Genomic DNA, 144,179 nt, shown 5'->3' on the forward strand with positions numbered 1-144,179 from the left:
TCTGGGACCAAATTTTCAACAGCCAAACAATGAATGTGTCTGTGATATTTGAAGGAAAACTACTCAGTTATCTCATTTTCCTTTTTTATTTTTCAGAAGTAAAAATGGGCAAATCTGTACGTTTGTTTCTTGGGGACTTTATGTAATTTTTTAACAACCATGAACAAAAAGAGAAGCCCACGTTAGTTCCCCTAACCCCCTAAGCAATTTCAGAACAGAACAAAATTGGTCTTGAAGCCACAACCAGCACCAAGACATCTCAGGGCGTCCAGGAAGTACCTGCCTGAGCCAGATTGGAAGTCACTGTGTCCTGCTGAGCCAGCCCAGTGCCTCCCTCTTCTCAGCTCTGCTCATGCATCCCATGGCCCCTTTACTGGGCCTTATTGTCTTAAAATGCCCCACCTCTGAAAGACTCACTTTAAACCTAGCACTCTCAGGCCATCTCTGACCTTCAGCTCAGTTCTCCAACTACATCTGCTCTTGAATATCAATACCTCCTTTTCTTTCTCTTCTAAATTTTCTGCTTCCTGTCCATCCATCCTTTCTCAGTGTCCACTGAAGGAGGCTTTCCCTCTGTTAGCTTGTTAGTTCTTCAATGCTAACCTGGGCCCTCTTCTCTTCTCACTCTACACACTCTCCCATGGCAATCCCATTGACACCCATGTCTTCATGATTATCTAAATGACAAAGGCTCCCAAAAGTATAACTACAACTCAGATCTGTCTCTTAAGCTTCATACCTATCTACCCAAGGCCCCAGCTCCTCAAACTCCACATTTCAAAATTGATGTCACCTCCCTCCTCACACTAAATCTGTTCCATTTACTCTTTTTCTTGTCTCAGATGATGACAACATGAGCCCATGTTACCCAGGTAAGAGCATCATCTTCCTTTTTCTATCCCCAATGTCACCATTCCCATGGACTCTACCTTCCAAAGATCTCTCAGATCCTCTCCATGCCCACCGCCATTAACCCTAAGGCTGTCATCATCTCTCATCTGAATCACTGCAACAGCCATCTGAAGGGATTCCCCATGGATGCTCTTACCTCCCTCTAATCCAAGCATGTCAAACTCACGACCAGCGGGCTGCACACCTCATTTAAATAATCCCTTCCCCACTTCACCACCAGAGGAGTTTGAAGCAGTTGTGATCATGTCACCCTCCTGCTTTAAGGGCTTCCTACTCTTCTTGAGATTAAGTCTTAGCCCTTTAGGATGGCCTACCGCACTCAACACAGTCTGCCCCTTCTTACTCCAGCCTGATAATTCACCACTTCCTGCCTTTCAAGCTCCACCGATCAAACCTGAACTTCTTTCAATTTGCTGGACATTGTTTGTTCTTTCCTAATGCCAGAGTTTGTGTATATTATTCCCTCTGTCTGAGATATGTCTCCTCTAATCTTTTCTCCTAAAAACTCCTACTCATTGTCAACTCCAAGCTTACACATCATTTTCTCTTGGAAGACTTCTTGATATCACTGAATCTGAGTTAGATGCCCCTAAATATTGGCTCTGCCATTTATTACTTGGGGGACTTCAGACAAATTACCTAATCTTCCTGTGCCCTTGTTTCCTCATCTATAAAATGAGATAACTAAGTGTCAGTGTCACAGAGTTTCTGAGAGGATTAAGTGATAATAGTGCCTGGGGCATAGTAGTGCTAAATATGAGTTGGGTATATCATCGTAATTAATACTATTGCTACCTCTCCTACCAGCCTATACTTTCCATATCATATACCACACTGTTTTGCACTTGCCTGCTTACTTCTCTGGATATTCCTCCAGACTTGGATGTCTAGAGGAGAGGGATTGTATATGTCTTCATCACTGTATTTCCAGTACTTGGCACAGTGCCTAGCACATGGTAAACAACCACTAGATATCTGTTGGATAAATAAATAAAGCTGAATACCCAAAATGTAAAATTTTGCACATAGAAATGTAGAACCTATAAATTAGGCCTCTAATTATTTGACATTAGGTATTTTAATTATCAAGAAAATTAAAAGTGATTTTATCACATGGCTGGCCATTTCTCCAATCTTTTTAAGAGGAGGAAATGTCAACTTTCTTTTTTAAAAGAAAATTCTAAACTCCTTAGACCATATGGCAAAAGTGAGTACAACATTATTAAAACAAAAATGCAGATGTGTGCAGTTGGAATGAGGCATTTTTAGAAGAAACAATGCTGAGTGGTGGAGATATATCCCTTGAGGGAGAACAAAGCGCCTCCTGCCAAAATAAATAAATTGAAACGCACTTGTAAAAATTCTGATCATTTAGACCCCATCTTTCTAAGAAATGCTTGTAAAATGTTACAAATTGAGAGCTAGCTTTTTTCAGGTGTCAGGGAACAGTAGCAACTATCTCGATGAACAGGAAGATCACTTGTCACTCAACTGATTCTAAACACTTCAGAAACAAGAAAATATACATCACTGAAAAATGATTAAGCTTTTAAGGGGCAGACTGACATCATCCAGGGAAAATAATATTGTCTTTTACTGAACGTGGTTCCAAGAGATAGCAAAAAGGATTTCTCCAAACGGAGGAGGGAGAAATAGCAAGGAAATGAGTTATAGAGATAGTAAGCAGCCCCCACACAGTGCCAGGCTTGCTTACTTAAGAGCTGAAATCAGTTTCTTTCAATTAACTGATTATTTTAACTGATTAACCCAAACCACTGATATTACCCTGCTATCCTATAGCAGCCTTCAGAGGAATGCCCACCCGTGTTCTTCCAAGGCAGCATAAGCCGAACTATTGAGAGTGAGAGCGTGGGAATGGGAGAGAAATAGAGAGAGAGAGAGAGAGAGAGAGAGAGAGAGAGAGAGAGAGAGAGAGACTAGGTGTGGGGTAGATTAGGGACAGGGATGGAGAATGGAAAGAAAATGAGCAAGACAAAGAGAGAGGAACAGAGTCCGAGTGAGTGCAGTTGAGAGACTTAGAAATGAGAAAGCAGACTTCAAGAAATGCTATAGAAGAAGAAAATGAATTACTTCATGAAAGACTATGTTCCTTTATTTTAATGGCTAAAAAGGACATAAGGATGAACTTAGCTCCATGTCTGTTGATAAAATGAAAAGAAATGCATGCTTGTTTACAGCAATCTAGCTTCTGGAATATACATACTTTCTGAAGAGACAAACTTGTTTCCTGAGAACAAGCAGTCGATCAGCAAATGGTTCAGAAGCAGCTGTCTGTCCACAGAGTCTGAACTTGCTTATCTGTCCCATGAGGGGGATTTTACAAGATCAGTGACTCTCAACACCACTACATGCTACATATTAGAAGAATCATCCGAGGAGCTTTTTAAGAAATGCGCAGGCCTGGGTGCCCCTGGCGATTCTCATCTTACTGTCCTGGGTTTTTGTTTGTTTTTTTTTTTAAATATATTTTATTGATTTTTTACAGAGAGGGAAGGGAGAGGGATAGAGAGTTAGAAACATCGATGAGAGAGAAACATCAATCAGCTGCCTCCTGCACACTCCCCACTGGGGATGTGCCCGCAACCAAGGTACATGCCCTTGACCGGAATCGAACCTGGGACCCTTCAGTCCGCAGGCCAACGCTCTATCCACTGAGCCAAACCCGTTAGGGCATGTCCTGGGAATTTTTTAAAACTCCCCAGTGGTTTTTAAACACAACCTAGGCTGAGAACCCCACATTCAATCATCTCTCAGGCCCACCTTGAGTGTAAAATCACACCATCCCATGTGTGTCTACCAGGTCGCAGAGGCAAAACAGAGATACCTGAAGCAGAATCTTGTTGCCATCGTAGTCCTGCGTTTGCCACCTGGTGCGGCTGATGGGGACGCACGGATGGGGGAGGAGAGGCACTAACTGGCCAATCTCTTGGACCTTGAACTGCAGTACCGACGACTCTTTGGGGTCCACCGACATTCCGAGGGGCAGCTGCTTCAGGGACAGCTGCAGGGCGAAGCTCTCGGTGGCGTAGAGCACGAAGAAACAGTAGTTGCTCTTCTGCGGGGTGGCTTCCCTCTGCAGGATCATCTCGTAGAGGCTGATGGCATCTTCGTAGTTATCAAAGGTGCAGTAGAGCGTCACCCGCAGGACCTCGGTGCCGCAGTGCACCTGCCTCACGCCCCAGACGGGCATGTGGTTGTCCAGAGTGTAGAACTCCTGGCCCGCGAGACTGTAGGGACACGGGCCGCTCTGCAGGCTCAGGGTGGGGTAGCACTGCCAGGGCCACTGCCGCAGCAAGTGGAGAACTCGAAGCAGCCGCTCCTCTCCGCGGCTGTGGTGCAGGAAGAGCAGAACAGACATCCCTGGGAACCGGGACCGCTTGGGGTGGCACTTGTCATAGTTTTTCACGGCACTGACCCGCTCTGACACCATAAAGAGACGGACCTCTGGGCAAAGGCAGCCCAGGAGCTGGTCCAGAGCTTGTTGCAGGAGCGCACCCTGCCCAGAGCTGGCCAGCAGGTGGACAGTCATGGCCGGGGGCTCTTGGGTCTTGTCCATCCTGGATTGCGGGAGTTTGACAACGCGTGGAGGATGTCCCAGCTTCTGAAATGAACGAAGGGGCGGGCGGTTCTCAGCCGGGAAGCCTTCAGCTATGTCAGCACAAAGCTCTTCCCTGTGGTCCTGGCTGCTGGTGCTCCCACGCGAGAGAAGCTGCACAAATCCGGGCACCGCAGCCTCCACGCCACCGGCAGCAGGGAGGGTGATGTCATCCAGCTCGTGCGTCACTACCCGCCTGTGCCGGGCTTTTTCAGGCACTCCCAGGCTTTCTATTTGACCTAAAAGCCTGCTGTCCTGAGAAACACCCGCCTGGGTGGTTCTTACAGACACTCAGTAAAGGAAATGGCCCCGCAGAAAGGAACCTGAGTCCCTCTGTTAGACTGATAGCAATCTGTTTAGTTGAAAAGACATCCATTTTATGGGCCCACAATGGGCTCTGGTTTCCTCCTCACAGCTATCTCTCCTGTTTACAGTAGCCTGCCAGGCCACCTGAACACAATGACCGCTTTCAGACAATTCTCCAAACTTGTCCCCTTGCCAGGATTTTCCCCCCATTCCCCCCATTGTTGTGTGTGTGTGTGTGTGTGTGTGTGTGTGTGTGTGTGTGTGTGTGTGTTTTAACAATTGATGCTAGGGCATTGAAGACAAAATGTTTTATCTAAATACTTTTGACTGTTCACTGAGTAATTTGCTCTACAGCACAGTCTGAGTGTATGTACCTAGTCTCTCTTAGTCACGCCAATTCCTTAGAAAGCATGGGAGCTTTCCAATGTCAATAATAATACAGGAATTGTTCCTATTTATTGAGGATCTGCTAGGCACCAGTCATAAACTGTCCTAAGACTACATACAATGATTTAACCCTCCAGCAAACTTACGAAGAAGGGACTGTTATCTCTAAATTACTGATGAAGAAAGTGAGACACAAAGAAAGTTAAATAACTTGCCCAAGGTCTCACAGCTAAGAATTGACTGAGGGAAGATTTGACCTGAGGAACTGAGAGGTCCCCTGTGAACCAGAGAGGAGGGTCCTTTCTGGACCCTGGAAGTCCTGGCCTGGATTTTCTTCCTGAGGCTAAGGAAAGGACAACAGAGCCAGTTCTGGTTGAGGTCAGGCAGATCCCAGATACTCCGTGGCTGTTGAATCTTCAAATGACTAATCTTCAATAAGAATATCAAGATTTAAACACAACAGCCACCCTAATGTTCTCTCAATTTCCACTTGGAAATCATTTCCTATTCTGAAAGCTGTGCTCTGAAAAGGTATGGGCAAGCACATTTTTCTAAACATAATTCCTAATGTAAGCAATGCATTAATGCCTATAAGGGAACATAGAGTGACTTAATGTTTTCTAAATTAAAAAGCACTTTTGTGATGAAAAGTATAACTTTCATTTTATGTATGTAAATTCATTTAATAATATAATAACCAAACTTAACATCAAATATTGTTGTCCATGGAAAGGAATTATTTTATTCAGATTTCCTTTCTAAATCTAACCTATACTTCCAATCATTTGTTTTGTAAGTCCTACCCTTTTGCATAGGAAAAATCATTACAGGTTTTTGTTAAGGCATTACTGTTTTCAAGCATTTGTGTGTGTGTGTTTTTAACATCTTAATTTATGTTGCACATTGGCATCTGAAGGCAATACTTTTCTCATCCCTCATAGAGATGACTGTACTTGGGCCCCGTCAGCTTCAGACGTGGCTATGGAAACAGCTTTTACAATTCTGGAAACTACTCTAAAGATTTGAGGAGAAAAATTGCACTCCTGAGACAAAGATATTAACTCACAACCTCTTGTACAAAGCAAGTGTTTAAGCCCGTATACAGGAAAATCTTTCATTTCTTGAGGTTGTTTTAATCTTCCATCCAGTTTTTCCTCATGAGGTTGTCATTCCTATCGGGATTAAAAAAGATTTTATTAATCTGATGGCAGGCAAAGTGCCAAGAAAAAGGGAGGAGAGGACAGGGAGAAAGGGGGTACCACCAGCCTCCTTTCTGGCTGGCTGACTCTGCAGTGATTTCTCCAGGAACAATCTGAAATATGGACCCTTAGAATAACTGCCTCCACCCCTCCTCCCCCCTTCCGCCCACCCCACACCCAGATTCTCAGCTGCGCCTCAGATTCCATGGCGGGAGCTCGTTGGTTCTACAAGCCACTTCTGTGGGCAAGTTATCATCTTTGACTCCCGGCACCTGGACAGCTGACACTCAATTTTCTACCTTCTTTTTCTTAAACTCGGCAATGATGCTCAGGTACCTGTGGGTCGCCAGCTCCTGGACCGCAGGTGATTGGTCAACTCCTCGGGCAAAGTGAAGGAGCTGGTGACAGATGGTACATGGAAATCTAAGCAATCAGCTAGTTTTGAGGGTCTATTGGAACCCGTGGACGTCCATGGGGATTTGTCTCTGCTGCAAACTTCACAAATACAATGGGAGGCATTAGAACCCTGGGTCCCACTGCCACCCAGAGACAACTTTGAGTTTCTTTCTTTATAAAATGGGTTTATTTGCCTCGGATGTTGAGAGCAAGGCACTGTGTTGGGAGCTGAGAATAGATCATCACCATGTCCCCCTTCAGAGGACAACCTGAACTGATGTCATCAGTGCTGTGATAAAGGTCGCTGCAGGATGCCATGAAGGTTCCTAGGAAGAGTCACTGACCTGGGTGAGAGGGCCAAGGAAGCCTCCAGAGGAGGAGATGCTAGGTGACGTCCTGAAAAGTGAGGAGGAAGGAGGCAGCCAGGTGAGGGGCTTGGGATGGGGAAGAAGGAGGGACTCCAGGGAAAGAAACCTGATGGGGACAAGCCCCATCTGAAGAAGAGCGTAGGGCCGGTGACCGCCCTTGCACCACAGGATGGCTGGAGGGTGGAGACAATGAAGAAGGAAGGTGGTAAGATGTAGGAAAGGCAGCCAGGCCTTCCAGGTCACCCTAAAGGGAACAGAACCACAGAAGAGTTGGCTTAAAAAAGGAAGTAATCCTTTGAGGAAACACAAACACAGTGATATAGGGAATGTCAGAGTCAATGCTAGCTGGTTGGATGTGAGCAGAAACTGCAGTGATGGATCCGGAAGGCCTCACCAGGTGGTAATTACAGGAACCTAGTGAGGCTGCTATCAGTCACCAAATAGAGAAAGAGAACAGCCGGGAGTGAGGATGAGGGGTGCAGTTGGGCTGTAGAGTACAGATGCCTGTGGGACATCTGACTGGAGATGTCTAGTAGCCACTTAACTGGAACTTAGAGGGGAGCGTCAGACTGGAGAACTTGGGCTGGGGTGTCACGATTCTCCAGGTAACCAAGGGAATGCATGTGATGAGCCAGGTGGAGATTACATGAGGGGGACAGAAAGGTAAGAGGATGGGACTCTGCGGTGCCCAGTTTAAAGGACAAGCGACTTGTAAGTGGCATCCAGGGAGAATCAGAGTGTGCCTGTGCCATCCTGACCCTGTGTCGGCGTTGTGTGGTAGATTACAAGGATTTCAGGAAGTGGCCTTGGCTGCACAGGCATCTTCACTCAGTTTTAGAACAACGTGTGTGACTCACTCTACCTCCTCAGTGAAGCAAACAGCAGAAGCACCGAAGGAACCTCAGGGCCAATCAAACCTCTGTTTTCCTTTTCCTTGTTTCCAAAGCAACCTTCACTCTGCTTCCTTGATACTCAGTTGCTCGCCAGGGGCTAGGTATTACAGAACTTAAGGCCATAACTAGAGAAAAAGCGTTGAGATGGGATCGTTTCATACTTAATTTTCAACTCCTGACAGCAGCCTACAACCCTGTATCTGCAGAGTAGGCACTAGACAGGCCTGTAGTGAAGAAGGAATCTTGGCATCTCTTATGGGATAAGGATCCCAGGAGGCTAAGGGACTTTCCCACTGTCACAGAGCTGGTTAGTGGCAGAGCCTGGATTTCTGGTTTTAAACCACGTTTCCCCACCACTCTTAAGAGAAGCAGCTCTCTTAAGGTGAGAACCGTCCAAGCTCAGGACACACAGCCAACACATAAAAAGGATAAAGGGAGACCCAGGAGTGGGCATTACATATGCCTTAGACACCTCTCGTTAATGTGTTTCCCCATCCTAGGCATTCCTACCCCAAAGTCATTCCTCTCCTCAACTTTCACCATGGCAGCCCTTCTCCCACTCCCACCCCTACCCCCCCCGCCCCCCCACACACACACCTATACCCTTGAGTCAAAGCTCCTGGCTTCTCAGGGGAGTTCTGGCAGACACAGCATCAGGCAAACAATGGAAGCTATGCGCCCCCATCCTCTCTGGGCTCCTCCCAGGGCAGAGGAGTGAGGAAGTGGCCACTGCAAGCTCCTCCTCCATGCTGCTGTGGCTCTTAGCTGAAAGCTTCTCTCCTGGTCCCCCAGAGGATACCTCCTGCCCAACCCCAAACAATGCTATCAGGTTCCTATTAATGGGCCATCTGTTTCCCTCCTTTCCAGGACAATGCCATCCAGGAGCAGCTTGTGAGCTGATACCCTGCACTGTCACAGGTGCCACAAAAGGGCCTGTTTCCTCCTGCTCTTTGTTGTGGTCTTCTGCTGTGACCATCGTTTCCCGGGCACTGACCAGTCACAGATCTCCCCTGAGCCACCTCAGAAACTTTGAAAGGAGTTTAGTTCCATCATCTTCACTGAAGATAAAAAAGGAGCAAGGGTAATAACTGACCTGACTCTCGCCATGGATCCAATGAGCTAAAATACTCCAGAAGCCTTCCAAGCTCTCAAGCGCTCTACTAGCATAATCATCTCAACATGGAAGATTTTACACCTAATATTGTTTTAACAACACTAGATTAAAAAAACTAGTGTACATGATTTTAATAGGATACTGTGTAGCTATAACAGCAATGAAAGAACATTAGAGAAGTAGATCAACACTCTCTAATAAGGTTGAAGATGTGCGTACCCTCCCAGGTATATTCTCTGGAAAAATTTTCTCACATACACACAAAATAAGGCAGATTCAAGAATCTTTTATAGTTGTGTTATGGAAAGAACAAAAGAAAAATGTGGGGGGGGGGAGTAGAGAGGGAACCACCTAAATGCACATTGTTAGAAGAATGGATAATTCATTATATCTTCTTGCAGACTATGCTACATCAACAAAAATAAATGAACCTGAGCTACCCATTTCAGTTTGAGTGAATCTCATTTAAGCATAAAGTTGAATGGGAAAAAAACAAGTTGCAGAAAATGCACAAAATCATGCCATTTTTATAAAATTTGGAAGTATACGAAGTCTTTCCTTTGGTTATGGATATAGACCTAAAGAGTCAAAGAATCAATAAATGCAAGGGAATGCGAAATGCCCAACTCAAGAGTTACCTCTGCTCTGGGGAGGGGCTCTGGTCAATGTATTCATTATCTTTATTTAATAAGCTGGGCAGTGGGTACATGAGTGCTCACTGTATTGTTTTTAGACCTTTATGAAGTATTTCATAATCATTTTAATGAGGGAGATCTATTATATATCAACCAAGAAATAAATATAGCTCCGGTATGGTGTTAAACAAAACAAAGGCATATGATTCTATTTTTCTATAAGAACTATATCTATGCATGTGTGCATGACTGGCAAGATAGGAAAAATCCTGGGAGGACATAACCCAAGTTTTTATCAATAGTGTGTCAATAGTAGACACCTCTGGGAGATGGGCTTATAAGTATAGGAGCAATTTCATTTCTCATTCCATATATTTCTGCACTATTATTACAAATATCATATATTATTTTTATAATTAAATAATAGATAATACATGAGCCAATTCAAATAATACATGAACTACAGCCTTCCAATCCATTCTTTCAACTGATTTTATTAAACACCTACTATGTATTTCAGGCACTGGGCTGGATGTTGCAGATACCATGACTAAGAAAATTTAATATTGCCCTGTTCTCATGGAGCTCGTGTCAGGATGGGTGACATGGACAGTAATTAAATGATCACCCAATGAAATGTAAAATGGCACCTATGTTAAAAGTTTCAGACAGGTGGTACATAGGGTTTGACCTGCTCAGGGAGGTGAGACAGGCCTACTCAGCAGAAGGAAGCTGTGATCTTTGAAAATGAGCAGAAGTTATGTGGAAAGTGATAAATCTTCTAAGAAGAACCAGTGATGCAAAGACCCTGTGGCAGGCAAGAGCATGGTGGCAGGAAAGACTGGCTTATGAAACTAGTGGTACTGGGCTAAGATAAGAAATTCTACAAAAACAGCAGGTTTGGCTGACAGGTGTTTGATATATGGGTTCTGGAAAAATGTCATATAATGCAGAATGCTCCTAGCAACCCAGAGAAGAAACCAATCCAGTCACTGGTCATGTGATAATAATTGCTGATACTTATTGAGCACATACTTTTGTGGCAGGCACTGTTCTAAACATTGATGTATATTAACTAACTAATCTTCATGGTAACCTTATGAGGTAGGTACTATGATTATGCCCATTTTACAGATGAGAAACAGATCGAGAAAACTGGAAGCATAGAAACTAGTCATATGACATCTATGACATGTAAAGCCACAATAACCTTTCACTATTTGGAAAATGTGTTTTTTGTTAGTTAGAATACAAAAACTATATATACTCATATTTATATATAACTAGAGGCCTAATGCATGAAATTCGTGCAAGGGCTTTGGCCCTGGCCCCCACCCGCCACTGCAGCCGGAGGTCTTTGCTGCCTCTGCCACAGTCCCCATCCGCTGCAGCTTTGTCCAGAAGGAAGGACGTCTGGAAGGACATCTGGTCTAATTAGAATATTATGCTTTTATTATATATAATTATATATAAATATATTATTATTATAATGTATGAATATATAAACTTAGATTGTATATATTTATTAAATATTAAATATTAAAATAAATTAAATTATATCAAGTCTATACTTATGAAATATTCTATATAATGAAATATTAAAATATACTTATATACAATTATATTTAAAATAATTTACATTTATATTTTACAGAAAATCTGGGATTCACTGAACTGAGGAAAACAGCTGTGCGCTCCTGGAAGGCTGAGGTCACATGTATACACACTCCCATGATGCCACTGGCACAATGCCTGCTACCTGGTGGCTAAATATATATGACCAATTTTCTACTGGATACATGCACATGCTTTCTATTCCCCTGGTATAAAAATGTTACCTGTTTTGTCCACAATCTGGTTTGTAGGTCAACACAATTAATAAGCAATCACAATCTTTTCTCACTAAAAGTTTAAAAAATGACCCAAAAGTAAATTAATGAAATAACAAACAACCAAAACAAAAACCCTGCCCAGGTTTGCAAAAGGGCCCATAGATGTAAACTCTCACCATGGTTTCAGCAAGCACCTTTCCAACATCAGGACTTACATTCATGAAGTGACACATCTTTAAGCCTGTAAGGACCTGGAACCATAAACAAGTTTTAAATACTTTACTAACATACAATGTGCACATTTAAAAACAATCTAGAAATGGGCATATAATATAATGCCACGCCTCAAATTCTGCAAAGATGAAGCCCCCTCAAAAAGTCTGGCCTTAATTACCACGTAGGTTACAAATAGAGATGGATATTCTCATGCCAAGAAGCACCGCTTCCCATGCCAACATTTAAATCATTAAAGCTCGCTCAGCATAAAGCTGACAAACAATCAGACCGAAACCAACATGCCTGGGCTGGTGGGCTCTGCAGAGCTGGGCCTCGCTGTGCGCCGTCAGCTGTTGTCTATTCCTAATGGGCCTCAAGTCCCACTGGGCATTTACATCCCAGCTGCTGTAAAAGGCAGACCAAGTTGATCAGACTAAAAATAGAAGATAGAAATATGCACATTAATAACCACCCTGTTTTTAAAACATGAGACCGGAATTTTGGTTTATTGGACTTCATAAAATAACTTTTTTTATGAGACACCAGTTGAGGTTGCAGTTTCTATGGCTACCTAGTACAAATATTTGGTGGCTGAATTTTTCTCCAAATATGAATTCTTCTGAAAAGTCTTTTAAATTTGACTATGGTATCTATTCTGTAGGATAACATGAGAAAAAGGAGGACTGCTCCTGAATCACATCTAAGTATAAACAATAATATTGCTCAAATTTGCATGTAAACAGTTGAATTCCAACATCAGAAGAACATTGGTCTGAGGAAGGAGAAGACAAGGTTAGAATTATGCACAAAGTTAAGTATTTTTGCTCATTTCCAAAACGGCTGGCTCTATCCTTGATCGCTGTGGGGATTAGTGAGAAAATGAGTCTGCATGTACCTTGTACAAGGTACATCCTCAATAATGCATTTTTTTAGTGCACTGTGCATTCATTTTCTGCTCTTCTATTCAGTATTAGTATATATGCTTGCTCCATATTTTTTTTTATCCAACCAGTTCCACACTACCCTATAATAGGCACACATTTTAACAGAAATGGATTTGGACACACTGGTCTTAATTAAAAAGGGAGTAGTTTCTATTTGTGGGAAACCTATAGCATATAAACCTAGACACGAAATTACCTGTTTAGCAAAGTCATACTTAAAAGGTTAAGAACAAGGACCTCTTGACTCATGGTTCCCAAACCATTACAGAGGCTCCCAACACACACAAAGGCAAATGCCTGTTGGACGAGGTTACTTATGGGATGAGACAAGAGTCAAAATGAGAAAATTGGAGTTGCTATGAACGTGATTAAGTCATTGAGCTCAATAGCTAGATGGGACCTTATACATCTAGTCCAATCTCATGGCTCTTTAGACAGAGAATATGAGACTAAGGAAGATGGGTGGGTTGCCTCATGTCTGACAGATGCACTTTGGCCCACAGGTTCAAGGAAAGATAACCTCTGAGCCAGCGGTTCTCAACCTGTGGGTCGCGACCCCTTTGAGGGTCGAACGACCCTTTCACAGGGGTCGCCTAAGACCATCGGGAAACACCTATATAATTACATATTGTTTTTGTGATTAATCACTATGCTTTAATTATGTTCAATTTGTAACAATGAAAATACATCCTGCATATCAGATATTTACATTACGATTCACAACAGTAGCAAAATTACAGTTATGAAGTAGCAACGAAAATAATTTTATGGTTGGGAGTCACCACAACATGAGGAACTTTATTAAAGGGTAGCGGCATTAGGAAGGTTGAGAACCACTGCTAAGCTATATTCGTTAACCAGTGGTAAACATTTTCTAAATGCTTCCTGTAGGAGTCACATTTTAAGTGACAATGTTTTTTTCATTATGATTAAAGGACCCTTTCCCCTCAACTCTAATACATCTGCACTATAAGATTTAGGCTACTGGTTACTGGAGGGAATACTAGTATAAAATGTCATTCTGTCACGGGCTTTCCTTTTGTATGAGAAAAGGGTGGAGACAAAGGCCAGATGTAACAGTGAAAGGGAAATTCAGTAAACATCTTCCCACTTAACATAGTCTCCTTACCAGGGAGATACTTTATAGAGCTGGTAGGGGATTACATACTTTCCAAAAGGCACCCCACAAGGAAAGATTGCTGTCTGGCTGAAAATTGTCTTGAGAATCAAGGGCAGGTAGAAGGAAATCACAGTGGACATTCACAGTAACTGGGCACCAAATCAGTGAAACGCAGCCACGGAACTGAGTCGCAGGGATGCTGCCGTAGAGCTACTACATGGACAATCACAGGCAAGTCAAAGTCAAGGTTTGGTTTGTTTTTTTGCTTTCTTTGCTCTTGAGGTTAAATATCAGTAAACTCCAGATTAAAAGTATCAATCATGGGATGAAGATACCTGATTTTATTAACTTGGCAAGACAATTTGGCCCGTTGTGGTTGCCTTCCTGGTTAACAATTAACAAAATGAGATTAATTGTTATAAAATAATGGATATTTCTTCATCAAGTCAATGAGGTTGGGGGAGAGGACAGAGACTGTTCTAGATTAAAATAAATTTAAGAGACATAACCAAATGTACTGTGCTGACCTTGACTGATCCAATTAAACCAATTATAAATGACTTTTAGGGACAATTGAGGAAATTTGGAAAATACGATGAGTATTAGATATAACTAAGGAATAATTATTAATATTGTTAAGTGTGATAACGGTACTGTGGTTAGGTAGGAAAATGTCCTTAATTAAAGATGTGTTGTCCTTGTTTATGGGAGAAATGTCATGATATTATAGTAACTTTAAAATATTTAAATTAAAGTAATAGATGATATACATTAGCTAATTAGTTTCTACTATACTTTTCAGCCACTCAAAGCAAAGAGACCTAAAGATTTCTTTAGGGGATAGACTAGCCATTCTGTATGACATCCCTTGATTAATCATGCTCATCTATTTCTAGCTATAACCGTAGGAACTATATTTTATATTCCTTAAAGGAAGTGGAACACTTTGCATTTAGGTATTAGTTAGGATCCTTTGAAAGTGAATATTACTAACATTCTAAAGACATAATTTTATAGCAATATTTTTAATCTTACAAATGCCTTTAACAGCACTTGGCTTTGACCGCATGACAGTCTAGGACCACAGAGTTCTAAGCTGTTACCATACACACGATGGAAAAAAGGGTGGAGGAAAACAGATGAAGTGAAGTTCTTCTGTTAAATTAGAAGATATACTTTTAAAGTGCTAAAGAAATGATCAGAGAACGTCTTTTCTAACCCCTTCACCCCACTTAGAGGTTTGGCCAGCTCTGGGTGGGATGGGAGGTGAGGGACAGTCTGATGTGTTTTGAAAGGGCAAGCTTCATTGTTCTTCACTTCACCCGTGAATATTTCCTGAGCGGTTGTGATGTAGTGAGAACCAGGCCCAGGAGGCGTGTTGAAACTGGCCCAGCCAGGGCTTCCTGCAGGATCCCAGGTTGCCTTGCACTTCCTCCCTCCTGTGAGCACAGCCAATGCCTCTCAAGTGTTAGCTTTGGCAGTTGATGCCTACTTTTGCAAAGTAAAGCCAGGAATAGATAATGAAGCATATTTCCTGTTGCGTATTAACTAAGAAGAAAGTCATATATTTAAGGGTGACAGTGATGACCACTCATCGCCAGGAGGGGAACCATGGGTGGCAATAAGTTTGCGCTGAACATCTTCTCCCATTGACACAGTTTCTCTCAGGATAGATGGCCTCAAGTTTGAAATAGCTGGTGAAAGTGAGAATTCTCTGTTGGTATCAATGGAATTGTTTTTCTGATCTTCAGGGGATCGTGCCCTCATTAGCACCACATTCTTACCAAAAGAGCTAACATCACTGCACCCTGCTGTACCATCTCTATTAATTTTAGGTTTGCTTTTACAGAGAAAGACTCAGAAACTGCTTTAAAAGATAAATAGCCTAGCCATGGTATCAACACACATGCTTAAAAAAACTCTTAGAAATAATTGTCCATTTGCCTAGTAATTAGTTAACACCCTAGCATAACTTCAAAGGAGAGCGTGACACATGCACAGTGATTCATATCTGCTCAAGCAAGCCAGGCTCCGGAACAACAGGAAATACGGAGCTAAAGGAATTCAACTTCACTGGAACTGCTGCTTTGAAGATAGGCATAGTCATGCCAAGCTTTGTTGTTCTGGAGATCCTGGAACATATTGGATTCTGTGATCTACAGAATATAATTCTACATTAGCAGCACGCACACACACACACACACACACACACACACACATGTGCATGCACACAAACACCTTGTTGACTTGTTATTTAAATTTTTTAACGTTTTTTTTTATTTCAGAGAAGAAGGGAGAGGGAGAGAGAGATAGACACATCAATGATGAGAGAATGTCATTGATTGGCTGCTTCCTGCACGCCCCCTACTAGGGATCAAGCCCACAACCTGATGCCCTTGATCAGAATCAAACCTGGGACCCTTCAGTCTGCAGGCCGATGCTCTATCCAATGAGCCAAATGAGCTAGGGCTTGTTGACTTGTTATTAATCAACACAACTGAAAAAATCCTCACTGTGTTCAGTCAACACAGTTTTGAATCTAAATATTTGAGAAGCATATGGAAGTACCCAAAATATTTATTTCATTCAGAGCAGTCGTGTCCTACCTCATAAAGAATAAAAATAACTATTTTCCAGAAAACTTGTCAGTCTATTGTCATTGCAATCATTCATGCTCCTTCAGCTTCGAAAAAAATTTGATCGTCAATGTCAAATGCTCTCTTCCAACGATGCTTACCCAGTAGCCCAAATCTGGCAGGATGTGTGGCTATGAATGAGTTGGCGGAATTCAAAAGCCTGCAATCCTGCTCTCAGTCTGGACACACTAGATTTTCTGGGTCTTTTGACACTGCTTCCTTTTAGCTCTTTTAATCATGCCTTAAATTCCTCAGGTACCTTGGGACTAGCTGAAATAGAGGTATCTATTCAAAAATTATAACTTTTCACTGATGCACAGGTATGCTCTGGGAATTTAAATTAACCCACTTCCTCTACTTTTCTCTCCAACTTAAAGCTCAGGAAACCAGACTTGAATACTAATATTTCTCCCTAGAATAATGAGGAAGCAAATGAGCAGGATACTTGGGCTAATACTGCCTTTGGGCCTCAGCGCATTGAGATCATTTTTTATACAAGACCACCCCAGAGGGAGGCCCTTCTGGTACGTTAGTAACACATCTCTTGGAAGAGATCCAAATAGGCCTGTGTTATACCAATTTCCATAAAGTAAAATGCCAAAGGGTCTTGGAAATAGAGGAACAGCATGGCAATGCAGCTTTTCTGGAAAACAATTGAGCCATAGATTATCAAGACCTTGAAAAACGTGAATACCTTTCCACTCAATAATTCTGCTTCTGAATAGCTATTCTAAATAAATGTTATTAGAAACTCTGGCAAATGTTTGTGGACAGAGAGATTCATTACTTTGAAAATTTGTGAGAGTGGATAAAATAGCCTACATTTTGAGTAAAATACAAATAAATGGAAGTGCATCTATATAATAGAGCATTGTGAAATAAATCATGGTCCTAGTATTTGAAAAGCTTCTTTCAAATAATACCTACTGATGTAAAACTGTTCATGTTAATGTTAAGTTTTTAAAGCCAGGGTCTAATATTTTATATATAGTATGTTTCTAACCTTGGTAAAGGTCATAAAAAGAACAGTGAGAAAATATAAGTGTGAACAGTGTGATCTCTGGATCATGGGATAACTGTGGTATTTCTTTTCATTTTTATCTTTCTGTATTTTCCAAATTATCTAATTAGAACTTTAATTAGAAGAAAACAATAAATATTATATATTTTTAAACAAGTAATTTTAATGCAGTACCTACTTTTTTATCTTGCACAAAAATATTAGGTAAAATGAGTCAAAATAAATTTAAACTTTATGGGGGGGGTGGGATTTAAAATGTTAGACCTCCCAGTAGTTCCTGCAATTGGTTTTAAAATAACTTGTCAAATCTCAAAGTTGATAAAACTTAAAATGGAATTGTGCATATCCATTATATACATTCATATTTTGAAAACACACACACAACAACAACAACAACAACAACATTTACCAAACCAGATACTCTTTGTTAATTCATATTTTAACAAGTCCTTGTATGAAACTTTTTCTTCAAGCTCCTTTTGACACTGACATCCCCATTTTCTGGGATCCGAAAGCATGTTTCTTTGCTCTTTTTATCGGTGAATATTTAGTGAACACCAGTTACAGGCCAAGCACTGTGCTAGGGTACACGGATACAGTAGTGTATAAAATAGACATGACCTGTTCATGTTCTCTCACTAGGCTGTATGTTCCAATGAATATTAGGCAAACACTCATCGCAAACAATACATTTACTAGATCACAAACAGTTCTATTAAAGGAAAAGAGCCAAGTAGGGGTCCAATATAGGTGTTAGGTTCAGAAAAGGCTTCCCTGAATGATGAGGAAGAACCACCATGGGGATAACATTCTAGGCAGATGGGACAGCATGTGCAAATGTCCTGTTTTTAAGATCTGTCAGGAATCCAGTGTAGCCAAGGAAGAGTGACCGACAGGAAAATGACATGGGTGCAGTTGGAAAGAGGGTTGACAAAAATCACAGCAGGCAATGATTTCTGCAGCCAGACTGTGATTAGAGTTGGATTTGCTGCACTGGAAAACAATGATTCTCTTTACTCTTAAGCAAGTTTTTTAAACTTTATTCTTAACTAATTATAAACTCACAGGAAGTTGCAGAAATACTACATAAATTCTCCTGTCCCTTTAACCCAACTTCCAACAATGGTAGCATCTTATAGAAAGGTACTACAATATCAATATCAGGAGACTGACATTGGCGCAACGCAGGTAACTAGACCACAGACCTTATTCAGCTTTACTGACTTTTATACACATTCATTCATTGGTATGCATGTGTCGTTCTATTCAATTTTACCCCATGTATAGATGCCAGTAAAGGCTTTTAAATGAATGATATAATCTGATTTATGGTTTTGACACCAACTGCTATAAAAAGAATGGGTTGGGGTCAGAGATGGTGAAAATTAAGTGAAATTATTTTTTGGGGAAAAAAAGAAATTATTTGGGAGGTAGAAGACCAACAAAGCTTGGAGTAAACTGGATGTAGCGGATGAGGGCAGGGGATGAATGAAGATACTCCAGGTTTCTGGCTTGAACAACCAAGTGGACAGTGAGGCATCACTGGTCAAGGAGCAAGTTGGGTCAGGGCAGCTTTGAACCTGTGAGTTTGGGATGCAAGCATGGGTGGAAGACACACATTTCAGAGTACCATGAATCATTCATTCAGTGACTATATATTGGGCACCTATTATGTGTTCTAGGTGGTGAGGATATAGATGTGAATAAAACAGAGAGAAATTCTTGTCCACCTCCCCCCCGCCCCAGCCTCATTCTAGTGAGGTACTCAGAAAATAAACAAAAAAATACATCTTATGAAGGAATTCAGAAATTAAATCTGAATGCCAGAAAGAAATATACAGTCATGATGGTGCTAAAGGCCAGTCAAAGCATATCCCATGCTGTGTGGGAACCAGTATAATTAGCCAGGATCATGACTTGCTACAATATTCCTTGATAAATACTCTCTAATGATTTAGTTTTCTGACTTTACTTGACAGGTAACATTAGAGCCACCAAGTGTGTTATTTACATCTCAGATTAAATACTCTGTCCTATCCTATTTACATTTATTTATCCATCAACACCAGTTTTGCGTGTTCTTACTATAAAAGACATAAACTGAAATAGTGACAACATTGGAGTGAAAGGAGAAGCCAAAATCCTTTAAAGGAAGAACATATTCCAGGAGAAAGCACTGACCTAGGAATTGGTGTTGAGCCTCCTATGGCCAGAGCAAAACTCAAGGAGACCAGAAACATAGTTTGGGGTACAGGTTCCATGTATCATCTGATTGGAGCAGGCCAGCAAGGAAATAACTGATGGTCAGCAAATGAAAAAGATTCTCCACAAATCCCACCAAAAAAACAAAGTCACATCTCATGTTAATTTTAATTTTCACAAATGAATGGATGGAATTGCTGCCGGTGGAAATGGGTTTTTCCACGGAGTGGCAAGAAAAGCACTGGGGACCCACACATGGGAGGATGAGGTGCATGGTAAGATTTTTTGAAGCTGGAGGAAACACAAAAGCCTGTCCCCAGGCGTCTGGTGTCTCATTCACAACCAGGTGGCTCAGCTCCGTCCTGCTGGGGAAGAAGTCCAGCCTTTGTCTTCACCAAGCCCAGCAGGACCAGGGTCCAGAAATTCTGTGCCATTGGCCCAGCATCAGCAGGGCATCCAAAGCTTTCGTGGTTCCGTTCAGTCCCTGCCAAAGCTTAGTCCAGCTCAGTGTCTGTTCCTGGCTGTGCTCATGCCCGTGGCTGCTACAGAGAGAGGACACCTGCGCATGGGCCAATGAATGGGTGAATGCTTGCTACCGAGAGGGGCCTTTGTTAAACTGATTATATTGCCTCAGACTTGGGACAAGGCCAGCTTTCTTTCCAACTAACCAATCTCTCTCCTAATCCTTTGTGGGCTTGTGCTGGGCCCTCCCCCTATCCAGTCTCTTTCTTAGACTCTCTGGGGTTTCATGCCCTCATCCAATCTGATCCTTCACCCAGGCTAGACTCCTTACCTCTATGGTTGTCATCTTGGCTCCTACTGCGCATGCGCCTGGCAAAGGCATCCCCCTGCTGTTTTTATTTCTCCCTGGGTATCCTGCCTCAGGACGGGTGGTTGATTCTTCCTGCCCACACTGGGGATTAGGTCCCCTCAGTGGAAGATGTGGCTGCCCCTTGGGAGCCTATGAATGCTGTGGCTTCCAAGTAAATGAGGCTTAATGTCCAACTCAGCTCCCTAGTTAATTAGGTTTGATGTCCGATTCCATTTGCTACCTTCCTTTATTTATAACAAGTGGCTACCTACACTAACAGAATTTCAGAGCCACTCAGAATTCAAAAATACCTCTTTTTCAGGCGCTCCTGGGCAGCAGGTAGCAGGCAGGCGCAATAAAACTGCATAGGGGGCATAAAAAAAAAGAGGCTGTTACCCAAAGATGGCCAATGTCATTGTCTTGAGGGTCCATGAGAAATCTGAAAACACAGCCAGTATCTGCACACTCTTATTCTTCAGCACGTTCACCAAACTGTCCTGTTCTCTCTCGGCCAGCAGTCTAGCGTCAAGTCATATTGTCAGGGTCTGAGGAGGAATGAGGTTCTGACAAGAAACATGATGTGTGGGTACTTTGTTTAGGACCTCGGCCAAGCTCTGACTATCCCATCTCATGTGCAGCCTGTCCGTTCATATTCTCTCTCTCTCTCTCTCTCTCTCTCTCTCTCCCTCCCTCCCTCCCTTCAGGGAGAAGACAGGCCTTTCTAAATGGCCTCCAGGTCATAACTCAGTCACCTTGTCAACATGCACATGACAGCTGGAAAAATCTGACAAATACATTTTTACAAAGTAACAGAAAGCACCATGAGGTGCAGGCTGCGGTTCTGTGACAGGGAGCCCTGTTGATCTGCCAAGTGCGGGTTTGTTTCACTGTCCATCCTCTGAGTCCTAAAACTGAGGGAAGAAGACTTAAGTGGTGTATGGTGCCCAAAGGGGCCACAAATATGCCCTGGGCTGGATTTCCTGGGATGGTCCTAGTGTCTCATATTCTAGTTCTATGGCTTACTTGTCTCCAGGCCCAGCCTGGCCTTGCTGCTCAGCTACTCTCAATCCAGCTCCCTTGACCTGACCATGCCAGAAGCTTCCATTTGTTCCTCTGACCTTCCACCCTTCTCCATCCCAAGACTGACCGCCCACCTTATGTCATCTTGTTGTTTGGCCAATGAGGGGGTCTGAACACTGCAGGACGGTGACGGCAGGATATTATTCCTCCTGCTCCCTCTCTCCCAGGGCCATCTCAGGCTGGCCACCTCCGAAGGTCATAGAGATGGGTCCACTGCTATTCATCATCCGTGTCCAACACTGATGATCAGTTATGGTCTTGCCATGATCCCCTCCTGCCCAGGGCTCCTCTGCTAACTCCTCAAACTGATGCTCAGCCGTAAGCTCCCTTAGCAGCGATGCAGTGGGATGCACGGGAATTTTTACTCTGTAAACCATACTTGGTTGGACAAATAACATCACTGCTTTGGTAGGGGTTTCTTTTGAAAATACAGACCAAATAACTCTTCTTCAAACTTAAATCGTATCCAGTCAAAGACAAATATCACCCAGTCCTACAACTACTTTTATAGTTAAATATGCAAATCTTACATTTCAAAGGGCATCAGGAGCTTGATGCGGAAATGTGTGAGCGATAGTATGTGTAACAGAAATGGAAGTTCAGAAAAGAATGTGTCTGGACAGACATGCCTATTTACTATAATAATAGTCTAATAAAAGTTCATAGCCCCTATTGTTCAGGCCTTCCTTTTAGGAAGAAGTGGGGTTCCGTGCTGATGCTGACCAATCCCAAACTAATTACTGATTTCCTCTTGCAGAGTCAGATAAAACAAGAGCAAATGCCCCACTCTTAAATGGCAAAACAGTTTCCCTTCATTTGGTTAGAAGTACTTAAGTTTATAGTAAAATCTCCAAGTACGTAGTATTTTTTTGAAGAGAGGAGCTGCCTTTAACTTTATCATAAAATAAAAGAAAGTTATAGTAAAACCCTCAAACTTCCTCAACAAAGTCACTCTCTGGGGCCTCTGTGTTTAGCTCAGGCACTCAGCCCTGCTAAAACAATGTCCAGAAAGCTGACACTGAGCCGGGAGCTTTTCACGAGCCAAAATTCAGATGCGTTTCACATACTGCAATTATAAAAGCAGGAAATTCAATAAATGCATTTTCTAAGATTTCCCAAAAGGAGCAGAAATGACTAGAACTAAATATTCAGCTGACCAGAAAAACACAAGCTCCGGGGCCTGCTGGTGAGCGTTCTGATGGTCAGGCTTTCGTGTTGCTCAGATGATCTGTATTTAACAAAAATGAGGAAGGCGTAACCCTGTACAATGTCCTGCTTGGATGATAGTTCGTCAACTGAATCCAGGTAGAAAAAAGGTAAATAGTTGGACCGAGGCATATTTTAAAGGATGAGAGGTAAGAGGAAAAATAATACTTGCTGCTTTAAGAATCACCAGTTCATGTGAGACAGGTGGGGGGAGAGGATAATCTAAAGGTTTCCAAGGTGAATTTTGTGACATTCTCCACTGCCCGTGACCACCATGAGCTGGACTGCTTTACAGCAGGAAGGTGTATATGTCCTTTACCATGTGAACCCTGAGGGGAAAAGAAAAGAGAGATACCTACTATGACGGCCTTCTGGTGGCTAATGGGGCTAAGGAAAAAAAAAAGAGCAGAGCCTCTCACCCAAACTGCTCTTCGGAGAGAAGCCTGCACTGAACTGCCTGCCTGCACTGTGTTTCTGCCATCTGAGCCAGCCCTTATAAAGGTTTCCTGGAATCCTATTTCAGCCAATAGGACTGAGGTTTCCCCCTATTTAATCGGAGCTGCACAGCTCTGACCAGTTAGAGGGGCTCTATTCTGACCTATCAGAACAGTGCCTTTGGGCCAATCAAACTTGGTGTCCTCATTTGCATGAGGATAGACCAATCAGGAACCAGGGGCGGGTACTTCTGTCCATGTAAGCCAGCTCCCCTCTGGTTCAGAGAGTGCACTTTCCATGGAAGACTGAAGACTGCCTTCCCCTGGCTAGAACTAAAACCCAAGATGTCTGCAGACCCTTGCAAAGCAGAGCGGAGCAGAGCAGAGCTACCAAGCTGAAGAGAGGGCTGGCCGGAGGCAGCCTCACAGCCGGGTGTGCTGCTTCACTATTGAGCTGTTTGCACCGAATAAAGTTTCCACCTTCACTGTACCCCCAATTGGGGATGCCTGTTGGCGTTGAATTGGAGCCAATGACCATCAGTTGACAACCACTGAAGTCTTTGTCTGAACCATTATCAGTAATCTTTGAAAAGGAAAAACAGTGAATTTCATAACAGTAAGACGGTTTAAAGAGCTTAAGCTCAGGTCACCACCCTCCGGGAATAGCTTTCAGCTAAATAGAAAACAGTTCTAATAAATACAAAAGTCCAATGCTGACTGGGCTGTTACCAGAAACTTAAGGTAGTTTCAAGCACGGACTTGAGTGTCAGTCTCAATTAAAAAGGTGGCTCTGCCATTCTCACTGAGCTCACAGCCCCTGGTAGATGGTCTGCAAAAATGACCGCCAACACGCCTCCATCCTGCGTGCACATGGGGCTCCATCCCCGCCCTCCCCGAATCTGGGCTGACCCTGTGACTTGCTTTGCCCTAGAGAAAGTGACCAAGTGATGCCATGTGACTTCAGACCTTTCCCTTATGAGACTTTGCAGCTTTCCTGTTTGTTCTTTTGGAAGCCAGCAACCATATAAAGAAGGGAAGGTCATCCTACCTAAGGATGAGAGACCATGGAGAGACAGAGAGGGTGGCCACCCAGAGGGGAACCCAAGCCCACAGCCAACAACTAGATGAAGGCCCCAGACATGTGAGTGAGACCATCTTGGATTTTCCAGCCCCCTATTAAGTAACCCCAATAAAAAGAGAGAGACACAGCCAGTCTCAGCGTGTCCCAGCCATCTTAGCCGTGACCCCTAACCTCTAGAACTAGAGGTGCTGACCTGCTGAGCCCTACCTGAATCTGACCCACCAGATCTGAGCAAATAAAATGATGGTGAAGTCGACTAAGTTTTGGGATGGTTTGTTACATAAAAATAGATGATCCGTCTGCAAAATGTGGCTAGTTACACGCAGAGTGTTTACCTCACCACGCTGAGGAGTAGTGAATACGTACATATGTAGTTCTTCAGTCGGAGAAGTGCTTAGCACTGTACCTGTTCTTAGCGCTGTACCTGTTCCTGCCAGGGAATGAACACGCCCATCAAAGTGAGCTGTTGTTGCTATTGTTGCTTTCAAAGACAGCTGACTGACTTGCCAGTACTGTTGTAAAGGGAGATTGTTTTTGAAAAAGAGGTTGTTTCTCAAACCCTCTGAGGCTCTTTTCCTATCCGCACATTCAACGGGTAACCTGAGCACCTTCCCCAGACCTCGGGCTCCTGATCTGAGCTCCCTCGCTCTCCCAGGAGAAAACAGTCTATGTCCTGGGGAAGTCCCAGTCCCTCCCATGGAGGTGCCTCCTGCAGCCCCCGCTTTGAGAAGCAGCCCCAGACAGTTCTTGCAGCGCAGTCTCCTGGGGTGAATTCCTCCCTGCAGCTTTTGAGGAGCAAAACTCTGCTCCTGGTCTCAGGGAGACTAAGTTGGACCAGTTGGGTATTCTTTCCAGGGAGATGTGAATGGGGAAATCGGAGACCCACAGTTGATGTCAAAGATACCCCAGAAGGAAGTCAGAGCCTTGGTAAGCAGCCGAAACTGGGAACCGAGCAGAAAGACAAGTCACCACAAGGGGAAATGATAAAGGATCCCTGCAGGAACCCGCTTCCAGGATTCTGTTAAGGTCTCTGCAAGGGCTGCTGATTTCTGTGGAAGGAAACTAAGGCCCTAGTTTCCCTAACATCTTTATAATAAAAACTCATTTTTTGCAATCAAAACAATCTAAATAAAACAAGAGGTGGTTGGGAGAGGTCATGCTTTAGCAGCTGTTATTTCTTTAATCTAGAGTGAGCTACTCCAAATACGTAAGCACTCTAAAATTAGTATGTTTGGCCCACACAGGAGCGCCCAGACAAATACTCAGGTGTCCGGAAGGAGGTGGCCGCCACCTACACTGCAAATTCTGGAGCTGCCACTGAAGAAGACACGCTGACTTCCTTTTGAACTTGTCGTTCTTTTTCCCTTTTGCTCCTCGCATCGTGAGAAAATTCCTGCCTAGGGTTTTAAGGTTCTTTCAAAGCAGCCCATTCCTCCCCACCCCTGCCCTCTTTTGATTCGTGAGCTGACTCTGTTGCCAGTGGAAATGGGGCTCTTCCACGGAGTTGCAAGAAAAGCATCTCGGAGACCCCAGTATAGGAGGGTGGGGTGTAGTGGTAGGATTTATTGGAGTAGAAATAAAGGTCTGTCCCCAGGTGTCCAGGGTCTCATTCACGACCAGGTGACTCAGCTCCCTCCCGCTGTGGAAGGAGTCCAGCCTTGTCCTCCACAAGCCCAGAAGGGCCTGGGTCCAAAAATTCTGTGCCTTTGGCCCGGCATGGGCAGGGAATCAGAGGCTTTCGTGGTTCAGTTCAGTCCGTGCCAAAGCTTGGTCCAGCTCAGTCTCTGTCCTTTTGGCAGAGATTCAGCTATGGCTATCCCCTGAGGTGTCTGAAGCTGTAACTTCAGACTTAAATCTGATTAAGAGTAACTTCTAGACTCAATTAGGCTTAGCCAGTCTAGCTCCCTTCTCTTCCGCTAACTCCTAGCTGCCTACGCTAACAATTCCTATCCCCAGCACAAATTCCTCACCCTCCCACCTCCACACCAGCACTGCGACCCACCAGTCCCCTCGCTATAGAACTAACTCTACTGTTGACCACAGCATACCTACCTCTCTCCACTTTCACATCTCGTGTAAACTTTTGTCCCTACACCCCACCTTGCTGCACCCCCCACCAGCACCACGCCCTCCCATCTACCAAGTCCTTTCAGATTTACTTCAAACATCATTGTCAAGTTCACTGGGTTTTATGTGGAATCAGGATGCTGTATAAAGTTAGTCAAGGCAAGCCTTTACAAGCCTTTGCCTAAGAGGATTTAGTTATAAAATCCTTAAAGGACTTTATAATGTAAATTCAGCCTTTGTAATGTAAATCCAATTGTAAGGCCCTTGTGTACAGAATGAGATCAATATTAATGTACTTACTACTTCATTATTTTCCCTTCTCCCCAACACCCCCTGGAATGTAAAGATCCCCAGGGGCAGGGAGAATAGCTTCTATTTTTCTCTCACATTTCAAAGCACCTTTGCACCCTGGGAAGGCTAGATACTGACCTTGAGAATGACAAGAAAAATTGGGAAACACCCAATATCGAAATGGGTGCTGTGGCTCTGTGAAGTCCTGACTATGCGTTCCTTTCTGATCATTTTGTTTAATCGATCATAAATTTGGTTACAGAGTTTTACCAGCTTTTTTATGCTATAATCTGTAAACTTTTCAAGTATTCTTTTTTTTTAAAAAAATGTTTTTATTGATTTCAAAGAAAGGAAGAGACAGAAACATCGATGATGAGAGAGAATCATTGATTGGCTGCCTCCTGCACATCCCCACTGGGGATAGAGCTCGCAGCCGGGGCATGTGCCCTGACCGGGAATCAAACCGTAACCTCCTGGTTCATAGGTTGATGCTCAACGACTGGGCCACACTGGCCGAGCTACATGACTCATTATTTAAGCCATCAACATTTCCCATCTTTGGATTGAAAACACTACCCAATCCATTAAAGTAGTAATTCTTGAACTGGGTTTGCCCATAATTGCCTTTTTTCACTCCTCCGTTCAACCCGATGCTTTGCTTTCTGCCCATATTTTTCTTTTTCTTGTGCCCAATATTCCCCAGCTTAAAGCTGTGACAATGACTCTGCATTGTTGCTTGTTGGAGGCCTGCTCTATTTGGCATTTGAACTCTGCTGATGAATGGAGCTATTTCTCACTCCTACTGTTTACTTCCTACTCCTCAAAGTTAGTGAGGTTGTCTGGTGGCAGGACCCTCTAACTTGAGCCATTATTCTCTAAGGTATAAATCTGTCAAGCAAATGGCAAAGTCGCCATTTGAAATTTTCTTTTCATAGGGTCAACATTACAGAAGTAACTGTAATAAGTGTGGCCTTTACACCTGACAACCCAAGTCCTAGTCCTAAAAGGGGGAGGAGGAATGTCCCCCTGGATCCTGCCGTTACTGCCCAGTCTGTTCCAGTCAGGCAGTTCTCCACCCCACAGGCTCTCATTCAGGATCTGGTGGTCCTCACCCAGCCACCCACCCACCCACCCAGCCTCTAACTTATCCTCCAACGATTGTGCTGGTGTCACCACTCACCTTGTAGAACAGAGGAAAGAAGGGGAAAACGTTTCAGTTCCGGGAGAAAACACTCATAATCGTAGGGTGAAAATAAGGATGGCCAAAGAGTGGATTTCCACAAACTCCCACCAAAGGAGATGGTGGAGCCTGGGTGATCATGGGGCCCAGTTTGAGAACCACTTAGGGAACCTGGTCGCTAAGCCTGCTACTGGATCTTTGCATGATGGGCGTGGGGAAGGGGTCAGGGCGGGGTTAGGGCAGGACTTCGTGTGTGTGTGTGTGTGTGTGTGTGTGTGTGTGTGTGTGTGTGTAAAGTGCCAAGTGACCCCTGTGTGCTGTGTACGATGGGGGAGGGCCAGGATAGCGAGATTTGAGCTCAGGGGAGATGGATCTCAGAGGAATTCAAAATGGGAAGCCAAAGAGAGTCAGGGCGCCAGGATTCAGGACCCAGAATAACTTGGACAACGAGACAAAGCCAGAGCCAGTGAGGGAGGGAAGAAAAAGAAACGGACTCCCCTCTACCCCCTCCAATCCCGCTCGCCGGGATCCGAGACGCAGCCGGGCCAAACCCCCACCACTATCCCGGGCATCCGCATCCCCTCGCCCAGACCAGGCCCCGGAACGCAGCGGGTCAGGTGCCCCCCCGCCAGTTTGGCTACTGGCAGGACCCAGCACTCGGCTTCCCGCCCCGCCCAGGCTCGGATCTCCGCAGCGCCCTCCACGACCGCCCCGTGACCACGTGGAGCGCCGCGGATGAACAAAAGGACTGGCGGGATGCGCTCCCGGGCGGTCCCACAGTCGCTCTGCACTTCCCTCGGTCTCGCTGGAGCAGGTCTGGCCGGTCCGCTCCGGACTGGAACCCACGCCACTCCGCCCAGATCCCTGCGCCCAGCGCCGTCACCTCCTGAGGCTGCCGGGCCCCCGGGCCGGCGCCCTCGCCCCGAGCCACACCTACAATCGGGGCCACTCCCGGGGAGCTGCCTGGGGACCCGGAGCAGGAAGGATGAAACCCGCTTTGCCTCTGGGTTGAGTTGAGTGTTCTCATTCGGCCGGCGTTTCTCCTTTTCAAAATGATTCTTTTCTGAATGAACACGTGTAGCACCTCTCCCCATCTCACGCCACTTAGGCGGTGACGCTCCTCTCCTGTAGATGCGCGGGGTCTCTCTCTCTCTCTCTCTCTCTCTCTCTCTCTCTCTCTCTCTCTCTCTCCACCTCCACCGGCTTTGAGTGTGAGAAGTGCGTATAGAAGCATCCATTTCCCCTCTCGTGGCAAACCTTGAACTATCCTGCAGTTCACAGCATCCACCTCCCCTCTGAAAAGCAAAACCCACTGCAACGTGCAGGGGCTCCAGATTTCGCTGTTCTTTTTTCCATTCGGCCCTTGGTCCCAGCCACCCACAGCCGCAGGGCCTTGGGCTCGCCTGCGTCAGGGCGCACAGCCCCATCTCTTCGCGGCGCGGCAGGACCCAGCCCCGGCTGTAAACCTGACCTGCCAGGCTGGTCTCTTCTGTCTCCTGACGCCTCCCCCTCTCCCCTCAGGGTCTGTCTCAGCGGATGACGCCACACCCCGGCTCCTGCCGCCCTTCCCTCCCACCCCTCCCCACTCCCACCAGGTACAGCGTGGCCACCAGCATTCTCGTTGTTTCCCCCTAGCACTTGGGGCAGACCAGGGTTCTCCTAAACAAAAATCGCTTCAGAATGTGTTTAAACCATGAAAGTTTATTTCAAAAGTCTATTTTTGAAGTTCAGGTTTTCAGCCCTTCCTCCCATTTGCTTTCGCAGGTTTGACCAGAGATATCCCCTTATCCTTAGACTATGCCCCCACCCCCCGGGAAGTCTTTCCGGAGGGGAGGGGGGTGTCAATGAGAGCCTGAAAGCTGTCATCCTGAGATGACCTCAAGTCAAACGTGCACCACATCGGAGAGCGCTAATTTGTGGGTTACTTGTTTCCTGAGGATAAATCTTGGTTATCTCACCATATAAAAGGAAGCGCCGGCGCAACGGGGTTGTTAATTTTCTCAGTGACATCAAGCGGTGAAGGAAGGACCACCCAGTTTGTCTTTCAAAGCGCTGAGACCTTCAGAGGTTCTCAACCTGTGGGTCGCGACCCCTTTGGCGGTCGAACGACCCTTTCACAGGGGTCGCCTAAGACCATCCTGCATATCAGATATTTACATTTCGATTCATAACAGTAGCAACATTACAGTTATGAAGTAGCAACGAAAATAATTTTATGGTTGGGTCACAACATGAGGAGCTGTATTTAAAGGGCCAGAAGGTTGAGAACCACTGTAAGACTGTCGGAGCGACAGAGATGGCAAAGGAGAACCGGAAGGCATTGGGCGAAGTCGGTTCCAGAAGCCCCTGTTAGGCATCCCCAGCAATCCCTCCAGACAGGTGGCTGGACCTGGGCGCTAGAGAGAAGTATCCCCCTTGACTTTCAAAGCCACGAGCCCTGCACCTGAACAGAAAGGGACTCTGGACCACTTTCACCGCTGAGTCCCAAGAACCAAATCAGATGTTCCCTTACACTTCCCACACTCAACACGTTCAAAAGGAAGACAGTTCTAACAAGGGGCGTCTGATTTCTAAGGTGCTGTGAACACCGGGTTCGTCCATGCTCCCTTACTAGACAGCTGCAAACAGCATTTCCAAAGTGCATCACGTAGGAATCAGTATAAGTTAGGTACATAAAAGGGTTCCATGGCCAAACAGATAGGGATTCGATAAATATGGACTTGAAAAAAAGTGAACACTTCACAGTAACACGTCTATGTGCGTATGTGCTATGTATGTAGTTCTTTACCTTCCAAAAGGGGGAACTTGGATGTGGTAGCCAGCCCCGGAAGGCCCCCATTGGCCCTTGCCTCCTGCTCTTAGGTGCCCTGGAGCACAGAACTGCTGTGAAAACAGCGGGGTGTGGCTTAGGAGGCCAAGTCAAAAAGGCATGCAAGTTTCCACTTGGGTCTCTTCAATATATATGTATATATATAATTCTGAATTCAATTTGCTTGTATTTTAATTAAATTTTTTTGCATCTAAATCATACGTGACATTTGTCTATGACTTTCTGTTCTTGTACTGTGCTCGTCTTGCTTGGTACCAAGGTTATATCAGCCTCATAAAAGTAGCTGGGTAATGAACTTCTCTCCTTTTTTTTTTTTCTTCTCTGAAACAGTTGAAGATAGAATGAATGCTCCTTGAAAGTTTGCTGAAGCCCTGAACTCCACACACTGTAAAATCATCTTGTTTGGTGTTTTTCAGAAAAGGTGGAGAGAATGCCAGAACCTTTTGAGTATTAATGTAATTTCTGCCATAGCTATTGGTTTGTTCAAGTTTTTAATGTTCATATGTGGTTTTTAAAATCTCCACTAAAGCTATAGATATATCTTTCATTATTCCTAATCTTGTTTGTGTGTGTGGACATGTGTCTTTTCTTTATTTTTTTTCTCAGTTCAGTCAAAAAACTAGTTTATTTCATTGACACTCACTGTTTCTTTTATACTTTATTACTTTCTCCTCCTATTCTTTTTTTAAAATTTTTTTAAAAATTAATTTCAGAGAGGAAGGGAGAGGGAGAGAGAAATAGAAACATCAATGATAAGAGAGAATCATCAATCGGCTGCCTCCTGCATGCCTCCTACTGGGGATCGGGCCCACAACCCAGGTATGTGCCCTTGACCGGAATCGAACCTGGGACCCTTCAGTCCGCATGCCGTCGCTCTATCCACTGAACCAAACTAGCCAGGGCTCTTCCTATTCTTTAAAATCCCTTCCTTCTACTCTTTTTATATTCACTGTGTTCTCTTGCTAACTTGAGTAGAGTGCTTTATTCATCTGTTTTCAAAATTTCTTTTTCAAAACAACATTTATGCCTACAAGATGTGTTTCTAATAATTGCTTTTGCTGCATCCCACAAATTTTGATATGTAATAAGTTTATTATTCTGGTCTTAAATGATGCAATTTCATTGTGATCTCTTTTTAAGTTAATTCACAAATTATTAAGGGGAGCATTATGGTTTCCAAATGTGTGTGCATGTTATTTATTAATTAGTACTTTCATATTTATTTTGCTATTTTTTATAGCCAGAGAATGAATGTGGTTTGTGTTATGTATTTTTTAAATTCTATAGACCCTATTACCTATTATGTTGTTCATTCTTCAAGATCTTTTTGAAAATAATCCATTACATCAAATTTGTTGATTTTATTTTTTATTTCTATATTCTTATATATTTTTTAAAATTATGTAACCAATCAGTATCCCTGTAGAGATGTGCTAAAATCCCCTTATATTATTGTTCGTTTGTGCATTTTTCTTATGTAATATTTGCTTTGTAAATTTCATGGCTACTTTTAGGTACATCTATTCATGAATACTATATTTTTCTTTTATTACTAAGTTCTTTTCTTCTTTATCTTTAAAATGTTTTTACCATAAATTACATTTTGTATGAAATTGTTATTGCTATTCTTAGAATAATTATTTGTATAATTTGTGTGGGACAAGCTTGACCATCCCTTTTGATTTAGTCTAGCAGGGTGGTTTTATTTTATGTATATCTTCTGTAAGAAGACTCTGCCTAGATTTTAAAAGTTCAATTTAATCATATAACCTCTTATTTTTATAGTGAATATTTAATTTTTGATTATTTATCAATTAAAAAAATGTTTACTCTTTTTGTTTTGATTTTCTGTTAACTTCCATTTGTCTTTGTTTCTCTGCTTCCTCCTTTCCTGCATTCTCTTGAACTAGGACAGCTTTCTGTACTTTCTCCCTTTATGACTAAAAAACTATTGATAGTGTCATTTTTTGACTGCTTATCTTTAGTTTTTAACATACATATTAGACTATACATTTTTCTAAACATTCGAAAATGCTTAGTAATTTTTTGTTCTGAAAAACACTAGCAAAAAAAAAAAAAAGCCTTTAACACACTAACTGCCCATTGAATTTTCTCTTCAAGTTATTATTTATGGTTTTAGTTTTGCACTTCTTGAGACCAAACAAACATTGAGAATTGTTTTTACAGTTAATGGGTACAAATCATTTGCTCACACTTGATCAATTTCCCTGCTCCTTGCAGCGCCCCCTCTCCCCCCAACACACACACATACATTTTTTGTAGTCCATTCCTTTTCTCTAGGCTCCTTTTCATTCCTAGTGAAGGACATTCTTTAATGATCATTTTAGTGAGAGTCTTTGTGTGGTTTTAGCTCTGTTCATAGCATTGCATTTCTGCTCATTTCTAGTCCATAAAATAATTTATTTCATTTTTGATCCAGATCCCTTTTTAATGGTTTTCCCTTTTTATGGCTTATCATTTTTTGCTATGGGTTTGCAGCCAGGGGGCTGAGTTAAAAGATTAGCTAATTGTGCCCTACCCGGTTTGGCTCAGTGGATAGAGCATCGGCCTGTGGACTGAAGGGTCCCAGATTTGATTCTGGTCAAGGGCACATGCCCAGGTTGCGGACTCAATCCCCAGTAGGGGGGCATGCAGGAGGCAGCCAATCAATGATTCTCTCTCATCATTGATGTTTCTCTCTCTCTCTCTCCCTCTTCCTTCCTCTCTGCAATCAATAAAAATATATTAAAAAAGAAAAAAAGATTAGCTAATGGAGTCATCTTGACTAGAAAGCAGAGTTAATAGTTACTGAGTTCCTGGTCCTTGGAGGAAAGGATCAAAGCTGTATAAAGCGAGCAAGTATGGCAACTTGCCTGAAAGGGGGAAAAATTAATCATGGGCATATACAAGTTGCAAAAGGCATTTTTCTTTTCTAAGCTTTCTCACTTTTTTTCTTGGCTCCACTTATATTGCTATCAGAGTGGTAATGCTTGGTGTGCTGACCCCTGGTGGATTCAGCAAGTGCCTATTTATTACAATTTTTTGGAGTTGAAATAGATCGATCTTATTCCATGAGTCACAGACTCAAATGCCTTCAGAGGCCAGACAGGTTACATAAATGTGTCTGAATGCTGTATATGACAATAGATCATGGTGCCAACCAGGATAAAACTGGAGAATGCAGGCTCCAGCCAAGGCATATAAACCCAATGTTTTGTTTTGTTTTTAAAGTTGGTAAAACACACACAGGTACAACCTAGAGTGGGTGCTTGATTGGGCCAATCAACTTGGCCTGACCTTTCAGACTACGTCACACACAAAAAGGTTAAGCAAGCCTGTCTGTCCTGAGGTCACACCCAAAGCTTGTTTTGTAAATGAATAATAAATCTTCTTTCCATGATTCACTCTTACTTTCTAAAAATGTGGTAATCATTCTATAATGGGCTACATTTGTAAATTAAAGTGACACATTTGTTGACAAAGCCCAATGCAGGGAAAATATTCTCAAGTGCATTCATATATTATTTCTGTGTTTTAAGGTAAAACAAAACAAAACAACATTGTTCTAGATATTATTTGAAACATTATTGAGTTAAAATATTAAATGTGATACAAATTTTTATTTTTTCTGTGCTTTTTAATGCAGTCATCTTAAAGTTTTAAAAATGTAAACTCAGAAACTAATCTCAAAATGCTATACTTTTGACTAAAGAGCACAATTGAAGAGAGTAAGAGTGAATTGTGTAAGAGTAGAAGGGCAGTAGCATTCTAGACCAAATTCTTTGGAAAACCCCAAGTTACATTTCTACTAAGAACATTTTAATTAATTTTAATTGTCAAAGGGCATTTAATCTTTTTTTCTGATTTAAAATTATTATCTAATTCATTTTCCAGCATCTGTCTGATGTCTCCCTTTGAAATATCAGTGGCTTCTATTATCTACCAAGTTCAATCACAAATTTCCAGTCCCCACCATCATTCCCTCTATTTTCGCACCATGTTTCTGTGATTGTGCCATTGGAGAAAATCTGCAGCTTCTCTTCTGTGAAGGATGCCTCTTCCCCATGGCCTGGCTAGGGCTCAGCCTTCTAGGACCTGCTGTCAGCAGTCAGTACCCATTTGGTCTGCAGATCCTAAGGTTCTCCTGCCCTCTAGGGCCTTGAGGATTTATGCAAAACCAAACTATAAAAAAAACACGCTTACTTTCATTTTCGTAGGATTTCAGGAGTAAGTGGAGGTTAAATAAGAGTGTCCAATCTGATATCTTTAATGGTCTCTATTTATTCTTTCAGATGAACTTGAAAACCAGTTTGTTTTGCTAAAAATGTATCTGTGATTAATCACTCTTCCTACCCAAGGTCAAACTCTTGGTTTGATCCATGATTTCTATGTTCTTTTGCTTATCAATTAATTTTTTAAAAATGATCTTTTGATTTGTGGTAATTTTTACTATGTGTTTGAATTCAATGCTTAGTCTTTTATTAATAAAATATTGAATCCTGAATTTCCCTTAGCATATGACTGTGGCCAAATTCCATAGTTATTGATATCTAATACTCCCATTGTCATTCAATTCTAAGGAGCTTGTAATTTCAGTTTTGATTTCCTTTGGGACAGGAGTTATTTACAAGAGCAGTCTTAAGTTTCCAAAAGGGATTTAAAAAATCTTTTTACTTATTAATATTTTATCTTGTTTTATTGACCAATAGTGAGAGTAAACTAAAAATTTTACTAATTTTTTCATATTATGCCACTCCTATATTAAAAATTATTTTCTACCACCTGTAAACTTCATAACTACCTTGTGAAAACGACATAACCATAAAGTTTCTGTTTTCTCTTTTGCCTTTCAAAATATGAGTCCAAGGTGTTCATCTGCTATCAAGAGATGTTGGAAAATGAGAATTATTAAAATTCATTTATAGAAAAAGAAATGATTAACAAAGAGTTTTCAGCTTCTGACATTTAAATGGCATTTTTCAGGAAGACAATAGGCAAATACGTTTGAAAGTCAGTTGAAAACAAATGTCTAAATTCCTTCGCTTCTACTTAATATATCAAATGCTAGGCAAATAAAAAATAAAAAAAAAAGCAGTAATGCTCCCAAAGTTCATAAAAAATAATGTCTGTCATAGGGTTTAGCCAAGGTGGAATCAAGAATGGGGAAGATATTAACCCGAGGGAGTAGGAGGAGTTTGTCCATTCTGGTCCTGGGGGATGGTTGGAAGGACAAGATGAAGAGGCCAGGGGAAACTAACAGGGTAGGACAGTGATGGCGAACCTATGACACACGTGTCAGAGGTGACACGCGAACTCATTTTTTTGGTTGATTTTTGTTAAATGGCATTTAAATATATAAAATAAATATCAAAAATATAAATATTTGTTTTACTATGGTTGCAAATATCAAAAAATTTCTATATGTGACACGGCACCAAAGTTAGGGTTTTTTAAAATGCTGACATGCCGAGCTCAAAAGGTTCACCATCACTGGGGTAGGAGGAAGTCACCGTGTGTCCATTTCTCTGGGAGCCTTGGCTTGGTGAGGGAAACTTGTGCTGCTGCTGAGGCCTCTATTCCCATTGGGACTGTGGAAGGAGCCTGAGGTGCAGGTGTAACGAGGGAGGGCAGTGTAGGTGTGCAGCGGGTGGATGTCAGTCTGAGGCCCAATCTATCTTGTTCAAATGCAGAGGGTGGAGGATGCTGAGCTGACAGGCAGGGATGGGCAAAGGCTCTGGGTGGATTGTGAAGCTAAAGCTGGGATGGAGCTTTAGCTCCACAATTCACCAATATGTTGGTGAAGGTCTCAGCTTTAGTGAAAATCAAAGGGAGGAGGATGAGGCAAGAGGGAGGGGCAGCTAGGCTCAGACAAAGCCTGGAAAGAATCAACTATGAAGTCATCACCTCCAGAGGCCAGAGGCAGACACTGGCAAGATGCCCAGAATAGGTTGAGACCCACCACCTCTCAGCAGATTCAAGTGACATCCAAGGATCAACTTGAAATCAGGCGCTACCTATGCCCTGTTGGCCCCACCCTGAGTTCCAGATATCATGTTAGAAAGGAACAAGGGGATTAGGAACCACAAGACTGCAGTTAGCCCCCCATAAACTGAGCCCAATTACTTATAGCCTTGTATAAGTAATTGTTTTAAACCAAATTGAAGTCTTAAATTGAACCAAAATTTAAGTTTTCCCACCACCCAGGAAGTGGGTTGTAAAAGAGTTGAGAATTGTTTTAAAAGCAGAGCCTCTCACCTGGGAATCTTATTTAAAGACTAGAGGCCCGGTGCACAAAATTCATGCAGGGCAGGGGGTCTCTCAGCCCAGCCTGCACCCTCTCCAAACCGGGACCCCTAGGGGGATATCTGACTGCCTGTTTAGGCCTGATCCCTGCATGATTGGGCCTAAACTGCAGTCAGACATCTCTCTCACAATCCGGGACTGCTGGCTCCTAACTGCTTGCCTGCCTGCCTGCCTGATCGCCCCTAACGACCTCTGCCTGCTGGCCTGATTGCGCCTAACCACCTCTGCCTGCTGACCTGATCACTCCTAACGCCTGTCTGCCAGCCTGATTGCCCCCTAACTGCTCTCCCCTCCTGGCCTGATCGCCCCTAACCGCCTCTGCGTTGGGCCCCTGCCACTGTGGCTTTGTCCCGAAGGATGTCCGAAAGATGTCCAGAAGATGCCTGGTCTAATTAGCATATTACTCTTTTATTAGTATAGATTCCTACAATGTTGATGGGAATGGGAATTGGTGCAGCCATGGTGGAAAGCAAAAAATTAAAAAAGGAACTGCCTTATGAACCAATGATTCCACTTCTGGGAATATATCTGAAGAAATCCAAAACACTAATTGGAAAGAATATATGCACCCCTATGTTCATTGCAGCATTATTTACAATAGCCAAGATTTGGAAGCTGCCCAAGTGCCCAACAGTAGATGAATGGATAAAAAAAGCTGTGGCACATTTACATAATGGAATACTATTCAGCAGTAAAAGAAAAAAAAAGGAAAGCTTACCTTTTGTGACTGAGTATTATGCTAAGTGAAATAAGCCAGTAAAGAAAAACAAATACCATATGATCTCACTTATATGTGGAATTTAATGAACAAAATAAACTAACAAAATAGAAACAGGCACATACAGAAAACAGACTGACAGCTGTCAGAGGGGGAAGGGGGTTGGGAGGCTGGGTAAAAAGGGATTAAGAAACAAAAACAAAAAACTCTGACATATACAACAGTATGGTGATTACCAGATGGAAATGGGGGTACGGGGGGTAGAAGAGGGTAAAGAGGGGATAAATTGTGATGGAAGGAGACATCTTGGGTGGTGAACACACAATACAGTGTACAAATGATGTATTATAGAATTGTACAACAAACTTTCACAAAGCTAGGCTCTTCATTCCTCCCTTCCTTCTAGTGGTTGTGCCCTGCAGTTACTTTGTTTCCATCTCTAGCAGAGAAGAAAGGAGGCTGTTAGCAGCAAGCTCACTGAGGGAAGGCATCGCTCTGCTGGACTGGGAGGCACAGAAGGAACTTGAACAACTGCCTTGCATCCAGCCGGTCTCAGAGACATATTGGGTGACATATCCACTAACCTCTTTTCTAAAAGGTACCAACATGTGTAAACACAACTGCAGAAAAATGACATCATAAATTATGAAAAATGTCATAAAAATATTTGGCTGTTTAAAATAAATGTAACATTTTTGTATACCATATGTAGACATCGTTATGTTTATGCATTTCTAGTATTTTTTACCAAAGGAGTTACTTACATATCTGATAACACACATAACCATGGGAAATTAATTTATAAATACAACTTTGTCTCAGTCAACACATTTCCTAGAGCTCCATCTATGTAGGCTTGCATGTATGTGTACATTTTTGCCCATCAGAATTTTACTGATATCTAATAAAACACTATCTCTTAGTGAATGTAGTGAAATAAAACAGGTTTAAACTTATTTTATTACTGTGATGTGCCACTTAAACTATATATGTAATATATTGCAGAAATTACCAATCTATCCACTTTTAAGAACTGTCACTCATCATGCTTATGCAAATTTGCACACACACACACATGTATACACATAATTATATGTGCAAAATGTACACACAAGTGATTTCAACATTGTGATTTATGGAACCTTTAATAACTCACTTTTTGGTCATAGTGGTTGCAAAAAATTAAGCAGGAAAAAATGGAACATTTAAGCAAGGACTGCAGGAAGTTCATAACAAATTAAGCATCATATTTCAAGAAGTTACATTACACTAGTTCAAAGGAGAGGGAAGAACAGTATGAACTGGTTTAGTGTATAAATCAGTTTTTAGACAGTAAGTTCAGTTGATGAGCATGATGTGATAAGGCTAATCAACAGCTTAGGGCTATTAGCTATACAGAAGGGTGGGCCCTACATTGTCTCATAAATGAATGCTGCAATTAATAAGATGGAATGAAGTTCGATTGGAGAACTTGCTGACAGATATCATGCTAAGCGCTGGTACAATGAGAGCATGCTGTCTGCTGCTCCTTTGGTAAATCCAAGCTCCAAATCTTCTGGAAGCTATAGAGGGAAACGTCTCCCTCAGAAGCAGTCATGGCCTTTGTCACTCAGACTTACCACTGGATTCATAGCTGGGCCTGTAGAGAAGCAAAAGTTATAAAGAAAAGTAAACATTAATGGGCTGTGCATCCACACTTGGGTTGAAGCAGCAGTCACTGTGGCCAGGATTGCGAGAAGAGCAATAATTACCGAGAAATCTCCAAAGTGCACCTCTTTGAGCTAACCTTCACCCTGCTTCACCAACCTGAGAATTAGTTCTCTTGTTGAGGAGCTAAGGGTTTCCTTGTACACTTAGATCTTAATCTATGCAACAATTTGGAGGAACTATTTTTATGACTCTCAATTTCATTTTCAAGAGAATAAAATTAAAAACATGTATTTTGCTTAATTACTGGTAGAGAATACGGGTGTTTCTATGAAAGCCTATTACTGAATAATAAAAGTCAGGTTTGAGTATTAGGGAGTTGTATCATGGTCTTAAGCGAATCATTTGTCAGATTAAGTGATCATGACACTGAAGACTGAACTCCACTGGAAACACTTCACTCCTGTTGGGTTACACTCATAGTCCACACTACAATTACCGTTGTTTATTACCTGGCAGAGTTGGCAGCATAGACTAACTTTTGTCACCCAGATCTCACTAAATTTAGCTTCACAACCAAAGGTTCTAAAGGGGGGGAAAAATAGTCCCACGCTGTTCAGACACTCGTCTTCCTTAGAATCACTTTTAGTTGTTAGCTAAATTCATACAAACCAGTCAGAGGTCCCTGAGCTGTGAACAGTTAGTTTCTAAATTCTATTTTTCCCAGTGGAAGTGCCTAATGAAAACAGTAAGACCACAGGCTGCCCTTTGACTCTGAGGACACTATTACAGATTCTCCCCCAATTAGGATCACCGACAATTGGTTGGTTGTGATTATCACTGTGATCTGTGGCCATGAGTAGCATGAAGTTAATGCCCCACTTTTAATTAAATCTCGACTAAATGTTGCCTTAACCAGCTGAGGCATAGTAAGTGCATGTAAGATGTTAAAGATCTCACAATTTCCATCACGTAAGATGAATGTTCTCATCTAATTAGTAAAATTGGGAGTTTATATGCTTTATTGTAACTTATAATCTAAAGCAACGGTTCCCAAATGCAACTGCACAAAGATCGCCTCAGCCCTACAAAATCAAATCTACAAGAGGCATCAGGTTTGTTTTGAAGCCTCCCTAGGAAATTCTGGTTTTAAAACACCAAAGCACTTGCCATTCCTCTTTTGGAATAGTTTAGTCTGTAGCACATTCTTGTACGACCTTCATGAGTACAACCCTTTGCTTCTTTGAGAATGGATTGCATTATTTTTAATCAGTTCAAGTCAGTTTGGTGAATATGAATGCCTTATTGGAAATTTGGGTAATACTAATTTTGGTCAAAAAAAAGTTAAGAATGCTTTCCTTAGTATTGCAAAATTGCTTTGCAGGCAAACTTTAGATTGAAAGGGCACTCCCTTCTTTCCTCCTCTTCCATTCAGATGTAGACATTGCATAGGTTTTGGGCAGAATCTCTCTACATTATACTTATACATACTGGTTGCCTATTGCTAAGGCTGCACTGGAACAGAACACAGATTTTGTCCTCACCCACCTGATGCCATGTCCCTTGTGGTACGTTTTCTGTCTCTTCCGACTTACAATTCTATTCCATTAAAAAAATCATTCTAGTGGATACCTTTTAATACAGAGAACAGCATCATATAGGAAATGTGTTAAAATTCATTCTACAGATATTGATATCTAACATCAGTTCTATAAACAAAATTCCTACATACTGTATACACCAATATGCACAGACAATATCACAAAAATTTTCTTTTGGTTAGGATCTATAAAAGTTCCACAATATCAAATCCTCCAGGGAATATTTTCTAATTGATCAAAACAAGCTTTCACCAAAATACTCACCAAGAAAATTTACTTTCAGATCCAAATTCAATTGATAGTTCTGATCAGAGTCTGCCAAAACTGGGGACACATTAACACTCATTAAAAGCACAATTTTCAAAATCAGACAGAATTGGGCCCAAATTCCTGGACCCCAGTAACTATGAGAGGCATCTTGAATGAGTTTTTCTATCACTAAGTCTGAGTATTTTCTTTCATAAGATGTTAAAACTCAAACAGCTTTAAAATCAGCATTTAATACCATCTGGAAGAAGCCAGCGGTTGCTTTACATTTTCAACTTTTTAGTTAGTTGAAAACCAAACATGAAATAATTTCCATTTATAAAAATATAATCCTTATACAATCAAATATTAGTCATACTCCCAAAAATGCAGTACACATTTTATCGTTTGATTCTTTTAGGACTTTCTTTCAAGACATTTAGTGATCATTAGGCACATTCATCTGAGATTTACTGAGCGCCTACACCCACCACATGCCAGACATTGTGCTGAGGAATTTAAGTATTGCAACTGCAGAAAGAATTTTGAGAGTTAGCAATTATAATTATCCCCACATTGCAAGAATTCTTACATACAATTTTAGGTATTACTTGGACTGTACTTTCTCATCTGAGTATTGAAATTTGATAGTTTCATTAAGTTACTGGGGGAACAGATCAACAGTGCTTTACCATAAGAAGAGTTCGTACTGAGAAGGCATATCAGCATCTTAGGGGTTTGGGAATGGAACATGTCTGTTTACAATGCGGCACAGGTGATTCTAACGCATCCTTCCCCATCCCCTTTTAAAATTCATTGACATAAAGAATCCTTGCAATGACAACCACATTTTATTTGTGAGGCTGTTCCCTAACTGCAATGAATTTTCAATCTTTAAATAATATAACTATGTAACAATTCAAAGTAAACACTGTCCTGGATTTGAGGATATCAGAGAATTACAATTAAACAAGTGAACAAAGATTACATCATTTTGCAGTTGGAAAACTACATATCCACCCTCCTTAAAATTCTTCAAGTATAAGTCACCAAAATTTATTCACATCAACAGGATTAAATAAATGGTTAGTATGCATTAGTCTCTGAAATTAAGACATTAAAAAAAAACTGAGAAAAAGAACATGAATGACTTCTTGCTGAAAAGAAAGCAACATCAAAATGCATTATTATGAGCTTACATAATACTCAGGACCTAAAACACACAAGCATGTTAGGCGATTCAATTTTGTTTTTCAATGCAGCATCATTCTCCGATCATTCAACTAAACTGCAACTGACTGAAATGCAACTGAGTACAAATGGTTGCATTCTCCACCATTCAACTCAACTGCAATTCAGAAATGTGTTGCAATATAAAACATTTAGAAGCGTAAATATCAAACCTGTGCCTCCCAATGGACATGTCTCTAAATTCTAGATTTCACTGGTATGTCCACACTTGAGATAATGACATAAATTTAACTTTACAACTTTTAATACTTTAAACTAGTGCTTAAATTTTTCTTTTAATGTCTCATTTCAATTTCAAATGAAGTTTTTACAAGCTTCATATTTATTAACTTGGCAATGAGTTATTCTAATAATCCCCAAGGTGTTACATATCACTTTATTGGGAATTGAGAGCAATATTCTGAAACCTTAAATACTAGTATCTTCCTATAGATTTCTGTTACAGAAATTCCAATTATGTAAAGAATCAGAAGCGAAATCCTTCAGCTTTCTATGTTACACCTGACCTACTATCGCTCAAGTATGGTGAAAGTATCCTGAGAATAATGTTCATGATAGTTTTCATTTGTATCTTAATTGCATCATGGTAAAGTGGGAAATGTAGAGACTAAGAGCATAAGGTTTATAATTCTAGAATACAAATGAAGGCAAAATTAAATGCAGTAAGAGCTTATCTGCAAGTCTACAAGGAAAATTATAACCCAAGACGCATGGGGAAAAAGATTTATGTGGAGTTTTTAATCCATATTAGAATTCAGTTGTAACTTGACCATAAATTTAAACAGAAACCATCTTCTGAGACATACATTCTAATAAATGTACCAACAGTACTGGTAGTCAATGAAGGGTCGGTTATTTTAAATTATTAATAACATTTCATTTTTCTATCCAATAGAATCTATAGTGGTTTGCCCCAATTACATATCTGAAACAATGTCTTATTAAAACAAAATGAGACAAAATTAAATGGAAGATAAAAATACTCTGAAGTTATTAAAAATAAAGCAAACTATAATTCTTGGCAGATCCATCAGGTAAAAAACATTGGTGGAAGTTGGAAGCACAGGATAACCGACACGAATCTTCAGCACAAAGCACATCTTTAAAAACATGAATCGATGACTCTTTGGAGGACAATAGCTAAATATCCAAGAATCATCAGGTTTGAAAAATATTGCTTAATCACTTTCCAAAACACAGTTAGCTGCAAGAACTGAAGATCTTGTTAAAAATATCAAGGTAATCATATTTATTGCATCTTTAGAATGCATTTCGAAACAGAAAATTAACATGCACCTCAGCTTCACCAAAATATATATATTTAAGAGGGGGGAACCTACGATATTTTATAAACAAAGTGTAGACTATATGTGCTTTTCAGAGGGGCTGAATTAAATACAACCAGCTGCCAATGTTGTGCTCTAACATACTTGAATTAGTGGGTATGTGTATGCTAAATTCATTTATTTTTGTCAACAATAAATGAAATAAAAACACTGCCCTATACAATCCACTATCAGCAGTGAGTACAACAGCAAAAAATTGTACAATAATTTATACATACTAAAATATTCTTTTTCTCTAGAGATAATGCAGAACAAAACCTAATCATTATAAGACTTAATTTGGGAAATCTCAAATTACAATAGGGAAAAACCAAATCAAGGTGTGTATTGAGCCCAAAACAAAGGTTCCTGGTCATAAGGCTATAAGATTATAAGTGCAAGTGGTAGTAGAATAAAGCATGCTCAAATTGTATGCTTGGGTCGTTGTATATTTATCAAACCTTTAAATTAAACAAGACTAGCTAAAGAAATGCCTTAAGCATAGCAAGATAATTGGGAATCGTGTCATTTCCTTTACCATTTTTGTTACCCAACTTATACAATGCCAAAGTGCTAAGCAACACTACAAAAACACATTTACATCAACACTGAAAGACCTGGGGAAATGAAATCCAACAATTTTATTTTAATGAGCTTGTATTTTCTAAATTTTGTTTTATTTTTTCCTGTTTTCATACAGTATTGAAAACAAAACGCAGCACATTCACATTTTCCCGAGGAACTGTAAAGATGATCTCTACAGGGATAAACGTTGTAAAGCCTGAAGCTCAATCAATTGATGTTGAAAACTCTCAAAGGAGTAAAGGCTTGATCTGAATGGTCTAGAACATGTACTGTAATTTAATAGAAGAGATGGTCGTCTTAATATTTAATGATTTAAAAGAACTTCCCAGTCCATGCGAAGAGTACAGTCCAAGAATAAATCAAATTTTTGAACGCATTTTATGCTACATATGTGTATACTTTGCGATCCTCAGGTGTTCGTGCCAAGTATTCTCTCTCAATAAGTCCTTCAATACGCTTCTTAATAACAACTGGACTTGGTAAGAATCGAGCCTTCAACTGCTGAGTTACCTAAAACGAAAGGTAAAACAACGATTTCTCACCAGAAAATTTAAAAAGCATAACATTTCCATATTAACACAAAAATTCTTAATTTTGAATAAAAATGATGTGTCACTTTAAGACTCAGATCAAACTTTAGTAATCTGATTACCTCCTCACATCAGAATGTGAATACTACAGTAGGTTAGAATTAATGGAATATATTATAGTATGATGTATACTAATACTTAACCATTTTTACTTCTGGGATATCCTCCCAATTCACAGAATTTGGGTAGCATGTGTGTAAGAGCACAAACTCTAGACCCAAACCGCCTGGACGCAAATCCCAGCTCTCTGATTTACTAGCTCTGGGACATAACCTCATGACGTTGCTGTGTATATTAAATGTTAACAGAGGTGATGCTTTAGAATAATGCCAAGAGCTACTGTTGCCATTATTTTCTCCAACTGATGTCAGGATTCTAAGTATTGTGACACCAGTTATAATAAAACAGTAACTATAGCAGCAGCCAAAGTCTTGACTGTGCACTATCAGGCATTTTGTATATATTCTAATGTAATGTTCTTAGCCCTATAAAGTAGGTTGTCTAATTTTTTCAAGTGAAGAAAATAAGCCACAGAGGAAAGCTGACATCAACAAGTAGTAAACTGAGCCAGTAGATAGAGAAGAGAACCCACACCGCTCTGCTCCAAGTCCATGCTTTCCCCAGGAATCCACTGGCCTCTCTTGCAGAGCATTCATCCATAAGCCAGCTTTTTTTTTTTTTTTTACTCCTGCTGGATCAGCTCATTTCCCAAGGCCACAGCGAATTGATAATCCTTTGAAGTCTGAAACTTCAGCATCTCACTCTCCACCTAAAATCTATCATCTTTCTAGTATTTTTATTCCAGTATCAACAAACTTGTTCTCAACCCACCTGAGATCTCTAATCCTCTGACCCTTTCTTCTAACAATCAGACAATCTACTTTAATAACTTCTTTTGAACTTACCTCATTCCTGATGGGGGTTTAGATTGCACATAAGATCATTTCAACACTCAACAGTATCCTCAACTCTGATTCCTTTGGTTCTAGTCTATAAACACCATTTCAACATTTACTACATCATGCAAAAACAACTTCTTAGCTCCCTGCTGAGTACAATTGTAATTTATAATACCTTGTGTAGAGACCAGGAGGCAGCAAACTGCAGCCTGCAGGCCTAATACAGCCAACTGCCTATTTTGTTAATTCTTACTAGAACACACTCACTTGTTATCTGTGGCCATTTTCATGCTACAACTGATTATTAAACACACATACACACACAGTCTGCCAATCTCTGAAACAGACTGATAACACTAATTTATAGTATTCAAGTTCAGCAAGTTTCTAAGGACAATAACCTCACATCCTGTTTTATGTAGGGAAAAAAGACCATTTTAGTTTGAAATTCCTCAAACTCCCACCTTACACATATATGTTTAGCCATACTTGAGTCCTTTCTTTACTAACACACCCCTGCACCCTGTATGCTGAGGAAGAGGAATATTCAACATTCCTCTTAACACAACTACCACCCACCTGTGCTCTGCACAATCCTCTCCCCTTTCCTTTGACTTTGGTACCCCAATTATCCCCTCGTTTCATTTTTTTCCTTTTGTTTTTAAGCATTCCTTTTGAAAATTTTTATCCTTATATAAACATGCTCAGTATCTTCCCATCTAGAAAAATGAAACCCAGAAACCCTCAACACTCAACCTTTAACATTGCTCTTTGCCCTTTCCCATGAGCGAACATCTCAAAGGCCAAGCCACTCTCTTATGGTTGCACCTTCATTTTACTTCTCAAGGCACTGCCATCAAATACCCACTCTTAGCAGTCCAATGAAAATGCCTGGGAAAACTAACCAGTCACCTAAGTGCCAATATGCTGTAAGTGTTTGATTTGATTTTTCCACTTTTGAAATTTGTAACATGTGAACATTCAATAAATGGTAACTGATTAATTTTAGAAATAAAGGTAGTTTGTTTTATACAGAAGTATTGAATAGTAGTGAAATTTTTTTGTTTTCATGTGACAACATTCTATGATTTTCATAACAAATATTAGTTCTTGAAGTGTGCACATATTTCAATGTATGGCTGTGATTAAATATCAAATGTGCCATGCTTTTAATAGTATTACCTGATTATAGTTTCCTAACTTGAAAATTCTATTTTAAATCAGTTGAATATAGTACTTTCCTAAATTTCAACTGTTCATGTTGTTTTGCTGTTCTACACTAATCCAGCGTCAGTGTCCTCACCTCTGCTACTAACACATTGTGCTGCATCTTCTTTCTAGACTTCATTATCCGCACTATAGCAGCTTCTATCTCATGTTTCCTGTCGTCATCTACTTTCTGCCTTGTTTCTTTCCTTTCTGGGTCAGATTCACCTTGTTTGGCAGCAACTAAAAGAGAAATAAAGACATTTATGTGATTATCGTGTAATTTTAAATGTAATGAAAAAATGTGGTTTATAAACAAATAATATAAATTAGTAACATTCCCTGAGAAAAACTACAGCGAAACCTTGTTTCTAGAACTTAATTCGTTTCAAGAAGGCTGTGCAAGAAGTGATTTGTTAGAAAACCGAATCATTTTTTCCCATTAGAAATGTAAATTGAATTCATTCCAGACCCCCAGATGATTCCATTTAAACCTTTCATACAGTACATGTCTAATGTACTGTTTAATTTATAAACACTTTTCTTAAATTTATTGAACCACTCCCCACTAGCCTGAAACCAATTTTTCATTTATCACTGCCTCGAAATTTCTATCACCAGCTGCTTTTTGTCCAATCAACAGCAGTTTTTCTACCTATTCAATTGCCTGTGACTGTTGTTTTGTGAGCACTTTCATACCCTTAGTACATTAACACTCTTGATGGCCTATTTACATTTTAAAATTGTGGTAATCATCGATGTGGATTTTGCCAGCAACAGAAGCATTTTTTCTTGTTTGTTGTCCGAGAGCTGCTTTTAGTCATGCTGAGGTATCAGCATAAAAGGGATGTCAGGGTGAAAAGTGAAGTGTTGGTTGACAACCAAGACATTTTTTCTGAGAACTTCATCCAGAACCGAATTGTTCGAGATGGGAGAAATTGGATAATCAAGGTTTGACTGAAATTTCAACCTGACTATACACATATACTCATCATTTCTAGTAAACATCCCCAAAGTGCCCAATTCAGTGATTAATAAATACTTAAATAACAAGTAGTGATATAAAAATCCTACAATCCTAAATTATTTGTTTTAAATATTAGGAATTTATTTTTATAGAGATAAGAAAACCAATTTTATTTTTATAGAATATGATTCCTTTCCTGAAAGAAAAATGATAGGTGGTTATCTTTAGCAGTTAACTTATCAGTCATTTTCATTGTTTCTAACTTCCACAGGTCAACTACTACCACTTCAACTCCAAGCTAACCCTCACTAAAAGTATCTCAGGTAAGAGAATACCTGATGGCTTACCAACTCAAACTATGGCTGTAATCTCTAACGCTTAAAGAGGAGGAAAGAATGCCAACTAAAGAAACTCTTTAACAATTATTTACACTTCTCACCAATTATCTAACAATTTGTCATGTATCTTATTAAATTTTTTCTTTTACAATCTCACTGTCAATAGGCATACTATATTCCAATCTTCAGGAGAAATCTTACTCTGTTATTCTCTATAGCAGGGGTCCTCAAACTTTTTAAACAGGGGGCCAGTTCACTGTCCCTCAGACCGTTGGAGGGCAGGACTATAGTTTAAAAAAAAAACTATGAACAAATTCCTATGCACACAGCGGCGGCAAAAACACCCGGCGGGCCAGATAAATGTTTTCGGTGGGCCACATGTGGCCCGTGGGCCGTAGTTTGAGGACCCCCGCTCTACAGACTTCAAGGCAATTGCTAAGGGATTAAATATAGAAGTTCCTTTCTCCTACAACTTCGCTCTCTTTGAAGTAACAGAGAAAGAAAAATGATTAACTAAATTTTGGGTTATTGGTGTTCAATAGGAGATAGATGTGAAGTCTGTGGTGGCAGAAATTGGAAAATTACAAAGAACCGTAAGGGATACTGCTGACTTAGGCAGGGGCACTCCCATGAGACAGCAGACACACAATTCAGATCATTCTGGTATGGCCATCACATATATTTCTAAGTTTCTAGCTGTTTCTAACCAGAATCCCTTGGCTGAGAATTCTGCTGTCAGTGTCTTTCCAAGTTAAAGATCATCAGTCTTAATGAAAAAGAATTAAATTAGATGAATGCTTTTCCTCAAAAAAGTCCATGTCACTTAAAAAAGATAGGGATTGCTTTCAATAGAATTAAATTCAATTGAGACATATAATTTTCTTGGGTGTGATATAGGATTACAATTATGGGGGAACGATCTTATTTTAAGGACGTATATGTATGCTGAAGTATTCGGAGGGAAGTGATATGTTTGCAAATTCATTTAAAAACTAGCAAATACATACCTATATGGAGGGAGAAGGGAAGGGCACCTGAGCAAATGTGGCAAATTTTTAATGACTTGGAAATATATGTGATGGCCATACCCATGTCCATGATTGTGCTTTTCACCTTTTCTGTAGATTTGGGAGTATTTAAAATAACAAGTTGGAGGGAAAAAGAAATATTATTTTAAACAATCCATTTGGTTCATCTGGATTTGGTCACCTTAATAGGTGTACCCCAAAATACATGTGAAAGTTGTGATGAAACACACTGAATTATGATTTTTAGAAAACATGAGGGCAGGCACTCACTCCTAGAGCCTAGCACAGTACTCTGTACTTAAGAGCACAACAGAGGTGTTTGCTTATGTAAGTGGGTACCTATGTATGCAGATGTATGGAAGGGGAACAGAGGAAGAAGGTTGAGCAGTGGTGATGGAAAGACTCTTAACTACAGAAACTGCTGTAAATTACAAAGAACCTAGTTCTTTTCAAAGGTTGCATTAGGTAATACTTTTAACTCCTTTGCTTGAACTTCTATTACCTACTACAGTAAAGAGCAGCATAAATAGGTATGGTTACAGTGTCCAAGTATTTGATTTTTATCCTCAGTACTTTCTCCAAAGGGCAAATGGGTATTTGACAACTTAAGAAAACCTATGGTCACAGTATTTATAACCAGAGAGAAAATTTTAACATACACAAAATACCAGCAAGAACTTTAAGAAATCACCTAGTCAAATTTTTCATCATGTATGTGTATATATATGCATGTGTGTGTGTGTGTGTGTGTGTGTGTGTGTGTGTGTGTGTCTGTGTGTATAAAAGCCTAAGCAACCAATTACTATGACGATGCACTGACCACCAGGGGACAGATGCTCAATGTAGGAGCTGCCCCCTGGTGGTCAGTGCGCTCCCACAGCCAACCTCCCGCGGTCCCTCCCGCGGCTGGCTGGCCCTGATTGGCCCAATTGCCAGCCAGGCAGAGGGACCCCACCAATGCACGAATTTGTGCACCAGGCCTCTAGTATATAAATAACTGCATTCCCATTTTAATCAGATCTAAAACACTACACACACAAACACCACCAAAAATTAAATATCCATGAAGAGAAGACTTTTTAAAATAACAATGCTATCTGACAACATAATTGCTGGGCATGATAAAACCTGTGATTGCAAAGATAGTTATTATTTAGGGTAAAGCAGTGTGAGGCTAAGTAATTCAGATCTATTATATATCACCATACATTTTCTTCCAAATCTAGGATACAAATAAGTCCTGAAATCTGAAATCCATATCTGTCCAAAATTATAAATTCACATGTTTTGCACTTTGAAGAAAAAAGACATTTTATTACAGGACTCACTGGCAGAGTTGTTTTATTTTTAATCTACAATTGTGTCCCAAAGATATGGGATCAATTTTGGTGAAGAAGATACAATGATATGGTTTTCAACTATGGGACAAAGTAGTCAAGACTCTGACAAAGACCCACCACCCTGCTTCACCAAGCATATGGATCCTATCAGGGTCAAAAAGGAAAACAAAAGTATGTATATAAAGTTCTTGAATCAACATATTCTGGAAATCAATGTATATTTAGCATTAAAATAATTTTAAAAAGACTATATTTTATTAACATATAATGTAAACACAATTTTTTAAAGTAAAAGAACTATTTAAAAATTTTCTTATTTTAAAAATAGTTTTACCACAAGATATATTAGTTGTAATAAATAAATTAATACTGGAACACTTCCTGATACTAGTTTTAAGACCAAGTAGAAAACTACATTAGAGTTTAAATATCAACAAAGGTGGAGTGCCTTTTTTTCCCTTTAAATGCATTGAAAACACACATTTTACATTATGTTAAATATACAAGAAATAGAATGTTCTTAAAAATAAAGCTGTACTAAAAAGTGCTCACAACAGCCATTTCTATGTTTTTAAGTTAGAATGAGAATATGAATTTTAAGGGTTTCAAACTTAAAAATATTCATCAAAATATAAACAGCTTCATCTAAAGATCAAATTTTAGATAGGTAACTCAATTGAGAAATCTGTAAGTCAGTTTTAAAAACAGACATCCACTGAATATTATTTACCCACTTAAAAAGAATAACTTTATAAGTAGTAATATGTTCATAAAAATTGTAATTCCTCAGGGATATTGGCCTGTAATTCTCTTTCTTTGTAGTGTCTTTATCTGGTTTGGGGATTAGGGTAAAGCTGGCTTCATAGAAAGAACTAGGAAGTGTGCCTTCCTCTTGAATTTTTTGGAATAGCCTGAGAAGGACAGGTTTTAGTTCTCTGAATGTTTGGCTCAACTCCCCTGTGAAGCCATCTGGCCCCAGGCTTTTGTTTGCTGGAAGTTTTTTGATGACTGCTTCAATTTCCTCCTTAGTTATCGGCCTGTTGAGATTTTTTGATTCTTCTTGATTGAGTTTTGGAAGGTCGTATTTTTCTAGGAACATGTCCATTTCCTCTAGGTTGTCAAGTTTGTTGGAATAGAGTTGTTTATAGTATTTTTTTGCAATCCTTTGTATTTCTGTAGGGTCTGTTGTTATTTCGCCTCTCTCATTTCTGATTTTGTTTATTTGGGTCCTCTCTCTTTGCTTCTTGGTGAGCCTGGCTAGAGGTTCATCAATCTTGTTTATCATTTCAAAGAACCAGCTCTTGGTTTCAGTGATCTTTGGTATTGTTTTTTTGGTCTCTGTCATTTATTTCTGCTCTGATCTTTATTATCTCTTTCCTTCTGTTCATTCTGGGCTTTTCTTGTTGCTCTCTTTCTAATTCTTTAAGCTGCAGAGTTAGATCACTTATTACCATTTTTTTTTCTTGTTTTCTAAGGTAGGCCTGTAACTCTTAGGACTGCTTTCACTGTGTCCCATAGGTTTGGATTGTTGTGTTGTCATTTGTTTCCAGGATGTTTTTTAATTTCTTCTTTGATCTCTTTGGTAACCCAACCATTGTTAATCCTAGCAAATCGGATCCAGCATTACATTAGAAAGATCATACACCATGACCAAGTGGGATATATCCCAGGTATGCAAGGCTGGTACAATATCCGCAAATCAATAAATGTGATACATCACATAAACAAATTGAAAGACAAAAGTCACATAATCATATCAATTGATGCAGAAAAGGCATTTGACAAAATCCAACACCCTTTCCTGATAAAAACGCTCAGCAAAGTGGGAATAGAGGGATCATACCTCCACATAATAAAAGCCTTATATGACAAACCTACAGCAAACATCATCCTCAATGGGCAAAAGCTAAAACCATTTTCCCTAAGAACAAGAATGAGACAGGGATGCCCACTTTCACCACTCTTGTTTGACATAGTACTGGAAGTGCTAGCCATAGTGATCAGACAAGAAGAAGAAATAAAAGGCATCCAAATTGGAAAAGAAGTAGTAAAATTGTCATTATTCGGGATGACATGATATTGTACTTAGAAAACCCTAAAGACTCCATCATAAAACACAGACTTAATAAATGAATTCCAGCAATGTAGCAGAATACAAAATTAACACCCAGAAATCTATGGCTTTTTTATACACCAATAATGAACTCACAGAAAGAGAAACTAAAAAAACAATCCCATTTACCACTGCAAAACAAAAATTAAGGCATGTAGGAATAAATTTAACCAAGGAGGTAAAGAACCTGTACTCAGAAAATTACAGAATGCTGAAAAAAGAGATAGAGAAAGATAAACAAATGGAAGAATATTCCATGTTCATGGATTGGTAGAATCAACATCATTAAAAAGTCCATCCTACCCAAAGCAATCTATAGATTCAATGCAATCCCTGTTAAAATACCAACGGCATACTTCAAAGATCTAGAACAAACTCTCCAAAAATTTATCTGGAACAAAAAAAGACCCCAAATAGCTGCAGCAATCTTGAAAAAGAAGAACAAAGTTGGAGGGATCACTATACCAAACACCAAGCTATATTACAAAGCCACTATTCTCAAAACTGCCTGGTACTGGCACAAGAACAGACATATAGACCAATGGAACATAACAGAGAACCCAGAGATAGACCCAAGCCATTATGCTCAATTCATATTTGACAAAGGAGGCAAGAGCATACAATGGAGATAAGAGTCTCTTCAATAAATGGTTTTGGGAAAATTGGACGGATACATGCAAAAAAAAAAAAAAAAAAATGAAACTACGCCACCAACTTAGACCATACACAAAAATAAACTCAAAATGGATAAAGGACTTAAACGTAAGATGGGAAACCATAAAAATTTTAGAAGAAACCATCGGCAGCAAAATAGCAGACATCTGTCGTAGCAATATCTTTACTGATACAGCTCCTGGGGCAATGGAAACTAAGGAGAAATAAACAAATGGGACCACATCCAAATAAAAAGCTTCTGCACAGCCAAAGAAACCATCAACAAAACAACAAGAAAGACCACTGCATGGGAGAACATATTTGCCAATGTTATCTCCGATAAGGGTTTAATCTCCATAATTTATAGGGAACTCCTACAACTTAACAAAAGGAAGATAAACAATCCAATCAAAAAATGGGCAAAGGACCTAGACACCTTTCGAAAGAGGACATGTAGAAGACCAAGAGACATATGAAAACATGCTCAAAGTCACTAATCATCTGAGAGATGCAAATCAAAACAACGAGGTACCATCTCACACCTGTCAGAATGACTATCATCAACAAATTAACAAATGACAAGTGCTGGAGAAGATGAGGAGAAAAAGGAACCCTCTTGCACTGCTGGTGGGAATGCAGACTGGTACAGCCACTATGGAAAACAGTATGGCGTTTCCCCAAAAGATTAAAAATGGAACTTCCATTTGACCCAGTAATCCCACTTCTAGGAATATACCCCAAGAAAATTGAAACACCAATCAGAAAGGATATATGCACCCTATGTTCATAGCAGCACAATTTACAACAGCTAAGATTTGGAAACAGCCTAAGTGCTCATTAGCAGATGAGTGGATTAGAAAACTGTGGTATATCTACACAATGGAATACTATGCTGCTGTAAAAAAGGAATTCTTACCATTTGCAAAAGCATGGATAGAACTGGAGAGCATTATGCTAAGCCAGCAGTTCTCAACCTGTGGGTCGCGACCCCTTTGGCGGTCGAACAACCCTTTCACAGGGGTCGCCTAAGACCATCCTGCATATCAGATATTTACATTACGATTCATAACAGCAGCAACATTACAGTTATGAAGTAGCAACAAAAATAATTTTATGGTTGGGTCACAACATGAGGAACTGTATTTAAAGGGCCAGAAGGTTGAGAACCACTGTGCTAAGCGAAATAAGCCAGTCAGAAACAGATAAATATCACATGATCTCACTTATTTGTGGAATATAATGAACAACACAAACGGATGAACAGGGAGAGAACCAGTGTCATAAGAGGCATTGAATAGACTGTCCAACCTATGAGGAAAGGCAGGGGGTTAGGGGTAAGAGATCAACCAAAGGACTTGTATGCATGCATATGAGCAAAACCAATGAACGCAGACGGGGGATGTGAGGGCATGTGCTGGGGGTTGGGGTTGGCTGGGGAGAGGTCAATCGGGGGAAAAGGAGACTTATGTAATACATTAAAGAACTTAAATTTAAAAATAAATAAATAAAAAAACAACTGTAATTCCTGCATCAAAAACCTATGCAAGTATCAAATTCACCACTATGAATTACTTTTAAAAAAGTTTACTGTACTTGGATTCAACTGCATTGTGACAGGAACACAGAGTGATAAAAGTGGCTTTAATTAAGCCTATGTGTCATGCAGCACCAGAGAAGACTTGCTTTTTTAAAAGCTAAAAATCATACAGATAAGAATTTTTAGAGAAAAAAAAAATACAATGTTTTAAGAGGAACAATATAATACCTGTTTGAATCTTGACTCTGTGTAGTTTGGATGTGAACTGATCATTAACTGTGAATATGTGACCATTTTCTATTTCCTTTGACTTGGGTTCTTTTGTGAGAACTCGTTGTGTTGGTTTACCACAGGCGAGGGACTGCAGGGCTCTAACAAGTTCCCTTTCAGGGATATCCGTTTCTTGTTGAATTTCCTGAAATTTTATCAGATTGATATAATTATAAACAGACTTTTTGACAGGTTAAAGCAGATTAACTAGTAAGTAAAATTGATCAAGCAGTGGTTATAGAGGTAATATCACTAAAGTAATATTTTACAACCAAGAATTCCCCATTATGATACTTGGCCAAATCTCACTAATTTGGAAAAAACAACAAAAAACAGAGAAAACCTTGATTCAAATTACAAAATAAAAAAAAATACATGTACTTTTTTATTTTAGGAGATATAAGGCCCAATCTAAAAATATCCAGCAGAGAATATTAGGAACCTGCTTTAATAGTTAGTTAAAAATAAAGTGTTAACCAACATATAACTGCTACTTTTAGAAATACTCTACAATCTTCCTTCCAAGTTTATTAACATGATTCCTTTGCTTAGTAACTTCTTTTGTAGAGAGAAGCGAAGTAAGCTTGAACTAAGGCCTTCTATCAGACAATCAAAATTCATATTCCAAGTTGATCATATCTACTGTCTGTATGACCAAATTAAAAAAATTAAGTACCTGGTAATTAATACTAAATATGAAAAGCAATAAACCGTTATGAAGTGCAGGTGATAAATGTTGCTACATGTTATGAGATAAATAAAATATAATAAAAGCAGTTCAGGAAAAAAATGTATAGTTGCCATGAATGCATGGGTTTTAACTGCCATGGGTACACTGTGGATGTTTGTCAATAAATACAGCTGACTCTTCCCATCCGCTGTTTTCACATCAATGTATTCAAACAACCTGGGATGGAAAACAGTAGTTTTGCATTTTCAACAACAGTTTTACAATTGTTGAATCTGGGAATGTGAAGGGCCAACTACTATAGAGTCAAATTAGGGGTGGATTTTCAACTGGAGGTGGACAGGTGTCGGACTCCTAAGCTCTACCTCAGTGATGGAGAACCTATGACATGCGTGTCAGAGGTGACACGCGAACTCATTTCTTTGGTTGATTTTTCTTTGTTAAATGGCATTTAAATATATAAAATAAATATCAAAAATATAAATCTTTGTTTTACTATGGCTGCAAATATCAAAAAATTTCTATATGTGACACGGCACCAGAGTTAAGTTAGGGTGTTTCAAAATGCTGACACACCGAGCTCAAAAGGTTCGCCATCACTGCTCTAGCTTGTTTAAGGGTCAACTGTATAATTTTTAAAAATATGTTTTATTTTTTTAGAGCGAAAGAGAGAGGACGAGAGAGGAAGAAATATCGATGAGAGAAACAAGTATCAGCTGCCTCCTGCATACCCCCTACTAGGGATTGAGCCTGCATCCCGAGCAAGTGCTCTGAACTGGAATTGAACCTGTGTCCTCTCGGTGCCTGGCCAGGGCTCAACTGTATAATTTTTAAATTCATTATAATCTTTTGTCAGTGGTAAAGTAAGAGAATTGTACATGGATACGATTTAGTCCCTACCCTACACAACTAGAGGAATGTATGATGCAACAAGTCTGCACACTAGGCTATACCACTTAGATTCACTGCATATTGCATAGTCCACGGACATAGAAGATAATATAGTGAAGGCCTGGGGGGTGGGGGGGAGAGGCTCTGGATAGAGTGGGGCAAAGGGGGGGAGGGAAGAGGGGGACATCTGTAATAGTGCAACAATATTAAAAAACAACAACAACAACAGAAAAACCCCATACCACTAGGAAACTGAAAAGGCAAGTGAAAGACTGAGAAAATATTCATGGGACATAGATCTGACAAAGGATTGGTATACAGAATTTATAAAGAGCTTTAAAAATCTCAATAAATATATGAACACCTCACCAACAAGACACAGTGACATATGAACACACAAAAGATGCTCAACATCAAGGAAAGACAAGTTAAACCCACAATAAAATATACATCAGTTAAAATGGCGAATATTAAAAAGACTGATAATACTACATTTGGGAGAGTATGTAGGGCAACTGGAACTCTCCACTGATGGCAGGAATGTAAAACGGTACAATCAATTTGGGACATAGTTTGGCAGTTTCTTAAAAAGGAATAAACTACTAAAACCACACATGCAACAATATGGATTATTCTAAAAAAACATTGTGCTATGTAAAAGAAGCGCCACAAAAGCAATTCATATTGTATGATTCCATTTATGGGAAATGCTAGAGAGGCAAAACTAGTCTATGGTGATAGAAAGCAGATCACTGGCCACCTGGATATGGGGACAGTGGGAGGGAATTGACTGCAAAGGAATATAAACATTTTGGGGATAGTATTCTATAGATTGTGATGGCAGTTACATAGGTATGTACACCTGTTAAAACTCATCAAATTGTGCACATATATGAGGTATGTTTATTACATAAAACTTATACTTCAATAAAGTTTATTTCAAAAAGCCAAATGAAATGTGACCCAACAAGTGTATGATGTTCACAAAGATTACTAAAATAGTAATATTCATCATCAAATAATAACTCTAAAGGTTATTCATATAAGAAAGATTCAAGTAACATGTGAAAATTAGAACTAAAACAATTGGTTCAAATTTATATAACCAACCCATACCTCAAATGTATATTTTTCTCTATTATTAAAGAGCATTAGTATGGTCATCTGGAAAGTGGAGACTTGCAGTATGTGCTTCCGTGTATTAGAGCCAGTGACTTGTGCCCCTCCAACACCAACTTCAGATCCATCTTCCTGTTTCATTTTTTAAAAAACATAACGAAGACATTATCACATCCTGGTAACTTTAACAGTATATTTGAGAAATAACCCCTGTAATGACAAGCCCCTCTTTTACAAAACTACATTAAAAAGAAAATGTTATTTAAAAACGTGTATGTGTGTATGTACACATATACCAAATCTTCATTTAGGGTTTTTGTTTTGTGTGTGTGTGAACAATTTAATTTTACAACTAAAATTATTTTAACAGTACACAATAGAATAATAATGGACTTATATGACATTACTCCTTTATACCACTACCAAAAGTAGTAGGGTTAGGTTTCTTTTTGTGCGGTCTGGTGATAGCAAGATATCAAATGATAGCTAGGATATGGGGGAATCCTTTGCCATCCTTACAGCTGATTTAAGTACAAAGTAGAAATTTAAGTCTTCAATAATTGACATATAAATTTTGTTTTAAAAACCTACTGGTTTGTTTTATAAAACTTCAAAAGATAAAATAACTGTTTAGGAAAAAATCCTCTCCTTTAAAATCAAAACAAACAATAATTAAAAGCTGAGTTCTTTAGTATCCTTGACCTTCCCACTTACACTTAAATATGGGGTGGATCAAAAGTAGGTATACAATTGTGAGTAGGAGAAACAGAGTTTATTCTTGCATTATTTATTAATTATTGTATTATTTTTCCATATGAACAGCTATAAACCTACTGTCCCCTCACCCTGTATACAAAAGTTTCCAACATTATTCAACTAAATGAATTACAAGGATTATTTCCCATTTCAATTAAATATACAAATTAGAATACACATAGCCATTTTAATAACATATAAAACTACTAAAATTCTAATTACAATATAGAATAAAACAGTCATTTGCTGCCTGGATGACAACTTAGGTATTATCTTTTATGTTTTGCTGGAAGCTTGTTACTACTTTTCTATTTTTAAGGAAAATGACCCTGACTAAAGTTATAGCAAGCAATAAAAGTACTCTAAACCTCACAATCTTAGATATAAAGAAGTGATTACTTTTTAAAAATGAAGGCAATTCACTAGCATGGTGCTCACTTTAAAATAATCACTTTAGTAACATTTTGTACATCTCACAAATCTCAAGTGTTAATGTTTCCAGTTTTGAATGCTGAAAATTAATAAGGATTATAGGAGACCAAGAATTTGGAAAGGGGAGTCATAGCTTTGTATGCCCTCAAATCAACTTACATCTTATTATTTTATGCAATATGGTCTCAAGTCTAATCTTATAAAAAATGTGTAATTATTATTATTCACTCCATAAGGAAGACTACTGGTATAATCTTCATATTGTCAAATGAAGTTATTTAGCAACTGAGGAAACAGAGGTAAATAAAGCAAAGTTCCCACCTTTTTAATATTTGAAACAAGGAAATAGGAGAAATAATTGACCCAAGTCAACAAAAATCACAAATCAGTTCTATAGACTAATTTTAAGTTACTTAATATTTACCTTTTTGACTGGTCCATAAAAGGTGGCATTGAGATCTGCAGAACCCATGTGATGCTGGAGTGTGAGCTGCCGACCACTGTGTTTCGCTAAGTAAAACCTTCAGCAAATCAAACCAGGTTTTAGAGAATCATACAATTTACATATTTGAAATTATAAACTACTAGTGGCCCAGTGCACAAATTCGTGCACATTTAAAGAAATTTAATTAGAAGAAATATTTTAGTATCGCTATTCAGCCTTTTTCTATAATAGAAGTGTCAACCAAATTCACGATCGATAATGTCAGATCAAAACACATGCATGCGATTAGCACCAGCAAGAGATTTATATGTATCACGCATGCTCGAGTCCACTTAGCCTTTACAGATACAGAATAAACTTGCTTAATTAGACCTGCTTTCTGATGTAGCTAAACTTTTTCCAGCCCAGTAAAGGACCCCAACTTCTCTTTCAGGTAATTGTCAGCAACACAGAAGTAAATATCAACACAAAGCAGATTATTGTAGATCATGCTGGGAGAACAAAGGGTAAAATATTTAACTGCAGCAGTGTTTGACTATATTCTGCTCAGTGAGAAAACCTGAAGTCATTTTCAAGGTCCACCATTTCTTACTTCTTTTCAGTCGGGTCAAGTTTCTAAACTTTCTAAATCTCCGTTTTCCGGCTAATGAAAATAAAACAGGATTCCACTGAGTCTCCTACCTACCTACTCCAGGACTTCTGTGAGGATCAAATGAAATGAGGCATGGGAAAACACTTCACAGACATTTGGTTACAGTGTAAAATGTTTCCACCTGGCTATAAAGGAATTAGTGTTCCTGGGCTGAAGAAACTGCAAGGAGGCTAATTGCTAGGAGAGGAAGCCGGGCATTGCTATGTGACGTCATTACCCGGACGGCACTTACCATATTAGCCTTTTATATATAGATAGGATAACCCTTATGTAAGGCAGAGTTAAAAAGATAGCATGCACTAATGCTGAAGGACATCAATAAAAGATTCCTTTAAAAAGAGTTTATGCAATGCATATTAAAAGCATAAAGGATAATTCTCCTTTTGAACATCAGGTAAAAAATGGAGTACAGTTCTCGGGTTATGTCAGACTCGACGTACGTCATTTCGTGGTTACAGCGCCATCTCCCATTTATAGTATTTATATAAAAAAAAAGTTCCATCATTTCGACATATGTACATATGTGCTTTATGATTTTTATTATTTATTTTCCACAAGTAAAGGTCAGGAATTGTTATCTTTCTTTTAATTTTTTTTTACTGTTTCACTTCATTACTGCTGTGTATGTGCTCCATGTGAGTGACGTAGGTGCTTATGTAGGTGAGTTCCGACTTACGGCAAAAACCATGTTACGTCACGCCATAGGAACGGATCTCCGACGTAACCCGAGGACCTACTGTATGTATATTTATCCTCAATCAGGGACACTACAAATGCTCAAATTTATTTCAACTTTGGATAGTTATTTGTTCTTAGAAATACAAAGTTTGATCTACATTTACCTCCTGAATATCTCAAAAGCATGTCTTGGTGCTGGTGGGATGTTGCACTTTGGTGTGGCTGACTGAGTGGGCCAATATCCTGTTGTGAGCACCCGGACTGTGAGATCAACACCACCTAATGATACCTGTGTAAAGGAGAAAGAGATGTTCCCCAACAATTAACTAGGATTTGTTACCTGTTCCATATAGACACTGTGTCAGTTATCAAAGTAGTTAGTTCCATATCCAATATTGAGCAAATAAAACATTATCTTCTTAAAGGTTAGGCCCACCCGTGTTTTTCAAATTTTAACTCTCCTGGCGAAGATTTATATATATTGCTTAAGATGTTGACTTTAAAACATTGGCCAAAGGACAGTTGTTAGCAGGTGAACAAAGGGTTAGTGGTGTCATTGAGACATGCAAACTTTGGCCCTGCAGCTTTTTTACATAAAATGTTAAGTGTCATATCTGTGTCATTTTAAAGAAAAATTTAGGATACTAGCTCTCATCTCAGATTTTAGTATTTTTACCATATTAACTCACAAATAAAATACTCCTATTGCATTTACATTTGAAGTATATTGATCAACATGTTTTTTCATGTAGTTCACATTCTAACAAACTTTGCATACGATACTAAATCCTGTTCTACATAGTAGATGCTCTATGAATATTTGAATACGAATGACTACTATCTCTGTCACATTAGATATTTTCTTCTTGTTAAACAAATTTAAGAAAACAAAAATAAAGCATATAAAGATTCTTAAATGTAAAATAGTATCTTTATTATTGACTAGAGGCCCGGTGCACGAAATTCGTGCGGGGGGGGTGGGGGGGGGTGGGGTGGGTGGGTGGGTTCCCTCAGCCCAGGCTGCACCCTCTCCAATCCGGGACCCCTTGGGGAAGTTGGGCCTACACCGGCAGTCGGACATCCCTCTCACAATCCTGGACCGCTGGCTCCTAACCACTCACCTGCCTGCCTGCCTGATAGCCTCTAATTGCCCCCCCCCCCCGCCAGCTTGATCACCCCTAACCGCCTCTGTCTGTTGGCTTGTTCGCCCCCAATGGCCCCCCCCCCCCCCCCCCGCTGGCATGGTCACCCCATGCGGCCTGCTGATCAGTCGTTTGGTCATTCCCTCACTAACCCCCCTGCCAGCCTGGTCGCCCCACGCAGCCTGCTTGGTCGTCCGTTTGGTTGTTTTGGTTGTGACGATCGCTTAGGCTTTTATATAGATAGATATTCACAGCTTATTCTAAATCAATGTATTTTTATCTAACCTGAGTGATTTAGTGACAGATTTCTAAAAGGAAGAGATAAGCTTATAAAAAATATCTTGAAATATTACACTCAGATTTCTTCACAAATACCTACTAAATGATCACTCCATTTTAAAGAAACTAAAACTAGATAGAAATCCTAGATCAGTGATGGTGAACCTATGACACGCGTGTCAGAGGTGACACGCGAACTCATTTTTTTGGTTGCTTTTTCTTTGTTAAATGGCATTTAAATATATAAAATAAAAATCAAAAATACAAATCTTTGTTTTACTATGGTTGCAAATATCAAAAAATTTCTATATGTGACATGGCACCAGAGTTAAGCTAGGGTGTTTCAAAATGCTGACACGCCGAGCTCAAAAGGTTCGCCATCACTGTCCTAGATGATGCATAGGAGAGGATCACAGCAGAGACTCTTAGATGATGAATGGAGGAGGGCTGAGAACTGCTGGTACTTTGCAAGTTGGGTGGATTAGGGTGTTGAGCTCACAACTTGGTTCAATACACCCAAAACAGTAAGTCTTTTTTTTTTTGTAAACCTTTTCTCCAACATACCCAACGAAGACTTTACCTTCAAGTCTTTTCTTAAAATCTAATTTTTTAAAAGAGGCCTTGTCTGACCACCCTTCCCTATTACAGATTTCCTTTGTATATTCTATTGCCAGCTCAGGTGCTATGTGTTTACTCATCTTGTTTATCATCTGTCTCCCAGATTAGAATATAAGCTCCACACTGGCAGGGAATTTTGTCTATTCCATTCTCTGCTGTACACCCAGTGCCTAGAAAAATGCTTGGCACGGACAGTTAAGTGGGTCAGAATGCCTTGATATGTACTTGCCCTTTTCTACAGAATTAGCTATTATCACATATTTTGTTTGTTATGAGACTGTGGGACCATAGAAGTGGTAACCTAATATTTAAATATTAAAGGAAAGACCTACTATTTTAAAAAATGGTTGTGATATGTCTTAATTACAAAGTAATATGTACAGTCACTTGAGAGAGAAAACTTTTAAAGAAAAACTGCGGAGTTCTCTAAACTTAAGGTAAAGTTGTAAAACAGATAAAAAAAAGAAATAAATAAAATTCCGAACCCAATTAAATCCTTACAAAACCCCACTGGACTCCAAAGCCATAGAAGTTGCAGCTCACTGCCTTCTGGAGTCACAATACAAAACTACACTTAGAACATACTAGTGCCTGTGTTTTTATACTCAGCCCAGCCCCACCAATCCTGAGGATGTCAGATCCATTTAATATCAATTAAATAGGAGGTAACAAAGACAGCACAATCCTGGGGTAAAGTGAAAGGAAGAGAATTATATACTTTAGAAAGCTTGCATAAGCCCAATATTCTTTTCACAGTCTATAAGAATTTAACAGCAGAATCATTCTATTTATTAAATTTTCTGCACATTCCTTCAAGTGAGGAGGATAAACTGTTTTAGAAGAATAAAAAACAAATAATTTAACATCAATAGTTAGAAAAAGAGGTTATATGGGGGAAAATAATTTTTTAAAGCACTCACAGACACTAATGGACATTTTAAAAAATGACAACAGCAGTCCAGTTATTTGATATATAGATGAAAATGTCCATTACGTAAGATTTTACATAAAACATACAGAAATAGAAATAGAACAATTTACCCCAGTTGCCTGTAGATGTTGCCTGAATTCATCCATAGTTGTATTTGAGATGCTCATATCCCTAAACATTCCTTCCAGTTTTGATGTGAATTGACATCCACACTCAGTCTGTGTAAGAAAACAACAAATAAATGATGTTTTTTTTCTATGAGAAAACATACATATAAATAAACAATTCCATGTTACAGTCATCATTTCTAAATTTTTCCTATAGTTGCTCTAAGAGTACAGGTACCAAATTTTAGTGTTTAAAATGCAGATTCCAAATCTCTTTAGGATATTCCAATAACCTCACTGAAGGCAGGGGCCCAGAACTCGTGTTCACAAGCACCTCATGTGATATGTGTACAGGTGGTCTATGGACCATACCTTTGTACCTTTGTGACAGAACTATATAGTAATATTGCCTTTATTGTTTCCCTTGTACTAATCCTTCCCAGATTGCCATGAATGTACTGCCATGCTAAGAGCAATTCCAGCAAACTTCGAATATCTGAGAACTTGAATAAATGTAAGTACAGCTTTATAAGTTTATAAAAATAGTATTTTAAATCAGTTAAATATTTACAATCAAATGTTGCTGTTCAATCATGTGACAAACATTAGTTAGGTACACTCCATTCCATCTTATATACATCTTACCTTTAACTTAGATATCATATTTTTTTCAGAGTCATCAGAAACACTTTTATTTGTGAGAAGTCTTCTTGCCAAGTGTTGTTTATAATAACGTTCAAATACATCTTTTTCTTGCATAAACCTAAATAGGACCATTGCCTTATCCAATATTGTTTCTACTTCTTGTTCTGTTAGCTGCAAAATCAATTAAAAGAGTACTTAATAATTTCAAAATTTTAGTTGTACAAAAATAGCACCACAGTTCAACAGTTTAAAAACAATACTGTGACAACAAACATAAATATTTGGTTGCACTATGTCAGAAGGAGGGATCTCCTTAAGACGGTGGTTCTCAACCTTCTGGTCCTTTAAATACAGTTCCTCATGTTGTGACCCAACCATGAAATTATTTTTGTTGCTACTTCATAACTGTAATGTTGCTACTGTTATGAATCGTAATGTAAATATCTGATATGCAGGATGGTCTTAGGCGACCCCTGTGAAAGGGTCGTTCGACCGCCAAAGGGGTCGCGACCCACAGGTTGAGAACCACTGCCTTAAGAGAAGGTGCCTCCTACTTCATAAGGGAGCACACCACAACTCTGACATCCTATTCTAGTACAGCATCAATCAGGCATTGACATGGAGTTCCATTCCCTAGAGAAGTGGTCGCCAACCACTGGTCTGCGAGGTCCGAAAGGTTAGCCCTAGAGGGCTACTACTGAAATGATACATGGCTGGATTAAAGGATGATGAAGAACAGATGAAATAAAATTGTAAATGCAAAAATGAGTATCTTACAATGCCTTTGCATAATATGTAGGCAGAAACTTACATAGCCAAAAGACAGATATTTTCATATAAGATCAGTCAAAATCTAAATTGTGCAAACAGAAGGATAATAATTTGCTATAATTTAAAGCAGTGGTCGCTAACCTTTTGGATCTCTTGAACCCCCAGTGGTCCACAGACCACCAGTTGGTGACCGCTGATTTAAAGAGTAATAAGGCCCCATCACCCTTATCTTTTAAATAGGGAAAGGTGATACTGTGGCAGGTTGTATTAAGCTTATATTAAAAATTATGAAAGAATAAACAAATGTGTCTTTTATTCTGTGTCTTAATCGTTTGTTTGTTTCTGTTAGAGGAGCCTGTAAAACCTGTGAGGTCATTCGTTGCTTTTCCCTTTTGTCTCACAAATTCCAAGGTAGAGTAAAAAAGAGCAATTTATGTGTAATCACAATACTCTTAATTTAATTTTCTATGCTAATAGTGAGCTTCCAAGATCCCAGGTATACAATAAAAACTTGAAACTGAGCTTCAATATATGCTTTCAAACTATTTTCCGTTATTCTAGTCTATGCCTTCAAATTCCTGGCACCCAAGTATTATCTGATACATAACCCCAAGAACCAGATGAGAGCAACAATATCCTATGCTATGGCTGTGTAGTTGTTTGTTTTTATAGGTTAAGTGAAATGTCAAAGTACCTCTGGCCATTTCGATACCATAAACAATCCTTTTACATTTAAGCACAGCACATGCTTATTTTTATATTTAAAAATTCCCTAATTTTGTATTTGATTTCCCAAGCTTATATACAATTTTATATCTATAAGTAAAATTTAAATGTATTTTCAAATACACTATACTTACCCCTTTAACTCCCTTTTTCAACTTATCATCAATAAATAATGAGAGGTATTCAGGGGACCTGGAGTTGAGGTTGAGAAAATACTCAAAGTCACCCGCAATAGTTTGTTTAAAGAGTCGGTCATTATTAAATGATTCCTGCAGGAAGCGATCAAACCTACTCTTCAGATCCAATAAGCCCTTCCAAATAAAAAAGGAAGTTAAGATACATTATAATAATGTCTCTAGAAACAATATGCATGCAAACAAGTACGTTTCTTTTAACTTTGCTGGTAATATAAATGTGTGCATTCAGTGTTAAACTTAGAGATTCTATATTATTTTCAAGCCTGTATCTAAGCCTGTATTAAAATGTCAGTGATAAAGAAGTATTCTATCATTCATTTATGTCTTACTGCACTTAAGATGAACCAAAGAACCTCCTTACTTGTTTCTCCCCATCCTGTCTTTATTAAGTGGGCAAGCCCGAGAAAAATAGCTTAAAAAATGTACCATGAAAGCCTTTTATTTATATTAAAACAGGAAAATTTGGAACAAAATTTTTTGCTCTTACTATTGCTTGAAAGCAAAACATTTTGAAACAAAAGTATTTAACACATTTTTTTAATACACTAAAATATGAGCACTTAAGCATATAAAAAAGTAGAAAGGAATAACTTTCATTCTTACGACTATTTAAATAAGGTCTTTACCAGACAGAATAAATGAAAAGTAGCTGAGTCTGGCTTCCTAATATATACATACTTTGCAAAACTCTAAAATATTTAGGATAATTATATATACTAATTTACCACAGGGACAATTAAATAAAAAATACATACTACATTCATAATAAGTGACCTTTTTAGTACCTGTCAACAGTAGTTTATCATAAACTTAGAATCTTCTGTATTTACCTACCTGGATATAGTCAACGGGATTCTTTCCTTCGCCTTCCTCAGAAACAAGGGCTTTACCCTGCTCTCTCAAATAGGAACTCATACACTCACACATTGTTTTCAAACCATTTGGCACACGACTAAATAACTTGTACATGCAAGCAAGGTCTGTAATCAGAAAGCAAACACAAATCGGCTACATTTAAGATTAAGAAAAAGTGTGAATCTCTGTTCATGCTGATTTGTAATACTTAAACTTATTTCTCGATTGCAATCATTTGTTGACATGAAAAACTACTACCACTCCCCCAAGCAAAACAGAAAAAAGGAATAAACAGGCCAGTTAATGGTTATTATTGCAATTTATGATACTGATTCAGATGAGACACTCTGAAAGCATCAATAAAATGTCTCAGCAATTTTAGTTTACATGGAAGAGAAGATGCCCAAACTGTATAACAAAGCCACAAAAATGAAAACTACAATTTTTAGTTTCTGTATAACTTATCCTAAGTAATTCTAATCTAGAACCTAGTATTACTATAAACTGTATAAGGATAACTTTCATTATGGTGTAATTTGTAGTCAATAAAAAATTTTTTAAACCCATTAAAGTCTTATGGATATTTTTAAGCATGTCTATTTTAAAAGTTCAAACAATAACCATGAAAACAAATATACTAGAATTTATTTCATTTCATATCATGGTAAAGTTTACATGAAATTTACAGCATAAATTCCAATTCTTTAATATTTTCCTCAGAGCAATCTCTAATATTTCCCAGGTGATGTCTTAAAGCCAGTATCTATATTTTAAAAATTGGTTTATCTCAGAATGAAAACTTTAGACTCTGTCCATTTTTTATATCATTTTCACGGATTGAAATGTAGAGTTGAAATACTGCTTTTCCAAATGTCTAATGTTTCTTTGAAATAAGAACTTATAGGGAGACTATCATATTAGAACTTTAAAAACAATACAAAAAAAGTTTTATAATCAAGAACTTTTGAAAATGGAGTTAAAACAAGCAGTTTCTAGATTAGACACTGAGAATATTTTTTCTGTCAAGTGCCAAATAGTAAATATTTTAGATTGTGAGCCACATATGGTTTCTGTTGCTATTCAATTTTGCCATTGTGCAAGAAAGAAGCCATAGGCAATAAATGGGCATAACTATGTTTCAATAAAACCTTAGTTTTTAAATCTAAAATGTATATAATGTTCTGTGTAATGAAACGTATTCTTTTAAAAAAATTTTCCCCCACCAAACTGGTGGTGGGCTATATTTGGCAAACAGACCATAATAATTTACCTAGGCTGGTCTATATTTACAAGAGAAATTTAGATCCTAAAACTAAAGTTGTATGTATTTTTAAAATACTTACAAGCAAATTTTATAAAAAGGGCTTCTAAAATTTGTTTCAGTGACTTGCAAAAACAAATTTTATTTAAAAATAAGTTTTTATCAATAATATAAATCTAAAGTAACCTACGCTGAACAAAGCTTACAGTTTTTCTCATTTAGCATACAACCAAATTTCTCATGTTGAAAATAGGCATTACAAATTCAACAGTATGGATATATACTACAGTAAATTTGGCATATCAGATATTTCTAACACAACGGTTCCCAACTTATCTGTTTTGTTCCTATGCTGTCACAGTTTTACTTAATTATATGCTATATAGTTAACTGTATGTAAATTAATACATTTCATTGTCTTTCACTGTATATAAATATATGGTATAGTAGAGGATGTAAATGAGAAAATGAAAAATACTTGGCATTCAAAATTAAATATCAAAATGAGATGCCATTTGAACTTAACTTCACAGCACTATCTGCATCTGATAATCAGTCAATCCTTTTCATCCTCCACTTATGGTGGGAAAACTATTTTTCACTTTCTGATTTATGAGACATTTGGCTTCATAATGGTAAAGCTGTGACCCTGACCTATTCTCGACAAAATGATCACGAGCAGAGCCTAGCAAAAATTAAGATATTGCACAATTAGGTTTCTAGTGGGAAGTCAGGAAAATTGAAACCAGATTTTTACAATTCAATTTAGAATCACAGATAGTTGCTTATATATGGTAAGTAGCTATTGTGGTATTTCTTCATTCGTGTACTTAAGCACTTGCCATGTGTCAGGCATAATTAATGCTTTTAACTCAAGTCTCCAGGTTATAGAGATACTATAATTCAGGCATGACTAACAATCTCTCCATCAAACATTTCATAGCCCCTAATCTTCAACCCATTTAATCTCCCCCCTCCCAGCCTCTCAAGGTAGATAAGAAAGAATTAATTCAATGCCTAAACAGCACAGTAGAAAATTTTTGGATTTTAATTTTATTTAAATAGGGAAAATGCTTTTCATAAAGTCCAACTCTGCCAGGGACCATCAGGAGTCATCAAACTGTAGTCCATAGACCAAATACAAATACAGCCCATTGTCTTTTTGTACAGCATATAAAAATAAATCAAATGAAGTTTTACAGAAACAGTCAAGCTTATTCTTTTGTAATACTGTCTATGCCTACTTTCTCAATATGCAGTAGAGATGAGTAGTTTACTGTATGGCCCACACACCTAAAATATTTACTGCCTGCTCCTATACAAGAAAGTTTGCTAACCCTACTTAGACCTGAGACATGCAGGAGTAGCTTATTTTAGAAAACATGACAAACATACAGAAAATGATTTTTGTTCTGTTGCTTTTAGAAAAATGTTTACCAGAGGATTTTTTAAAATGCAACTTTTTTGGCTTTAATAAAATCTACAAAGTTATATAAAACTTTTCAGAAACTTATTACACGTTTACAAATATAACCATTTCAAAACACAAAGCAAGGATTCCATTGAAGGAGGCATGGAACAACCTCTCATCATGTTTCTTTTCCATTTTCTTATATCCTCCTTTCTTTAAAATTTTTCACATAAAAATTCTTCTTTTCATTCCCTACCTAGGTCACTACCCCAAATAGCAATATGTATTTCATCTATAGCTCATTACCCCAAACAGGCAATATGTATTTCATCTATAGGTCATTACCCCAAATAGGCAATATGTATTTCATCTATAAGGAGTATGTGGCTAAAACATTGCCAAAACTTCATCTAAGAAGCAGAAGAAAAGAAGAGTAAGTACCAGATTTATTTTTCAATATCATGTCAGTGATTTATTTATAAAGTCAGAGTTTTAAAGCAAAACTTCAAAAATTAAGAGTGAGGACAACATAACTGATTCCTTATTTCTTGGGTACTTGTCACAAAATACTGTTTTCAGGAAAATAAAGGTAAATAGCCCACACAAGGAAATGCTACAGTTGTCACAAAATACTGTTTTCAAAAAAATAAAGGTAAATAGCCAAAATGAGTAAATGCTACAGTTCTCAAAATTTCTATTTTTACTTTTATGCAATTCTCCCTTTTCCTTTTTTAGTCTATAACTTCAGAGTCCCCCAAAACCAATGAACTAATTTATTTAAATACACCAACAGGAAAGAGACCTATTTTTGCATTTTTGGAAACTTTATCACAACTAACTCACATAGGAAAGCCTACAAAAATTTTAAGATTGGAACTTCAGATTTTAAAAGAATCACAAAAACTACAGGACAGTATTTGGGAATAGAGTCCAAGCCCTCTAGTATATAACACCAAAGTACAGGAATAGATGAGGAGCTTGTTGTCCTCACCAGTATTACATTTATCTTTTGGGTAAAGAAAAACACAAAGTGAGGAGACTTAAGATGAAAGATAGAAAAAAGTCACTTCACTAGAAACATCTAAAATCCTCAGTAATAAATGCAAAGCTTTACCATTAAATCTTACCAAAGTAACAACTAAATTAGTGATATAAACCACTTCTTAAAAACTGACATTCATTATCTTAATTAGAGAAAAATTTAAAAATACTGAGAACTTGGTAGAACTATAAGGATTTTTCCAACTGCTAAGACTTACCTTCTGTCTTTCCATTTTTCAACATATGTACTAGCCCAGAATTCTCCATTTCTACTATAGTTTTCATGTGCTTGGAAATAAGTTCCCTCTCCACCACCTTTACAATTGGCTCTTCAGTTGATTTATCAAGGCAGTGCATCACCCGTTCTATTTCTTCATTAATTCTAGCTTCTACTTTCTTTATATATACTGAAGCACTGTTTTCTGCTAAAAATTTCTGGCTTTCCATCTGCAAATAGGAAGCATGATTCTTTAAAAATACAGAAGCAAAATGTGTTTCTGCTTTTAACTATATTTCTATAGTGTGTATCAAAAATCAAACTAAATATAATAAGCACTATTAACACTTTATATAGTGTATTACACATGATCATACAGTCTGCGTTATATACTTTAAAGCATTATTTACATAAAACTAAATTAATACATTATCCTTGAGCAGTGTTTTTCAAATACTGCCAATGTACTCCAAATAGCAGCAAAAGTAAACACATGCCAGAATAAAGCATCTGACTCAAAGTGAGAGTGGCAAATTCTTCTTTGATCTGTTTTAATTTAAAGTTATGCCTACAAGGAATCATCATGTTTATCATATAGTTTTGCTGGCATACTGTTAATTACTAAAGTCCTCCTGCCACCCTGACTCTCAGGCTCAAAGGAGTATATATACTGAAGTTGGAGAAATGGAGCTTTTAAATAACTATCAATCTTGACTGCTAACACCAACCTTATAGAGGTTCCACTAAATTATAAATGTTAACCCAAATGATTTAAACTTATTTGAAAGTAGGATTAATGAATATATCTAAGAATTACATAATAAAAGACATGTTGATATGAACTATAGATAAATTTAGTAACACTTCCTAACATCTTAACAAAAAGTATTCTTAGTCCTTGAAAATAATCAAATTTCTAAGAACATACATTAACACACCAAACAAAAATCTTGGTGAGATCATCTTAATAATCCCTGGCTATCATCATTACCTTATAAATACTGTCTTCTATCTGTCATGGTACTCAGTTATTATTATCATCATCCTATATAATAAAAGGGTAATATGCAAATTGACCCTAATGGCAGAACAACCAGAAGGACCACTGGACCAGTCACTATGAGGCACACTGACCACCTCTTGGTCCGTTTCCCTGGCCAACAGGCTCCAATCACCCAATGGCAAACAGGGAGCTGGGGTGAGTGGTGGCAGGGGGCGGGGCCGGGGAGTAGGCAGAATGGCCGACCTCTCGGTCCCTCTCCCCCTGGCCATCAGGCGAGCCTGATGGCGAATGGGGAACCGGGGGTGGGTGGTGGCGGGGAGCAGGGCCAACTTTGGGCAGCTGGGGAAGATGGCCCTGATTGCAGGCCAGGACTAGGGACCATACCTGCGCACGAATTTCGTGCGCTAGGCCTCTAGTTTCATTATAAATTAGTAATAGTTTAGCTTTGCTTTCAGCAATTTAGTTGGTTTTGGGTTGTATATAATGCTGCAAATGTGTATCAATTGTATTTACTGACCTATAGTTTTCCAATCAACAGTCTTGAAGACATATATGCACTATGGAATCATGCACTTTCCTACATTTATTTTACTAGTTACTTATATTATCAAAAGCCTGCATAGTGAAACTTCACTGGTGATACACTGCATAGTAACTTGTGGGTAAATAATTTACAACATAAGAGCCTCAGTAAAAAAAGGTCAAAAATATTCAAATTAGTAACCACATTTAATAACTTTAAGAACATCTTAAAAGAGCACTTATTTATATATCTTCACTGATACATAATTTTTTACCTGAAAAAATTCTGCAGACATTTCCAAAAAAGGAGCCTCAAAATCTTCTTCATAGACTGATCGTCCTTCAAGACCTAAAATCATTAACATCTGGCACGCATTTCTTATTGCGCCTCTGTCAAAAGAAGTTACAACCACTTGAAAATCAAATTACATCAAAGACTCATACAAAAAATACAACAGAAATAGCTAAAAAGTTTCAGAATATATTTTTAAAACAGTGACCAATCTCCCAGAAGCAGCTTCTTTGCAACATGAGGTTTTAAAGTAATTTTCATTGGAAAGCAGTACCTTGACTGAACAGGTATTTATCTCAAGTTGTTCTCATGCAATAACTTAAACATTTGAAAGAAATATGCTTAAGATGTCATGTCTAAATAGTCCTATGTATTTAAAAACACAAAATAAAAAAGCTATTATATCAGGAAGCAGGGAAGATGAAAGGAGGCTGCATTGCTTGACTTGTAAATTTTTGTACCAAATGACTTTTGGGCAATCCTGACCAGGCACCGATGTGGAAATAAAAAACTTTACAGCCCTAGTCGATTTGACTCAGTGGATAGAGTGTTGGCCTGCGGACCAAAGGGTCCCGGGTTCGATTCTGGTCAAGGGCATTTACCTGGGTTGCAGGCTCCTCCCTGGCCCTAGTTAGGGCTCGAGCAGGAGGCAACCAATTGATTTGTTTCTCTCACATCGATGTTTCTCTCTGTCTTTCCCTCTCTCTTCCACTCTCCCTAAATATCAATGGAAAAATATCCTCGCGTAAGGATTCTATTAGCTGCTTTGAATAGAGAAGCAGAGAAAGCAGTCTTGCATGTTTCAAGCCACTTGAGCTAGTGTCACTGTAATCATTAGAAGGAATATGAGAATAGTACAGTAATATTTCTTAGCTGGTTTAGACTATGTTCAACATTTTTCTTTAAATATGTTAACAAGAAAGGCTAGCCAAAAGCCCTTAAAGAAAAAGACAAAGGAAAAAAAATGTTATCACCCAGCCAGAAAAAGAACAAAATGCAAGAATAAAAAATACATGAAAAATCAAAGGAAAAAATTGCCATCCACTGTATACCCTGTGGGGACAAGGCAGAAGAACTCTTGTAGAAAGGTCTAAAGGTGAGAGAGTACGAATTACAAAATAACTCCTCAGATATTGGAAACTTTGGTTTGGGGATCCAGGAACACATCGATCTGGGGATCATAAATGACCCAAGCACTGATATCTACAGCCTGGAATTCTATGTGCTGGGTAGGCGAGGTTTCAGCATTGCAGACAAGAAATGTAGTTCAGGTTGCACTGGGGCTCAACAGAGTCAGCAAGGAGGCCATGTACTGGTTACAGCAAAAGTATGACCGGGATCACACTTCCTCACAAATAAATTCCCGTTTCTATCCAAAACGCCAATAAAATATTTTCAGTGAAATGTAAACAAAACAACAACGAAAATCAAATGGGAAGACTTATGGCTGAACTGCTTTAAAAAAAGTATACCAAATTAAAGGTTAAAATGGTCTCTTCTAAAAATAGAAGTGTGTTTTTAAGTTAACATCTATGTAACTTTGTTAACTGTGATATAAGCTTTTGAGAATTTTCATAATGTGCTAGAAAATCAAACTTTCATTTTAATAAAATTTTGACAATAAATTGGTTCTCAGGGTATAACTGCTAAAAACCAAAACCTAATGAGTTAAAAGATGATTAATACCGGTCTACAACTTCTCCTTTCCGCTCTCTTGCAATCATATCCAATAATGTTTGTCGTAGATGATCCCTAATACAGCCATATCGTACAACTTGATCTCGAAAAATAATTAATCCCAAATTGTAGACATTCTCCACATTATTTTGTTGTACATATACACGGTCCTGCAGTGAAAATAAAATCATAAAACATGAGTAGATCTCTTGCAGACATAATAATCACTGTAAGCTACAATAGTAAAGGAAATAAAATTCCAAAAGTAGTCAATTTTGCAGGTGAAAAACACTTCAAGCTATCTTAAGCAACACGGAATATTCTACTACCTCCTAAGTTATATAAAAGATTTTTCAATTTACAATTGTTACTGAAACAAACGATGCCCATTTACCCTAAAAAAAAGGGAGAAAAAAGCTAGCACACACAGGGAGGGGCAAGTAAGCAGAAAGCAGAGGAGAAAGGTAATCAGATCTTTCTTTCTCCCCAAAGCCATACCATGCTCAAACATGGTTCTTACTTTATTAAATACTCTACTTGAAGATCATATTCTATGAATGAAAATTGTGAGCTGAATGAAATACAGATCCAAATGGTTTAAGTTGATTGCTTATTGGTAAATATTAAAAGGCTCTAGGCTTATAACAGAGCAGCATTAAATATTACATAATTAAAACACCTCCAGTTACTATCATTTTAAACAGATTACTTACTAGTAATCATCTTATGTTCAAGTTCTTACCAACATTGATTACAGGTATCTCACTATAGAGCAGTGGTCCCCAACCTTTTGGACCTCACGGACCATCAGTGGTCCACGGACCACCAGTTGGCGACTGCCTGCTATAGAGCACAAGTAACCCAGAACTATTGGCTATGAAAGTCTAATTTTGGGCATTCTTTGAAATTTAGTATTACATCAAAATACATAGAAACAACTACTGTTTTTAATTCACAAAGGAATTAGTAATAGAATTCTCTTCTGTTCTTAAACTTTAAAAATATGTGTATATTTTTAGGTAATAAGTATTTTTTGGGTTTTTCGTATTTAGTTTATATATATCGAATTATTTATGTACTGAATAGATAAAAAAATGTCTGTGATTGAATAAACTTTCATTTTTTACACAAGAAACCGAAAATTTCATTTCAATCGAACCCATACTTCAAAAGATATAGGCATTTTAAACTAACTCTGATTTTGCGCGGGAAACCTAAATAATTGCCCGCGCCATCTTATATTTTGGCGGGAAATTCACCCGACACCGTAGTGTTAAACACGATTTCTCTGGGCTTTAGTGGGTCTGAACTTCCTAAAATTATAAAATTATTATTATTGTGTTTGTTCATATATAAGTACTTTGGAAACAAAGCTCAGAGCTTTCACCAGATTCTTAAAAGCATCTGTAATCCAAAAACAGTTAAGAACCACTTCATATGGATTTTTTAACATGTGTGGTGTGTTTTGTTCTGTTTTTTTTTGTGTTTTTTTTTTTTTTTACATTTTAGACAGTTTTTATTTATCAAAGTACTACATTACTTAGATTTAATAAATTTTAGAAGCTGTACAACAAACAGATAAGAATAATTTGTATCCTTTCTTTTAAAAGAAACATTGTCATTACAAGCAACATCAAAGCTACAAGCTGAACATGAACAAAAGTTCTAACATATTAGCAATGCACCTACAATGATATTGATTAACCTTCCAACCAATTTTTACTAAATTCTCCATGAGTACCACTCTCTTCATATATCATTCCTCCAATCTTCTTTTATGTATCTTACATAATGATACATACCTAATGGATAAAAGGAAAACTGCTCTTTTATTAGCATCTGTGGTGCTCACATTTTTTTAAGTCCTGAAATCAACTTCAGTGAGTTTGAAATTTTCATTGATAACTTCTCCGACAAGTTCTCAGGTTTCACACTATCCTCAAGATCTTAAATTCCAAAATTCCCTCTGAACACATCCTTCCTGCTATTTTATAGCTCTCACTGTTTCTTATGCACTGAAGCTACTCTTTACACTCATGTCCTTCAAGTCCAACTTCCCTACTGTCATCCAGGTTTGCCTCACGTTTCAGTATAAAACAAGTTGTCCTTAAAAACTGGCACAAATCTAACCTAATGAAGCAAAAAGTCACACAAGTTCAGGAGACCCAGAGATTCCCAAACAAGAAGCCAATCAGGCAAACACCCAGCCACATCATAATTAAAATGCCAAAAATTAAAGATAAAGAGATCATCTTCAAGGCAGCAAGAGAAAAGCAATTTGTTACAAAGGAGCTCCCATAAGACTGTCAGCTGATTTCTCATCAGTAACTGCCAGAAAGGGAATGGCATGAAGTATTCAAGGTAATAAAAAGCAAGAATCTGAAACCAAGATTTCTATATCCAGCAAGGCTATCATTCAAAATAGATGGTGAAATAAAGAGCTTCCCAGACATAAAAAGGCAAAATGAGTTTATCACCACCAAACCAGTACTGTAAGAAATGCTAAAGAAACTGCTGAAATGAGAATAGAGAAACAGACATAAATAATAAAAATGATGATAAATAAGTACCTGTCAATAATAACCTTAAATGTAAATGCTCCAATCAAAAGACACAGGGTGGTTGAATGGATACAAAAACATGAACAAATTACATGCTGTCTACAAGAGACCCACCTCAGAACAAAAGACTCACAAAGGAAGAGAGTGAAGGGATGGAAAAAATTTTCCATGCAAATGGAAATGAAAAACAAGCTGGGTTAGCAATATTCATATCTGACAGACTTCAAAATGAAGGCCATCACAAGAGACAATAAAGATCACTACATAATACTAAAAGGGTCAATCCAACAAAAGGATATGATATAACCCTGGGAAGCATATATGCACCCAACAATGGAGCACTTAAATATATATAACTTCTAGAGAACTTTAAGGAGAGATTGACAGCAATTTAGTCATAGTACAGTCACTAACTTCACTGGATAGATCTTCCAGACAAAAATTAAGAAGGAAACAATGACTCTAAAGGACACACTGAATCAGATGGATTTAATTGACATTTATAGAACATTTCACCCCAAAGCTGCAGAATATACATTCTTTTCAAGTGCACATGGGTCATTCTCAAAGATAGACCACATGTTAGGACATGCAAGAAGATTGAAATCATATCAAGCATCTTCTCGGATCACAATGGAATAAAATTAGAAATCAACTATAGTAAAAACATTAAAAACATTCAAACGCATGGAAACATGTTATTAAAAACAATGAATGGTTTTCCAATGAGATCAAGAAAGAAATCAAAACCTTTCTGGAAACAAATGAAAATGAATACACAACAACCCAAAATACATGGGACACAGCAAAAGCAGTCCTAAGAGGGAAGTTCATAGCACTATAGGCCTACCTCAAAAAACAAGAAAAATTAATAATAAACTATTTAACCTTATAACCCAGAGTAAGTAGAAGAAAGGAAATAATAAATAAGAAATAAATGATGTAGAGGCTAAAAAAACAATAACAAAAAAATCAATGAAACCAAGAGCTGGTTCTTTGAAAAGATAAACAAGTTTGATGATCCATTAGCCAGACTCATTAAGAAACAAAGAGAGAGGACCGAAAGAAATAAAATCAGAAACGAAACCGGCAAAGTAACAACCAACACCACAGATATACAAAGGATTATAAGAAGATACTATGAACAACTACATGCCAACAAGCTGGACAATGTGGATGAAATGGACAAATTCCTAGGAAAATACAATCTTCCAAAACTCAAGCAGGAAGAATCAGAAAACCTGAATAGGCTGGTAAGTACTGATAAAACTGAATCAGTAATAATAATAATAATAATAATAATAATAAAAGTCTCCCAGCAAACAAAAGCCCTGTTCCCAACAGCTTCACAGGGGAGTTTTACCAAACATTCAAAGAAGAACTAACACCTATCCTCCTCAAACTATTCCAAAAAATCCAAAAGGAAGGAACACTTCCAGCTCTTTCTACGCTCTTTCTACGAAGCCAGCATTATCCTATTTTCAAAACCAGATAAAGACACTACAAAGAAAAGAAAACTACAGGCCAATATCCCTGATGAACACAGATGCTAAAATCCTCAACAAAATATTAGCAAATTTGATCCAGAAATATATTAAAAAGATCATACGCATTGACCAAGTGGGATTTATTCTAGGGATGAAAGGTTGGTACAATATTCACAAATCAATAAACGTGGATTTTCTTAAGAATAGTAACTGTGCATGGAGGGACCTGGAGAGTATTATGCTAAGCGAAATAAGCCAGTCAGAGAAAGACAAGTATCACATGATCTCACTCATATGTGGAATCTAATGAACAAAATAAACTAATGAACAAAATAAATCCAGACATAGAAGCATGGAACAGACTGTGAAATATCAGAGGGAAGGTGGAGGTGGGGATGGGTGGGAAGAGATCACCCAAAGAATTTGTATGCATATACACTGAGTGGCCAGATTATTATGACCACCTGACGTTTGTAGGCAAATTAGCCGTAGACTGCATTGTATGGGATATGGAAGCCGAAGGCTGTTCGAACACCTTTGCCGTCTGCAGTTACCAAGATAAAACGTCTCCAATTCGCACAGGAACACAAGGATTGGACAGTCGAGCATTGGAAAAAAGTCATGTGGTCCGATGAATCACGTTTCCAGTTGCATCATGCAGATGACAGAGTGAGAATTTGGCACAAATAGCATGAAAGCATGCACCCCACATGAATGAGTACAACCCTTCAAGCTGGTGGGGACAGTGTTATGGTTTGGGGCATGTTTTCCTGGCATGATTTGGGCCTTTTAATTCGTGTGGGACAATTCTGAACAGCACAACATACCTAAATATCGTTGCTGATCAAGTTCATCCTATCATGCTGATGACGTATCCCAATGGAGATGGCTTCTTCCAACAAGACAATGCGCCATGCCATGGTGCTCGTATTGTGCAGGAGTGGTTTCAAGAACATGAGGGAGACTTTACCTTGCTTAGGTGGCCCCCACAATCACCAGATCTCAATCCAATTGAGCATTTGTGGGACGAAGTTAAAAGAGCCATCAGGCAGCTGGTTCCACAACCATCAAATCTCACAGAACTGGACAGTGCTATTCATCAGGCATGGGGTCAGATTCCTCACATCACCTTTCAACATCTCGTGGAGTCAATGCCAAGAAGAATCACCACAGTATTAAAGGCAAAAGGTGGCCCAACGAAGTACTGATGGGGTGGTCATAATAATCTGGCCACTCAGAGTGTGTGTGTGTGTGTGTGTGTGTGTGTCCATCCCACGTTCAAAGGCTGTTAAATCATGTTGTTTACCCATATCTTCAGAAAAAAATCACTTCTACTGCTTCCCTATTTATAATGGTCTGGCCCTCTAGCAACTTCACCGCGAAATTATAGCTAATTTGCCTACAAACGTCAGGTGGTCATAATAATCTGGCCACTCAGTATATGTATATATATGATATTAGTAAGTTTAACATATTACTAAGTATTAATCTTAATTTAGGCTAAGAGAAATGTAAAAAAAATTAGATGAGATTAAAAGGCACATATACTGCAATCTTCAGAGTAAATTAAGATAGCTAGAGTGATTTTTAAAAAAAATATCCCTTTTGGGTTTTATTGCAGTATATTTCATATGCTATAAAATTCACTCATTTTAAGACTACAGCTCAATAATTCAGTTAATTTTTATAGCTATGTAACCATTGCCACAATCTAGTCCTACACTATTTCTATCACCCCCTCCTCCCAAAAACCTTTCAAGCCATTTGCAGTCAATCCCCACTTCCAGTACCCCTGCTCTCTCTTTCTATAAATTTCCTTTCCTAGACATTTTATGTAATTAAAATCATATAATATGTGATCTTTGGTGTCTGATTTTTCACTAAGCATAAAGTTGCTAAGGTTGTAACATGTTTCAGTATTTCATTCCTTGTTAGTGCTGAATAGTATTCCATTGTATGAATATACCACATTTAGTTTATTCATTCACATCAGCTAAAGGATATTTTGAGCTGTTTCCAGTTTTTGTCTACTATGAGTAATGTTGCTATGAACATTTAGGTACAACCTTTTTGTGGACATATGTTTTCATTTTTCTTGGATAGATTTCTAGGAGTGGAAGTATTGAGTCATATGAAAAGTGCCTATTTTTCCTAAAGTGAAAATATCAATTATTATAAATTTCTGAATATGAAAATACTAGATGTGGAGTTAGGAATTCTTCATATGATCTCACGCTCTACCATTAACGACTATATGATGGTTAAAGTGTTTGAGCAAAGCTTAGAACATTTAACTCCATGGAAGTTGATTGTGGATAAGGGAGATACAGATGATGTAGGATAAAAGCTACACCTTTTAACTGGAGACTGTCAAGGTGTATATAATGATTATACATAAGTGACATATAATACTAACCCTGAAATTTAATGGGTACCAGAGAGATAATAAAATGTAGAAGGGAAACCCCACAAAATTGAGTGTGGCTATTTAAATTAGTAATACTAAATACACATTTATATTAAACTAGAGGCCCGGTGCACAAAAATTTGTGCACTCGGGGGAGGGGGGTCCCCCAGCCCGGCCTGTGCCCTCTCGCAGTCTGGGACCCCTCCGGAGATAACAACCTGCTGGCTTAGGCCTGCTCCCGGGTGGCAGAGGGCAGGCCCAATCCCTAGGTGCAGCCCCTGGTCAGGCTCAGAGCAGGGCTGATTGGGGAGTTGGGGCGCCGCCCCGTCATGCACAGAGCAGGGCGGATCGGGAGGTTGCGATGCCACCCTCAGTCACGCTCAGGGTAGGGCCGATTGGGGGGTTGGGCCACTGCTCCCTGTCACACTCAAGGCAGGGTCGATGGGGAGGTTGCGGCGCCACCCCCTGTCATGCACAGAGCAGGGCCCATCAGGGGTGTTGGGGTTCCGTACCCTGTCACGCACAGAGCAGGGCCGATCAGGGGATTGAGGAGCTCCCCGCTGTCACTCACAGAGTAGGGCCGATAGGGGAGTTGGGGCACTGCCCCCTGTCACACACAGAGCAGGGTGGATAAGGGGGTTGGGGCACTGCACCCTGTCACACTCAGGGCAGGGCCAATGGGGAGGTTATGGCTCTACCCTGTCACACACAGAGCAAGGCCCGTGGAGGGGGGTTGGGGGGCCACCCTCTATCACCCACAGAGCAGGGCCGATCAGGGGGTTGGGGCACCGCCACTGTCACACTCGGGGCAGGGCCGATGGAGAGGTTACACCCGGGGCAGGGCCGATGGAGAGGTTATAGCTCTACCCTGTCACACACAGAGCAGGGCCCGTGGGGGGCGGGGTTGGGGCGCCGCACCCTGTCACACACAGAGCAGGGCTGATCAGGGGGTTGGTGCGCCGCACCCTGTCAAACAGAGCCGCAGGGCAATCAGGGGATTGGGGAGCGCCCCCCTATCAGGCACAGAGCAGGGCTGATCAGGGGGTTGGGGCGCCTTCCCCTGTCATGAACAGAGCAGGGCAGATAGGGAGGTTGTGGCCCCGCCCCCTGTCACACACAGAGCCGCAGGGCGATCAGGGGGTTGGGGAGCTCCCCCCTGTCACGCTGATCCCGGTGCCGGTGCCGGGAGCCTCGCTGCTCCGCTGATCCCGGTGCCAGGAGGCATATTACCCTTTTACTATATAGAATAGAGGCCTGGTGCACGGGTGGGGGCCAGCTGGTTTGTCCTGAAGGGTGTCCTGGATCAGGGTGGGGGTCCCCACTGGGGTGCCTGGCCAGTCTGGCTGAGGGGCTGAGGGCCGTTTTCAGGTTGGCGGGTGACTAAAGCTCCCAACTGCTCCTTTTTTTCTTTTTTTCTTTTTTTTATTCTGGGCCAGCTAGAGCTCTGAGGCCTCGCTGCTGAAAACATCGATACAATGTTGCGGTCCGGCTGGCGGAAGCCCGGCTGACTGAAAGCCGGTTTCTGGGGTTTTGTTTAGCTTCTTATTTGCAACATAGTACATAGTTGCTTAGAGTTGCAGCTGAGAGGCCGGCAAGTCAGCCGGGGAATGTTGGAGTCTGCCGTCACTGGAGCAAGCAAGCCTCCCTGTTCACTTCAGTGCATGGCTGCCTGCCGCCATCTTGGCTGACAGTTAATTTGCATAAGGATATGCTGATTAGCCAATGGGAAGGGTAGCGGTTGTACGCTAATTACCATGTTTCCCTTTTATTAGTGTAGATGTCTGGTATGTATGATTAATTACCATCAAGCAAAAGAAAAGCTATACATGATACACCCACCATTTATGTGTGCATGTTAAACATATATGCATGCACATATTCACAATAAACTTGATATATGTGAAAATATTTGCTAAATGAACATGTTAAATCTGTTGATTGATTATTAGCACTATCAGAAGGAATTCAGCCTGTGGATACACAACAGCATTTTCATAACAGATTCTAATAGGAACCTCTCTTTGTTACAATACAATCTCAAAGTACAGATAAAATAAAATCATCCCAAGAGAAAAAATATTAAACAATAACCTAAAAATATTTTAATCTCAGGCTTTTTAGCCAAAATGTAGTCTGTATGAATCCAACATTTGTCATTTATCTATTGAAGAGAGCTCAGCAAAAAAAGTTGGTGGCTGCTTCTATTTGTCTTTTTAAGTCAAAATGCAGGCATTTTAAATATAAAGTATTCTGAAAAACATGTTTGAAAGCCCAATGTCTGGGTCAAACACCAGACTGAATAAAGATATGCGAGTTTCATCACCACAGAGATAAGCTACATTTTAAATTTCTAAATTTATGGTTATCTCTCAGGAGTTGCTAACCTGAAATGGGCAAGAACCTTCAGAAGCTAGGTGGACCAGAGCAGGTGGGGCAGTGCTGGGGGTGGTGTTGATGAGAAAGAGTAATCAATGACAGGACCACTCCATTGTTCCTGTTTTCACAGAGCTGGGAAAAAGTCAGACTGCTTTTGCATCTGATTTCATCTGTGCAGTTTGCTTGATAAACCAACTTAGAAGTACTTATCTGTAATGCAACATCAACCTCACAAAGTTATTTCACTTATTTACACTATTATTCTTTTTTTTTATATATATTTTATTGATTTTTCACAGAGAGAAAGGGAGAGAGATAGAGAGTTAGAAACATCGATGAGAGAGAAACGTCAATCAGCCGCCTCCTGCACATCTCCCACTGGGGATGTGCCCGCAACCAAGGCACATGCCCTTGACCGGAATCGAACCCGGGACCCTTCAGTCCGCAGGCTGGCGCTCTATCCACTGAGCCAAACCGGCTTTCGGCTACACTTTTATTCTTAATAGAATAGCTTTTTTTTATAGAATAGCTTTTATAAGATAAACTTCCCTGCCAAGAAGAACTATAAAAGCTAGATTTTTAAAAAAGTACCACTTTAAAAGCATAAACTAGGATAAGTAGGTCTCTAGGAGCTGAGGTGGAGAGCTGCAGTCTTTCTTCCTCTGCTACAAGAAAAGGGACCGCAACCAGCTGATGTCCAGGTAAAACTCCTTTGGCAAATAGCTACTCCTGAACTAGGGCTCTTTTCTCAGTCGACAGAGGACATCAGCCTACAAGATGCTGGGCCGTACAAGGCCACAGATATTACTACTACTACCATCTTGGAAAATATTTGCCTTTTCCCCTTAACTAATGCTTCACCAAGATACCTAATCCATCAAGACACCTGACAGATCAAAGTCAGCATGCAACAGTATTCTTAGAAGCGTCAAGATGTGCTATGTAAAAATATAAATTTTACGAAAGATAAATCTGTGCAAAGTCAAGAAATGACTTTGTAAGTGGGCTAAACAGCTTCATTACTTAGGGGATGGTATTAAATACAAATAAAAATAAAACAAGAAAATTTGTTATGAAGTTCAAAAAGTAACTTAACTCTTACCAATTAATTTATTTTACCTGCAAGAATGGTTTAGCAAATATTTTTAATCAACAGTCATTATGTCACAGAAAAGCAGTCGGATAAATGGATAGTAGGCGCAGTGCGCAATGGTATACACACGAAAAGAAACAAATTATAAGCTCTTTCACAGTATTGCTCATATCTCGTGTTTCATTGAACAATGTTTTCTTGCTAAATTAAATAGGTATTTGGGAAGCAAATTCTAAAACTAACTTGTGGGTCACATTCAATTCTGAAAGTTTGTACTACAAATATAAGTACAATAGTCCATTGTCTTAATTATAAAGTTTACGGGAGCTCTTCATAAAATTTTTGCTTCAAATACAAGTAGTTCAGTACTTTCAATAACACCACTAATGAACCAAGGGAGTTACAAATTAGTATGCATTCATCTACATTTCCCTGCCTGGTCCCACTGTGGTCACTGGTAGCTATTTATTTAGACCAGTGGTTCTCAACCTTGGATGCACATAAGAATCACCTGGGAATCTTTTAAAAATAATGATTTCTGGGCCTTATCCTCCAGAAATTCTGTTTCTTTGTTATGGGATGGGGCCACAACATTAGTAACAAAGAAACAGAATTTCCGGAGGATGAGGCCCAGAAATCAGGATTTTAAAAAGATTCCCAGGTGATTCTAATGTGCAGCCAAGGTTGGGAACCACTGATTTAGACAAAGAGCACTGTTAAAATTGTAGCAAATAGCTCTGAAAGGTGGTTCATCAAGCAAACTGTAGAGTAGGTTAATCAAACTCTTAAGTTTTCATTTATTTTTTAAAAAGAGGATAGGAAAAGAGAAATGTAAGCAGCGTGAAAAATCTTTATAAATATTAAACATTTATCCTGTTCATACACTAGAGATAAACCCTGAAAAATTAGATTTATTTAAAAGAATAAGCAAATAATTTTCTGTAGCAAGTGGCTACTGTCTGTCTGTTAGGACATTTTTGAACCTGCTTTCCCAAGCATAATCACTACGCAATCTTCTATCAACAAGTAATACATTTAAGAGTTTTCAAACAGAGTTCCCTTTCTAAACATGACTTAAGAAAGCTTAACACAATGAATATGAAAAAGAATTTTAAAAAACAACCACACAAAAACCTATAATATAATTTTGCAGTAGAAATAAGTCTAATTAGCTCAAAATTTAAAGAACTGTCCAAATATTTTCCCAATGCTAGTGGTTCACTACATTGTTGAAAGGGCATCAGTAAGATATGAAACAGTAAATTATACAGAAATAGCAACATTTCTAGGTTGAATTTTACTAAAGTGAATGAAAAAGCAGAGAATATGGTGTCAAAAACCTGGCTGGAAAACAGCTCTACAACTAAAGCTGCAAGTTTCCATCACTGTAAAAGGGCCCCAAATCTCTCAGGCCTGTGAAAGTTTAAAAAAAATCTTATATAATAAAGAGCTAATATGCAAATGGTCATCACTCCCTCACGCAGGGGCCGGGTACCTGAGGCTGCGCCCCCCTCCCCCCACCCCAGCGCCGGGGGACCCAAGGCTGTGGCCCCCCACCCTGCGGGGCTTGATGGGGGTGGGGCCGGCCGGGTCTGGGTCTCGCGCGATTTCGAGGCGTGCACAGGTGGGCAGGGACTTAACTCTGGGTCCTGCGGCATGCCCCAGACTCTGACAGGAGGGAGATTTTCATATACATTTTACTGATTTTCTTTTATCTCTGACACTTCTATTATAGAGAAAGGGCAAATAGCAATATTAAAATATTTCCTCTAATTCCCTTTTAATGTGCATGAATTTCGTGCACCGGGCCACTACTGTAGTTATAAGAAGTCCTATTTAAAAACAATTTTTATTCATTTTAAGAACTGTCCTAGAATGTTTGACAAATCAAAATTTGTCATATCTCTCTAAAGCTGTATAAATCGCACCAAATCATAAAAGCACTGTTCCATACTCCACAATTTAATAATCTGATGGTAGGAAAAAACCACAAAAACAACAGGAAACAGAACCATAAGAGTAATCACTCTCAAGGTCTTGGAGATATATATATATATATATATATATATCTCCCTAATATGCAAATAGACCAAATGGTGGAACTGAAAAACTGAACAAAACAACTGGTCGCTATGATGTGTGCTGACCACCAGGGGGCACACACAGAACATGGCGGGCGTTGGCTACAGCGGGATGGTGGAGCAGGTGAGCGGGGGCGCCAGACCAAGGTGGGGCGCTGGTTGCTGTCATTGGGGTGAGCCTCTGGTGGTTACTGAAAATTCTTTGCTCACATGCGCCATGGTCCTGACTGGCCCTCGTACATGCTGCTGGCACTGGAGCCACCACTCGCACCTGCTGCCGGCACTCGGCACCAGCCTCGATTGCCCCTCAGGGTTTCTCCACCTCCTCCTGCTAAGGGGCGACTGGGGCCAGCAGCTACCTCTCGCACCTGCGAAAGCACCATGCGCCGTGAGTGCATGGGAGCTGCAGCGGCAGGAGTGTGGCTGCCGGCAGGCGGGGATGGGGGGCCACGGAGGGAGGGGTCAGGTGGGGGCACGGAGCATGGGCCGAGACCCACCCCAGTGCCCACCGCAGCCTCATGCCCCACAGTTCCTTTGAAGGTGTACGAATTCGTGGACTGGGCCCCTAGTGAGATTATAACAAGTATAGGAAAGAAGACCTGTATTACAGAAGTGTTCTAATTCAGTGGTTAAGAGCATAGATTTAAGCCCTAACCGGTATGGCTCAGTGGATAGAGCATCAGCCGGCAGACTCAAGGGTCCCAGGTTCGATTCCGGACAAGGGCATGTACCTTGGTTGCGGGCACATACCCAGTAGGGAGTGTGGAGGAAGCAGCTGATCGATGTTTCTCTCTCATCGATGTTTCTAACTCTCTATCTCTCTCCCTTCCTCTCTGTAAAAAAAAAAAAATCAATAAAATACATTAAAAAAAAAAAGAGCCAGTCAATCCTATCTCTGCCGTTTACTAGATTTGACCTTAAGCATCTGTGTCAGCTTCCCATCTGTGAAGTAACATCTACTCTAGATGCCAGTCCACACATTCCACTTCTAAACTTAAAAGAACATCTTTAATAAGACCAAGTCCTCTGCCAAGAACAACTATAAAAGCTGGATGAAAATAAAAAGCTACCACCTCACACACATCAAGATGACTATTATCAAAAAACAAAATAAAACAAAACCAAAACTACAAAAAATAACAAGTACTGGGGAAGGATATGAATAAATTGAAGCTCCTGAGCAGTCTTAAATAAATATTTGCATACCTGTATTCACAGTAGCATTACTCAAAATAAACAAAGGGTAAAAACTACCTAAGTGTCCAGTTATAAATGAATGGATAAACGAAGTGTATTATATACATTCAACAGAATTATTATTCATCCTTAAAAAGGAAGGGAATTCCGACACATGCTATAACAGAAATGAACTTTGTTACAAAAGGTCAAGTACTCTAATTCCATTTATATGACATCTAGAGTGGTCAGATTTATAGAGACAGGAAGTACAATGGTGGTGACCAGGCACTGAAATGAAGGGTGAATGGGGAGTTGTTATTTAATGGGTACAGAGTATTAGTTTTGCATGATCAAAGTTCTGGAGGTGGGTAGAGGTGACAGTTGCATGACAGTATGAATACATTTAATATCTATGAACTGTACACTTAAAAATAGTTAAGATAACAATTTTGTTGTTTATTATACAATAATTTTTAAAAAGCTAACAATTTAAAAGCACCGAAGAACAACAAAGACAACCTGGAATTGTGGGGTCTAGATTCTGGAGAGAAGGCAAGTATACTGAGAGGAGCCCCACATTCACCTTTACTCATTCCCTTGGGCCATTTGTTTTATCTGGAGGACTGGAAATAGGACAACAAGCAGAAAGTCACAGGTGGGCTGGCTATCAAGCAGCTAGAACTCATGAGGGTTCAAAGGCTGCAGAAGAGAGAAATCCAAGTAAGAACCAGAAATTCGGCAAATAATTTTCATTAAGGTGTTCACTGACATATTACCTACGCATGGATGAGACACCAAAACACCAAAGAGCAGCACTGGAAGGCAAAAGAGCTGAACAGAGACTGTTGGCCTACTTGCAGTGGTGAAAAGACAAAAGTTGGAATTCAAGGCACAGTTATGTAGAGAGCAAACTGATAAACACCTCTGGCTTTCACCTGAGACCCCAGAAAGGCTATTCCCAGTGAGCAGACATATGCCCTGGAAATAGAGGCAAACTAAAAATAGACCAATCTTAACATAGCCTAAAATCCAGCTTCAACAAACTCATAGTGATCTGCCCATACTGTACCTGCTAGCCCAAAGAAAATTATATTTCCCTTTAAGAAAGATAGTCTCCACATTTTTCATATAGTGTTGGTAAAAGTACCAGGTTTGTTCTCCCACCAAAATAAAATACCCCAAGGTCAAATGTCTGAAAACACCCCAAAAAGTCAGAAGTATTCTAAGACTCATACAATGAGGAAGTAGTTGAAAACAAAACATAACTAATATAAAGAAAACTATAAGTCAAGGATCTATGCTGTAATCACTAAGATAACCACTAAAATAATTTTAAAAGACTACATAATTAACAGCTAATGGGGAAGGAGAATGGGGCAATAAAACATATTTGATGCACCTATAGTGGGATGGCAAATTTAAATCCAAAGATATCAATAATTACATTAATGTAAATGAACTATATGCTTCAATTTAAAAACAAAGATTATCAGATGGGTTTAAAAGGCATAATTTTACTATGTGGTGCTTGCAAGTGAAATATAAGGACACAGAAAGGTGGAAAGAAAAAGATGTTAAGAAATTCTCCATGCAAGCATTTATCAAAGAAAGCTCATAAAATAATACAATACAAAGTAGACTTTAAGGCAAGAATCATTACTAGAGATATAGAATATTTCATAAAAATTCAACAGAAAGATAAAATGATCCTAAATTTATATTCATTTTGTAACAAAACCTCCAAATATATAAACTAAAAGAACTAGACAAATCAAAATTTATAATAAATGATATTACAAATCTAAAGATATTAACATTTCTTAATAGCTGATAAGACAAGCAGACAATAAAAATTAGTGTGAAAGATTTGAACATAGTTAATAAATTTGACCAAACTGATATGTATGCAACACTATCTAACAATTGCAGACAAAAACTGGAATTAACTGAAATTTAAAACTTTTCTTCAAAAATACCATTAAGAGAAATGCAAGCCCAGAATGAAAGACAATAGTTCACATACATGTATCTGACAAAGAATATCTATCTAGAACAGCGGTTCTCAACCTGTGGGTCGCGACCCCTTTGGGGTTCGAACCACCCTTTCACAGGGGTCACCTAAGACCATCGGAAAACACATATATAATTACATATTGTTTTTGTGATTAATCACTATGCTTTAATTATGTTCAATTTGTAACAATGAAATTGGGGGTCACCACAACATGAGGAACTGTATTAAAGGGTCGCAGCATTAGGAAGGTTGAGAATCACTGATCTAAAATATATAATGAACTTCCAAAACCCTCCAGGAAACTCACATTAAAAATAAATGGGCAAAAATGATTTATGTACTTTTTATCTTCTATAGCAACAAAAATGTTTTCAAAAATTAGAAGAACAGTTTCAAATTAGTGTAGGGCTAGTGTACCACCAAGTGGATAGATGAACTGCTAGGGTATCTGATTTTTTGGTGAGTTTCTACGTATTATGATAATAATGTTTTTAAATAACTTCTAATGACAATTAGGAATCTAAATCTTAAAAAGTCAATTTTTCAATGAGGATTTTAATATTAGATTCAAAATTTAAAAATAAGAAACATAGAATACAAAGGACTTCCAATGTTCTTTGATAGCTTACATAAGTGATTTTCAACCAGTGTCCCAAGCATTTTTAAAATATGCAATGCCTGACTATTTTAGTCAGGGGCAATGACTTCTTTTCCCTCAGACTGTCAAATAAGAAAATGACAACATTGCTTCTTGGCCTTTTAGCTAAGATCAAGTGTAAAAATATGACAACAGTCAACACAACAATAGCCATCTGGTGTGAATGAATCAAAATTGTATCTATTTTTTTTTGTCAGATTGGCAATATATATATTTTTTGATGAGCTCTAGAATTTTAGTAATTAGTTAATGAGTGCCATGAGACTGAAAATTGTTGGCTTAAATCAGAGAGGGAGTCACTGTTCTTAAATGAGGCTTGGGAAACTAGGGTTATCTGCCCAGTTTTCCATATCATAAAAATTTCCCAATGACGAAGAACCTGGAAAAAGGAAACACAGGTTTTTAGAACAGGGCTTGATACATAATACACACTTGATGTATACTTGCTGAATGAATGAATTTATCCTCATAAATACAAAGGTGAATGAATGTTAGCTCAATTCAGTAAATTATCATAAATTCTTTTAAGCAGAATCTATAATAATAAAAGTGTAATATGCTAATTAGACCAGACGTCCTACCAGATGAAGCTGGGGCTGCGAGGGAAGCCTGGGTCCCGGGTGCCAGAGGGAAGCTGGTGCCGGCAGCCGGGGAAAGGAAGGCCTACTCTTGCACGAATTTCGTGCATGGGGCCTCTAGCTTATACAAAATTATACATATACAGTAGAGGCCCAGTGCACAAAATTCGTGCACAGGAGGGGGGTGGGGGAGATCCCTCAGCCAGGCCTGTACCCTCTCACAATCCAGGACTTCCCCCTCCCAATCCGGGACCGTTGGCTTCTAACTGCTCACCTTCCTGCCAGCCTGATCACCCCTAACAACTCTGCCTACCTGCCTGATCGCCCCTAATCACTCTGCCTGCCTGCCTGCCTGATTGCCCCTAACCCCTCTGCCTGCCTGCCTGATCGCCCCTAACCCCTCTGCCTGCCTGCCTGATCACCCCTAACCACTCGCCTGCCTGCCTGGTTGCCCCTAAACACTCTGCCTGCCTGATTGCCCCTAACCGCCCCTGCCTCAGCCCCTGCCGCAGCGGCTTCATCCGGAAGGACGTCTGGAAGGTCATTCGGCTGTCTGGTCTAATTAGCATATTACGCTTTTATTATTATAGATAATTCTTCTGCAATGAGGTGAAGACCATGAGCTTTGGAATAAAAAAAGACTTCACTACTTCAGTAATGTTAGTAACGGTGTGCTCTTGGCAGGTTAATCTAACTTCAGTTTATTCATTTGCAAAATGGAGAATATGATACTCACCTGGAAGTTCAGGTATTTAAAACATTTTGACAGAGATATAGTCATGTAGTAAATGATATTTGTTGATTTGTATTTTTACTTTTTCAAATAAATAGAAATTTTATTGCTTTCCCAAACTACAATAAAAATATTGTAGAAACATAAATTGATATAAGTTAATATACTCAAGGTGCTTAAAATAGTGCCTGGCACAACTAAGAGCTGTGAAAATGCTATCTGCTATTACATGGAAGAGTACTGGGTAAACTCATAGGCAACCAAGGCTCTATCAACACACCTTAAGAGTTGTTGAAGACACTACCATTAATACTAATCTACCCACAACTTCGGTTTTTCCTTCATTACCATGCGCTAGACATCATGTGTAGCTATTCACTTTGTTTTAAAATGGTATAAAAACTTCAGAGCAGAAAGAGCTCTAAAACTTAAAATGATCTAATCAACACATCTTCCAATCATATCCCATAGATAGGCTTCAGGGAAACAACCCATTAATCCCTTGAAAATGCATATATAAAAGGATATGCTGTGTGGTGTGTGCATGCACACACACGTCTTCTAGGAAAGGGCCCATGAATTTTGAACATTCTTCAAGGGGTGTCTAACCCCCCCAAAAGATAAGAACCAGAGCTCTTACCCAGTAAATGTAATTTATTTTCCTTATAGATAAGGAAACAGAGTCTTACCTCAAGAGGTTAAATGACTTAAGCAAATTAGTGACAAAGTAGGAATTAAAGCTGAATATCTCATTAAGTATTTTTCTCACTACTCCAAATTTCCTATATATATAGTATTGGGGGCATCTGCTTTATGTATAAAAATTTCACTTCCTTTATTACATTAACAAATATGTGCTCTATTTCTGACTGTACCATAGGACCTAACTTCATGTTGAATATATATATGCCTCCCTAAACTCAATGTCATGGACTGCTTGCTATACCATCATTGCACAAACAGAAAAACAGCTTACAGGTCATATTTAAGGTGTTCGTGGTTCCATTAATTTGTTTGAAACAGAAACTACTGAGATGGAAGGCAATGAAAAATTCCCAATTTTCAAGTACAACACGCTTAACCTTTAAAGTATTTATGACGATGCCCTGGTTTTATTTTTCATAAAGGGTTAGTGCTTGGCTTTTGATCTAACCATAAAAAGATGCCAAGGTATTATATCATCAGTCACAAACCAGAGCACATGGGGAAAGCCTGTCTTGAACAGACTCCTCTTGCAAAAGCAGTCAGTAAAAATTCTGAACAGGTGTGAAGCTTAATAGCCCCAAAGCCATTGAATCCACTTCCTTCTAAGATATCATTTTGAAAGAGAGCAAGTGCTGAGAAGATTCTTAAGCAACCTATCTGTGTTCTCCTAGAATATAACTACTTTCAAACTGCTCTAAATGTGTAATCTATAAATGTTTTTTTGGACCCCAAAGCACCAAAATCTTTAGAAAAAAACAGACACAAATTCCACTATCTCTATGTTCTCATCCCATTTGACCTCCAAGGACACAAAAAATATTTGTTAACTTCAGCAAATAATATTTGTTTCTCACATTATTTTTCACAACTCTATTCCTTGCCATCTATTACCTTTGGTAACTGTAACATTCATAATAATGTTTAATCTGGAACACTCCTTACAGATAGACGGCTTAATTTTCATCTCCCATCTTACCAGGATTTCCTGCCTGTCCCCCGCTCCACCCCCCCGCCCCATACTGATATAGGCAAATCCTAAACCTATCATGAGAAAGCATCAAACATTTCTGGCACTGAAGAGCTTTTTCCTCCCACCTTTCCCTACTTTGTTACACTGCTCCTCGCTCTCACTGGATCTTTGGATCTACTGATCCCTAATACCTAATACTTCTATTTCTCGGAACCTTATGATTCACTTGCCTACTTATTAAAACAGTCCACGATCAACCATGTCATTAATGCTTCTAATGATCTTAGAAATCTCCCCTATACCCAATAAGGCAAATTCTATTAGTGACTTTCCTTATTTTGAACATTCTTCTCTGTGACTGCTAAGAACCCCTTGGAAAAGTACAAACTCTGCTGATTGCCTCCACTATACAAAATGTGTGCCAACTCACCTAATGATCCATTTATTTACAGGATAGCTGACTCAGCAAAGGGAGTTATTCCAAACTTTTCCCTTATATTAGTTTCCTACTGTTGCTGAACAAATTACTACAAATTAAGTAGCTTATATATTCTCTTACTAGAGGCCCGGTGCACAAATTTGTGCACATTGAAAGGAAATTAATTAGAAGAAATATTTTAATATCGCTATTTGCCCTTTCTCTATAATAGAAGTGTCAACCAAATTCACAATTGACAATGACAGATCGAAACACATGAGTGCGATTGGCACCAGCAAGAGATTTATATGTATCACGCATGTGTGAGTCAACTTACCCTTTAATAGATATAGAATAAACTTGCTTAATTAGATCTGCTTTCTGATGTAGCTAAACTTTTTCCAGTCCAGTGAAGCACCCCAACTTCTCTTTCAGGTAATTGTCAGCAACACAGCAGTAAATATCAACACAAAGCAGATTGTTACTGTAGATCATGCAGGGAGAACAAAGGGTAAAGTATTTAACTGCAATCAGTGTTTGACTATATTCTGCGCAGTGAGAAAACCTGAAGTCATTTTCAAGGTCCACCATTTCTTATTTCTTTTCAGTCGGGTCAAGTTTCTAAACTTTCTAAATCTCCATTTTCTGGCTAATGAAAAGAAAATAGGATTCCACCGAGTCTCCTATCTACCCGCTCCGGGACTTCTGTGAGGATCAAATGAGATGAGGCATGGGAAAATGCTTCACAGACATTTGGTTACAGTGTAAAATGTTTGCACCTGGCTATAAAGCAAGTCAAGTTCCTGGGCTGAAGAAACTGCAAGGAGGCTAGTCTCTAGGGAGAGGAAGCCGGCGCCCACAGCCACTGTTTCCAGGCTGGGCTGGGGGCCACATTTTTCACTAGGGGGTTTTGGCAGTGTTGGTTGGGATTTGGTGGGGTGTTGCTCTGGGGTGGTGGTGGGGCCTATGTCCCACTTGGGGGAAGCCGAGTGTTGCTTTGTGGGCACCAGGTCTGCGGTGCCATTTCTCTGTGTTGAGCATCTGTTCCCTATTGGTCAGTGTGCGTCATAGTGACTGGTGGGAGGGTTAGACACTCAGTATATTAGCCTTTCTATATATAGACTAGAGGCCCGATGCACGAAGATTCGTGCAAGAATGGGCCTTCCTTCCTCTGGCTGCCAGCACCGCCTTTGCTCTGGCTGGAGCCACCATTCTGCCTTTGCTCCAGCCCAGAGCCGCCTTTCCGCCTTTGCTCCAGCCCGGAGCCGCCTTTCTGCCTTCCCATGCTGCCCAGAGGCCTGGAGTGGCTGGGGCGGTGTGGAAGGCCTGCATCGTCACCATGGCGATGACGCAAATGTCCTGCCCCACCCCAGTTGCTCCATGCCTGTGCATGCAAATTAATCCGCCATCTTTGTTGGGTTAATTTGCATACTCACTCCTGATTGGCTGGTGGGTGTCACGAAGGTACTGTCAATTTGCATCTTTCTCTTTTATTAGTGTAGACATTTCTAAACTAAAATCAGTTTCACTGGACTACAAGTGAAGGTGTCTTCAGGGCCTGTTCCTTTTTTAGGCTCTGAGGGGGGAATCCACTTTCTTGCCTTTTTCAGCTTCTAGTGGCCACATGCATTCCTTGGCTGTGGCCCTCCTCCAACTCCAAAGCTTATCAATCCCATCTCTGCCTCTGTCAGCACACTGCCTTCTCCTTTGTCTCTGACCCTCCTGCCACCCACTCTGATAAGAACCCCGTGATCCCTTTGGGCCCAGCAGGACAACCTAGGATAATCTCCTCACCTCAAGATCCTTAACCTAATCACACCTGCGAACGTGCCCTTTGCCTTTTAAGGGAACAATCTTTAGGTTCCAGGGATTAGTCATGGATATATTAAGGGGATGGGGGGGCAGGACCATTATTCAGTTTTCCACATTCCTCAACACCTTACATGCCTGTCACCCTAAACCAGCAATTTTCAACCCTTTTCATCTCATGGCATATGTAAACTAATTACTAAGATTTTGCAGGACACCCAAATATCAATTATATATTTTGCCAATCTGACAAAAAAAAATAGATATAATTTTGATTCATTCACACCTGATGGCTATTGTTGTGTTGGCTGTTGTCATTTTGTTATTTGATAATCTAAGAGATCTCTGCCCCTGAGTAATAGTCAGGTATTGCATGTTTTAAAACTTCTAGCAGCACACCAATTGGAAATCACTGTTCTAAACTAATGGTCCCCTTTCTATTTACTAGGAAAAGCATCAGTAGAGACTTTCTCAGGTCCTCTCCACAAAGTTGTTGCTACTTTCTACCTCACCTCTTTACCCATCCTTAATGACTTTCCAAATACCTCAAAGAAGCACTGATCCTCCTTTCCCGGGTTAACTCCCCCCCCCCCCCCCGCCCCCATGATTTTGAATGTATAGCCTTTTATCTTTAAGACTAATCAGCAATACTAGCATATCTTTGCAGTTTGTAAAAATGACTGGAAATATAGACAAATTTGAGTAAGAACATAAAAAGACCTTTGGAAATTCACCATAGTTTTAGGCAGAAAACTCATTATTAATTTTCTGTCATCCTATATATGACAGAAAATATTTTCCTCTTTCCTTTTACATTAATTCTAATAACTCAGTTATCTATAGAATAACATTGATAATTTCAGCTGGGTCAAGTTTCTAAACCTAATATTGTTCAATGCTTTTTTAAAATATATTTTATTGATTTTTTACAGAGAGGAAGGGAGAGGGATAGAGAGTTAGAAACATCGATGAGAGAGAAACATGGATGAGCTGCCTCCTGCACACCTCCTACTGGGGATGTGCCCGCAACCTAGGTACATGCCCTTGACCGAAATCGAACCTGGGACCTTTCAGTCTGCAGGCTGACACTCTATCCACTGAGCCAAACCGGTTAGGGCTTGTACAATGTTTTAATGGCAAAAAAAAAACACTAGTCATGGATTATAATAATTAAATAACCTATATTGCAACAAACTTTTTCTATAAAATATTTTAAAAATTTCCCCAATCATTAATCTTTTAAACAATTAAAACTGAAAATTGAGCAATGCTAAACCAATCTTAAAAGTTTAACATCTTAATTGTTCTTTAAGGAAAAAATGAATTAAAAATAACTAATTTAAGTAAAACAGAGATTATAAACTCTATTGCCTTTAGAAGCTAAGTTCTAAAGGATAAGTAGGAGCAAATCACATAGAGAGGAAACATTCTAGAAACATTTCCAGACAAAAGACATGTGTGATGATTCCAAGATGAGAGAGAAGAATCTCAGCAGGGAAGCAACATGATCACATGCTTGAAAATAGTAACCCTAGGAGCAATATTGAAAAGAGAATAGAGAGGAGCACAATGAATGTTGTAAGACTAGTTATACAATGGAGAGAAATGAGGGTGCTCTGGTCTTGGGGAGATCTAAAAACAGAACTGCAGATTCTAGAAATATATGATGGAGAAAGAGAGGGAGAAGAAACTGACAATAATAAGTCCCAGGTCTCTGGCACAAACGAATAAAATGACACTGATTAGGAGCTCACTTGGAAATGCCAAGTTTGAAATACCTCTCAGACAATGAAGGGAGCCATCAACTAGACAAATGACTATGAATATGAATCTCAGAGACTGAGGCTGGAGACCTAATTTGGGAATCATCTGCACAGAGGCACCAAATAAAGTTAGGTGTACCAGGAGAAGCAAAACTAGGAAGAAGCTTCAAGAATGCCTTTATCTAAGAGGCAGAGGAGACGGAGTAGTGGCTGAGAAGGAAAAGTCAGAAAGGTAGGAGCATACAAAGGGAGTGAGTGCTTTGTCACAGTAATTAAGAACCCAACATGTTAGGAGAAAAGACTGGTCAAATGTGCCAAATATTGCTGAAAGATATCCAGGAGCATGAGAACTAGCAGCGATCTTTGCCTTCATAGATACGCAGATATGGTGATCTTGATAAAGGCAAGACTGAACAGAATTGTTCAGATAAAAATGCAAAATAAAGAGAATGAAAATTTAATAGTTTAGACAGACGCTTAACTGGAACATATTCAAAGCAAATGAAAGATGAGAAAAGGGAAAGAACAAGTGTCAACAGTTCTTATAAGACATTTTAGTTGTGAATGGAAATGCAGAGGTCCGAAAGAAAACTCAGAAGATTTTGAGGAAGTGAATGGCCCAAACATATTTAAGCTGATAAGTAAGATCGAGTAAAAAGGCAGAACCTGAAGATACTTCAGGTTTTTCACAAGGTAGAAAGAGATGTGAGCTTTAACACAGCTGGAAGATTGGCCTCTGCCAGAGAGACACTACCCTCCATTAAAACAGGAAGGAAAAAGAAAAACACAAAAGGGGAGAAAATATAGGTGAAACTGTAGATTCAGTGGCATGACACAGTTTCTACCTTATGCTTTCTTTTTTCTCCTGAGAGGTAGAAGGCACTTGTTAACAGCGAAGTGACCAGTAGGAAAGCTGGAGGTTTGAAGAGAACTATTTCAAAGTGGTGGAATGAGCTGACTAGAGAGAGTCTGCCGGGTAGTGTGGAGGGCTGACTGGAGGTTTGTGACTATGTACAAAGTGGCACTCACCTACCCTGTGTGGGATTTCCTCCAGGAGAGGCCCAAGAAAGATTTAAGTGGCTGGGTTTATCCATAGTTTTAGCACTACCAGATGCGTTTGTTGAAAGGTTGAAGGGATGAGAAATATTAATACTAGTTAATTTTTACTGAGCACATTATAGTCCGGGGCCTTGCTAGTGCTTTATATGAATGGCCCCTTTAAGCCTCATGACTATCCCTACCAAGTTGGTACCATATTATTTTCATTTTATAAATGAGGAAGCTGAGGAATGAATTTGACAATCAATGTTCACATAACAGCTAGCATTCAAGGTTTGAGATTTCATGAGAAAAAAAGAATTGAAATAAAACAAATTTTAAAAATAACCTGATGTAAGATTGAGTGTTGTATAATTTTAAAAATACTTCTGAATCAGAACAATGGGCCATGAAATTACAAGTGGTTTTCTTAGTGTTAGTGTTAGACAGTGTTAGAATTTAAAGACTCACCAAATCCAGAACTTTAAGAGAACAGCAATAAACTTATTTCACATTTATATCTCAGACATGATATATTTTCTTATGCTAATCATTGCCTCAAATGTCAACACATGAATCTATATCCTGAAGAAAGTGAAAATAAGGCTCAGAAAGACTAAACAATGTGTTACACCTTTTATCAAACCCCTGAAAAATGAAGTATCCTATCACTGACCCCCTTGTCACTAGGTCTACAAAACCACGAGTAATAGGCCTGACTGAATTAATTAGCAGAACAAAAAACTTTTTAGCTGTTTGCTCTCATTGAAAATTATTTCCAAACATTACTTTATTCTATCAAGTGCAAGAAACTAGGTAAGCTTTCACCATTGTATTACAACTAAAGAAAACAAAATAAAAATTTGAAAAGCAAAGAGTAAACGCTTAGAAGAAAATCATTCTTTCCAATTTCCAAACGTGAACACTGAGGCAACAAGATGTTATCAGACTTGGTAATTTTGCAGTGACAGAATAATTAAGCAGCTTAATCAATTTTGTTTCATTCTATCATCATACTAAAGTTAAAAAAAAACCTGTTAGTTTAATCTCCTTGAAAGCAATTAAACACCTTCGCTCATCAATGTTTTCCAAACTGTCCTGCTGAAAAGATATTTTTCTTGACTGATAAACAAAAAACAGTAATAGGTGAAAAATAGAATATATACCTGAAGAATATAAATACTGAAAGCATTTACCATTAAGAAAGATAGATGGCAGCTATTAGAGTATAATTATCACAAAAGTATTTCTATTAATGACATCCCCTGTCAGTAAAGATATGAAGACATTATAAATTTGTAACAGAATATTCACCTTTCATTTATCATGTTGTCATTCAACCACCTTTAGTCAAAAGAGACGCTAATAAAGCTTTTTGGTATTTCCCATTCTAAAGCAAAAATGCTAGATATTCAGAAAAAAATTACATCTTTCCCTTCCAGTTTTTCATTCTAATCATAAAGTATATAAAACACTATATAAACTAACATGACCCTTGCTAGGGCAATACTGTTTATTTTTTTAAAAGCACCTTCCACACTGACATATACTATTCAACTACATGTAAAAAAGAAAACATTGTTTTGAAATGCCTAACTTCTTAAAGGGAAAACAATAAAAAAAACTCTACTTACCATATACATTAGTATGTCTCTAATCATCACCATAGCTGTTTGATGATCATTCCAAGCTTGATTTAGCGTTTGAAGAAAGTTGTTATTCAATGAATTAAGTACATCCTCTCGCACCTATTAACAGAAGAGTTCATTACAGTTTGTTAATACATACACATATGTGCACGCACTCATATGTAACATGCACTTATTTCTGTTCAATAAAATAATAAAGTGGACTCTTCAATTTTAAATTAAAAAATGTTATAGACCAGTAGAAACATTTTAAGCTAGAATATGTTATGTACAGATGAGTAACAAATGTGTTTTGTATAGTCCAAGCCCTTTCCCTTGATCTTCAGAATCAAAAAGCAATCTCTTGGGCATTTTTTAACATCACAGTAAAAAAAAAAAAAAAAAAGAAAAGAAAAGAAAAATCCTAAATACTTAAATGGAACTAAAAGGCTCTATCTGTAGAACTGGCCCCGGAGCTATTGCTCCAATTTTACCTTTCCTCCCCCATTTTTGAAGAAATAGTGAGACCACTGATTCCTGAGTCAAATTACCTAGGCTAGAATCCCAGCTCCCTGACTAGCTGTATGACTTTGGATACATTATTTAATCTCTATGCTTCAGTTTCCTTATATGTGAAATAGTGTCCATTTTGTAGGATTATTGAAAGGATTAAATTAACACTTGTAACATACTTAGAACGATTAAATTAACACTTGTAACATACTTAGAACAGTGTCTGGCACTCATTAAGCACTCTAGCTACAATGGAGCTGCATACAGAAAATGTGTTCTGCCATTTCTTTTGCCTTGATTCACAGCTCACTCCCTCACTTTTTTTCCCTCAAGTCCTACCTCCAGTTTTTCCCTGACCACCCTATTTCAAACAACAACCTCTACCTTTACTCCTTAACCCTACAGTTTATTTTTCCTCACAGAACTCATCACTAGGTACTGTATTACTAGTTTCTTGTTTCTCACACCAAAATGTAAGCTCCATAGCATCAGGGATTCTGTCTTTTCCATGTATATCTCCTACATCTACAATAGTGCCTGGCATATATGTAAGATATTTTATTTTATCCCCACCCACCAATACCATGATCCACTTCCAACATGGTAAGCTCTTTCAGTGTATCTATCTGCCTTTGCACATAAGTTCCCTGAGTCTGAAATGTTTTCCTAATGCAATCCTGATAATACTACACAGATTTCAAGACTTCCTTCACATAATCCACAAGCATACTGCCACCTTCTCCAATAAGAGGTTACTGACCACTACTACTTCCTGCTATGCTATCAGTCCAATGGAAAGAGTATTTAACTAGGAAACAGAATCTAGATTCTGGTTCTAGCTTTATCATGAAGAAGTGTGCTTGTCTTCTAGGTTTCTATAACTCTTTTGTTGTACTACACTACCAAACTCTCCAGTTATTCAAATCCAACTAATCCTCCATGGTCTAGCTCAACTGTCAATACTCCAACCTAATAGACAGCTTTATCTCCAAACATCCTTTACTACTAATCTACAGTAGTAAACAATTTTTCAGGTTGGGAGAATCTGAAGTCATGGTGATTTTTGAGAAACAAATATAATATATGTATTAAAATATATAGATATCTATGAACCTAAGTTCTAAACAAAAGAAATTAAAAAGATCATTGAGTATTATAACTAGTATAAACAAGTGATTGGAAGTACCAAACATTGAAAGAAAATACACATAACGCACTAATCCCAACACATAGGAGAATAAGTTCAAATAGGAAAAAACTAATTTATTTTTTCTTATATTAGAGGAAAAGAGGTCTTCAAGAGATATTAGTGATGGGACAATATGTCTAGTCTACTAAACATGTAGTATAAAAACCATTAGCTTATACTACATAACTTAGAATTTTATTATATATTTAATCTTTTGTTCACAACTGAATTTTGTCTTGTACACAAGATGCATTTTGAAGCTTTTGGACTTCAAAATATATCACCCAGAAATTATTCCATAAATATGCTGACTATATCAAAAGTGATAAATATCCATGTCGGTTAGTTGAAAGCACTGTGTTTAACAAATACTATTATGCAAAGTAGATAAAATAAATCATTTATTTCTACCAATTGTCAGATACAAATTTCCAAGGTAGCTAAGACTAAAAAAAAAAAAAAAACAACCATCAACACAGCAAGTTGAAAATGTAGCTATATTCTTCGCCACACTTCATATTCTTTCACTGAAACACTAAATTCTGAGTGTCAATTAAATTAAAATCATGAAAATACTAGAGAAATTGCACAATGTAACAAAAATAAAATGGTATATTCCAAACACCAAGAATATCTAACAATTAATTATTCTTAAGGACTTAAGTAAACTCTGTATACCCCTTTGTTATAAAAATCAAGTTATGTGTTACCTACATTAAAGTCACCCTGATTTGGGGACACAAAAATGTACTTGGTATATTTCATTCATGTGTTTAGATGAATGAAAAAGTGACCAATTAAACAGTTATAAAATAAACCATGTTTTTCAAAATCACTAATACTCTTTAAAATAAAATATATCAACAAGCATCTATATAATATTTATACTTAAACCTGACTTTCAACAAAATAATATGATCAACTAGCACAATGTGTCATAAATAAAACTTTATTTGCATTACACTTCAAAAATTATCCTCACAAATCAATAAGTGCATATTACTTAGCAAAAAAAAGCTATTAAGAGCTAATTTTGTTCAATTTATTTTTGAATGACTATGCATATACACACATACCTAAGACAAAGTAAATGTCTTACATATACTTGTTGTAATCGTCTCTTAATTATTCAAATCACTCTATAAGCAAAAAATTATTTCTTTAATACTACCCCCAAAAATATCTTTCTACTCTGATACATCAAAAGTGAATGGATATTTTTTTCAAATATATATCATAAAGTGGTAGGAGAATCAGATGAAAATACAACCTTTATGAAAATTAAAACAGGCTTTTTAAACAAAAAGATGGCATATAAATGAAAAATATACACTAAATGGAAAAAGCCTCATTTTACAAAGTATTAATGTAACAATACAGACATTTTGAAAAAGAGAAAGCGGGGGCTGTGTATGTGTGTGTAACATTGTTAGTCTCACACTCAACACAACCATTAATTTCTGCACCAGAAAAGGCAAATGGGAAGGAACCCTGCTATAGAGGTGATCCTAGGATCAAAAGGGCCTGCTGACAAGTATGACCGGTAGTATTACTTAAGAAGACCTCTAAGAAGGTTACTCAGTTGAAGAGTTGGAATTTGAAGGGTGAGATAAGCAAGAACAAGTAACAAAGCCATGGAAAGGTGATAAAAGTATAGGGTCAGCTGTGACAGGATAAAATGAGCCATTGAAAACTGGCTGCACATGGTACTTAGCTTTGAAAGGATAAAGCAATGCACAGATAATAGTTCAAAACAGATCACAAACCTGGTGAATAATTAGAATCATCTGAATAGCAATAGATTTTGATAAAAGAGATCAAAAAGACAAAACACAGACTGGGAGAAAATATTTGCAAAAGACATATCTGATAAAGGACTGTTCAACCTTGCGTTCTTAGCCTCTGGTACAATTGGCTTCATTTTATGTCATTTCACTTAAAGTCACAGAACCTATCGACGATGTTAAGTGAAGACTTACTATATACAAAGAATTCATAAAACTCAACAACAGAAAACAAATGACCCAATTTAAAAAATTGGCAAAAGACCTGACACTTCACCAAAAAAATACAGATGACAAATAAGCATATGAAAAGATTTGTGATATCTGATCATTAAGGAAATGCAAATAAAAACAATATTGGGATACCACTACATATCAATTAAGATGGCCAAAATCCCAAACAGTGACAACACCAAATGCTGGTGAGGATGTACATTAACAGGCATTCTCATTCACTGCTGGGGGAAATGCAAAATGGCATATTTTTACTATAATGATCCAGCAATTATACTCCTTGGTATAAATACCAAAGGAGTTGACAACTTATATCCACACAAAACCCCACACACAGATGTTTATAGCAACTTTATTCATAATTGCCAAAACTTGGACAAGATATCCTTCAGTAGATGAATAGATACATCCAGACAGAATATTATTTAGCACTAAAAAGAAATGAGAAGACATGAAGGAACATTAAGTGCATATTACCGAGTGAAAGAAGACAATCTAAAAAGACTACATAGCAGCCGTGGGCAAACTACGGCCCATGGGCCAGATCCGGCCCGTTTGAAATGAATAAAGCTAAAAAAAAAAAAAAAGACCATACCCTTTTATGTAATGATGTTTACTTTCAATTTATATTAGTTCACACAAACACTCCATCCATGCTTTTGTTCCGGTCCTCCGGTCCAGTTTAAGAACCCATTGTGGCCCTCGAGTCAAAAAGTTTGCCCACCCCTGCTACATACCATATGATTCCAACTACTATGTGACATTCTGGAAAAGGTAAAACTAAGAAGACTGTAAAATCACCTGTTATCAGGGGTTAGGGTGGAGGGAAAGATAAAAAGGCAGTGAGGCTATTCTGTTTGGTACTATGACAGAGAATACATTTCATTATTCATTTGTTAAAACCTAGACAATGTACACCAAGAGTAATCCCCAATGTAAACTATAAACTGGGTGACAATAATATGTCAATGTAGGTTTACCCACTGTAACAAATGTACTACTCCGGGGTGAGATGCAGAAAGTAGGAGAGACTATATGCGTGTGTGGAGGCAGGAAGTACATGAAAAATCTCTGTACCTTCTGCTCAATTTTGCTGTGTCTCTAAAACTGCTCTACAAAATAAAGTCAATTAAAAAAAAAAAAAGCTACTCATAACAGTCAGGATTTCCAAACCACTGACTTTAAAAGAACCACACCAGCCATTTCTGTTCCATTCCTTTGCAGAATTTCTTCAACATGAACATATTTTTATATAGTTAGAATAATAATATTGATGTAATTCTGAGTCCTGATTTTTTTAAGCCATCAATCAACATTCAACATTAACCTCTGCTTTAGGAAACCTCTACTTATAGCATATCATTTCCAAAGCACCATAATAATTCAAAGAAAAAGGTCTATTAGAAAGAAACACAAGAAAAAAATGTTATCTGAAATTTAAAGCAACTTCCTACATAACACCCAAAAGCATGATCTATAAAATAAATAAATAATTGTGTTCCATCAAAATTAATGCTTGTTCTGCAGATACAGTTAAAACAATAAAAAGATAAGCTCTAGACTGGGAGAAAATATCAAATGACTTGTATCCAGAATATATATATTTTAAAAAACCTTACAAGTAAAAAACCCAAACAATTAAAAAATGGGCAAAATAATTGAAGAGACACTTCACCAAAGATATATAAAGGCAATTTTGCACATGAAAAGATACTCAACAACATTAACCATTAAGAAAATTAAAACCATAATGAGCCCTGTTCTGGTGGCTCAGTTGGTTGGAGCATTGTTGCCCAGTACAAAAAAAGGTTGGGTGTTCAATTCCTGATTGGTCCAGGCATGTACGTGAGGCAACCATAGATGTTTCGCTCACATAGATGTTTCTATCTCTCTCTCTCCCTCCCTTCTTTCCGCTCTCTCTAAAAATCAATTTAAAAAACATATCCTTGGGTGAGAGTTAAAAAAATAAAACATAATGAAATGCCACCACACACCCATTAGAATGGCTAACACAAAATACACTGACAATGCCAAGTGCTGAGGAAGATTCCCAGTAACTAGAACTTTCATACATTACCAGAGAAGGGAACGCAAAATGGTACAGCCCCAATGGAAAAGAGTTTGGCAGTATTTTATGAAGTTAAATTGTTTACCATATGACCCAGCAAGCCCATTCCTAGGTATTTACCCTAGAGAAATGAAAACTTATATTCACACAAACACCTGTACATGAACATTCCAAGCAGCACTATTCAAAAATCACAAAACTCTGTTCACAATACAAATGCTTTTCAACAAGTAGGTAAGTGGATAAGTACACTATGGCACATTCATACAATAAAATATTACTCAGAAAAAAAAGAACTATTGATACATAAAATAGCTTGGCTCTATCTCAAAATAATTATGCTGAATGAAAAGTTAGTCTCAAGAGGTTACAAACTATATGAGAAAACAAAATTATAATGACAGAGAATAGATCAGTGGTTGCCAAGTACCAGGGGTTGAAGAAAGGTGTGACTATAAAGGGAAAACACGGAGTTTTCTGGTGTGAGGGAATGTTCTATATTGATTGTGATAGGTGTTCTATTATTCTACACATTGGATAAAATTCATAGAAATATACATGAAAATAAAAGGCTAATTTTATTGTATACTGATTTTTTTAAACTTGCAATTATGATTCCCAAGTTGGGTCCTATTTTATTACTATACCATAAACAAATAATAATCTTTACTCATAAAAGCAACTTGAATGACAATGAAAGAATTCTGAATTGTTTTTATGAATGACTATGTAATAATTCAAAATTGGTATATTACATTCTTCATTACTGTGAATATAGTTTTTCCTGTTTTTTTTTTTTACATCCTTAGCAAACATTAAAGTGGAATTACTAAGTCAAAAGAAATCCTTTTTTTTTTTTGATGTTGTAATAAAACATGTTCACTGATAAATTAATGCCTAAGTTGCAAAAAACACATTTTCAAATCAAATTACTGGCCAAGGGAAGAGGAGGATGAAAAGGAGGATGATAGGAAAGGCCAGCAGGCATGAACTTGCCCTTGAGTTTTCACATCCAAGTATCTTCATGGATTGATAAGGAGGCTGACCCTGGGCCAGCAGCTCTTGGCTGTGGAGAGCTGAAGAACATTAATAATCTGCACAGTACCCCCACCCTCTGAAATAACACACGCAAAATTATTTTTTAACCATTACTTTAAACTTTTCACCCTCGAAATTTCAATGCCTAAGGCAAAATCCTAGGTAGCCAATCTCATAGAATGTCTAGGTAACAAAAAAATTCATCAGCTAAAACTAATTATAAAGATTTTAGTTCTAAAGTTCACTAAAATTATAACTGAGCCATATAATTAATGAGGGTAGAGATTACTGAAAGTTAAGAACTTTCTTCTCTAAGTCTCAAAACTCAAGACAATATTTAATTCAAATATTAATTAAATCTCAGAAGTACAGAAATTTGTATGTAGCATTATTTTGTTGTTGTGTTTGTTTTTTTAATCCTCACCCGAGGATATTTTTTCATTGATTTTTAGAGAGGATGGAAGAGAGAGGGAAAGACAAAGAAACATCGATGTGTGAGAAACACATCAATTGGTTGCCTCCTGCACATGTACTGACCAGGGCAGGGCTGGAGATAAGCCTGCAACAGAGGCTCATGCCCTTCACTGGAATCGAACCTGGGACCCCTGGGTCCACAGACCCATGCTCTATGCCAGTGATGGCGAACCTTTTGAGCTCAGCGTGTCAGCATTTTGAAAAACCCTAACTTAACTCTGGTGCCGTGTCACATATAGAAATTTTTCGATATTTGCAACCATAGTAAAACAAAGACTTATATTTTTGATATTTATTTTATATATTTAAATGCCATTTAACAAAGAAAAATCAACCAAAAAAATGAGTTCGCGTGTCACCTCTGACACGCGTGTCATAGGTTCGCCATCACTGCTCTATGCACTGAGCCAAACCGGCTAGGGCTAGCATTATTTTGCATTAAAATAAATATCATGGCCCAGCCAGCATGGCTTAGTGGTTGAGGATAGACCTATGAACCAGAAGGTAATGGTTGACTGGTTGATTCCCAGTCAGGGTTGTGACTGGGTTGTGGGCTGGATCACCAGTATGGGCGGAGGCAGCCAATCGATGATGTTTCTGTCTCTCCCTCCCTCTCCCTTCCTCACTGAAAGCAATTAAAATACATGTAAAAAAAATAGACATCATGTATTAAAAACATAAAATGGGGCACAAACAACAGGAGTACATGCTACTTATACAAAGAGCATTAAAAAGTATCACAGAGATACTATAATTTTAACAGGTATGACCTCCTAGGAACCTGTAGTATTTTAACATTCACCCAGGAGCTAAAACAATTAAATTCGTATTTGCAAGCACCTGCCCAGGGCAACTACTAACTAGTTACTTAACCTATCTGGTCTGTAGCTCCTCTTACCTATTGATTAGATCAACATCACATCAAGCTCCACTAAGATGCTTTAGTATCAATGCAGGGCAGACTCCATTTCCTCTGATTAAACATGATTTCTATTGGTTTTGTGTGATTTTAAAAGTCAGATTCGTTTTCTACTCTTTTAAAATAACTGGGAGCCACTGAATGTCTGTTATGTACCTTTCTGGGTCTAAATTCTGAAGCACATTGCTTGTTTCACGTGAATATGTACATAAATATGCAACATTTACCATAATTTTAAAAAGGACTTAAGTTCCCACTTATAACACTTGAATTTTTACAGAGTCCTACATATGTGATCTAGGGCTTGTCACTTTATAAACTTTACCAGTTACATAAATCCTATTTTTCCAAGAAATGCCATTAAAGAATTATTCTTGCAGATCTCAAGAATTTTTCACTTCATCCTACTAATGTGATATAAACCTATCAAAAGTGGCTTAGTACAGAAGTGAATCTCAATGGAAACTAAGTAATCCTCCTATATAATAAAAGCCTAATATGCAAATTGTCCCCTCGACTGGGAGTTCGACTGCTTGCTATGATGTGCACTGACCACCAGGGAGCGGCGCAGAACATGGCAGGTGTCGACTGCACACTGCGACCTCTTGCTGGCTACGTGGGGGCAGGGGTGATGGGGACGAAGGTGCGGTGAGAATGTAGGGTGTCCACCGAGCTCATTCTCACTCCCCTTACTACCCTCCCCTGGGACACCAGGGCTGGCACGCTGGTGAAGCCTCTACGCTCAGGTGCCAGGTGCCCGCGAGGAGCCCACCCCACACCTGTGCATCTTCCGGCTGAGCCGGGCCACAGCCACTGGGACTGTAGGGGCCAGTCGGCCTCCCCGTGGGTTCGCGCAGGAGCCGGTCTGTGAGGCCAGCTGGGAGAGAGTGCACTGCCTGCCCGGCTTCCGTGTGGCACCACTGGCAGCACTCACAGCATCTCAGCATGGGGACTCGGGCATCATGACTCAGATGGAGGGGGGCACGTGGGGACCCCGGGGCCCAGGTGCTGCCCAGGGCCCAGAGGTCAGCTGGGACCTGCCCTTCCACACCAGACGCTCACGTTTTGATCACTGGCCAGGCCTAGGGACAGCATCCGTGCAAGAATTTCATGCATTGGGCCTCTAGTGGAATATAAAAGACATTTTCCTAATCCAACAGAAACGGTTTGAAAAGAGCTCTACAGCTCTTTGTCTTACCCCAAGAATTCCTGATCTCAAAGATTAGCCATATACAGTGAATAGTGGCAGCACAGAAGTACAGATGCTGAAAAGTCTCTCAGCCTGATTCAAATCACAGACCCAACAGCAGATGTGTGCCCTGGAGAACTTAATTACTTTGTGTATCAGTTTTTATAAAATAGCAATAGCAGCACCACACCTACAACAAGGAGGTGTTGTATGGATAAAATGAGTTAACATACACAAAATGCTTAGAATTGTGCCTAGCCTACAGTAAATGCCATACAAGCATTTTCTACTATTATTTCTTGTATTACATATTCATAATCCTATGTAATAAAAGCCTAATATGCTAAGTGTCTGGTCAACCAGTCGGCCGTTCAACCAATCACAGTATAATATGCTAATGATATGCTAAGGCTACTCAACTGCTAGCTATGATGTGCACTAACAACCAGGGGGCAGACAGTCAACCCGTCGACCAGTAGCTATGATGTGCACTGATCACCAGGGAGCAGACGCTCCAACCAGTAGGTTAGCTTGCTGGTGGGGTCCGGCCGATCGGGACTGGGAGAGACAGGCCAGACACACCCTGGAGCCCTCCCGCGGTCCCGCCCGGGCAGGCCAACCTCCTATGTCTCTCCCCGGCCCTGATCATGCACCAGTGGAGTCCCTCAGCCTGGCCTGCACCCTCTCGCAATCTGGGACCCCTCGGGGGATGTCAGAGAGCCAGTTTTGGCCCTATCCTGCAGGCCAGGCCCAGGGACCCCACTGGTGCACAAATTCATGCACCAGGCCTCTAGTATATTCATATACGTATTTGAATCTTGTTATACAAAGCATGTTCCTAAGAGCCAGTATCACGGTCAAGATCATCATCATCATCATCTGGGAGGTTAGAAATGCACAATCAGAACCTACATTTTAACAAGATTAACACAAAGTTCATAAGTGCCTTAAAATTTGAGAAACAAGTGACATAAAATACATATGTTCACGTATTTTATACAGTATTTTCTAAACTCTCAATTGCCACTTGATTCTTGCTTTCCTTTCCTCAATACAACAGCTATTTCTCCATAACTAGAAGGAATTCTTGTAACGTAGCCAATCTCCTACCATTTGTATATTTAATGTAAGTTTGGTAAATAGATGTTGCTATCTCATAGTATATACCTTAAAATTTCTGTATTTCAAAACAAGCTTCTGCTGAGTTAACTTTCTAAGAATTCACCAATGACAAGTGATTCCTGATGCCCTCTTGATTTTTTTTCTAGACTGACAGGATTATTCTAAACAATTAGAATAAAGGTGGCAATCTTGATCCGAGGAATCCTAACAGCATCAACAAAACAAACTAGCCACTGCAGGGAAAACTTTTTTCTTGATGCTGTAGGAAGATTCTTCTCTAAGTAATTTACTAATGTATGTATAGTTAGTAATATCAGTTTAAGCATTTCACAAATTTCAAAAAAAAAAAAAATTCAATCCTCATGGCAATATTCCCCACTCTTTGTTTTAAGTATCCAAAGTGAAGCTCTTAATTCAAAGCAATACATAAAATCTTTCCCCAAACTAACAACTGAAATATTTAATGATTACTTCCAACAAGCAAAGCAGGATGCTTTGGGGCACTATGGGGGATACAAAATGCATTCAGCAACTTTTATAATCTCTATGGGGGAAGGGAGAAAAGAGGAGCCTAATAGTAGCATTCATATGACCTCAATACAAAGCAGAAAACAATGACTAGCAATAGAGAAGTCAGGAGTTTCAAAGGAGGGGCACACAGTGAGAATTAGGACAACACACTTTCATAAAGAAAATTTGCTACATGTTCAATCAAATAATCATCTAAATTTGGTATTGTTTTAAAAAATACATTCTTAGTTCGAATACTTAAACTTTAAAAAAAATAACAAACCTCAGAAAAATCAGGATTTTTCTATGAGTACAAGGTAATGCCATTAAAAAAATGAAAGCTTTTTACCTACTGGTTTAAAAGGGAAACAAAAAGAAAAAAGTAGTATACCACAGTAGCAATATAAGTTATCATTTGTACAGTACTCTATTTCCAATGGTTAAGACAATAAGAGATACATTGAAAGCCATTATAGCATCAGTACTCTAGTTAAACAATGGGGACACTGACAGAATAAGTAGTAAAACACATACAAAGTATGGCAATATGGCAATTAGTCTTTTTATTCTCTTGGGTACCATGGAAAAAAAACTACAGTTCTACAAGATCACAGGATCTGGTGCCCAGCAGACTGAAAAACTCCAGTCTCAAAAAACCAGAGGTATACAGCCCCAAAATTATGGTTCAAGACAGGCATTCATACTGAATGGCTATTATGTTGGCTGCTGTCATTTTTTAATCTGACAATCTAAGGGAAAAGAGGTCAGGTACTGCATGTTTTAAAAATTCTTGTGGCACACTGGTTGAAAATCACTGGTCTACACTGATCTACCTGACCAAGGCTCATACCTACATATCTTTGCTACTCATGCCATTTTTCCTACTGAGACTATCTTTGGCCTTTGTTTATTCACGGGGTGAGTCTAACAATCCTTTAAAACTGATGACCTTTTCTTTCAACCCTGCTCCTCATTCCTCAGGCACAACAATTTCCCTTCAAATCTGATTACCTCACTAAAACTGGGAGCTTTCTGATGACAAGTATGATATCTTAATTATATTTTGGTGGCTGAAAACAGGAGAGTATTTGTGGGCCTCTGAATCGGCTAATAAAAATCTTATTTTCTAGTGCTTTTATCAACATTCTTCATAATTCACTACAACCATTATATTTATAACATTTTATACATAAATGCCATTAAAAATCTCTCTGCATTCATTCACATTTACCTAGAAAGGGAAGAAAAGCACTAAAAACCTTTATTATAGAAGCTGAGTCTGATTAATTGGCCTACACAATAGTCTAGAGCAGTGATGGCGAACCTATGACACGCGTGTCAGAGGTGACACGCAAACTCGTTTTTTTGGTTGATTTTTCTTTGTTAAATGGCATTTAAATATATAAAATAAATATCAAAAATATAAATCTTTCTTTTATTATGGTTGCAAATATCAAAAAATTTCTATATGTGACACGGCACCAGAGTTAAGTTAGGGTTTTTCAAAATGCTGACACGCCGAGCTCAAAAGGTTCGCCATCACTGGTCTAGAGCCTATCATAAAATTACCAACTTAATTTCCATATGCAATGAGTACCATCATATAAACATCTTAATTTACCTACAAATAAACATAATTTCTAAAACTCTGGCTATATTTATTTTCCCTCTAAAACTGGGGAGACAAATTAATATATTAAAACAATAGTTTACATAGAAACGTCATTTTCAGCAAATGAGACCCTGTGTACAAATAATTAGTAGTAGGGTGTTATTCTACAAAGACTTCAATTTACAAAACAAAATCCAAAAAGAAAGTCACTTAAAAATTGAAACTATTCCCTCTTGAGGCTTCAATTTTCCTACCTACCTAAGAGCTTCGAATTGAGCAGGATTATAAGACACAGATTCAAGTACTAAGTCCAAAACAAGTTCTGCAAGAGGAGAGATCTTTGATACATTGCAAATACTTAGAAGAACAGTGCCTGGTATGAGTAGGTCCTCAACAGGCAGTTTTCTGAATGAATGAAAAGTGAAGAGGATGAAGCTCTTATTTTGCCTTCTTCCCCATCCAATTAAAGATATTATTTGAAAAATAGGATATATGGATAGAAAGATCTTGACAGCCACTGAAATAATGTTCTTTTTAGCAATAAAGAACTATTTCTACTTGAGTTAAAAAAAATCAACATCTTTTTTTGTTCAGCTGCTTTTCTAAGAGGAAAACAAACCTTCAAAGTATAAGAATTCACTTTTATAAGCTCATTTGTGAGGCTGCCATATTATTAAATTATTACTATTACTATAGAGTAATAATTTGAAAGAGAATGACAAATGAAGCATAAAGCAAATCTAAGAAACCTGTTAAGGATTCTTGACATGTTAAAACAAATTTTATACCTGACTGTAAGAAACAATTAAGAATATAAATGTTTTTATTCTACACATATTATGGCACAGGAATGAACAATGGTAAACCGCAAAAACTATGATCCTCTTAAGTCTCAATAACCCCAAACTGTCAAGATGTACTCATTATATAATTTTAGGACTCATTCAGGCTAACAAAACCAACCCCAATTTCAGAAAAATCTAGTAATTTGTTCAAGACTGTTGGTAGCAAAATTAGCTCTAAGTCCAGCTCTTCCTACTTCTTATCCAGTACTTTTCTACTGCAGCCGCTTCTAAATTATTTCTTACTAGAGGCCCAGTGCACAACTTCCTGCACGGGTGGGGCTAGGCCTGTCAGGAGGAGGAGACAGCGGGAGGTTGGACAGCCAGCCCACCCCAATCAGGGCTGGGCAGCCTGGGGGGAGGGGCCACAGGTGATTGGCCAGTGGTCCCCGCCCCTTATTGGGGTGGGGGGCTAGTTGGGGGTAGAGCTGGCAATGGGGAGGGGCTGTGGGCAGTGGGCCGGCTGGCCCTGCCCCCACATGGGGTGAGGGGGCCTATCAGGGTCAGTGGATGGGGGAGGGGCCGTGGGAGGTTGGCCAGCCAGCCCCACCCCTGATTGGTGTGGGCGGGGCCAATCAGGGGTGGAGATGGCTTAGGGGAGGGGCTGCAGGTCAATCAGGGTGGTGGGGGTCCACTGGGGGTGAGGCTGGCTGGGGGGAGGGGCCACAGGTGGTTGGCCAGCCGGCCCTGCCCCTGATTGGGGTGGGGTGAGCCGATTGGGGGTGGGGCCGGCTGGGGGGAGGGGCCTCGGGTGGTTGGCCGGCCAGCCCCACCCCCAATCCAGTTGGTTCACTGGCCACAGTGGGCGTCATAGTGACTGGTCGTTCCAGCGTTTCGGTCGCTGGCTTTTTATATATATAGATTATTAAACATGGAATGCTCAACAGTGAGTAAAAGAAAAAACAGCAAGTTCTAGTTTAATGTACTATGAGCTTAGAGACTGTCAAGTTTAAACCTCAAATAGAAATCTTCTAAAAGGAGATAATCCATCCAAAACAAAGCACTTCAAATATTTTACAATTTTAGATTATACTTCAATAAATCTGTAGAAAACTTTAAAAAATAATTCAATCCTTACCTAACCCTACCCACAAGTAAAAGAACTGAGTATCCCTCTTTTTTAATTTAAAACTATCTTTTAACATAAAGCACACATACACAGAAAACCACAACTCAAATCAACAAATGTTGAAATTAAATTATTTTATAATTTAAGGTCAGCACTGAATCTTAAGTAACACTAAACACTCTGGCCATTTTTCAGTCTCCGCCACAATCCTCAAACTATCTGAAATGTTTAAATTCATCAGAGTTCTACCTGCATCCCTCATTTCTTCTTTCTGTGTGATTTCATCCACTTCCAGGGCTTTACATATCATTTATATGCTCATAATTCCCAAATTTACATTTCCAGTCCAAACTTCTCAGAGAACTAGATTTGCTTTCTTTGGCATCTTAAAAGTAATCTGTCCAGCCCTAACCGGTTTGGCTTAGTGGATAGAGCGTCGGCCTGCGGACTCAAGGGTCCCAGGTTTGATTCCGGTCAAGGGCATGTACCTTGGTTGCGGGCACATCCCCAGTAGGGGGCGTGCAGGAAGCAGCTGATTGATGTTTCTCTCTCATCGATGTTTCTAACTCTCTATCCCTCTCCCTTCCTCTCTGTAAAAAATCAATAAAATATATTTTTAAAAAAGTAATCTGTCCAAATGAAGCATCTTTTTGTTTTACCCCAAATCACTGAATTGTCCAAGAGCTCGAAAACTATAAATCATCTGGGATAATCAACCCGCAGGCAACAATATTTCTACATCAGAAATTTTTCTTGAAATGGAAAACTTTTCTTTATCCCCACTATCACCTGAAGCTATTACTCTGTTCCCCTCACTTCCAACTTTGAGCTCTCACAGCAACCAGAGTTAAAGTTTTAAAAACCTACATCAGATCATGTCACTGTTTTGCTTAAAATCCTTTCATGACTTCCTCTTGTACATATAATTAAGTATGAAGCTCTTATACCCAGGCTTCAAGGCCTGCCATGATCTGACTTACGTTTCTTTCTCCAACTCCATTCTGCCTCACTACTAATTCTTAATTTGCCATTCACAACTGGCTTCCCACCCCCCACCCCCATTTTCTCTAGTCCAAAAATGGGCAAATGATAGCCTGCTATCCTTCTAAAAGAAAGTTTTCTTAGAATACTGCCCTGCCACTCATTATACTAGTATATGGTCTATTGCTGTCATTGTGCTATAACAGGAGAGTCAAGGAGCCCTGACAAAGATGGTTCCGAAAGCTGAAAATATTGACTATCTGGTCCTTTACAGGAAAGAAAAAAATTTTCATAGGCATTCCTTTTGCCTGGAATGCTCTTCAACCCACTTGTCTCCTGAGCACCTTTTTCATTCTTCAAGTCCCAGTTTAAACATCACCACTTCCTCCACGAGCCCTTTCTTGGCCTATGTAGTTGCCCTCATCATTTTTCTTTAACACTCTGTATGCTGTTTTCTCCATTATATTTTGTAACTAAACACTTGTTTATCTGTTCCATGAGTGCAGGGATCAGATGCATTCTATTTACCAATATATTTCCTACACCTAAGTCAGAGCCTGTCAAATAAATACCTTTGAATGTTGAATTCGGTGTTAAGTCTTACAAGAACACATTTGATTTGACAAAATGATCTATAATTTAAAAATTCTTAAAACTGGAAAGTAGCAGAACATTTTTTCTCCAATATAACCATGCTTTTAAAGCTATTTTATTTAGAAAAGAGTTAAAGAAAAATAAACCCTGTGAATTCTGAAAAGGTTTCTTATTTACTAAAATAAGACAAGATTTTTCTTATGGCGAGACACAAAGGCCACATCACACCCTCCGTTTCACTTTGTGGTCTTCAGAAATTCACTGAATTCCTTTGAGTCTCAGTTTCCTCAAAGGGAACATTCTGGTAGAGTTAGAAAGAAAATACTACCAAGAAAGAGAAATTAGCATTTAGCTTTCCCATGCCTGCTTCAATTTTGTGAACTCATTTCCAAAGTCAATCAGATAATTTCATCTCAAAGAAGTGTTCACCCTTCATATGCCCTCTGGTAGTTTATACCATTCTGCTTTATCAAAAATGTTCTTCAAAATGTTCATTATTCTCATCTTGAAATCAGGGTACCAATAAACTACAATAAACCATCCCTGATTCCATGTAAAAATTGTATTTCCATTGCATTTTTCAACATGAAAAGATAGGTTCTGGCTATCTAGGCCGTACCACCAAAACACTAAAAGGTTCACTTCAAAAGAACCTTTAAGCAAACATTCGTTTTGCTTAAAAAAAAAACAACACAAAAAAGCAAAACTACACACACACACACACACACACACACACACACACACACGTTAGGCAGTTCAGCTAACTGCTAAAAGCATAGAGAACAAAAAGCTGATGAACAGATCATGTAATAATGCTTTCAAAACACAAAGGGATATATTTGGTAAGACTGAAGATAGTTACACTGACACCACAGAACCCTAAATCATTCCTTCATCTTCTAGTCAGAAGGTGCAATGATGAGACTGCTGATACTGATTTTCATGCGAACTACTCTTATACACATTTACTTGGAAGCAAGCATTTCTAAAAGTCCCATCTGGTAGAACAAGTGTAAGATTTCCTATATCAGGAGACAAACATTTTGGATTACTATATGATGACCCTGCCTGTCAGTTAACAGACTTCTTTTGGTGTCTCCATACAGTAGTATTTACAGTTAAATCAAAAAAGATAAATGGAAAACACAAAAATGTAAGCACAGATACTAACAGAGTTTCAAAAAGTTAGTCAATTGAAATAAAGAATTAGCTATGCTGAAACTGGTACATTTCTTAGTCAGAAATTGACAGTTTAAGCTGGTCAAATGAGGGCTTGTGAAAAAAAATATTAAAGAACATTTTCAGATGCTGGTGCTCTATCATTAATACCTGTGTAAAAGAAATTAAGAATTTAGCAAATATATTTTTAATTTCTTTAGCACAATCAACTTGAATACATGTTCTCTGGAATATATTGGGAAACTGCCTGTATTTTAAAATGACAGTTAACCTTAATATAGGATCACTTTAAACAACTGAAAAATGCTAAAGCTCCCGCAGTTACCATGGAATTATGTGTTCACATGACTTCAATTTCTACCTAACCATGTGGAGAGTCCAAAAATTAATCATTTAAATACTGACCTCCCATTCTGGCCTTCTCTCCTCACTTTTTGGATAAGCCAATTCTCAATCATAGCACATTAACTACAGATGATTTTTCTGTTTCTGTGCCCAAGCTGCAAAGCACTGCTTAAAATAATATGATGATGATAATAATAATGATGATCACACATTCGATCTATTTTCTACTGAGCTTTTTCCTCACTTGACAATTCCTCCCTATATTCTCCACAAGGGCTAGACCAAGACTCTTCACCTCATTTTCAGATGTATGGCTTAATTATTTTTAGAACTAAAGAATCTCGGAGATATTACTGACAATTCCTTCATTTTAATTATATAAACTAAGACCTAGAATTTAAAGAACTATAGTTTTACAAACATTGAGCCAATTTACTTGAAGCCCCTCATGCAGCCTCAAGGCTAGCATATTTATTACATCTTGATCCATTAACTATGTATACCTCAGGAGCCAATCTACAGAGAAGTCAAGGACTCGGCCTGAAACCACAATGACTGAATGTTTCATCTCGGCCATATACTAGCTACATGCATCTGGACAAATCACCAATCTCTGTGCCTCAGTTTCCTAACTTGCAAAATAGGTATAATAGTACTATCTAGCTCATTGGATTGTGACCATTAACCAAATTAATACTTGTAAAAAGCATTAGAACTGGACCTGGCACATATAGAAATTAAGAATCAATTGTGTTATCATCATTCTCTATAGAACTCTGGCAAATGAGAACATGCCCCTCTCTTCTACCTTTACTTCCCCATTGTTCCCAACTCTCTCCACATCCAAGAACTCAGTTGCTCTAATCTTCTCTCCCTTCAAGAGCTTAAAGCAAAACTCTTCCACTCTATTTTTCTTTTTTTGTTTGATATCAAGCACCTTATATTAGTCTTATTTTCTCATACTTATCTAACCAAAGTTTGCTCTTGAAGACTCATTCCTTGGCTCTGGGATTTTTGTTCTCTGTGATTTCCAACACTTATTCCTCAAGATGTGCTACCAAATGCCAAATCTTGATCTTCAGTTTTGAGCTCCTACCCAAGCTCTAAACCTGTATCTCCAAGCATGATATTTTTACTTGAGAATTTTATTACGATCTCACAATTATCTTCAAATGTAAAATAATTTCTAAGGTGCTTGCCAACTATAAAAATTTCCAATATAATCTAAAACAAAATTTGTCATTTCCTCTACTCATTCCAAATCAGTTTTCCACTATTATTTCACAATATTTCTATTAGTGGCACCATAATTCTCCCAATAACCAAATACCATCTAGTCTTACTTTAGAATTTGACATTATCCATTCATTTCTAGCCTAATGCTTTACTCAGATTTTCCCGGGTTTTCTCCTGCTTCCAGCAAACAACCTCCCAATTCTACATTATATAAATTCCATTTTAATCTTCCTCAAATGTCACATTATTATCTACTTAAAAACATCCAATAAACCTCCACTGTTAAGTTCAAATCCCTTAACTTGGCATTCAAGTTTTTCTCCAGTTGGTTCCCAAACCATTTTTGCAGTACCATAATCCACTAATTCCCATAAATTATTATATACCTCAATCAAACTCTAGTTACCACCTAAGTAAACATGTCTATATAATCACGTTATACCTGCAATCTCTGGAATGCCTTCCACATAGTTCACTTATATCCCAAATTTATCATGGCTCACTTCAATTTGATCCTTCTCATGAAATCTTACAGCCCAGGGTAACTTATTTACCACTGAATTATATAATGCCTCACACTGTTATCTAATGTGTGTATCATCTCTCACATCAGAGTAAAAACAAACCTACGAAGCGTTAGTATCATGTATCTCTTTGCATCCACCGTATTTTCCTAGCAGTCACTTAACAAAAAAACCCCCATTGAATTGCATGAAGAACATATCACCTGCTTTATGAGATACTAGCTACTGCTCATGTAATCCCACTTAAGAGAAAGGACTTGCAGAAGGAATAATAGAAATAAAAAGTGACTATTTTGTAACCACTAGAGTAATAATGATTCATGCAAGAATCATCAATGGATGCTAAACAATCACATGAAAGTTTCTTGGGGAACAGGATATTTATACAGTCTCAAAATATATCTGAACAAATTACTTATGAATTACAAAGGGAAAAAAGGTACCTTTACAGTGGAGAAATCTGGCGGACACCAAGTGATCAAAGTTAACATCACCAATAATGGGATAAACTGACATCATGTGCCTCCTGATGTGATGCACTGAGGACACAACATCACTTATGTATTATTCCTGCCAAAAATGCATAACCTGAAACTAGTCATGAGGAAACAATCAGACAAACCAAAAACTGAGGGACAATCTACAAAACAACTGACCTATAGTCTTCAAAAATGTCAATGTGTTGAAAGACAAAGAAAGGCTGAGAAATTGTGTATGTGATCCTGGATTGGATTCTGGATCAGAAAACTGCAATAAAGGGTATCACTGCTACACAGGGCAAGGGTGAATTTATATGTGGACTGTATCAGATAAAAGTATTATATTAATGTTAAACTGCCTGATTTGGAACATTGTTCTTTGGTTAACTAAGAGAATTTCCTTGTTCTTAGGATAAATATTCTCAAATATTTGAGAGTAAATAAATCTAAAATGTATTCTTTAATTGTTCAGCAATAATATCAGTAATTTGGATAGTAACATGTATCAATAAATGGATTGGCAAAAATGTGGCAAAATATTAATAACAGGTGAATCTACAATGAGATCATTGTACTACTGGTACAACTTCCATTTTCTCAAAAATAAAATTTTAAAAATGAATACCCTAATACCACACAAAAGCTTTTGAGTTTTTATTTATCTGTGGTATTTACATCTTATCTGACAATCTTAAAGCCAGACATACTTGCAGTGGAAGAGTTTGCTTTATAAAAACATATGTTCTAAAAAAACAAATACATCTTTTTGGAACCAAAGAACCATTTGATAATGTTAACAGCCCAACACTATTTTTTTAAAATTCATATTTCTAAAGTAAAACTCAGTTAAAATAAAAAAAAAGTCAGTTTCAAATGGTAAAAAGTCTTAGACAATATAACAATGTAGTTTTAATATTTTCAACTATGCAGAGAAAGTGGAGAAAGCTAATTTTGGTTGATTATGCATTTTAAGGAAAAAATGATGCTCTATAGTTAACATATTAATAAATAAGCATTTGTAAATTACTGAAAGTTTGCTTCCTTAACTATGATTATAGAGAATATTGCTCATAGAACACAAATTTCATCTTCCCTCAATTATCAACAATTCTGATTTAGCTGATTGTAAGTTTTGAGTAAGGTTTTGTAATATAGCCATTATAACTGGTTATTTCTATAGGCTTCCTAGAGCCTTTAAAAACAATACTTCTAGTCATAGTAAAATATAGTATAAAGATTTCCTAGATTCAGTATAATTAGTAACAGTCCTTTAAAGTTGGATACCTTATTTATGAGATGTTCGGTAACAACTTCTCTTAGTCCAGTGTAGAGCTTTTCTCCATGTTTATGCAAAACCATTGTATATGCATTTCTATAGAGCTCCTCAAAACTAAGACCACTGTTATTCTTACGCTGGATTTCTTGAATTGCATTTTTCAGAAGGTCCCAAATGCTGTTTACATATTTTTCATCCATGGTCATCTGTAATATCCAAGAGAGAAAAAGAGACAAAAACAAAAACAAAAACCAATGGTTGAAAATTTGTATTTATCCATACAGTAAATATTTCATTATACGGCTATGATGATAAAGCTGTATGACTTATAAGGATGTTAACAATCTGTTTTAATAGAAATAAAATAAATTTACCGTTTTTAGAGTTGATAGAAACCATTTTTAAAAAATCCTTTAAGACCTCCCTCCCTTATCTGCAGCAGAACCCCTCCATTTAAAATCACAATCTCTGTTATTAATACTTGCTTTAGCAGAAAGTGTGAAACATCTTTCCCCTAAGTTTATTTAGTAAAACACAAGCTCAGAGATTTCCTCTCCTGTAGATTTACAGAGCTCTTTGACAAATTAAAGATTGAGGAAAGACCTGCATTTAAAAACAAAACAAACAGAAAACAAAAATAAAGCCCACATTTTCTGTTTAACTTAGCATATTCTAATTTTCTTCCTTTCCCAGATTAGATTTCATGGTCCATCATTTGTAACTACCTTTTATGTAACATTTGTTTTAAGTCACTTGTCCCTCTCTACCTCCCTCCAAAAACACACCATTATAAGACTCAACTGCCTGCCTACACTGCACCCATGTAGTTGAAAGTAAATGAAGAATAAAACGTATGCTCATATTCAATTCATCTCAGTTTAAATTCATGACCACTAATCACAAATGGGCCCTTAGTTTAACCCCACAATCCTACTTTTCTCTAATCTACTGACCCAAATATCCTAGATGACTTTACCATCTTTTTGGATAATGACTTGCTTCCTGTTTTGAGAAAACAGGAACCTGAAAGGAACTACAAATTCACCATATCCACTAATCTAGTTGACTGCATACCAATATAATTTGTTAGTTCTTGTGCTACTAGCAAATTAGTGCCCAGTTCTTATACTCAAATTATAGCACAGGGACAAAAAACACAGGCAAATTCTAGGAACCTGTTATAAATGGAGAATTTCAGAACCCCAAACCAGACCTAGAGAACCATAACTTGCATTTCAACCCCAGGTGATTCACACACAGAATGAAGTTTAACAAGTACTGCTCTAGTTCCATAACAACTCATCTATTCAAGGACCCCCTTTAGCAATCCTCCTTCCTAGCATTATCAAATGTTTTCTCTTCTTTGCTACATAATTTCCATCTGCATTCAAAATTATCAGTTTCCCATCCTAAAAACAAACAAACAAATCCTCACAACCCCACATATTTCTCCAGCACCACCTAATTTCTCTCTTTTCCATTTACAGCAAAATCACAAGGCAGGGAAGGAGAACAACTCTATGTTGATTGTATCTAAGTCCTATTTTCCCCACTATATCTTGAAGCCCCTCTAGTAAGGATTCCCATTTTCTACCATTTCACTGAAATTACTCTTGAAGAGGTCACCAAGGGTCTTCCACATTGCTAAATTTAATGGTCAAAGTCTCAGTTCTTATCTTACTTGACCTATCTAGCAGCAATTCAAAGAGCTGATCATTCCTACTTGAAACAGATTTCTCACTTGCCTTCCAAGCTATACCATCTTTCTACTCTACTGGTTTGTATTTGTCAGTCTGCTTACCAGTTCTTCATCACAACTGCCAACCCTAAGGCTCAAGTTCTAAGCCTTTTTGTTCATCCACGCTGTTTTTAAAAGGTGAAGTTGATTTCATCTATTCTTATGGCTTAAGTTAACCTCAAAATTTATATATCCTGTTTGGCCCTCTCCCCTAATATCGGTCATATTTTCAGCTTCCTACTCAATGTTTCTACTTGAATGTCTACTAGCAAGTCTAAAACAGAAACCCTAATCTTTCCCCCTAAATCTGCTTCTCATGCAGTCTTCTCCAAATGAGCAAATGTCCAATCCATCCCTACAATTGCCAAAAAGTTTGTAATCCTCATTACACCCTTACCTCACTTTTAATCCAACTGGAAATTCTATTGTCTCTACCTTCAAAATATATCCAGAATCTAAGCCCTCCTAACCACTTCCATTACTACTTGCCTAGTCCAAACCATCATCTCTCAGTTTATTTCAACAGTCTCCTAACTGGTCTCGGTTTCTGCTCTTGGCCTATAATCACAGAGCAACCAGACTGACCTTCTGAAAACATAAAATCAAATCATGTAACTCATCTCATTTTGCTTGGAGTTGGAAGTTCCAACTCTATGCTACAAAGCCTTATTCGAATCTGCTAATCTCTCTGACATGAGCTAGTCCTCCCTTCTTGCTCGCTCTGCTCCAGCCACACCAGCTTCCTTGCTATTCCCTGTATACGTCAAACAAGTTCACTTCAAGGTATCTGCTACTCTCTTTGAAATGTTCTTCCCCTAAATACTTTCATGGCTCATTCATGTATCAACCTCAAAACCCTGCTCAAGTGTCACCTTAAAACGAAGCTTTAACTGCCCACTCTTTTTAAATAGCAGCAGCCTCCTACTAGTGACCCTCAAGTTCCAACCCCACATTCCTGATTTTTCTTGGTCTCCCTCCTCCCAGCCAATGTCAGCTCTATGAAGGCAGGGATATTTTTCACTGCTGAATCTCTCAGCCACTAAAATCAGACCTGGCATTTAAGCTCTTACTAGTATACTTGTTGACTGAATGATTTCCTGCTAATCTTTGGGTAAGGAGCCCTTTTTGTGCCACATGAACTTTACAAATTCTGTATTCACAATCTGGGAAATCCTGCAACAATTACTTATCAGCTTCACACATACTTCTGACCTGAAACAAACAGAAATTACTGAGCTAGAATTTTCTCCAAAGAGGGCAGGAAAAAACAACAACAACACACCAACTATATGAACTATATGCTTACTGTATTTATTTTGGTGATGGTTTCACAGGTGAATACTTACCTCCAAACTCATCAAGTTGCATACATTAAATACGTACAGTTTTTTGTATGTCAATCATACCTCAATAAAGCAGTTTAAAATAAATCCTCTCCAAGCCTCTTCTAATGGGTATGAATGTCAAAGAGAAAGGAGTAGGTAGGCAAAACAGTTCTTTCAGTCATTCTACCATAAAATACCAGCTCAACTATCAATGAAGAGGATTCTTAAGATGATGATTCAAACTGAGTCTTATTATTCTAAACTCTTCTGGAGAGCTTAAAAAGGAACCCTTTAGGAGAACAATGCCTTTCCTTTATTTAAATATGCAAATCCCTCCCTGACCGGTTTGGCTCAGTGGATAGAGTGTCGGCCTGTGGACTCAAGGGTCCCAGGTTCGATTCCAGTCAAGGGCATGTACCTTGGTTGCAGGCACATACCCAGTAGGAGTGTGCAGGAGGCAGCTGATCGATGTTTCTCTCTCATCGATGTTTCTAACTCTCTATCCCTCTCCCTTCCTCTCTGTAAAAAAGTCAATAAAATATATATTTTTTTAAAAAGTATTTAAATATTCAAATCCCAGGTCTATTGACTTTTCTGAAATGGCTTTAATTGAATTTACCCCTACACCTAAACTACTATTTTTTTGGTTAGATATCCTGATACATATAAAATATAAATAAGATGTAGCTATTTAAACTTTTCACAAATAAATGATACAAGCCCATGTGATAATAACTTTAATAGTCCATGTACAGTAGTCCCCCTTATCCACAATTTTGCCTTCTGTGGTTTCAGTTACCCACGGTCAACCATGGTCTGAAAATACTAAATGAAAAATTTCAGAAATAAGTAATTCATGATTTTAAAATTACAACCCATCTGAATAGTATGATGAAATCTGGCACCATCCTGCTGTGTGCAGCCAGGACAGGAATCATCCCTTTGTCCACTTGGCAGCTATCTTGGTTATTAGATCAACCATCGCTGCTTCACAGTGCTTGTGGTTCAAGTAACCATTATTTTATTTAATAGTGGCCCCAAAGCGCAAGAATAGTGATCGTGGCAATTGGGTATGTCAAAGAGAAGCAAAAAGTGCTTCCTGTAAGTGAAAAGCTTTAAGTTCTCAACTTAATACAAAAAAAAAAAAATCACATGCTGGGAGGGTGTGAAGATAGACAACAAGAATGACTCTTCTATCAATGACATTGTGAGGAAGGAAAAAGAAATCTGTGCTAGTTTAGCTATCACACTTCAAACCACAGCAGTTACAGCCACAATGCATAAGTGCTTAGTGAAGACAAACAGGCATTACACCTGTGGGTAGAAGACATGAACAAAAAACATGTCCCAAATGATAGCAGCAAGAAAGCATTGAGTCTATATGAAGACTTTAGCAAGAAATCCCCTCAAACAAATGACCACATTCACATAACTTTTATTATATTATATTTTTATAACTGTTCTAATTTATTATTGTTGGTACCACTGCAATTTCAGGCACCACTCGAGATATTGGAATTCATCCCATATAAGAGGACTACAGTATGTGGGACGTGGTTTTGTTTGCTGACAGCATATGCAGATGTTACAATAAAGCAGATTAAGACACCTTCCCTTAAAATCTTATATAATAATCCTATATAATAAAGAATATGCAAATTGACCATCACACCCTCACACAAGATGGCCGCCCCCATGTGGGCACAAGATGGCCACCAGGGGAGGGCAGTTAGGGGAGACCAGGCCAGCAGGGGAGGGCAGTTGGGGGGGACCTGGCTAGCAGAGGAGGGCAGTTAGGGGCGACCAGGCCGGCAGGGGAGGACAGTTAGGGGCGACCAGGCCAGCAGGAGAGGGCAGTTAGGGGCAACCAGGCCGGCAGGGGAGAGCAGTATAGGGCGACCAGGCTGGCAGGGGAGGGCAGTTGGGGGCGATCGGGCTGGCAGGGGAGCAGTTAGGCATAGATCAGGCTGGCAGGCGGGAGTGGTTAGGGGGTGATCAGGCTGGCAGGCAGAAGCAGTTAGGGGCAATCAGGCAGGCAGGCAGTCAAGCGGTTGGGAGCCAGCAGTCCCAGATTGGGAGAGGGATGTCCCAGATTGGAGAGGGTGCAGGCTGGGCTGAGGGACACCCCCCTACCCATCTCAGTGCATGAATTTCGTGCACTGGGCCTCTTGTTAAGTAATAAACACCTGAAGCAGAATGAATATTCAGAATGATTTCAAAGAAAGAGCTGTGTATTAACTATAAACTCCAGTATACTGCCAATAGTTGAGCAAAACTTCAAATGATCTTTTCAAGCTCTACAACATAAGATTCCATAAAAGCTAGAAAATGTACAAAAATGTCTCTACCCAGCATGAATTACTAAATATTCTATTGGAGACTAAAGAATTTTTAAAATATAAACCTAGAGGCTTTAAATATTGTACAAGTACTCTTACATTACACTAAAATCATTTCTCATATAAGTAAAAGCTGTTTTATAATCCAAGACTGTAGTAGTATTTTCCTTAGTATTCATGCCTTATAGAGCACAGATGGAGCAACAGGACGTTTCTTCTGGTGATTGCTCAGGCATAAAAATTTTCAAACAAAGGAAAAGAGATTAAATGATTTATCCAAATCACAGAGCTAGGATTAAAACTCATACAGCCCCAAATCTAGTTCATACTCTTAGGCTCACCTCACATTTCACTGTGCTAACATGGTAAAGTAATAATATCACAGTGCCAGTCACTGATTATCCTGGTAACCACAGAATGGTATACTAGTAGAGAACATAAGTTTTGCTGTCTGAATGGCCTGGATTTGTGTCATGGCTGTTTTAAATCACAAGCCATGTGGCCTTGAGCAAATTAACTCCTCTAAGCCTTTATTTCCTCATGTGCAAAGTGGGTTTAAGAACAGCATCTATCTCAAAGGACTATCACGAAGACAGTCCTAATAAGAATGTCAGAATTTAGCCCAGTCCAGGACACAGTATAATTCTTCTCATGTTGACTAACAAGTACCCAATGATAGAATCTCTTGAATTCTCATATATGGGCATCAAATGTCAGAAAAAATATATAGCTTTTCAAACTTAGCAAATAAACAGATATGAACAAAAACAAAAGTACCTTAAGAGTACAACTATGCTGCCCTGGCTGGGTGGCTCAGATGCTTGGAGTGTCATCCCGTACACCAAAAGGTTGCAGGTTCAATTAAGGCGAGTGCTGGAGGCAACCAATTGATGTTTCTGTTTCTCATTCTATCTCTCTCTTTTTATCTGTCTCCCCCCCCCCCCCCAAAAAAAAATCAATAAAAACATATCCTTGGGTGAGGATTTTTTAAAAAAGAGTATAATTATGCTAAATAAATGCAAGTCAATATAATGTAGCCTTCTTTCAGGAACAGTATTCCCCTATTTCATGTCTTCTGTTTGTCAGTGCCATTTAAATCATTTTAATCCCGAGAAAGTTCTGTCCTGGGCTTTTTTTGCTCTACACTGGGACCCTAAGGATTTTAATTCATGGTTATAACTACTACCCACACATCTAGGGTTCTAAAATGCACAAGACTAAAATGGCAAGGGATTCTGGAGACTCCTAGAACTGTATACAAAATTTTGCAAATAGAATGTGTGCACACTTCTTTTCTGGGTGGTGGATCCCTAACTCAGATTTCCCAAGAAGTTTGGCCCATATCTCAAAGAAGTTAAATTATTGGTTTATATTTTAATTGCTCCTAAATCTATTTTGGAGCCCAGATATTGTCCCTGAAGCCTATTTTATTCAACTATCTGCTGGATGTCTCCAATCAAAGGCTCCAGACAAAACCCCTAGTAAACTCACTCACCACGCCCACTCAAATCTTCCTCCTGTATTCTCAGACTCAGTAGTGGCAACTTAATCACCTAGTTACAACAAGATAGAAGCATACCATTATCTTATCTTTTTTCCTCTCTCTCAAATCCTTCTCATCCATTCACCAAGTGCTGCTAACATTAGGACAAATATGCCCCCATTCTTTCATCCTGAATATTATTGCCTTAAAACTTTCATCTAGATCAGTGGTTCTCAACCTTTCTAATGCCGCGACCCTTTAATACAGTTCCTCATGTTGTGGTGACCCCCAACCATAAAATTATTTTCGTTGCTACTTCATAACTGTAATTTTGCTACTGTTATGAATCGTAATGTAAATATCTGATATGCAGGATGTATTTTCATTGTTACAAATGGAACATAATTAAAGCATAGTGATTAATCACAAAAACAATATGTAATTATATATGTGTTTTCCGATGGTCTTAGGCGACTCCTGTGAAAGGGTCATTCGACCCCCAAAGGGATCGCGACCCACAGGTTGAGAACCGCTGATCTAGATCACTGCAAGAGCCTTCTAACCATCATGAATGCTAATATCCTCTTGGACTCTATCTTCCTCAAAATCACCATCAAAATAGACATATGAGCATCATGCCCTGTTCAAAATCCAGCTCTCATTAATGACAGGCCTGTGGGGTGTATTTTAAAAGGGAACATAACAACTCTTTAAGATCTAGTGTAAGCAACCTCAACCAGCAAAAATGAAGTCAAAGTCTATGCCTACTTTAACCCTTTTCGGTCCAACCGCGAGGCTGACACGACAGACCAGGCGCTAGGAGCAGGTCCAACGTCAAGCAATAAGAACATTAAAAAGTTCAACATTCAATCCCGTCAATTAATTTGGACCAGACTGTTTGAATTCCAAAAATAACATTGGACCGCAAAGGGTTAACTTCATTTTTCACTCACCACTACCTATTTTACATTTATTCCCTAACAAAATTAAACCAATAGTAAATCCGGACCACTGTCACCCCTCTCCATTCACTTTCCCATGTCTTCTTCTGCCTCTTCTTTATCTGATTCTTCACATAGCCCCTGAATACAACTCAGGTGTCATATTCTCCAGGGATCCTTCTCTGACTTCAAGCAAAGCGCATGACTCCTTCTCAGCTGTTTCATAATATTTGGGTTATATCTATCATTACATTTTCATAATGCTTCATAATATGTTGTATATCTTTTTTTTTTTTTTTTACTAGACTGAGATACTTAAGGGATTGTATGTTTTTCTTCAATGCAACTTAGAAGGCTATAAACAAGTGTTCGGTGAATGAGTATCATTTTACCTTATGTTACACCAATGCAATTTTTAAAACATGAACATTTGAATTACTAAGCACAACATGGAAGAATATTTTAATGTCCTTATCTACAGCAATGAAAGTAATGTTTAAACAATCTAATGTCTTTTTCAAATAGAAATTAAGTACAATAACGTGCAGCAACAAACTCAAATTTCAAATATTAATATTTTTGGATTTTTCATTCACCTAACTAAATACTTCACATGGCTACTTAGTCATGACTTTTATTAATAAGTGTTAACTGGGAGGAAACTACTGAATGGAAAAGGCCATTAAGGAGAAGATCCATAAGCTATAATCTTTCCTAAAATTAAACAAGTCCAAAAACAATATACTAAAGAAAACTAGCTTCAAGTGCAAATTCCTACATATACATGCTTTGGTCTTGGAGTCAAGTGAACATGTCAACAATAGTAGCAAAATGATTACACTAATAATGAACTTTTAATTTCTCCCTCACCCATCCTTGATACAGCAAGCAACATTAGCTGTCACAAAATTTAAAGGCTCTAGTTTTATGTATATTAAAAAAAAGTTTTAACATCCTTATCTTAAATATTTATGTGAGTACGATTTTAATTCCATTTGATGAAACTGATTTACTTAGGTTGCAATAACTGCAAATATACTCAAGAGGGACTTGGTAACAATACTTCAGCAAAACAAATAATAAAATAAAATGCACCCACATATACACAAATATTTAATATTTGCTAATTGTTAAGTGTATACAATATCTACCCCCAAGCAGCTCAAGTACGAAGTGATCAGCCAGCAAAGTAAATTCATTTGGCAGGGAAAAAAAACAAAAGCTCTTTTTTAAAGGGAAGATATAATTACGTATTCTTAAATTCTTAAGGTTTAGTAAAACTTTTAAAAATCAAATCAAGACTTTAACTTTTAAAAGTGACCTTTTCCCCTTTATCTTTCCCCAATTCAAAATTGAAATTCCCTCATTAGGAAGTACCAATAACACAATGCTAACAGTCTTTATTTTCTTTCACAAACATCTGACTTTTCATCTACATTACTTCAAATGATACAAAAACATTAACTTTCTAAAGGTCTGAATTTCAAAGGATGTAAGTCTATTATATACTTACACATCTTGACAGTCAGGTAACTACTAAGAGTTGGAGAGAACTATAATATGAGACAATTAGAACTAAAATGAAGAGAACTATATTCTTCACATTCACTATATACAAAGGACAAGAAATCTTTAGTCCCCTATGAATAATTTTCTACAAGAAATTTAGAACAGGGTGGGTGGGGAAAGGGTGAAAATTTGAAATTCCAAGCAATTCAGAATGACACAGCTAGAAAAAAATAAAGAAGGAAAAATGCTTGATCTTAATTTTAAGCTTCAGCCTCAAAAAAGTTGCTTTGGTAAAAATATCTGAGGAATGGCAATGTTCTAGTCAGACACAACTAAGCCATCAATTATGAAAGGAAGCTCCCTCTCAGATTTTAAGTATCTCAGAGTACTATAAAGTCTCTCCTCCTTTATTTTATTGTATCCTTTGTAATACATAGCACAATGCCTAGATAACAGTCAAAAATGATTTAAATGCAGTCTAGTTATTGTTAATGATGATTAATCATATTTGATGACAAAGAACTACATAATGATTTATGACATCTGCAACAATCCTATTTATCCATCAGTTAATCTTTAAGCAAACTCAACCAGCAAAAATATAGCCAAAGACCCAAGCTTTGAGGAAAAAGCCCAGTGGGAAACATTCAGACTTTGGACAAGTTATTTAACTTTCCAAACTGCATTTTCATCTGCTTGGGGAGGGGGAAATGGGAGAAGACACTGTATTGTGTGGCAATTAAATAAGTCTGTGAAAGCATTTGGCACACAACACTTGCTCGATAAATATGTTTCTTTACTACACAGAAGAGACACATAGAGTTTTAATGACTTAAAACCTGAAGTTAACACTACTGATGTTTGATTAACTGGTTTCTCTTTGATTCCAGTGGAGACCTGAGGGGAGTGGAACTGGGCTGCCAAAAGTAATAACTGTTGTCAAGGAAAGAGAGAAAAATATTGTCAATTGGTAAAGCACCGTAGCCTGGTACAATTCTGTGAAATCATAAACTAAGTCTCATCTACACTCAGTTGGCCTCCAATATCATTAAATTATAGAATAGTAATGTGATGAGAAAGCTAAATCACCAACAGAAAGTTCAATTACAATCTACATTTCAGATCTCACATGAGTAAGCTGTTCAAAAATCAATTTGAAAATTTTGGACATTCTTTTCCAAAGACACAAATCAAGTTTCCAGATTAACCTATTAAAATCCATTTAAATCACACCTGATTTAAGAGTTCAAATGTCTCTCTGTGAATGACTTTTACATTTATGAAAAAATGTATGTGTAACATTTAAGTCTCATGATGACCACAATAAGTAAGATGCACTCCTAAGTATTTTCAATGAGACAAGCAGTATGTCACTATCCTATATTGGTGTTAGAATTGTTACTTGGCACCCTGAAATACATTTTACCCAGAGAATAAATCATATTCACCTTGATTAAAACTCTTCAAACATTTTAATTAGAGATCCTCTCTATTAAGACAATAAAAGTTACTACATCTGTAAGATCAACACTTTAAAATGATAAAAACATTTGCTGCATTTTCCCATATACTATTAAATATGAAACACTACTAAGGATCCTGTGTATAAAATTGCTCTTTAAACATTGATCTGGAAAACAGAATAATAGAAAAGCAGGACTCATGTTTGGGATGAAATTTGAAAGAAGCAGTAACATTACAGGGAAAAATACTTTATATCTAAACGCATGTCTGAGTTCCATATTTCTATCTATAATCTAAAATTATTGATTTTAATCAGAAGTGACAATACTGGCTTCTCTTTAGCTTTAGTCACTGTTTTATTTTTTAAATTTATTGTTTGATTTTAGAGAGAGGAAGGGAGACAGAGAAACACTGATTTATGTTACCCTTATTTATGAATTCAGTGGTTGTTTCTTGTATGTGCTCTGACTGGAAATTGAACCCCCAACCTTGGCTTATTGTAAAGACACTGTAACCAACTGAGGGACCCTGATAGGGCCACTAAGTTGCTTTTTTTTTTTAATGGGTAAATTAGTTTTTCTAAAACTATGATAATGTGTAAAAGCTCTATAAAATGTAAGGCAATAACAAATTAGTATACACTGGAATCAGCTACATACAACCCATAGGAAGAGATAAAAACCTGTGAAATAGTATAAAGTGCCACAATTAGTTTTGTCTTTTAATTGAATGAACCTAAACTTGTAACCAAATGTGGTATCACAGCAAAAAGCCTATCATATAAAATTATTCCTAAAATCTGCTCAAAATTTCTCTAAAACTACCAACTCACACAGAAAGATGTAGAACATAGCTAACTTTCCCACTGCTTCATATTAAGATTTAACCATCATCACTGAAATACACCATTCTTATTCCTTTAGGAAATTCTAAGGCTGCAAAGGTAGATGACTTTTGCAACATCACAGCAAATGTTTTAGGCCATGGACCATACCAGCATCAGTTCATAGATTTATCTTCTCTATATATAAAAAGCCAGAGACCATAACGCCGTAATGACCCTAATGACTGGTCGCTATGACGCCCACTGTGGCCAGCGAACTGGCTGATCAGGGGGTGGGACCAGCCAGCTAACCTCCCGCGGCCCCTCCCCCCGGCTAACCCACCCCTGATCAGACTCTCCCACCCCGATTAAGGGCAGGACCACTGGCCAAACCCCACCCCCCCCTCGCCCCCAGCCCGTCCCACCACAATCGGCCCACAGCCCCTCCCCCGGCCAGCCCTGCCCCTGATTGCACCCTGCACCCAAATAGGGGGCGGGGCTGGCCAGCCAACCTCCTTGCAGCCCCTGCCCGGTCCCTCCACAGATCGGTCCCACAAACCCAATTGGGGGTGGAGCCAGACGAAAAAAACGCCGGCGGCTCCTCCCCCCAGCCGGCCTGGCCAACCTCCTGTCGTCTCCTCCTCCCAACAGGCCTGGCCAGACCCCACCTGTGCACGAATTCGTGCACTGGGCCTCTAGTGTATATATACAATGCCTTTGCTAAAATTTTTAGAGTTGGAATGAGCTTAAACCCCAAGTTAAAATCTCTTCATTTTATAATTGAGGGAACTGTGGCTAAGAGGCTTATCCAAGATCACACAGCTAGTTAGAACAGGGGTCCTCAAACTACGGCCCTCGGGCCACATGCAAATACAAATATTGTATTTGTTCCCATTTTGTTTTTTTACTTCAAAATAAGATATGTGCAGTGTGCATAGGAATTTGTTCATAGTTTTTTTTTTAAACTATAGTCCGGCCCTCCAACCGTCTGAGGGACAGTGAACTGGCCCCCTGTTTAAAAAGTTTGAGGACCCCTGAGTTAGAACAATGAAGAAATCCAAGTGTTCTGGGCTAAGTGTAAGTTTCCCTTACACCATGTCAACTCAAATCACCTGGGTGCTCAATATTAAGAAACTAGTGGCCCGGTGCACGAAATTCATGGAAGGGGGGGGGGGGGGTGTCCCTCAGCCTGACCTGTACGCTCTGCAATCTGGGACCCCTCAGGGGATGTCCGACTGCCGGTTTAGGCCCGATCCCACGGTTAGGCCCAATCGGGCCTAAACCGGACATCCCTCTCACAATCCGGGAATGCTGGCTCCTAACTGCTCACCTGCCTGCCTGCCTGATTGCCCCTAACCACTCTGCCTGCCAGCCTTCTCACCCCCAACTGCCCCCCCTTGCCAGCCTGTTCACCCTCAACTGCCCCCCCTGCTGGCCTGATCACCCCCAACTGCCCTCCCCTCCTGGCCTGATCGCCCCTAACCACCTCTGCCTCGGCCCCACCACCATGGCTTTGTCCAGAAGGTCTCCCAGTCTAATTACCCTTTTATTAGTATAGATCATTTTATAATTGAATATGCTAATCCTATATAATAAAACCCTAACAATATGCAAATTGACTAAACAGCGGAACGACCGGTTGCTATGAATCGCACTGACCACCAGGGGGCAGACACTAAAGCAGGAGTTGCCCCCTGATGGCCAGTGTGTTTCCACAGGGGGAGCACTGCTCAGCCAGAAGCTGGGCTCACGGCTGGAGAGTGCAGCAGCGGTGGTGGGAGCCTCTCCTGCCTCTGCTGCAGGAAGCCGGTAAGGAGCAAAGGGTCCCGGAATGTGAGAGCCCCAGACTGCAAGAGGGATGTTTGCCGGCCAGCTTAGGTCGGATTCCCGGGGTGATAGGGCCTAAGCCGGCAGGCAGACATCCCCCAAGGGGTCCCAGACTGCGAGAGGGCACAGGCTGGGCTGAGGGACCCCTCCACTCCAGTGGACGAATCTCGTGCACTGGGCCTCTAGTGTTAGTAAGTCATTACAGCCAAATACTTATTTTTGTTTGGTCTAGAAAATAAAAGCTCTCAATTAGAAATCAGGTTTCTAAGTCATGGTTCTTTCATAACATTCTCTCTGGTCCTCTGTTTCCTCATCTAATAAATGAGATTAGAACAGATTTTCTCTAAAGTGCCTTATAGCTTTTAAAAACTAAAACATGAATACAAATAGCAGCAAATAAGTCACTTTATTTGACTAGTGATTAGAGTTCATCCAAAAATATACCTCTTTCTGTCTCATTTGCATATACTATGAGGAAAAGTGAAATATTTTAAAATAGCTGATCTGTATGCTTCAAAATTCATTTTACTGCTCAATCAACTTCTTAGTATATTCTCAAAGACTAAATTAAAGATTATATTAAAATATTTACACATTAATAATTTTAAAAAATCACTTTTTTTCTGAACATATACTTACCAAGATAAATTCCTATTAACTGAAAAGAGTAAGTTAAGAAATGTGTGCTATCAGCCAAAAAGAAAAGTGTTAACTGATAAATATGACAAGTAATATGTCTTTCTGATAGGTTATGACCTTGACTAAAGTCAATACACACTAGGGCCCATTTAAGCAATTTATGTACTCAAATTTTACTAAACATATACTTTTATTGATTCAGTTTTTATAACATTTACTCTTATGAGTAATGCATTTACCTTGAATCTAGTGAGGCCTAGACTTGCAAAAACAAAAACAAAACAAACAAAAACTTCCAATGGCCAGAACTTAATTTTGATTTATTTTCATAACGAATAGTGAATTGTATAAGCTGCAGGACACCCCAAATCTGCCCCTGGGTAGTAATTTAAATGAAAACCTTAGAATTATTTTTCTAATACATTCCTATTAAGAAAAAAATTTTTTTTTCAGAATCTAGCAAATTCTTAACAGAATATAATTAGGCAGTATGGTGTAGTGGAAAGAACATGAATTTTTGAGTCAGACATGCCTGGGATCCGAATCACAGCTCTGCCCTTTCATAGATGTAAATGTATTTCACTGTGTCTCTGAGCCCCAGATAAATTTAAAACAGGAGTAATAACATCTAAAGATTGTTGTGAGGATTTGAGGTAATTATAGTTCAAAGTACTTAAGACAGAGCCTAATACAAGGTAGACATTCAACAAATTGTAGTTACTAATCTTATAAAGAAACTTCTCGTACTATTAATAAATTGGAAAGGAAAAAGAATTTTTCATGACTACTTTCAAGAGGACAGGGCAAATAGAAGAGGCTAGGACTCAGTGATGGCGAACCTATGACACGCGTGTCAGAGGTGACACGCAAACTCATTTTTTTGGTTGATTTTTCTTTGTTAAATGGCATTTAAATATAAAAAATAAATATCGAAAATATAAATCTTTGTTTTACTATGGTTGCAAATATCAAAAAATTTCTATATGTGACACGGCACCAGAGTTAAGTTAGGCTTTTTCAAAATGCTGACACGCCGAGCTCAAAAGGTTCGCCATCACTGGGCTAGGTGTTGCTCAGTTAAGGGCCGCTTTAGGTAAGAATGACTTACAATCAGTATGGTAAAGTATTCCTCTTAGCAAGGATGGCTTGCTTTTAGAGAAGTACTGTATCTCTAAAGAATATTTATTGTATTTTCTTAGAGTAGGTAAAGATATCCCTTTGAAGTCTTTATTCTTTTGCTTAGCAGTACAACTTTATTTAAAGAGCAAATTTGGGAACATTCCTTTCTCAATGATTCCAAGTACTAAATGAATGGAAGTCAAATTAATAAATTTTACTCAATTACATTTTCAACTTTAAAACTAACTTAAGAAAAAGAAGTAATGCTTTCTAATAGTAAAAGCTCTGGATTAGGGGATTAGAGGCTCTGTTCTTAATTTCCTATTAACTTTGTCAATTTAGGCAAGTAGGACTCTCCTCAATTTTAAAAAGTCTGGATTATTGACTGGTTATTTTAAAGTAATAGTTAAACAATTTATACTTATGGCAACATAGAAAATGTTCTAAATTACCAGAGAGGGAGATTTCTGAAGATACTTCACTCTCCCTGGATCCTAGAGACCACATAAGAGTTTGAAATTAACTGTCCCACATGAAACACATTACTTTTAGTTGAAAATTCTGACTTTATGATTAGAAAAATTATTTTAAATGTCTTAGTGATGCCACCATTAGAAAGCACTTTCTGGCATTATTTCTTCTAATCCTCACAATTAATCTGTGAGAAAGATTGCTACAGTACCCATCTTAAAGATGAGAAAACAAATTGGCATTGCTGGGATACCATTGTGCTGCACTGACAAAGAAAATTGTGTTCCAATAAATGACACACAGAGTATTTGAAGGCTCTTGGCTATGCAGAAGATAGTATGGTAGTCACGAGGATTGGGAAAGCAAGAAAAGAAACATCTTCCTTCTCTGAGACCTGAGAGGAGTTGAGAATGAGTCAAGAGACAGGATAAAGAATATAACTGAAAGGGAAGAAAGGTGAAAGAACTTAACACAAGTTAACATTAGTTTTCACAGTGAAGCAGTAGTTAAATTTTTTGAAGAAGAGAGTTAAGGGAATTTTTAAAAAATATATTTCTATTGATTTCAGAGAAGAAGGGAGAGGGGGGAGAGAGAGAGAGAAACATCAATGATGACAGAGAATCATTGTTCGGCTGCCCCCCTGCACACCCACTATACTGGGGATTGAGCCTGCAACCTGGGCATATGGCCTGACTGGGAATCAAACCAATGGGTCTTGCAATTTTCCCTAGGAGTGCAAAATAGCCTAAAAACTATAAGCAGTAAAAGCAAACAGGTGGAATGATCCAAGATGCTTTTTGCTGATATTCCTGGCCTTGCTCTGAGGAGTAGCAGGACAGAAAGGGCAACTAGTAACAGGTATCACCACAGCTTGGGAGAACGAAAGGAATCTTCCTGAGGTCCAAGAGGACATTAATGTGAGAAGGAAGCAAGCATGTAGAATAACTGAATAATAACCATAGCATGCATTTTTTTATAATGCTTACTATGTGCCAGGCACTACTGTAAGAGCTTTACATGAATTCACTCTATTCTTACAACAACCTTGCAAGGTAGGTACTATTGTTTTGCCTTTTAACAGAAGAGGAAACTAGCAGAGGTTTGGTGATTTGCTCAAGTTCTACATCTAATAAATGGAGGAGCTAGGATAGTATGCAACATTGGAGTTTAAGATTTCTAAAGTAGAATGACAAGCAATAAGACAGGGTGCAGATCACAAATACAGAAAAGGCCAGGTCTGTTTGATTATTATTTTATACCTAGTGCCTGACTCCTAGTGGGACCACACAATAAATGTATTTTATAAATGAATGACTATGCCCACATGCACTGGATCAAGTTAAGATTTAAACTAGAGCATGTCTGTGAAGAAGGTATTAGTCTTCAATGACTGGGTGAGCACAGGTAAGAAGTCAGGACATGGTCATAAGAAGCACTCAAAAGAATAGTTAACAAGGGCCTGAGCCACAAAAGAGGATGATGGAAGTGGCAATAAATGGCACCCAGACCCAGTGATTCAAGAATTATAAAAAAACAGACACCTCAATTCAAGAAGGTAAACCCGTAACCTCAGGGCAAAGCCAGATCTCAGAGGAAAAGGCTAAGAATCCTAAGAACGGGCTGAGGATATGGAGGAGTGAAGTAGTGGATCAGAATGTACAGGTGGACAGATTGGGAGGAAGAAGTCAAGGTGGAGGGAGCTAGTAAACAGAAAAAACTGGACCAGAGAGAGTCTTCTTCTCACACTTAATCCAAGGTTACTGTCAGTGCATCATACTACCTTTACTTTCAAGTCATTATCATTTCAGGAGATTAGGCTGACTACCTGTTTGAGGAAAGTGCCATAGGATCATTAATGACCTACTTATATCTTAAGACTTCACTTACAGTTGCAGAGTTCAAACATTTCAGAGTACTACTTCCATTGACTTACCAAATTAACCAATTACTATAGTTTGGCTTATATGACTAGTTTCTCATTTAATCAATCATTCAATAACCACCTACAGTGTTTCGAACACTATGCTAAGTGCTCTGTGGTTCAAAAGGGTGTCTGGTATAAGCTTTGGGCAGGGATCACAACCTGGTTCATAACTGAAACCAAAAAAGTGTGGAGAAAGGGAAGAAAATGGGAAGGAAATAAGAAAAAGTGTATTTTTAGATAAAAAGTTAATGTACATATTAGGATATACATACTAAATGAATGTTTACTCCTTCAATAAAGTTACATACTTACTCCAACTCCAATAATTATCTGAGACTCATTACTGGAACTTCTCTTTTGAATCTATCCCTCAAGGGCCCGTAGCATTCATTCTTTTGAAGTGTCCCAGTGGTACCAAACCTATATCCTTTGAGACTAATTTTCTTAGTGTCATTCACAAATCGACTCTGTAGGTTTTTCAAAATGTAAGCTCTAGAAACTGTACCAAAAAAATGACAGCATCACTAAAATAAGTGTATAGTATCCCCATATAACCACTTGCAAAAATATTATCAATTTTAGTATTTACATTGTAGCCTAATCATGGCTACATGTTGATATAGCAATAGGTGCTGTTCTAATGCTTTATTTTCTTTACTCACAACAACCCTGTAAGGTAGGTACTAGTATTTGCATGTTACAGAAGGCTAGAAGTGGTTAAATAACTTGTTAAAAATAACACAGCTAGGAAGAAGTGAAGCTGACATTCAAACCCTGGCAGCCCAGAGCCCTCACTCATATGCTCAGTCTCTTTACTTTTTAGGCATATTCCTAATACATATGTTGACTATTCTAATGTAAAACTAAGTGAAAATTCCCTACAAACTATGCACAGTTTTATTCTTACAAGTAGTTGATGAAATGCAAATTAAAGTACTATTTTTTTTTTTTTACCTATGACATTAAAGATATATGTTGACTAAGACACTAATACAGAGAAGTTAAAATGACACAACCTTGAGAGGTATAATTAATTCTTAAGAGCCTCACTTTAGAGTCAAACCGGCTGGGTTAGAATCCCAGTTCTGCCACTTACCAGTATAGGGACTTTAAGCAAATTACTTAACCTCTCAAGCCCTCATAAACATAACAAATGAGAATAGTAGTATTCTATAGAGTTGTGCATTTTAAATGAGCTTATTTATGCAAAGCACAGAGAACAGTGCATGGCACATGATAACATTCACAAAGTGTTAGCCATTTTAACTACCTTTCTGTCAATTTGGTAATAGATATCAATGATGGTTAGCCCAGTACTTCAATAATTATAAATGAGCTCAAATATTTTTGTGCTGTCAGAGCTGCATTATTTATAATAGAGAAAATGTGGGTTCACTAGAATTAATCAAAATACTTGGCAAAAGAAATGATTAAGCAAATGAAGGTACTATAGAGTATTACACAGCCATCAAAAATTGTGTTCAATGTATTTAACATGAAACTATATGTACAGTAAGATACTATATTTTTTAAAGGCAGTATATAAAATATTGTACCTCACTTTTACTGTGTGCTCACACGTGTATGCCAGATTAAAAGAAAACACATCAAAATATTACTGTCCTGTTTATTTCCAAGTGGTAGGGTTACAGGTAATTTTTATATCCTTATTTATAAATTTAGATATTTATTAGGTTTTCTATTATGAATATACATCTTTTATAATTAGAAAAGCTACTAAAAAGAATTCTTTGCTTTGACAGATGATTGAAGTTTTCACAATATACTGATAGACACTAACTGTAACTCATATTTCATCCCAGTGACTTATTCTTATTAATAACACCTTTACTTTTCTGTTGACTTTACAATGGATAAACAAGAATTATTCTCGAAGTTGCAATATTTAAAACTATAAATTGTCCCGAAACCTTTATAAAAATCTAACAAAATTGTAAATATCAAGATGATCCTGAATGAAAATAACAGCAAAAATTACCTCTAAGGTCTCCCAATTTATAATACAAAGGAAAGGCATACTATTTTTTCTAGTCCTAATTATATAGTCTTCTTAAATTAGAGAAATGCTGTTTTTCAATTTAATGAATAAATGATGTGCAAACAAATAAAGCTTTCTCTATTTTGTTTGAATAAATCAACCTTGTGATTTATGTGTTATTTAAAAGACCAAATTCTCACATTACATTCTATACTACCAAAAATAGTTTCAAATTTAATATTGATACTAATGATTTTCCAGGTTCCTCTGAACTGCCATCTAGGAAGATAATGCAAAATAAACATGTTATAGGTACCTATTTTATGCTTTTATTTTTCAACTTCTAACAGCTACAACATAGCGGGCTGTCCTAAAACAACTAAAAAGGAAGAATCAGTCTAAGTATAAGCAACACTTTAATAAATATCCTACACCTTACTCCAGGATTTCTCTATAAGAAGATACTAAAGAATGAAAAACAAACTTACAATTAATTCCCTACCCTGTGTAACTTGCAAGACTATTATTCAGCTTTCCTGTATGTATGTCCTGGTAGTTATAAGCAACAATTACTTTCCCTAAGGAAGAGAAACCTATTATCAAGATCAAAGCTGTTTCCCCAAATCTGGCAAATATGTAGCTGGAAAAACAAAAACATTAACAGTACCCATTAGTCGTTAAGTTCTTGTGACCTTAAATACATAAAAAATAATTTTAAAACTTAATCTCTTACTAATGTCAGTCACTTTATGGGTTCCATCTAATGGTAACCTCCACATCATTCCCTGTCCGCCACACAGGTAGAGCTCTGGTAATCTCATCTAGAATTATGGAGTGGACATCACAATTAGAGATTCTTTATCATGATTAGCATGCTTTATAAACTAGTAACTGAACCCATTTCCAGATCATATTCTAAAGGCAATCACTTTCAAAATGTGTCTTAACTCTGAAGGCTAAGCCAATTAAGGCAAATCAGAAGAGAGGCTAGCACTTCCATTCAAATATATCCCCTTCAATCCAATCAATCTTTCCGAGCTCATGTGGACAAAACCCTGGACAGTACAGATGGTGAGGAATGGCTTTTCAGAGATAAGGACAAAAGGTTCATCTGACAGTAACTAATCCTACATAGTGGAACAAAAGCTCAGGGTTGAGACACATGGCAACATCAAGGGAAGAAGAGTAGAAACTCCTTGGGGCAGCATTCTCTGGTCCAAATCCACTTTGTTTTCAGGAGTTTGGCAACTTATAGCCTCCTTCCTTAAAACAGTTTTGTGGCCCTTGCTGTTACTTTGGGTACCCAAAAACCAGAAAGATGTTAAATGATGTATGTACTTTGTACACTGCAGGAAAGCTTAAAAACTGGAACTTTTCCTCCATCAACAATGTATAAAGACAGAAAGTTGCTTATTGTTTTCCACCTTAAAAAGAACCAATTTCTCTTGAAATCTTATGAAAAGGTCTACTTAAAATGTAAATTGTGCCTAAAACTGGTATGGTGTAACTTCTATTCTTGTGAACAATGATGAAAATACACTTAAAAATATGCACTCACAACACTAATAATACCTGATTCTACTGATGGGATTGTGTCTGGAATAGGCTTACATGACTATAAAATATAAGTTCACTTATCACTCTATTCTGCAATACAAACAAAACAATTCCCAAACATTTTTATATGTTTTGCACATCAATTTTATAAAATGGAATCTGAAATGAGCACTTCAGACCTTTGGCTAAACTATAATTTCCCTTAAATTATAGTAACTATATATCCAAATGGTAAAATACAGTATTTGTATGTACATATGTACACACATAAGCAATATTTTTTCTTTATGGAACACTATGTATTTTCTACTTCTGACTACCAATTTATGCAGACTACAGTTAAGCAAAAGATCACTAACCTGAAATAAAAGAAAAATTTTGAAGGTCTCTAAATACTCATTTACCAATGTGAAATACCATACCACTGAGGCATATCTCTCTCCTTATTGAAGGCTCAAGGACCTATGACTTAAAAATTTATATATCAAAAAACTATAATTGCTCTTTTCACTGGCAACTACGTATGATGTTACTAATTATAAAATAATAAAATATACTTTTAAAAATTAGCAGATATTAACTACTGAATATCAAACACTAGTCACAAACTTCATTAAAGGATTTTAGAAAAACTTAGAGGGCAACAAGTCGAGACAGAAAGGGTCCAAATTAGCTCATAACCATATGCTACTTAAAATTATTCCCTAAAACAGTGCCTGGCACATGGTACTCAGTACTTGTTGAATGAACGAAGGAATGGGAGAACAGGTAGGAACAAGCTAAGATACTGAGTTGAAAATACATAGATAAAGGTAGAACCAGCTAATCAGAACATTAGCATAAGTAGATGTCAAATGTGAGCTATTCCACATTTTAGTAATAATGTGAAATAGAACTCACACTCCAAGAATAGCAAACTTTTCCTAGAAAACTTGTTGCATAAACTTATTTAAAAAACTAAATAATTCTAAATTCTGCTAAAAAGGTCAGAACTGATTCAGTAGGAAAACTAACATTACCCACAAATTCATAACACTGTTCCCTTACATGGGAAAACATGCTAGTGAACTTCATTAGTGCTCTTTTGTCGGCATTTCTTACTTTGTAGTTTCTCACATTTACTTAGAAAAAAACTTCAAAATTACAAAATCTCTTCAAACATTTAATTCTCCTGCGTATATCCCACCTTGTTTACATAAAGCAGGAAGTCTCTACACATCGACATTACTGTTTATGTTATTACACTTTCATAGTTTGCATCAGGTATATTGTTTCAAATTTTAAGAATTCAGAAAGGTCAAGTTCCTTGGGCGAATTTCTTACTTAAATCTGACAACTATATTATTAATAAAGTCTTTCCTCACTGCAAACTACACTTTAGAAAAATCATGCTTTAACAAGTGAGTACACACCTCCTCCCTTTTCCTCCTCACAGGATTATGTGTCTATGATTCTATGAAAGGAAAAGCAAGATCGTTCTCTAGTCTTAGAGAAAGATCAATTACTAGCCTTTCTTGACAGAGAGGTGTTACTGTAGCGACATGAGCAAGTGTGTCCAGTTTCTCTTACGCCAGTCCAGTTTAAAGGCTTGCCAC

At 38.3% G+C, this 144,179-nt stretch overlaps 2 protein-coding genes across 4 annotated transcripts in view; both read right to left on the minus strand.

The window, feature by feature from the left end:
- FAM124B (family with sequence similarity 124 member B) overlaps positions 1 to 4,489 on the minus strand; it is an 8,216-nt gene extending 3,727 nt beyond the window's left edge. For both annotated transcript variants that reach the window (XR_002830887.1, XM_006082582.3), the window contains exon 1: positions 3,758 to 4,489. Coding sequence is in view for 1 of the 2 variants with exons in the window: in XM_006082582.3 (XP_006082644.1) it covers positions 3,758 to 4,489 (732 nt within the window). In the remaining variant the exon portion in view is untranslated. The remainder of the gene's footprint in view (positions 1 to 3,757) is intronic.
- A 39,288-nt stretch (positions 4,490 to 43,777) lies between these two features.
- CUL3 (cullin 3) lies at positions 43,778 to 121,632 on the minus strand. 2 transcript variants are annotated; one of them, XM_023761863.1, is made up of 15 exons: positions 120,115 to 120,210; positions 100,256 to 100,369; positions 74,761 to 74,921; positions 73,058 to 73,172; positions 71,259 to 71,487; positions 67,307 to 67,452; positions 66,410 to 66,586; positions 64,779 to 64,949; positions 64,137 to 64,244; positions 61,221 to 61,345; positions 59,706 to 59,802; positions 58,091 to 58,231; positions 55,354 to 55,540; positions 47,246 to 47,391; positions 43,778 to 44,963 (listed from the first exon to the last, which is right to left on the minus strand). In XM_023761863.1, the coding sequence occupies exons 1-15, from the start codon at positions 120,160 to 120,162 to the stop codon at positions 44,832 to 44,834; spliced, it is 2,097 nt and encodes a 698-aa protein (XP_023617631.1). In that variant the 5' UTR covers positions 120,163 to 120,210; the 3' UTR covers positions 43,778 to 44,831. The 2 variants fall into 2 exon arrangements, with proteins under 2 accessions (XP_023617631.1, XP_023617629.1); XM_023761861.1 differs by lacking the exon at positions 120,115 to 120,210 and adding an exon at positions 121,435 to 121,632 and having other exon boundaries at positions 44,492 to 44,963; positions 58,091 to 58,225.
- Positions 121,633 to 144,179: the final 22,547 nt, after the last annotated feature.

This window comes from Myotis lucifugus, unplaced genomic scaffold, assembly GCF_000147115.1.
Source record: "Myotis lucifugus unplaced genomic scaffold, Myoluc2.0 scaffold_3, whole genome shotgun sequence".
Classification (NCBI taxonomy): domain Eukaryota; kingdom Metazoa; phylum Chordata; class Mammalia; order Chiroptera; family Vespertilionidae; genus Myotis; species Myotis lucifugus.

Excerpts from the sequence above, each read along its gene's own strand:
- CUL3 (XM_023761861.1), bottom strand. The coding sequence starts at position 121,632 with ATGACCATGGATGAAAAATATGTAAACAGCATTTGGGACCTTCTGAAA. Across the intron at positions 100,370-121,434 it reads CCGAACATCTCATAAATAAG|GTGCGAGAGGATGTACTTAA; the intron begins GTATCCAACTTT and ends TTCTGTTAATAG. Across the intron at positions 64,245-64,778 it reads ATATGATATCTAAGTTAAAG|ACTGAGTGTGGATGTCAATT; the intron begins GTAAGATGTATA and ends TTTCTTACACAG.